The sequence below is a fragment of the Narcine bancroftii genome, chromosome 2, assembly GCF_036971445.1.
Source record: "Narcine bancroftii isolate sNarBan1 chromosome 2, sNarBan1.hap1, whole genome shotgun sequence".
NCBI classification, from domain to species: domain Eukaryota; kingdom Metazoa; phylum Chordata; class Chondrichthyes; order Torpediniformes; family Narcinidae; genus Narcine; species Narcine bancroftii.
This window is the reverse complement of record NC_091470.1, coordinates 27,274,743-27,418,921: the sequence shown is the minus strand read 5'-3', so window position 1 is coordinate 27,418,921 and position 144,179 is coordinate 27,274,743.

Sequence of the window (144,179 nt, the reverse complement as noted above, 5' to 3'; positions counted from 1 at the left end):
GTGGGAAGATCGCAAGAGTGTTAAGACACATGGACGTGTATGCACACACACACACACACACACACACACACACACACACACACACACACACACACACACACACACACACACACACACACACACACACACACACACACAATCAAGGAAAAGAAACAATACGATACCCGCCACCCCTGGACTCAGCGCAAGCACAGCTCTATGCTACTTGAGATGCTAACTAAGTCACTTCCTACCCTTAATAATGCACACTTTACCAACTGATTTCTCCAGTGCCAATCCTTGGTAATCGGCCTGGAGTGAAGCAGGGTGGTCCCTCAGAGATGGAAAAAAGGGAGAGAGGCTAGCGCACTTTTAGTACTGGAGAGCTAGGTAGTCCAGCCTAGGTAATCTACAGGGATTGAATAGCTTGGTGCCAGCAAGGTTTAATTGATTACAAAGACCAAGTACAAAAGTTCTTAAAAGGGCCAATGGTCAGGTGTGAACTGATGGGTGGGACAGAGCCAAGCCTTGATTGGCAGGTGGTGTGTCTTCTGACCAGGTAATGAGCAGTGCTGTCATGTGACAACCACAACTCTCCACAATAAAATCTTTGTGTCTTTTGTAAAGTCTGTGTAATGCTGTATAGTTTGGCCTGTGGAACATTCCCAGCAGACCTGAGTGAACATGTGTAAGAAAAGGGGATGGGATCACAGACGAAAATGGCCAACCTGATACCACCTGAAAAATCGTAATGATATGGAGTTAGAGTAAGAAAATGGTGTTGAATTATGACATTAGCCATGATCTTCTTGCATGTTAGATCAGACATAAGGGGCTGAATGGCTGACTTCAGCTTCTATTGTGTTCTTCTGTTCTAATGACCAGAGTCTCCCTTTAACTGCTCCTCCATTCTAAACAACAGAGAAAATCCAATGGAAGTGACCAGTAAATGGTTTAGCAGGTGCAATACTGGTAAAATTCCCAAACAAAGTCTTCTCCGTTTTAAATTTGACAGGTTTTAATCATGAAATGAATGCGATAAATTATGGAATAAACATAACCGCATTAGTATTGTCCTTCACAGGTTGACTCTATCGCTATCCTCCCGTGTACTGATTCTATTTATTTCAACTGAAATAATGTTGCTCAGTGGAGGGGCAGAGTTGATTAAATTTACAGCACAAATGACTGAAAACCATATTAATGATTTTTTGCAAACTGTGCTTCTTACCAGCATAAGAGTGTCATCCATCGCACTGGCACTTGTGAACACAATGACTTGCCTGAAACCTCATCATGCTTTTCACCCACCAGTGCTTGTAATGACACTCTTATCCTAGTATTAACATACAAAATATCACCCATTACTGTGCATTACTGACTTCAGTCAGGCAAAGGACTCATTACTCTCTGTGGTTGCCAGATATTTTTTATATTCATGAATGTCTTCCATTGTGACCGGCTGAGTATAATATATAATTCTGTTGCTTTAATGACCAATCCAAAAGCAGCATCTAACTCACTGACTTTTTATAGTTTGACCATGTCTTCACTAACACCTAGATTGGTTACCTTGGCTCGGTCTCCACAGGTCCGTGCTGGAGCCTTTTATGTGATGCATTAAGGCGCAGGGTTGGCGCAATGCCTTAACAGCGCCAACGATCAGACCAGAATTTGAACCCACACTGTCTGTAAGGAGTTTGTATGTTAGTCGCATGTCTACGTGGGGTTTCCCCGGGAGTTCCAGTTTCCTCCCACTGTTCGAAATGTACCGGGGGTGAAGGTTAATTGGGTGAAATTGACAGGTACAGACTTGTGCGCCAAAATGGCCGGTTACCGTGCTGTATGTCTAATTTTTTAAAAATAAATTTAAATTTAAAAATATATGTTTGTCACCAGTAATGTTCTGATAATGCAGTGCCTTCATTTGTGAATCCACACGAGTTACTTGAGGATGTTTTTAGTATGTGAGCAAGGTACCATTCTCAACCAGCCATTCGTTCTTCGTTAGCGAGGGTTGGTACAGTGGCATAGTTGGTAGGCTTGTTGCCTCAGGCTGCTGCTTCCAGTAGCCAGTATTCCATCCTGACCTTGTCTATGCAAACTCCCTGTGATGGTATGGGTGTCCATCAACCCTGAATTTGGTTTCCATATCCCAAAGATAGACGGAGGAGGAGATGGGGGTTAATTGTGTGATAAATTGCCACTTTTGTCTGGATGAATAGATGAAACATAGAAACATAGAAGATAAGAGCAGGAGTAGGTCATTCGGCCCTTCGAGCCTGCTTCGCCATTCAATGAGATCATGGCTGATCTTAAAGTTCAGTACCCCGTACCCTTATTCTGAATCGGGGGATGTGGACAGAGGTAATGGTAATGTGGGGGTAATAGAGAAATTAGACTGGAATAAGATTCGTGCAAGTGAGTGGTTCATGGTCAGTGTGGACTGGGTGCCCCAGGGAGCCATTCACAAGGTTGCACTTTCTCTTTATGACTGTGGGTCTTGGGTTACTCCCATGCCATTACGACATACTGGTTGGTTAACTGGCTGCTCGGAATGATCTCTTCATGGAGGCCAGTGGTCGGAAAATTCAGCACGTGAGGAAGGGAATAAGTTGCATGGGTATAGAAGATGGCAAGAGAGACTGATTGCATTGGTTCTATGAGAGCCAGCATGCAACTGATGGGTCAAATTTCCTTTTTTTTTAATTATAGGTAAATGAATGATTATAGAGCTGTGAGGGAGACCCTGGGATTTGTATATAAATAGAATTGTTGATATGATGGAAAATGTATTTATATTTCAACATCAGATACTGAACAATGGAAAATAGTTTGTTCATTTCAATATAAAAATATCATGAATGGTGGTGTGCACTACTCAAAACGAATTGGAGAAACTCAGCAAATCACACAGCATCCATAAGAAGGAAAGAGTAACCAATGCTATGAAGCAGGACGTTTGTGCATTATACACCACCCCAGCACCTGCAGACTTACTCGTTTAACGCTGATTTGGTGGTGGTGATGCTCATTTCGGTAGTGAACCCGAATTCAAATCCATAAAAACCTGTCCATTTCTGATCAGAGGTCTCTGACTTCAGTTTCATTCTTCACGGATCCTGGCTGACCCGTCGAGTGAATCCGGCATTTTCTTCTTTTATTTCAGAATTCCAGCATCTGCATTTTTATTTATTTTAGTCGGTGAAAACTCCCTTATGTTTGCCAGTGCAACTACCTGGTTGCCGACTTGTATGGGAAGTTAAGATGCTCAGCCCCTTAATTTAAATCTTGGATGATTATTGGTGAGGGTTATTAACACAGTGGACATTGGAAGTGGGTTGGAGATGATGTGAAATTATGTAGCTATAAATTATTGTTTTTTTTTGTTGTTGAGGTGTGTGAGGCTGCATCCAGGCCAGTGGTTATTGCTCATTAATAGGAATTGTTGAGGACACTGAGTCGGCCACCCAATGTAGGAGTAGGGTAACAACATAGTACATGCCTTTTGGCCCATGATGTTGTGCCAACCTATCAAAAAACTAACCTTCCCTACCTCATAACCGTCTATTTTTCTTTCATCTGTGCGCCCTGTCTTAGTCTTTTAAATGTCCCTATTGGACCAGCCTCCTCCTCCATCTCTGGCAATGCATTCCAGACCCTCACTATTCTCTGTGCAAAAAAAACTTGCCCCAACATCTCACATAAACTTTCTTCCCTTCACCTTGTACAAATGTCCACTAGTGTTTGCCTCAGGGACGGAAAAGGTGCTGGCTGTCCAACCTATCCATGCCTCTCATCTTCAGACCTCTATTAAGTTACCTCTCTGCTTCAAAGTGTTAAGATCTCCAATCCAGGCAACATCCTGGTAAATCTCTTCTGCACCCTCTCCAGAGTTTCCACATCCTTCCTGTAAATAGGTGATCTGAACTGAACACCATATTCCACCTGTGGTCTAATGAGGAGGAAGTAAAAGCACAGAAATGCTGGAGCAACTCAGCAGGCTTTGCAATGTCCATAAGAGATAAAGAAATACAACTGACATTTCGGACCCTAGCCCTTCATCAACGTAAAGATATATAACCAGTGATTTGGCCCTGAGCGCTTCGCTGAAGCAATCTCTTATGGACGCTGTGAGACCTGCTGTGTTCCTCCATTTTTGCATTTTATTTTAATTGGTGTCTGCAGACTTGCGTGTTTCACTTTAACAAGGATGAAGAGCAAATTGGAGTCGACTTATAGAGTGGGGGTTACTGATTTTTCATCAAGATCCTGGCATTCAGTATTGAAATGAGATTTGTCACTCATGTCTGCTTTAGCCTCCGTTACATTCCAGACGTATGCTGTGACATTTGATCCTTAATTACCCAGAAACAATCAAGGAAGATCAGTTGCATAGCCACTCTGGCAACAGTCTATCCATGAGCATTTTTCAGTATCTGGAGATGGAAATTAAGTGTCTGAGTCTTGAACAAAATTCCACGATACTTGACATACATGACACACACATTCAACACACATCTAAGCTCCACCTTCCTCTATACCTCCAACAACAAAGAAATAAAACGCAGCACCACTACTTTAATTTCTCCCTGTCAAGTTGCACAGCATCCTAACATTTAATGTATTCCTTCATTACCTGAATCTTAGGGTTTTACCCTAGCCCATTACATGAATGCCTTCATACAAGGGATGGAATGGTTCAAAGGTCTAACATCGCTTCCTTGGATCTGCCAAAAATAGAAATGTTGGGCATGCTGCTGGGTTTCTAGAACATCTCCAATCAACCAATCAATATATTTCAATTCAAATAGGAGCCCAACCCAAAGCAGTGGAGGAGCACAAGAGTCCACAGCATCCACGGAAGGCATAGAGAGATGACTTTTCAGCCCGAAACATTATTTGAATTTAAATAATTATCCAGTTAAACAAGCAAGTCTGCAGCAATTGTGATTGTTTTTATTTTACAGGTAGTCCTCAAATTACGACCGTAATTGATTGGTGATTACTTGGATTGGTTACAAGTCAGATTTGTTTGTCTTAATGAGATATTCAACGAATGAACCTTTAATGGGCACAAGAGAAAAAAAAAAGCTGAGGAGATGGGGGTGGGGATAGCTCTCTGAATGGAGAGAGGTGGGGTTGGAGAGCTGGGGGAAAGGAGATAGGCCACCCCCTTGACTCCCTCATTTCTAATGATAACCAGAGAACTCTAATGTTAATCCCACCCAGTCGGAGAGTGACCTGACGGAATATTAGATGTCGTTCCTCCAATTTATGGGTGGCCTTGGCTGTCCGTAGCATCAGGCACTGCCAAAAACCTGACAGCGTGGGAGTGGGGTGCGGAATTGGAATGGTTGGCCACTGTCCTCCATTACTGGGGCCAAAGAGGTCTCGATACTTTGAACTTCCAGGCTAAGTGCAGAAAGGAAACGTGGTGAATTTTTAAAAAAGTTATTCCGCTGAGGGCATTGTTCCAGTTCACTGTTGTAGATACATTAGTCAGGATAATGTAAGAGATCTGCATTGCGTCAGCCTTGCTGCATAATGCTGTGGCCGGCTGGTGTCTCACCATTCTCTTCACCCACTGGTGCTTGTAATGACACTTTATCCCAGTAAGAAATAGTTTCCACATGCATTAACATATAGAATGTATTAACATTTTGTATTCATTTTCTCATCATTCCTCATTCGATGATCAAAAAATCGGAAAAATACAAAAAAAATGCATCTAAACTGATGCAGTTTTTCATCTAGTGAATTCCATTTATAATATCAATTTGGTTATCTGGAATGATTGATGCTAATCTATGAAAAATATATTTCAGTTTATAATTTTCCAATAAGATATTCCAGTCACATGTGAATAAGAATATTATTTAACTGTGCTGTGGGTGCTGACTTGAACCAATTCAGTGGAGCTATGTTTGATTTTTCTTCTACTACTCAAACTTGGTGAGTGAAAATATCCAAAGCACAGGTAAATAATTGAATTCTTGACATTGTTCCATGGGAATTTTATCCATTGTAATCTATGGGCAACCATTTCAAACTAGTTCTGGAGACGGCCAAGAATAGTTTTTTAAAAAAATTCTTGAATCTCTGATGCACTTAGTGGTATGATATGCACATAAAAATTTTTCACCTGAAGGAACTTTGTTGGTTCAGGTAAATGGATTTGGCCAAAGACATTCCTGCTCTTTTAACTCTTTATCATTCCACCAGCGCAATCTTCTCAACATCTTTTCTGTTCCTTCTGTCTCGCATAAACATACTTAATCATCTCCTTCTGCTACTGTGATTTAATCGCCTTCCCTGATAACAGAAACATTGATTCTACTTCCAAATAATGAAAAACATACAGAAATGGACAGGAATAGCTTCTTACCGCAGGCTGCAAGATTGATGAACAGCATCTTGAAACTGTAAATCATCTCAAATATTTATATATATTTATTTGATTATTATGTGAATTGTGTGGGTTTTTTTGGTGTCTGCACCATTGGTCTGGAGAGATGCTGCTACATTTGTTTGCATCTGTACAATCAGACAGTAGACTTGAATAGCATGGCGGTTGGCGCAACACTTTTGTAGTGGCTGCAAACCAGGTTCGAGTCCGGCACTGTCTGTAAGGAGTTTGTACATTCTTCCCGTGTCTGCGTGGGTTTTCTCCGGCTGCTCTGGTTTCTTTCCACCCTTCAAACCGTACCGGGGTTGTAGGTTAATTGGGTGAAATTGGGTGGCATGGGGTTGTGGGGCTGAAGGGCCTGTTATTGTGCTGTATGTCTAGAGCAAAATATTAACTCGATTGCTATTTGCACAGATACTCTGACCCGGTGAGTGCTTCCAGCACACTTGTTTTTATTTTTTCAGCACCAATATCTTTTTTATTTTCATATTTTAATGTCAATTTTCATTATTTTTCACATATAATGACGCAGATATATTATATCCTCCAGTTTCTGCACACCTTATAGACATAGTTCTTTATCTTCTTTATTCATGTCCACCTCAAAGTGAACAAACCCCCACAGACAAAATATCTCCCACCCCTGCAAGAAAATTATTCCTTGTTGATGGTTCTGACTAAATTCAGGGTTTGGTGAGGAGAAATTAGATAGTGTTCAATTTTCCATTCCTGAGTCCCATGGAACAACCAGCCATGCATTTAAATGCATGAATTCAGGACAAATGATGGAAGAAGAGATCGGATGGAGAACCAGCATCTTTTTCTTATGATAGGGGTATCAAAAATAAAATGGCACAAGTTTAAAGTTTGCAGAAGTAGTTATAAAGGTGAGTGGGTTGATATCAGGAACACGCTGCCGTAAGATAGTGGAGTCAGATATGACAACGATATTTAAGTGGCATTGAGACAGACACTTAATTGGGCAAGGCATAGAAGGGGATGGTCCTGATGTAAACAAATGAGATTAGTGTTGATTATCAAAAATGTTGACATGGATGTGATGGGCAAAGATCTCTTGTCGGTGCAGTACAACACTGAGTCCCAGATCCCATACCAGCATTCCCAGTGTAGGACCATATAAGCAATCAGTATCCCCTTCAGGCAGAGCAGTAACCCAGTCATGAATGGTTTATTTCCAAGGAAGAGAAAATATAATAAGCTCGGAGCTTTTTTTTGATCAGAGCAGCTGTTCTCCGAGCTTCCAAACCGGGGAGTGGGGGGGGGGGGGTGCGTGGGAGGTGAAGAGAGAGTATTAAGCACAGCTATAGAAAACTAAAAGACCTGAACCTTGAACAAACCCTGCATGATGGCAATTGAAGAAGAACTTGTGATTCAAAATAGATCAATAAACTTTGCGCTGTAAGGCAAATGGTTCACATTGGAAGCGTGACAGCTGAGAAGTCGGAAAGGAAGGCAGAGCCGAGGTGGTCAGTCAGGAACTGATTATGATACTAGTCATGGATTCACACCTGAGCACAATGAAAATAAATAGAAGGAATGAAGATTAATGCAGCATGCAGAGAAATCACTCCAGCCAGTCAAACGCAGGAAGGAATGTTCCAGTAGTTTGTAACCTTTTTTCTCCCCGTGAGGTGCCATAAGTGTTCCGTGGTTAGTAAGGGATTACTTTAGGTGGTATGTGAGTGGAAAGAAAAAGGTTCAGGATCACTAGTATATTCAGTTCAACAACTGAGGAATGTGCATAGGCAACGATTAAAAGCTGTTTGGGGGGTTCTCAATGGTATATAAAAGTTTGTGATTTGCAATAGTTGGTGAATGTGTGGATAGTATTTGTGAGAAATATACCGCACAAACCAAATATTTATTTGGTTAAGGAATCCTCTGTCTTGTAAATAACAAAGTCGAACTTCCATGAGGGATTGAAGTGGCAGGAAACATCTATTTCTGGAGATCTGAAGGAAATTAGATTCAGCACTGATCACTTGAATTTTCATGGTGTATTGCCCACTAATAATAAATTAGAATCTGATGAAATTAAGTAAATGGTTTTGACAAAGCTCCACTGTCCCATGTAACAGCTATAATCCTAAATATGTATTTATGCTCAAAAATTGAGCATTTCCAATTCAAAATAATGTAAATTTCTGAAGTTCATAGAAGGAGCCACATATAAAAATATGGGAAAAGATAAATCAATACTCGAAAACTCATAAATCTCATGAGCAACAGACACCAATCAAAAGGCAAAGCCCCAAGGAAAAGTATTGACTATCTATAATCTTTATTGACAGAGCTTTTTCATATCTCCTCTAATTTTTAAAGCAAGATATATAATCAAATCTTAATTTTAGAATAGTAGAGATAAATAATTGTTTTAAATCTTTATAAATTTATAAATGTTGAATAGTTCAAAATCTTGAATGTATAATTATGGTTCCGTTAACAAAATGTATAAAATAATAAAATTTACTTACAATAAAAATACAGGCAGTTTGGGTAAAGTTCAAGTTCAATTTTATTGTCATCAATGTATGCAATCCGAATTGCTCTCACTCCACGCTCACGCTCCACGCTCCACGCTCTCACTCCACGCTCTCGCTCACACTTGTATTTATTTAGGACAGGGGTGTCAAACTCAAATTCACGGAGGGCCAAAATTGAAAACTTGGACCAAGTCGAGAGCCGAACTAAATATTTATTGAAAATCTTCAACAACATCTGCATGTTTTCTCTTCTTTCAACATATGTAATGTTAAACTTTTTCTTATTAAAATAAATGTTTAATAATAGTTTTGGATCAACTCTTTCCAGAAGCATTAACAAATGAGAAATAAAATATTCAATAAATAATATTTCTCTATAGAGGATTTGTCAAATGTTGCTAGTGTGCTGTCGAATAGTAAAATCTGGGGGCTATTGAGAATATGGGAGAATAAGATGATTCCTGAAACAATCAAATGGGTGACTGATTGTGGGCATGAACTCTAGCAGGGTTATTTGCCATGCCCTTTTTCCATTGGTACAGATATCCTTTGATTGACACACTTTTCAAGTTTTATGCCTAATGAGCTTGTATCCAGGTGCAGGACCATTTTTAACCAGGAATATATTTATCACTGTGACGTGAAACTATTGGAAGATCGTTTTATCCTGAGATTAAAGTTCATAATCCTTACTCAGGCCTGTGTGTGGGAGGGCGGGGGTTTGCGGGGGATCGGGTTGGACGACGACAGTGCGGGGGCATCAGCTCTCGCTGCAGGGCGGCATCTCGGCGGATCAGCGGCCCCGTCACCGTGAGTCGCGGGTCGGCCTGCGGCAGGGAGGGGGAGTGGGCAACGGTCCTGGCGAGGTCAGGCCCGAGGCCTCCGGTTCCGGGCGCTGGGAAGCGGCCTTGGCTTCCCCTGACACCGGCCAGGCCCCAAAACCAGAGTCCACAGTGAGACCCTGCAACGTAAACAGAGGAGGTGGGGGCGATTAGCGGGCAGACGCCAATGCATTCTGGGATTTGTAGTACTAGCTGTGCGTGCGCTATACTGGCGCGGCGGCCAGCGGGCCACCTCTAATACAATTTTTAAATGATCTCGCGGGCCAAATATGATTATATCATGGGCCTGAGTTTGACATGTGTGATTTAGGATCTCTATATCATCAGCCAGCTCCCCACCATGATTACCAGCCCCCCCACATCTCCACTGGGCACACAAAACTCAAAACGGTCAACCAGTTTACCTATCTCGGCTGCACCATTTCATCAGATGCAAGGATCGACAATGAGATAGACAACCGACTCGCCAAGGCAAATAGCGCCTTTGGAAGACTACACAAAAGAGTCTGGAAAAACAACCAACTGAAAAACCTCACAAAGATAAGCGTATACAGAGCCGTTGTCATACCCACACTCCTGTTCGGCTCCGAATCATGGGTCCTCTACCGGCACCACCTACGGCTCCTAGAACGCTTCCACCAGCGTTGTCTCCGCTCCATCCTCAACATCCATTGGAGCGCTTACATCCCTAACGTCGAAGTACTCGAGATGGCAGAGGTCGACAGCATCGAGTCCACGCTGCTGAAGATCCAGCTGCGCTGGATGGGTCACGTCTCCAGAATGGAGGACCATCGCCTTCCCAAGATCGTGTTATATGGCGAGCTCTCCACTGGCCACCATGACAGAGGTGCACCAAAGAAAAGGTACAAGGACTGCCTAAAGAAATCTCTTGGTGCCTGCCACATTGACCACCGCCAGTGGGCTGATAACGCCTCAAACCGTGCATCTTGGCGCCTCACAGTTTGGCGGGCAGCAACCTCCTTTGAAGAAGACCGCAGAGCCCACCTCACTGACAAAAGGTAAAGGAGGAAAAACCCAACACCCAACCCCAACCAACCAATTTTCCCCTGCAACCGCTGCAATCGTGTCTGCCTGTCCCGCATCGGACTTGTCAGCCACAAACGAGCCTGCAGCTGACGTGGACTTTTTACCCCCTCCATAAATCTTCGTCCGCGAAGCCAAGCCAAAGAAAGAAGATATCTAGATCATTTACAGAGCTCTTAAGATTGTTCAACAGTCTCAATAATTAAATAATGCTCCCTGTAGATATTGTTGATTGAGGGAAGCAAGACTTCAATGATCTTCTTAGCAATTTTGATACTTTGCAGTTACCATACCACACTATGATGCAGTCAGCCAGGACACTATTGTTATCTTGTAGAACGTTGCTCAGATCATGTCCAGTTGACACCAAGATTTGCCATCAAGAAATCTGAGATATGGAATAAAAATTTGCTCTTACGAAATGTATGTGAAACTAAAAGCAACCTCTTTTTATTCAGCTCACAGATCCTGACAGACACACAGATGACATGGCTATGCATTTTCTAGGAATGCAACCCCTTCACGGTAGGCTCTGGACAATTGCAGTAAGATATTTTTACCCTTTTTCTCAAATCCCAATGCTTGCCTTCCAGATTGCTTACTGTAGGTGTGACGGAGTATATAGAGGTGTTTAGGAGATAAATTGGTGGGGGGGAGGCATTTCTTGGTGCAGGTCGCACACAGACAGTTTGAAGAACCGAGTTTTTGGAGGAGCTTTGGCAAGAGTTCTCAGATTCATGGTGGACAGTCATTTGAAAAAGGCAACAAATAAAACAACAGACAGCAGCAGCTCTGTCTGGAAAAGAGTCCGGGAGACAGGCAGAGAGCAGAAAAAAAGACCGGGTTTGCTCTCAGAGAGGAGAGAGTGAGAGAGACAGACAGACATCGGTTCCAGAGGGACAAGCTGGCAAGCTTTGGAAGACGGCCTGGTCAAAGGAGTGTCGCCCTTGGAATAGGAAGAACAGAAAGAAACTCTGTGGATGTCCTGGAACAAGAAAAACTCTCTTCTGAGTGGCAACCATTTACCTGTTCAGCACCAAAGCCTGGTGAACTTCATTAATGTTAACTTCTGAGCACAGTACAAGAATTGCCCGCAACCAGTGAGATTGGACTGTGAACCAAAGAACTTTGCTGAACTTGTGCGCTTAGAGTTAGAAGGGGGTTAAGTGAGTCAGTAGAGATAAGTTAAAGTTTGATTCTATTTTCATGTTCAAAGATAACGAAAAACAATTTTTGTTCAAGTAACCCTTTGTCGTGGTGCTGCTGGGTTTTGGACTCGTAACATAGCTCTCATCCAAGGCTCAAGTTCCTCCGATCACCAATGGCCTTTAATATCTGGCCATTTAAAATATACACCACTTTTTCAGCCTTTCTGTGGGTCTGACATTTTCCATCGGAGGATTCATCCGCCACTCACTCAAACTGAAGTCTCTCTGCTTCCTTCTCACAACCCATACTCTTACCTAATGTTATATCACTGGCAAACATTATCCCCTCATCAAAATTATTGATCAAGATTGTGAATATTTTGAAACCCAGAATAGATTGCTGTGGCACTCCACTAGTCACAGTTTCCCACTCGAAAATTACCTATTTATTGCTACTCTCTATTTTCAGTCTGTTCATGAATCAGTAAGCCTTGCCAATCTATTAAATACAATACCATCTTATCTAATGTTGTTTAATATTCTCTTGTGTTACACTTTTTGTAAGATCTCCTGCAAGTCCAGAAATGCCACATTCATTGGTGCCACATCGCTATTCTACCGCTCATAAACCCAAACCCCCCCCCTCACCCCCAGCAGATTATGTTCTTTCATAAATCGGGACCTCTATTATTTTCTGTTAATACTTTTTTTTGATACCCCTGGTATTTGAAATTCAAGCAACTGATAGCCTCAAGCATCGGGCAAAAAAAAGGGAAAACAAATAAAAATTAAAATACCTAGGAATAAAATAAAAAGTGCTCAAGCAAGGTTTGTTTTCCTTCGAGAAGGCAAAGGATCCTCCAAATGGGGCTTTTTCCTCTAGGCAAAGATAATTTTGTGGATAGGTCAGAGCTGTCTGGGGGCCTCACAGCAAAGGAGTGGTTCAGCAGCCGGCAGGCCGGTGGCCAGGAGTGTGATGGGGGCACGGAGGTGGGTTGAGGCTGTGAGAGAGGGGAATAAAAAGTCCTTTCCTTGTTTGCATCATTTGGATAAGTAGCCTATGATCCAACCCATGCACCCACACTTTTACTGTAATAGATCACAAATGGCTTAGTGGTTAGCGAAATGCCACTACAGTGCCAGCAATTGGGAGACCGGTGCTTGAATCCCATGCTGTCTGGAAGGATTTGGTACTGTTTCAGCATTATTATTATGGTTATGGATATATATATATATATCTTTAAAAGAGATAGATTGTGGGGGCTTAATGTAGATCACTTCACAAAAGGCATCTCATTTAAAATGCAAGAGCTTTGCTGAAGCTAGACATTGAGGCTCTGGTTGATTTTGCAGAGACAATGGAATTGTTTTGGAAAGAACTTCAAAAAGAGGTGCAAATTAGAACAGAGTCTGGGCTAAAGTACTGATAAAATCTTTTAAAGATTGGGCTTGGAGCCTTGGGAGAGGTGTTTGGTTTTTACAAGCATGGAGAGGAAAAAACAAATAGTATTCTTCTCTGAGAGAGGTCAGTTCTATTGTAGCAGTTGAGGCTGAAAAATGGCAAGCTTGGTGAAAGACCCCATTTTGAAGACTTTGTGAGTTCTGAGTTCAGCCTGTTAACAACCCTTGTAGTGCTTACAAGAGGAAATGTCTGGCTAGAGCGTTTCTCCTGAAATAAGAGAAACAAGAGGAACTCTGTGGTGACCTGGAAGAAGAAGTTATCATTTGGAAAACTCATGATAGGGTGAGTTTCTTCGGCGAGACACTGAAGTAACTGATTGGAGGAAATCAGTTTGTGTGTGTCCAACGAGCAACAAATCTCTCTGAAACCAACAAGAACCTTCCTGAGCAGTAACCATTAACACCAGAACCTGGTGAAGATTCATAAATGTTGAATTCTGTGCACAGTATGAGAAATTGCCTGATCGTGGTGAAGTTGGAGAAGTGAATGGCTGGACTGTGAAACAAAGAACTTTCCTGAACATATTACATAAACGTACGCTTAGAATTAGAAAGGAGTTAAGTTAATAGGAACGTTTGATCTTAATTTTTGTTTAAAGAAAATTAAAAGCAACTTTTGCTTAAGCAATCATTGTTGTGGTAAATTTCTATTCCTGCTGGGTTTTGGAGTCCTCTGGGCTCGTAACAGTACTTTCTTCCTGTGTCCGTGGGGGTTTTTCCCGGGGGTTCTGGTTTCCTCCCACCATGCAAAACATACCGGGGGGATTGTAGGTTCATTGGGCAACACGGGCTTGTGGGCCCAAAGTGCACTGTTTCCATGCTGCAGGTTCTAAATTTAAAGAAAAGATTTACGTATTTTCCCAAGCGACCTGGTTTGTTGTTCCTACTTTCCCCTTTCATCAATAGTGAGGTTACATTTACAGACTTCCAAAAATTTGAAAATTGGAAGATGAGAAACAGATTCTGCCATCTTCATGGTCACCTCTTTCAATACTTTGGAAAGCTGGTCAACAGGTCCCAAGGATTTACTGGCTTCAGTCCTGTTAGTTCTCCACTTTAGTTTACTAATTTTAATTTGTTTTGAGTTCTTTATTCACTCTGAGGACTGGTTAATAAAACATCCAAGATCAAGATAGTTAGAACCCTAGAAGAATCTTCGAAGACCCTGCTTGCTTTCTGATAATCTTCTTAGTGGATTATCGTCTGAAGGAAAATTTAATTCGTATCGCTAATACAGTCTCTCAATTTCCATCCAGTAGAGTGGAAAATTTCTGATCGTAATTAAAAAGTTGCTGACAGAACTCGTCAAAGGAAGACTCTTTTGAAGAAATGAGAGATGCTTGAATATTGAGCTGGGAGATATCCTGTTAACTCAAGATCTTTGTGCTTACTCAGTGTTACTCCTGTGCCATGTTTGCTTGCCTGGTGTGGAAAATGTTGACCCATTCTTAAAAAAAACAACCCAGCTGCAGAATCATTATTGACTTTTATCCGATGTAAATCCTCACCAGGATGATGATGCCAGACTTTCGGAGGATTGTGGCAAGCTACAGTCGAATGAAGAGGCAAGACACAGAAATGCTAGAGGAATTCAGCCGGTCTTTCAGCGTCCATAGGAGACAGAGATATATTGCTAATGCTTTGGGACCTGAGCCCTTCAAGGAATAAGCAGAAGGAGAAAAGAGCAGGGAATGTCAGATTACAGATGATGCTGGGCTGGGGGAGGAATCCAGACCCACAAAAGGTGCTAATTTGATATGATAAGATGAGAGGTGAGAATTTATTATGTTTGTGAAAAAGGAGAGAGACAGAGCTGGGGGAAGAAGTGATGGAGGTCAGGTTTAAAAAAACCAGAGAAGTTTGGGTGACTGTGGGATCGAGTCGGTGCTATTGCCGGGGTGACACGTGCAGTGATTTCTTGAAGCTAGCAGCGACATGAAGATTTGTGGCGCGGTGGGGCGGGGGGGTGGAATCCAAAATCCAGCCAGTCACTTGTGATAGTAAGTGAACAACGGAAAGGGTGCGTGGCCAACGGCATCTGACTGCTAATGAGTGACACCCCCCCCTCCCAAAGTGGCAAGACCTCTCACTGAGGAGTGAGGGTTGGCAGGGGCGGCCCAGACCTGTGGCAGGGAGCGAGAGGCACTGGGGGTAGCCTGGGAATTTTAGAAGCATGGCTTCAGAGGTAATTTTTATGGAGATTCTCGAAGGAGGAAAACAAGCTGAAGAGAATGGGAAGTTGAGGTCGTTCATTCCAGATCTCAAGGCCATTGAGTTATACCCACCAATCATGGAGCAAAAGGAATGGGTGTTGCATTCAATATTCACCACAAAATATAATGGATTGGAGAAAATAAGTGAAGTACAAGGATCACAGATGGATCTAAAGAAATTCTAAAACTAGGGTTGTTGATGGGTTGAAAGCATTACAATGAAACAAATTAAATCCAGGTGTTTGAGTTTTATCTGAGAAAAGTACTAATTCCAGTCATTTTTAAGATCGAGTTATTACAATATGTGTAATCCTGCTGAATTACTCTCCCAGTTCGCTTTCACCTGCAGTAGGAAATTTGAAAAGTGTTCCTATTATCTCTGTTGTTGGATTTTAAAAAAAATTAGACATACTAGTCTAATTTAAAGTAGTAACAGGCTCTTCCGGCCCATGAGTCTGTGCTGCCCAAGTAACCTACGACCTCCATGTATTTTTTTTGTAGGATGGGAGGAAACCAGAGCATGTGGAGGAAACCCACATAGATGCTGGGAGAACGCACAAACTCATTACAGCAGCAGATTGAAACCCAGGTTGCAGGCGCCGTAGTGGCGTTTCGCTAACCATGCTGTCCTGTTTGTTGAGTTGGACTCCAGTTACCCTTCAATAGTCATGTTCTCGCCTCAGTGCTGCACTTTATAGGAGTGACTTCTAAACACTGTATTCATTCGTGAAATAATTCTTTCTTTCTGTGGACTGTGGGTATGAATTCAATCAGGAGGTGTATAAAACCCATCTCATCAGCAAATGCAGCCCAAGAGATTTGTCAACAGCATGCTATTATTTGGTTCATGAAAACAGTGGAATCATATTTTATGCTGTAATTTGCAACAAACAAAAGAAATGAGTTGATTAAATTTGAAAATGAGAAGCAAATGAGCAGGATTGAGGTGGGTGTGGCTGGTCACTTCTGAAGGGTTAGCCACCAACATACTATTGCTCAGAGGTAATGAGTTTATTGTCCTATACATAAATACGGGTCAGAGATGTACTGGAAGTCTGATTTGCTGCGCTGAACTAGCACGTTAGACACACCAATTACAATAGCATGCCTGATGCCCCAAGCCAGAAATAGAGATAATAAACACAAAAGGACACATGGATAAATATTTAGGTAGTGCGTGGGGTGGGGGGGGGGGGGATTTATTTCAATAATGAGAACAGATCTTTTGGTGCTCCCAGATTTGTTTATGATGAGGAGCAGGGTAGTGGAGGGAGGTTTAAATGCCTAATAGCTGTTCTTGAATCTAGAGGTGCACATCCCCTCACAATTGAAAGGCAAACCAAGGGCCTCAACACCCTACTGACTATTTGTGATCTGGAAGTGAGGAAATCGAAGATCCAGATACTCAGTGGGGTGTTGAGGACCTGGTTTGCCTTTCCAATTGTGAGGGGCCCTGTGGTGCTCCAGTACAGATGGAGATTGGGGAGGAGATATGCCTACCAATCCTCACTGATTGTGATCTGGAAGTGAGGAAATCGAAGATCCAATCAGTGAGGATTGGTAGGCATATCTCCTCCCCAATCTCCAACTGTACCGGAGCACCACAGGGCTACATTCTTAATCCACCCCCACTGCTGTGTGGCTTGGTATAACACCATCTCCAAATCTGCTGACGATACCACAGTAGTGGGCTGTGTCAAAGGGGCCGATGAGTCAGCATGCAGGAGTTGAGATGTAAAACCTGACTGAATTGTGTACTAACAACCTTCAAAATTTCACCCTTGAAGAAGGGCTCAGGCCTGAAACATCGGTAATATATCTTTACTTCCTTTGGATGCTGTGTGACTGGCTGAATTCCACCAGCATTCACTGTGTGTTTTTGCTTTTCTTGCTTGCTTAATCATCATGGCCCATCCCTTCGCGAGCGAAGAAGAACACGGTGCCTCGTAGTTCTTCTGCCCTCACAGAATTTTTTGTAGTTATTTGCACATTTTGTGATGTGCCACTGCGAATCGCAGAACGCCATGCAGTGTGATTTATTTATTTATTTATAAATTTGCGAGGCCCTCCCACTCAGTATGGTTGACATGGAATGACTGGAGGTTGCGCTTGATTACATCTTTGTAGCGAAGACTTGGGCGGTCAACAGGGTGGGGAGCATCTGATAACCCACAGTAGAGGACATCTTTGGGCAATTGGCCATGCTCCATAATGGACAATGTGGCCAGCCCACCGCAGGCGGCGAGCGCAGATGATTGAGTCGAGGTCTGTACTTCCAATCTTCTCCAGGACTTGGACGTTTGTGACCCTGTCGCGCCATGAGTAGCCGAGGATGGATCTGAGGCAGCTTGCTTAAAGAAAACTCACTTAAATGTTCAAACCCTGCATATGCATCACCTGATCAAACTTGGACAAATGCCTCTGAGGGCTAAGGTGGATACGCTTTTGAAGTCTGGAAATTAGACTTGTCCCTTATTAGTCTAATTAAATTGTGGAAAATGTATGAAATTTAGAATTTTGACTTTGCCGAACATAGATACTGTCATATGTTTAAAAATGTGCATTTCAATCTTAAAACTGGCTAGGAAAATTGTATCTTCTGCATAAATTAAAAAAAAGGCTATATATATTTAATTCCTATTGGAAAATAATTATGCTTATCGAGTTTTATACTTAGATGAGATCTCAAGAAAAGGATTCTTTTCCCAACCATCTTTTTTACCATCAGGCCCAATTCATAAATCTAAATTCAATTACCTGAATGAAAGGCGAAGAGATAATTGACTGAAAGATGTCCTCAATTTTTGAAGACAGCTAAGTTTGATTGAAGATACCATATTGATACAATGATGAGTGGTTAAACTCTACAGGAATAATTTTGGTTTCAGTTTTCTGTGCTTATTCTTATTTATCTTGTTCCTATTCTACACCTGACTACCTGGGGTTTAAACACAAAAATGTTGGAGGTACTCAGCAGGTCACGAATTGTCTATAGCAGGTAAAGATTATATAACCATTGTTTTTGGGCCTCAGGCCTTCTTCATGACAAAGGACTTGGGCTCGAATGGTTGGTTATGTAGCTTTACCTCCTACAGACGCGACTAGACCAGTTGAGTTCCTCCAGCATTTTTGTGTCACAGCGTCGACAGACTTTCGTGTTTCACTCTCTGGGGTTTAATCTGGAATTCTCAATTTAAGGAAGAAGCAAGTTTCTTTTTTGACTGTGTTTTTACTTTGGGTTTGCCAGATTTCAAAGCTTACTTCCCAGTCTTCTCCTTCCCTGCACCAACTCTACTACTTCTAAAAGCTGCCAATCTTATTGTAGCATTACATCACCTCTGTCGGATCTTGTCATCTCATCTCTGCCAATCCACCTAGAGGCTGAGCACCCTTGACCCACTGCTTCACAATGAATGACCACAAGCTCTCTGAAAAGCAGAAACAACTGCATAAAATCCAGATTTCAGACTTATTGTCAGAGTCATTAGCCAGGAGGACAGCGATTTTCCATGGGATGCATGGCGTTGAAATGCAAAAAATGGTTCATGGGGTGTAATATTTGTTGCTTTAACAGCAGCGATATTTGGGAGTGTTGTACCTCAGGACGAACCGGTTCTAAATGCTTCTTGTGCAGGTTATGTGATCTAAGGGCCAAACTGACTGCCTTCCATAAGATGTCATTGAGCTTCTCTACCCATCCGTTCCTGTTTGGGTGGTATGGGGTAGTATGACTTGTAGAAACCACCTTCTGGGAGAGATGATCTTTCAGATCCTTTGACATGAAGGTGGTGCCTCGATCAGAGTGTATGTAATTTGGCATTCTCCACAGGCTAAATAGCAGATACAGGCATCGGACATTGTTGTAGTATGCATATTGGGACATGGAAAGGGAAACATGAGTATTCATCAACTTCTGTAAGTATATAATGGGTTACGTGAAGCTTGGCAAAAGTCCTTTGAAATCAATACAGCTGTCTATAGGTTTTGTTGCTTCGATAAGAGTCCATCCTGGTGGGTGGTAAAACTGAGGTTTTAGTTCAGCACAGACCCTGCATGAAGCACAAGTCTTCTTGACATCTCCTGTAGAAAAGGAGAGATTCTTTGCTATAATAAAATGCAGTAGTTGAGTTATTCCTGGATGACAAAGTCCGTTATGAATCTCAGTGAGTGTGGAGGTAGTAAAGGCTGAAGTGTATGCCCGAATAAATGACTCAGGGACCATATTCTCGCTCCCAGGATGTACTTTATTGTGTAACTAAATGCTGCAAGTTCCAACCTCCATTTTTGAATCTTTGTGTTCTTCATCTTTGTATGGTTTTTACTGTCAAACATAAAGGCCACTGACCTCTGATCAGTAACCAAGCTAAAGTGGTGCTGTGCCAGGAAGTATGTCCATTTGCGCACTGCCTCACTGATGGAAGTCACTTCTTTCTCTACAATGTGGTAGCGCAATTCATTTCCTCGCAGCGTCTTTGACGTGAATGCAACAGGCCATCCTCCTTGGTTAAGGAAAGCAGAAATAGCTACATCAGATGCGTCGCACTGTAGCTCTCAGGGTAAGTTTTCATCCACCGAGTGCAGGGTGGCTTCCTCCAACTCTCTCTTTAGTAAGTCAAAGGCGTTCAGGGCCTTTTCCTCCATTGGAATTTTCTCTGAATTTACCATCAGTTGAATCTTTTTAGAAAACCCATGAATTCATTTTCCATAATAAGGAAACATCCAGAGTACTCATTTTAAGGATCACAATTTTTTTTGCTGGAGGAAGCTCTTGTAGTTGGCAAAGTCTCTCTGGATCTGGCTTAATGATACCATTCCAGAGCACAGAAATGCATTGCTGAGTTCCTCTTGAGAAGCTTACATAATCTGAGAAATAAAATTGCGGGAATTAATTTATAGATGTTTTCCCTAAACTTCGTTTACCTCCTTGGAAGAATTTTTAAAAAAATATATAAATGGTCAGAGGGGTGTCTTCTGGCGATCAGGTACCTTTGCTTGCTTTTCTTTGTTTTTCTCTCTCATTTCTTTTTTATAATTTAAAAAAAAATCTTAAGTCTTTTTTTTTTGCTTGGGGATTTGTTAAGTGGGGGGGATTGGGAGTTTTCCACCATATATAATGTATAATGGACTTGACACCAACATTTGATTATTTAAAAAATGATACCATTCCTCACAGTATCCAAGGATATCAATGGAATTCATAGACTCCACAGTCATTGAGTCATTAAGTGTTCGGTGCCTCTGACTGGTCGTCTTTAGGAATTTATTTTAATTTTGATCATGCCCCTCTTGTGTATGTCCAGCAATAGTGGTATTATCAAAGTCAGGGAAGGCACCTTGCAGTTTTTCTCTATCTAACTTGTCCATAGCTCATTGGAAGGCAGATACCCCATTTGTGACTCCAAATGGAATCCTACAAAATTGATATAAATGTTCATTAGCTTCAAAAGCCATATACATCCTATCTGACTCCTTCAGTGACACTTGGTGGTTGGCACTTTTCAAGTCAAAGGTAGAGAACATGCTATATTTTGCAAGTTCGTTCACCATTTTGTTAATTCTTGGAAAGGGGTGAGCATCCAATTCCATGTATTGGTTGATTGTCTGTGAATAATGTGTTGGTGGGTAGGATCCTTCAGCACTACCACTTGGGCTGAGCATGGTGAGATGCACATCTCAATTATGGCTTCTGAAAGTAATTGATAAATTTCTGCTGCAATAAAGTCCTGATCATCGTTGCTAAAGTGTTATGATTTGGTAGCAACTGGTTTAGAGCTTGGTGATAAGTTTGGGAAGGGATGGCTCTCCTATTTTCCTGCTGTCAGTGCACAGCAATGATCGGTATCATTCACAGTGAGCTCCGACAAGATGTTCCGTATTCAAATTTCACACCGAGATGCTGACGCTGGAAATCCTGGCCAAGTGTGAAGTCAGAACATTGGTATGATCAGCTATTAAGGCTAAGAGTTAGGTCAACAGCAACATATTATTGGAAACTAGTGTTTCAAGTTTTCTGAGCCACGGTAATGTCTTTACTGGATGGGTGAACCTTTAGTTTTAGTTCCCTCATGACTTTCGCGCTAATGTAACTATCAGTGTTGCATGAATCCAGCAGAGCACTTAACCTTTTAACACTCACAGTCACAAAGCTTGAGCGAGTCCTTGTGCCACATAAGTGAGTGTAGCAAGTACCTGAGAATTGACCACTTTGCCACTGAGCTTGATGAGGCCTTGGATTTGTACACCCGGGTATAATGTCCCTTCTTGGCATATTTATTACAAGTAGCCTTGCATGCCGGACAGCCATACAGTATTAAAAATGGCAGCTGGTTTCTCTAGAGCAACTGGAAGGTTTTCAGGCAGCCCTGCTAAAGAATCCTTCTGACATATCTGTGGTACCTGTGATGGTTCAGTGTTCACTACTGCAGCTGTATGGGCCACTGGGGTAGCGTATGCATAATTATTGCTTTGATCTACATCTAATGCAGTAGCTTGGCTATAAGCAGTCTGTATGTCCGGTGTTTTGTTTTCTAAGAAATGCTGGCGTATTGCAGGAGAGGCAATGCCAGCAATGGACGTGCCACTCATTGCCTTGTTTCCATGCTGCTCTGCACTATGATCTCAAAAATTACAGTTTCTCTTTAACTTTTCCAACTCCCTGAAGAAATCATCTAATGATTCTCCTGGCTTTTGCCACCTGATAGCCAGTAAATGTCCAGCAAAAACCTCATTGTGAGTCTTCACATATAAACTGTCCAACTTAGAGACAGCTGAGACAAAATGTTCACATCCTTCTATGTATTCGAAAATGTTGAAACTCACGCAACCTAATAGCGTTCTGTACATGTTCATTATCTTGTCCCCATGGTCGTCGATGTAGTTCATGAAAATCGCTCGCCAGTGTTGCCGCTCCTTGACAGCCGTCAGCGAGCTGGGGTCGATGTCGACGTACTTGGGCCTCCACGTCATCTCCGTGCATGACAATTAAGTTGAGTAAATTGTGAGAATGAAAAACTTGGTAGTTTCTTTCCAAGTTTTACTCAACTTAATTGTACAGCTACAGTTAGAATTTTAAAAAGGCGCAAGGCAGCACCTAGAAGCTGATTGGAGCAAGAGAGGTCAGTGTCAGCCAGGATCAACTATATGTGAAATGCAAGCTCATTAACAATTAAGAATAACTTTGTAATATTACACATGTAAACAAAGAAATGTAAACAACTGTGCAATACAGAGAGGAGAAAAAAAAGTGCAAAGGTAAGAGTCCTTAAATGAGTCCCTGATTGAGTTAGTTGTTGTCTGATGGTGGAGCGGTAGCAGCTACTCCTGAACCTGGTGGTGTGAGTCTTGTGGCACCGATACCTCTTTCCTGATGGTAACAGTGAGAACAGAGCATGTGCAGGGTGATGCAGATCCTTGATGATTGCTGCTGCTCTCTGACGGCAACGCTCTTGGTAGATGTTCTCGATGGTTGGGAGGGTTTTGCCTTTGATGTCCTGTGAACTGAAAGACCTGGGATTCAACTAGGTCAGGTATAATTGGATCCTTGATTTCCTCACCTCCAAACCACAATCTGTGAGGATCTCCATCAGTACCGGAGCTCCACATGGCTGTGTTCTTATTGCACAATCAGTTTGTTTACATTTCTTTGTTTATGTGTGTACATTGTGTACATTTTATTTTGCACTACCGATAAGTGCTAGTTCTGCCTCGCCCACAGGATAAAAAGAATCTCAGGGATGTATGTGATGTCAGGTATGTACTCTGACAATAAATCTGATATCTGGGCCATGTTAACAATCTTTTGCAGGGCTTTCTGCTTAGCGGCATTGGTGTCCCCACACCAGATTGTGATCCAGCCGGTCAGCACACTTTCCCCCGGCACATCTGCAGAAATCTGAAGTACTCAGCAGGTCCGGCAGTTTGTGTCGTCAGGGAAGCAGAGTTCGTGCTGCAGGCTAATGACCATCCATCACCTATGAAAGCTCCCTATTGTGCTCAGATTGACAACACTCCCGCCAGAATTGGAGTCCCTGACTGTCATTCCAGCAGAGGTCAACATGTTGTATGGCCTTGTGTCTTCCATATCATACATGCAGGCATACATTTGTAGTGTTGCGCCCTGTGCTTTACAAGGTGTGCTAAACTAGGCCTTGTGTGTTGTGTCTTGCATGCACTATGCTTTGTCAAGTATGTTATCCTGCGCGCTATGCTTTTGCATATGTGTGCACTGTGCCGTGTCAGATGGGAACTTTGCTTCACCATCTGTGAGAGATATACTGTCTCGTGTGTATACTGTGCCATCTCATCACCATCTGTGAGAGATATACTGTCTCGTGTGTATACTGTGCCATCTCATCACCATCTGTGAGAGATATACTGTCTCGTGTGTATACTGTGCCATCTCATCACCATACGTGAGAGATATACTGTCTCGTGTGTATACTGTGCCATCTCTTCACCATCCGTGAGAGATATACTGTCTCGTGTGTATACTGTGCCATCTCTTCACCATCCGTGAGAGATATACTGTCTTGTGTGTATACTGTGCCATCTCTTCACCATCCGTGAGAGATATACTGTCTCGTGTGTATCCTGTGCCATCTCTTCACCATCCGTGAGAGATATACTGTCTCGTGTGTATACTGTGCCACCTCTTCACCATCCGTGAGAGATATACTGTCTCGTGTGTATACTGTGCCATCTCTTCACCATCTGTGAGAGATATACTGTCTCGTGTGTATCCTGTGCCATCTCTTCACCATCCGTGAGAGATATACTGTCTCGTGTGTATACTGTGCCATCTCTTCACCATCCGTGAGAGATATACTGTCTCGTGTGTATACTGTGCCATCTCTTCACCATCTGTGAGAGATATACTGTCTTGTGTGTATACTGTGCCATCTCTTCACCATCCGTGAGAGATATATTGTCTCGTGTGTATCCTGTGCCATCTCTTCACCATCCGTGAGAGATATACTGTCTCGTGTGTATCCTGTGCCATCTCTTCACCATCCTTGAGAGATATACTGTCTCGTGTGTATTCTGTGCCATCTCTTCACCATCCGTGAGAGATATACTGTCTTGTGTGTATCCTGTGCCATCTCTTCACCATCCGTAAGAGTTATACTGTCTCGTGTGTATACTGTGCCATCTCATCACCATCCGTGAGAGATATACTGTCTTGTGTGTATCCTGTGCCATCTCTTCACCATCCGTGAGAGATATACTGTCTCGTGTGTATCCTGTGCCATCTCTTCACCATCCGTGAGAGATATACTGTCTCGTGTGTATACTGTGCATTCTCTTCACCATCCGTGAGAGATATACTGTCTCGTGTGTATACTGTGCCATCTCTTCACCATCCGTGAGAGATATACTGTCTCGTGTGTATACTGTGCCATCTCTTCACCATCCGTGAGAGATATACTGTCTCGTGCGTATACTGTGCCATCTCTTCACAATCCGTGAGAGATATACAGTCTCGTGTGTATACTGTGCCATCTCTTCACCATCCGTGAGAGATATACTGTCTCGTGTGTATACTGTGCCATCTCTTCACCATCCGTGAGAGATATACTGTCTCGTGTGTATACTGTGCCATCTCTTCACCATCCGTGAGAGATATACTGTCTCGTGGGTGTACTGTGCCATCTCTTCACCATCCGTGAGAGATATACTGTCTCGTGTGTATAATGTGCCATCTCTTTACCATCCGTGAGAGATATACTGTCTTGTGTGTATACTGTGCCATCTCTTTACCATCCGTGAGAGATATACTGTCTTGTGTGTATACTGTGCCATCTCTTCACCATCCGTGAGAGATATACTGTCTCGTGTGTATACTGTGCCATCTCTTTACCATCCGTGAGAGATATACTGTCTCGTGTGTATACTGTGCCATCTCTTCACACTCCGTGAGAGATATACTGTCTCGTGTTTATACTGTGCCATCTCATCACCATACGTGAGAGATATACTGTCTCGTGTGTATACTGTGCCATCTCATCACCATCCGTGAGAGATATACTGTCTCGTGTGTATACTGTGCCATCTCTTCACCATCCGTGAGAGATATACTGTCTCGTGTGTATACTGTGCCATCTCTTCACCATCCGTGAGAGATATACTGTCTCGTGTGTATACTGTGCCATCTCTTCACCATCCGTGAGAGATATACTGTCTCGTGTGTATACTGTGCCATCTCTTCACCATCTGTGAGAGATATACTGTCTCGTGCGTATACTGTGACAACTCTTCACCATCCGTGAGAGATATACTGTCTCGTGTGTATACTGTGCCATCTGTTCACCATCCGTGAGAGATATACTGTCTCGTGTGTATACTGTGCCATCTCTTCACCATCCGTGAGAGATATACTGTCTCGTGTGTATACTGTGCCATCTCTTCACCATCCGTGAGAGATATACTGTCTCGTGTGTATACTGTGCCATCTCTTCACCATCCGTGAGAGATATACTGTCTCGTGTGTATACTGTGCCATCTCTTCACCATCCGTGAGAGATATACTGTCTCGTGTGTATACTGTGCCATCTCTTCACCATCCGTGAGAGATATACTGTCTCGTGTGTATACTGTACCATCTCTTCACCATACGTGAGAGATATACTGTCTCGTGTGTATACTGTGCCATCTCTTTACCATCCGTGAGAGATATACTGTCTTGTGTGTATACTGTGCCATCTCTTTACCATCCGTGAGAGATATACTGTCTTGTGTGTATACTGTGCCATCTCTTCACCATCCGTGAGAGATATACTGTCTCGTGTGTATACTGTGCCATCTCTTTACCATCCATGAGAGATATACTGTCTCGTGTGTATACTGTGCCATCTCTTCACCATCCGTGAGAGATATACTGTCTCGTGTGTATACTGTGCCATCTCTTCACCATCCGTGAGAGATATACTGTCTCGTGTGTATACTGTGCCCTCTCTTCACCATCCGTGAGAGATATACTGTCTCGTGTGTATCCTGTGCCATCTCTTCACCATCCGTGAGAGATATACTGTCTCGTGTGTATACTGTGCCATCTCTTCACCATCCGTGAGAGATATACTGTCTTGTGTGTATACTGTGCCAACTCTTCACCATCCGTGAGAGATATACTGTCTCGTGTGTATCCTGTGCCATCTCTTCACCATCCGTGAGAGATATACTGTCTCGCGTGTATCCTGTGCCATCTCTTCACCATCCGTGAGAGATATACTGTCTCGCATGTATACTGTGCCATCTCTTCACCATCCGTGAGAGATATACTGTCTCGTGTGTATACTGTGCCATCTCTTCACCATCCGTGAGAGATATACAGTCTCGTGTGTATACCGTGCCATCTCTTCACCATCCGTGCGAGATATACTGTCTTGTGTGTATACAGTGCCATCTCTTCACCATCTGTGCGAGATATACTGTCTTGTGTGTATACTGTGCCATCTCTTCACCATCCGTGAGAGATATACTGTCTCGTGTGTATACTGTGCCATCTCTTCACCATCCGTGAGAGATATACTGTCTCGTGTGTATCTTGTGCCATCTCTTCACCATCCGTGAGAGATATACTGTCTCGTGTGTATACTGTGCCATCTCTTCACCATGCGTGAGAGATATACTGTCTCGTGTGTATCCTGTGCCATCTCTTCACCATCCGTGAGAGATATACTGTCTCGTGTGTATACTGTGCCATCTCTTCACCATCCGTGAGAGATGTACTGTCTCGTGTGTATACTGTGCCATCTCTTCACCATCCGTGAGAGATATACTGTCTCGTGTGTATACTGTGCCATCTCTTCACCATCCGTGAGAGATATACTGTCTCGTGTGTATACTGTGCCATCTCTTCACCATCCGTGAGAGATATACTGTCTCGTGCGTATACTGTGCCATCTCTTCACCATCTGTGAGAGATATACTGTCTCGTGTGTATAATGTGACAACTCTTCACCATCCGTGAGAGATAAACTGTCTCGTGTGTATACTGTGCCATCTCTTCACACTCCGTGAGAGATATACTGTCTCGTGTGTATACTGTGCCATCTCTTCACCATCTGTGAGAGATATACTGTCTCGTGTGTTTTCTGTGCCATCTCTTCACACTCCGTGAGAGATATACTGTCTCGTGTGTATACTGTGCCATCTCTTCACCATCCGTGAGAGATATACTGTCTTGTGTGTATACTGTGCCATCTCTTCACCATCCGTGAGAGATATACTGTCTCGTGTGTATCCTGTGCCATCTCTTCACCATCCGTGAGAGATATACTGTCTCGTGTGTATACTGTGCCATCTCTTCACCATCCGTGAGAGATATACTGTCTCGTGTGTATACTGTGCCATCTCTTCACCATCCGTGAGAGATATACTGTCTCGTGTGTATACTGTGCCATCTCTTCACCATCCGTGAGAGATATACTGTCTCGTGTGTATACTGTGCCATCTCTTCACCATCCGTGAGAGATATACTGTCTCGTGTGTATGCTGTGCCATCTCTTCACCATCCGTGAGAGATATACTGTCTCGTGTGTATACTGTGCCATCTCTTCACCATCCGTGAGAGATATACTGTCTCGTGTGTATACTGTGCTATCTCTTCACCATCCGTGAGAGATATACTGTCTTGTGTGTATACTGTGCCATCTCTTCACCATCCGTGAGAGATATACTGTCTCGTGTGTATCCTGTGCCATCTCTTCACCATCCGTGAGAGATATACTGTCTCGTGTGTATACTGTGCCATCTCTTCACCATCTGTGAGAGATATACTGTCTCGTGTGTATAATGTGACAACTCTTCACCATCCGTGAGAGATATACTGTCTCGTGTGTATACTGTGCCATCTCTTCACACTCCGTGAGAGATATACTGTCTCGTGTGTATACTGTGCCTTCTCTTCACCATCCGTGAGAGATATACTGTCTCGTGTGTATCCTGTGCCATCTCTTCACCATCCGTGAGAGATATACTGTCTTGTGTGTATACTGTGCCATCTCTTCACCATCCGTGAGAGATATACTGTCTCGTGTGTATCCTGTTCCATCTCTTCACCATCCGTGAGAGATATACTGTCTCGTGTGTATACTGTGCCATCCCTTCACCATCCGTGAGAGATATACTGTCTCGTGTGTATCCTGTGCAATCTCTTCACCATCCGTGAGAGATATACTGTCTCGTTTGTATACTGTGCCATCCCTTCACCATCCGTGAGAGATATACTGTCTCGTGTGTATACTGTGCCATCTCTTCACCATCCGTGAGAGATATACTGTCTCGTGTGTATACTGTGCCATATCTTCACCATCCGTGAGAGATATACTGTCTCGTGTGTATTCTGTGCCATCTCTTCACCATCCGTGAGAGATATACTGTCTCGTGTGTATTCTGTGCCATCTCTTCACCATCCGTTAGAGATATACTGTCTTGTGTGTATACTGTGCCATCTCTTCACCATCCGTGAGAGATATACTGTCTTGTGTGTATACTGTGCCATCTCTTCACCATCCGTGAGAGATATACTGTCTTGTGTGTATACTGTGCCATCTCTTCACCATCCGTGAGAGATATACTGTCTCGTGTGTATCCTGTGCCATCTCTTCACCATCCGTGAGAGATATACTGTCTTGTGTGTATACTGTGCCATCTCTTTACCATCCGTGAGAGATATACTGTCTCGTGTGTATCCTGTGCCATCTCTTCACCATCCGTGAGAGATATACTGTCTCGTGTGTATACTGTGACAACTCTTCACCATCCGTGAGAGATATACTGTCTCGTGTGTATACTGTGACAACTCTTCAACATCCGTGAGAGATATACTGTCTCGTGTGTATACTGTGCCATCTCTTCACCATCCGTGAGAGATATACTGTCTCGTGTGTATACTGTGCCATCTCTTCACCATCCGTGAGAGATATACTGTCTTGTGTGTATACTGTGCCATCTCTTCACCATCCGTGAGAGATATACTGTCTCGTGTGTATACTGTGCCATCTCTTCACCATCCGTGAGAGATATACTGTCTCGTGTGTATACTGTGCCATCTCTTCACCATCCGTGAGAGATATACTGTCTCGTGTGTATACTGTGCCATCTCTTCACCATCTGTGAGAGATATACTGTCTCGTGCATATACTGTGACAACTCTTCACCATCCGTGAGAGATATACTGTCTCGTGTGTATACTGTGCCATCTCTTCACCATCCGTGAGAGATATACTGTCTCGTGTGTATACTGTGACAACTCTTCACCATCCGTGAGAGATATACTGTCTCGTGTGTATACTGTGACAACTCTTCACCATCCGTGAAAGATATACTGTCTCGTGTGTATACTGTGCCATCTCTTCACCATCCGTGAGAGATATACTGTCTCGTGTGTATACTGTGCCATCTCTTCACCATCCGTGAGAGATACACTGTCTCGTGTGTATACTGTGCCATCTCTTCACCATCCGTGAGAGATATACTGTCTTGTGTGTATACTGTGCCATCTCTTCACCATCCGTGAGAGATATACTGTCTCGTGTGTATATTGTGCCATCTCTTCACCATCCGTGAGAGATATACTGTCTCGTGTGTATCCTATGCCATCTCTTCACCATCCGTGAGAGATATACTGTCTTGTGTGTATACTGTGCCATCTCTTCACCATCCGTGAGAGATATACTGTCTCGTGTGTATACTGTGCCATCTCTTCACCATCCGTGAGAGATATACTGTCTCGTGTGTATACTGTGCCATCTCTTCACCATCCGTGAGAGATATACTATCTCGTGCGTATACTGTGCCATCTCTTCACAATCCGTGAGAGATATACTGTCTCGTGTGTATACTGTGCCATCTCGTCACCATCCGTGAGAGATATACTGTCTCGTGTGTATACTGTGCCATCTCTTCACCATCCGTGAGAGATATACTGTCTCGTGTGTATACTGTGCCATCTCTTCACCATCCGTGAGAGATATACTGTCTCGTGTGTGTACTGTGCCATCTCTTCACCATCCGTGAGAGATATACTGTCTCGTGTGTATAATGTGCCATCTCTTTACCATCCGTGAGAGATATACTGTCTTGTGTGTATACTGTGCCATCTCTTTACCATCCGTGAGAGATATACTGTCTTGTGTGTATACTGTGCCATCTCTTCACCATCCGTGAGAGATATACTGTCTCGTGTGTATACTGTGCCATCTCTTTACCATCCGTGAGAGATATACTGTCTCGTGTGTATACTGTGCCATCTCTTCACACTCCGTGAGAGATATACTGTCTCGTGTGTATACTGTGCCATCTCATCACCATACGTGAGAGATATACTGTCTCGTGTGTATACTGTGCCATCTCATCAGCATCCGTGAGAGATATACTGTCTCGTGTGTCTACTGTGCCATCTCTTCACCATCCGTGAGAGATATACTGTCTCGTGTGTATACTGTGCCATCTCTTCACCATCCGTGAGAGATATACTGTCTCGTGCGTATACTGTGCCATCTCTTCACAATCCGTGAGAGATATACTGTCTCGTGTGTATACTGTGCCATCTCTTCACCATCCGTGAGAGATATACTGTCTCGTGTGTATACTGTGCCATCTCTTCACCATCCGTGAGAGATATACTGTCTCGTGTGTATACTGTGCCATCTCTTCACCATCCGTGAGAGATATACTGTCTCGTGTGTGTACTGTGCCATCTCTTCACCATCCGTGAGAGATATACTGTCTCGTGTGTATAATGTGCCATCTCTTTACCATCCGTGAGAGATATACTGTCTTGTGTGTATACTGTGCCATCTCTTTACCATCCGTGAGAGATATACTGTCTCGTGTGTATACTGTGCCATCTCTTCACCATCCGTGAGAGATATACTGTCTCGTGTGTATACTGTGCCATCTCTTTACCATCCGTGAGAGATATACTGTCTCGTGTGTATACTGTGCCATCTCTTCACACTCCGTGAGAGATATACTGTCTCGTGTGTATACTGTGCCATCTCATCACCATATGTGAGAGATATACTGTCTCGTGTGTATACTGTGCCATCTCATCACCATCCGTGAGAGATATACTGTCTCGTGTGTATACTGTGCCATCTCTTCACCATCCGTGAGAGATATACTGTCTCGTGTGTATACTGTGCCATCTCTTCACCATCCGTGAGAGATATACTGTCTCGTGTGTATACTGTGCCATCTCTTCACCATCCGTGAGAGATATACTGTCTCGTGTGTATACTGTGCCATCTCTTCACCATCTGTGAGAGATATACTGTCTCGTGCGTATACTGTGACAACTCTTCACCATCCGTGAGAGATATACTGTCTCGTGTGTATACTGTGCCATCTGTTCACCATCCGTGAGAGATATACTGTCTCGTGTGTATACTGTGCCATCTCTTCACCATCCGTGAGAGATATACTGTCTCGTGTGTATACTGTGCCATCTCTTCACCATCCGTGAGAGATATACTGTCTCGTGTGTATACTGTGCCATCTCTTCACCATCCGTGAGAGATATACTGTCTCGTGTGTATACTGTGCCATCTTTTCACCATCCGTGAGAGATATACTGTCTCGTGTGTATACTGTGCCATCTCTTCACCATCCGTGAGAGATATACTGTCTCGTGTGTATACTGTACCATCTCTTCACCATACGTGAGAGATATACTGTCTCGTGTGTATACTGTGCCATCTCTTTACCATCCGTGAGAGATATACTGTCGTGTGTGTATACTGTGCCATCTCTTTACCATCCGTGAGAGATATACTGTCTTGTGTGTATACTGTGCCATCTCTTCACCATCCGTAAGAGATATACTGTCTCGTGTGTATACTGTGCCATCTCTTTACCATCCATGAGAGATATACTGTCTCGTGTGTATACTGTGCCATCTCTTCACCATCCGTGAGAGATATACTGTCTCGTGTGTATACTGTGCCATCTCTTCACCATCCGTGAGAGATATACTGTCTCGTGTGTATACTGTGCCCTCTCTTCACCATCCGTGAGAGATATACTGTCTCGTGTGTATCCTGTGCCATCTCTTCACCATCCGTGAGAGATATACTGTCTCGTGTGTATACTGTGCCATCTCTTCACCATCCGTGAGAGATATACTGTCTTGTGTGTATACTGTGCCAACTCTTCACCATCCGTGAGAGATATACTGTCTCGTGTGTATCCTGTGCCATCTCTTCACCATCCGTGAGAGATATACTGTCTCGTGTGTATCTTGTGCCATCTCTTCACCATCCGTGAGAGATATACTGTCTCGTGTGTATACTGTGCCATCTCTTCACCATCCGTGAGAGATATACAGTCTCGTGTGTATACCGTGCCATCTCTTCACCATCCGTGCGAGATATACTGTCTTGTGTGTATACAGTGCCATCTCTTCACCATCTGTGCGAGATATACTGTCTTGTGTGTATACTGTGCCATCTCTTCACCATCCGTGAGAGATATACTGTCTCGTGTGTATACTGTGCCATCTCTTCACCATCCGTGAGAGATATACTGTCTCGTGTGTATCTTGTGCCATCTCTTCACCATCCGTGAGAGATATACTGTCTCGTGTGTATACTGTGCCATCTCTTCACCATGCGTGAGAGATATACTGTCTCGTGTGTATCCTGTGCCATCTCTTCACCATCCGTGAGAGATATACTGTCTCGTGTGTATACTGTGCCATCTCTTCACCATCCGTGAGAGATGTACTGTCTCGTGTGTATACTGTGCCATCTCTTCACCATCCGTGAGAGATATACTGTCTCGTGTGTATACTGTGCCATCTCTTCACCATCCGTGAGAGATATACTGTCTCGTGTGTATACTGTGCCATCTCTTCACCATCCGTGAGAGATATACTGTCTCGTGTGTATACTGTGCCATCTCTTCACCATCTGTGAGAGATATACTGTCTCGTGTGTATAATGTGACAACTCTTCACCATCCGTGAGAGATAAACTGTCTCGTGTGTATACTGTGCCATCTCTTCACACTCCGTGAGAGATATACTGTCTCGTGTGTATACTGTGCCATCTCTTCACCATCTGTGAGAGATATACTGTCTCGTGTGTTTTCTGTGCCATCTCTTCACACTCCGTGAGAGATATACTGTCTCGTGTGTATACTGTGCCATCTCTTCACCATCCGTGAGAGATATACTGTCTTGTGTGTATACTGTGCCATCTCTTCACCATCCGTGAGAGATATACTGTCTTGTGTGTATACTGTGCCATCTCTTCACCATCCGTGAGAGATATACTGTCTCGTGTGTATCCTGTGCCATCTCTTCACCATCCGTGAGAGATATACTGTCTCGTGTGTATACTGTGCCATCTCTTCACCATCCGTGAGAGATATACTGTCTCGTGTGTATACTGTGCCATCTCTTCACCATCCGTGAGAGATATACTGTCTCGTGTGTATACTGTGCCATCTCTTCACCATCCGTGAGAGATATACTGTCTCGTGTGTATGCTGTGCCATCTCTTCACCATCCGTGAGAGATATACTGTCTCGTGTGTATACTGTGCCATCTCTTCACCATCCGTGAGAGATATACTGTCTCGTGTGTATACTGTGCCATCTCTTCACCATCCGTGAGAGATATGCTGTCTTGTGTGTATACTGTGCCATCTCTTCACCATCCGTGAGAGATATACTGTCTCGTGTGTATCCTGTGCCATCTCTTCACCATCCGTGAGAGATATACTGTCTCGTGTGTATACTGTGCCATCTCTTCACCATCTGTGAGAGATATACTGTCTCGTGTGTATAATGTGACAACTCTTCACCATCCGTGAGAGATATACTGTCTCGTGTGTATACTGTGCCATCTCTTCACACTCCGTGAGAGATATACTGTCTCGTGTGTATACTGTGCCTTCTCTTCACCATCCGTGAGAGATATACTGTCTCGTGTGTATCCTGTGCCATCTCTTAACCATCCGTGAGAGATATACTGTCTTGTGTGTGTACTGTGCCATCTCTTCACCATCCGTGAGAGATATACTGTCTCGTGTGTATCCTGTGCCATCTCTTCACCATCCGTGAGAGATATACTGTCTCGTGTGTATACTGTGCCATCCCTTCACCATCCGTGAGAGATATACTGTCTCGTGTGTATCCTGTGCAATCTCTTCACCATCCGTGAGAGATATACTGTCTCGTTTGTATACTGTGCCATCCCTTCACCATCCGTGAGAGATATACTGTCTCGTGTGTATACTGTGCCATCTCTTCACCATCCGTGAGAGATATACTGTCTCGTGTGTATACTGTGCCATATCTTCACCATCCGTGAGAGATATACTGTCTCGTGTGTATTCTGTGCCATCTCTTCACCATCCGTGAGATATATACAGTCTCGTGTGTATTCTGTGCCATCTCTTCACCATCCGTTAGAGATATACTGTCTTGTGTGTATACTGTGCCATCTCTTCACTATCCGTGAGAGATATACTGTCTTGTGTGTATACTGTGCCATCTCTTCACCATCCGTGAGAGATATACAGTCTTGTGTGTATACTGTGCCATCTCTTCACCATCCGTGAGAGATATACTGTCTCGTGTGTATCCTGTGCCATCTCTTCACCATCCGTGAGAGATATACTGTCTTGTGTGTATACTGTGCCATCTCTTCACCATCCGTGAGAGATATACTGTCTCGTGTGTATCCTGTGCCATCTCTTCACCATCCGTGAGAGATATACTGTCTCGTGTGTATACTGTGACAACTCTTCACCATCCGTGAGAGATATACTGTCTCGTGTGTATACTGTGACAACTCTTCAACATCCGTGAGAGATATACTGTCTCGTGTGTATACTGCGCCATCTCTTCACCATCCGTGAGAGATATACTGTCTCGTGTGAATACTGTGCCATCTCTTCACCATCCGTGAGAGATATACTGTCTTGTGTGTATACTGTGCCATCTCTTCACCATCCGTGAGAGATATACTGTCTCGTGTGTATACTGTGCCATCTCTTCACCATCCGTGAGAGATATACTGTCTCGTGTGTATACTGTGCCATCTCTTCACCATCCGTGAGAGATATACTGTCTCGTGTGTATACTGTGCCATCTCTTCACCATCTGTGAGAGATATACTGTCTCGTGCATATACTGTGACAACTCTTCACCATCCGTGAGAGATATACTGTCTCGTGTGTATACTGTGCCATCTCTTCACCATCCGTGAGAGATATACTGTCTCGTGTGTATACTGTGACAACTCTTCACCATCCGTGAGAGATATACTGTCTCGTGTGTATACTGTGACAACTCTTCACCATCCGTGAAAGATATACTGTCTCGTGTGTATACTGTGCCATCTCTTCACCATCCGTGAGAGATATACTGTCTCGTGTGTATACTGTGCCATCTCTTCACCATCCGTGAGAGATACACTGTCTCGTGTGTATACTGTGCCATCTCTTCACCATCCGTGAGAGATATACTGTCTTGTGTGTATACTGTGCCATCTCTTCACCATCCGTGAGAGATATACTGTCTCGTGTGTATATTGTGCCATCTCTTCACCATCCGTGAGAGATATACTGTCTCGTGTGTATCCTATGCCATCTCTTCACCATCCGTGAGAGATATACTGTCTTGTGTGTATACTGTGCCATCTCTTCACCATCCGTGAGAGATATACTGTCTCGTGTGTATACTGTGCCATCTCTTCAACATCCGTAAGAGATATACTGTCTTGTGTGTATACTGTGACATCTCTTCACTATCCGTGAGAGATATACTGTCTCGTGTGTATACTGTGCCATCTCTTCACCATCCGTGAGAGATATACTGTCTTGTGTGTATGCTGTGCCATCTCTTCACCATCCGTGAGAGATATACTGTCTCGTGTGTATACTGTGCCATCTCTTCACCATCCGTAAGAGATATACTGTCTCGTGTGTATCCTGTGCCATCTCTTCACCATCCGTGAGAGATATACTGTCTTGTGTGTATACTGTGCCATCTCTTCACCATCCGTGTGAGATATACTGTCTCGTGTGTATACTGTGCCATCTCTTCACCATCCGTGAGAGATATACTGTCTCGTGTGTATACTGTCCCATCTCTTCACCATCCGTGAGAGATATACTGTCTTGTGTGTATACTGTGCCATCTCTTCACCATCCGTGAGAGATATACTGTCTCGTGTGTATACTGTGCCATCTCTTCACCATACGTGAGAGATATACTGTGTTATGTGTATACTGTGCCATCTCTTCACAATCCATGAGAGATATACTGTCTCGTGTGTATACTGTGCCATCTTTCACCATCTGTGAGAGATATACTGTCTCGTGTGTATACTGTGCCATCTCTTCACCATCCGTGAGAGATATACTGTCTCGTGTGTATACTGTGCCATCTCTTCACCATCCGTGAGAGATATACTGTCTCGTGTGTATACTGTGACAACTCTTCACCATCCGTGAGAGATATACTGTCTTGTGTGTATACTGTGCCATCTCTTCACCATCCGTGAGAGATATACTGTCTCGTGTGTATACTGTGCCATCTCTTCACCATCCGTGAGAGATATACTGTCTCGTATGTATACTGTGCCATCTCTTCACCATCTGTGAGAGATATACTGTCTTTTGTGTATACTGTGCCATCTCTTTACCATCCGTGAGAGATATACTGTCTCGTGCATATACTGTGCCATCTCTTCACCATCCGTGAGAGATATACTGTCTCGTGTGGAAACTGTGACATCTCTTCACCATCCGTGAGAGATATACTGTCTCGTGTGTATACTGTGCCATCTCTTCACCATCCGTGAGAGATATACTGTCTCGTGTGTATACAGTGACAACTCTTCACCATCCGTGAGAGATATACTGTCTTGTGTGTATACTGTGCCAACTCTTCACCATCCGTGAGAGATATACTGTCTCGTGTGTATGCTGTGACAACTCTTCACCATCCGTGAGAGATATACTGTCTCGTGTGTATACTGTGACAACTCTTCAACATCCGTGAGAGATATACTGTCTCGTGTGTATACTGTGCCATCTCTTCACCATCCGTGAGAGATATACTGTCTCGTGTGTATACTGTGCCATCTCTTCACCATCCGTGAGAGATATACTGTCTCGTGTGTATACTGTGCCATCTCTTCACCATCCGTGAGAGATATACTGTTTCGTGTGTATACTGTGCCATCTCTTCACCATCCGTGAGAGATATACTGTCTCGTGTGTATACTGTGCCATCTCTTCACCATCCGTGAGAGAAATACTGTCTTGTGTGTATACTGTGCCATCTCTTCACCATCCGTGTGAGATATACTGTCTTGTGTGTATACTGTGACATCTCTTCACCATCCGTGAGAGATATACTGTCTCGTGTGTATACTGTGCCATCTCTTCACCATCCGTGAGAGATATACTGTCTTGTGTGTATGCTGTGCCATCTCTTCACCATCCGTGAGAGATATACTGTCTTTTGTGTATACTGTGCCATCTCTTCACCATCCCTGAGAGATATACTGTCTCGTGTGTATACTGTGCCATCTCTTCACCATACGTGAGAGATATACTGTGTTATGTGTATACTGTGCCATCTCTTAACAATCCATGAGAGATATACTGTCTCGTGTGTATACTGTGCCATCTTTCACCATCTGTGAGAGATATACTGTCTCGTGTGTATACTGTGCCATCTCTTCACCATCCGTGAGAGATATACTGTCTCGTGTGTATACTGTGCCATCTCTTCACCATCCGTGAGAGATATACTGTCTCGTGTGTATACTGTGACAACTCTTCACCATCCGTGAGAGATATACTGTCTTGTGTGTATACTGTGCCATCTCTTCACCATCCGTGAGAGATATACTGTCTCGTGTGTATACTGTGCCATCTCTTCACCATCCGTGAGAGATATACTGTCTCGTATGTATACTGTGCCATCTCTTCACCATCCGTGAGAGATATACTGTCTTTTGTGTATACTGTGCCATCTCTTTACCATCCGTGAGAGATATACTGTCTCGTGCATATACTGTGCCATCTCTTCACCATCCGTGAGAGATATACTGTCTCGTGTGGAAACTGTGACAACTCTTCACCATCCGTGAGAGATATACTGTCTCGTGTGTATACTGTGCCATCTCTTCACCATCCGTGAGAGATATACTGTCTCGTGTGTATACAGTGACAACTCTTCACCATCCGTGAGAGATATACTGTCTTGTGTGTATACTGTGCCAACTCTTCACCATACGTGAGAGATATACTGTCTCGTGTGTATACTGTGCCATCTCTTCACCATCTGTGAGAGATATACTGTCTCGTGCGTATACTGTGACAACTCTTCACCATCCGTGAGAGATATACAGTCTCGTGTGTATACTGTGCCATCTCTTCACCATCCGTGAGAGATATACTGTCCCGTGTGTATACTGTGACAACTCTTCACCATCCGTGAGAGATATACTGTCTCGTGTGTATACTGTGCCATCTCTTCACCATCTGTGAGAGATATACTGTCTCGTGTGTATACTGTGACAACTCTTCACCATCCGTGAGAGATATACTGTCTCGTGTGTATACTGTGCCATCTCTTCACCATCCGTGAGAGATATACTGTCTCATGTGTATACTGTGCCATCTCTTCACCATCCGTGAGAGATATACTGTCTCGTGTGTATACTGTGCCATCTCTTCATCATCCGTGAGAGATATACTGTCTCGTGTGTATACTGAGCCATCTCTTCACCATCTGTGAGAGATATACTGTCTCGTGTGTATACTGTGCCATCTCTTCACCATCCGTGAGAGATATACTGTCTCGTGTGTACAGTGCGCCATCTCTTCGCCATCCGTGAGAGATATACTGTCTTGTGTGTATACTGTGCCATCTCTTCATCATCTGTGAGAGATATACTGTCTCGTGCGTATAGTGAGACAACTCTTCACCATCCGTGAGAGATATACTGTCTCGTGTGTATACTTTGCCATCTGTTCACCATCCGTGAGAGATATACTGTCTCGTGTGTATACTGTGCCATCTGTTCACCATCCGTGAGAGATATACTGTCTTGTGTGTATACTGTGCCATCTCTTCACCATTCGTGAGAGATATACTGTCTCGTGTGTATTCTGTGCCATCTCTTCACCATCCATGAGAGATATACTGTCTTGTGTGTATACTGTGCCATCTCTTCACCATCCGTGAGAGATATACTGTCTCATGTGTATACTGTGCCATCTCTTCACCATCCGTGAGAGATATACTGTCTCGTGTGTATACTGTGCCATCTCTTCACCATCCGTGAGAGATATACTGTCTCGTGTGTACACTGTGCCATCTCTTCACCATCCGTGAGACATATACTGTCTCGTGTGTACACTGTGCCATCTCTTCACCATCCGTGAGAGATATACTGTCTCGTGTGTATACTGTGCCATCTCTTCACCATCCGTGAGAGATATACTGTCTCGTGTGTATACTGTGCCATCTCTTTACCATCCGTGAGAGATAGACTGTCTTGTGTGTATACTGTGCCATCTCTTTACCATCCATGAGCGATATACTGTCTTGTGTGTATACTGTGCCATCTCTTCACCATCCGTGAGAGATATACTGTCTTGTGTGTATACTGTGCCATCTCTTCACTATCTGCCAGAGATATACTGTCTTCTGTGTATACTGTGCCATCTCTTCACCATCCGTGAGAGATATACTGTCTCGTGTGTATACTGTGCCATCTCTTCACCATCCGTTCGAGATATACTGTCTTGTGTGTATACTGTGCCATCTCTTCACCATCCGTGAGAGATATACTGTCTCGTGTGTATACTGTGCCATCTCTTCACCATCTGTGAGAGATATACTGTCTCGTGTGTATACTGTGCCATCTCTTCACCATCTGTGAGAGATATACTGTCTCGTGTGTATACTGTGCCATCTCTTCACCATCCGTGAGAGATATACTGTCTCGTGTGTATACTGTGCCATCTCTTCACCATCCGTGAGAGATATACTGTCTTGTGTGTTTTCTGTGCCATCTCTTCACCATCTGTGAGAGATATACTGTCTCGTGTGTATACTGTGCCATCTCTTCACCATCCGTGAGAGATATACTGTCTCGTGTGTATACTGTGCCATCTCTTCACCATCTGTGAGAGATATACTGTCTCGTGTGTATACTGTGCCATCTCTTCACCATCCGTGAGAGATATACTGTCTCGTGTGTATACTGTGCCATCTCTTCACCATCCGTGAGAGATATTCTGTCTCGTGTGTATACTGTGCCATCAGAGAGATATACTGTCTCGTGTGTATACTGTGCCATCTCTTCACCATCCGTGAGAGATATTCTGTCTCGTGTGTATACTGTGCCATCTCTTCACCATCCGTGAGAGATATACTGTCTCGTGTGTATACTGTGCCACCTCTTCACCATCCGTGAGAGATATACTGTCTCGTGTGTATAGTGTGCCATCTCTTCACCATCCGTGAGATATATACTGTCTCGTGTGTATACTGTGCCATCTCTTCACCATCCGTGAGAGATATACTGTCTCGTGTGTATAGTGTGCCATCTCTTCACCATCCGTGAGATATATACGGTCTCGTGTGTATACTGTGCCATCTCTTCACCATCCGTGAGAGATATACTGTCTCGTGTGTATACTGTGCCATCTCATCACCATACGTGAGGGATATACTGTCTCGTGTGTATACTGTGCCATCTCTTCACCATCCGTGAGATATATACTGTCTCGTGTGTATACTGTGCCATCTCTTCACCATCCGTGAGAGATATTCTGTCTCGTGTGTATACTGTGCCATCTCTTCACCATCCGTGAGAGATATACTGTCTTGTGTGTATACTGTGCCATCTCTTCACCATCCGTGAGAGATATACTGTCTCGTGTGTATACTGTGCCATCTCTTCACCATACGTGAGAGATATACTGTGTTATGTGTATACTGTGCCATCTCTTCACAATCCGTGAGAGATATACTGTCTCGTGTGTATACTGTGCCATCTTTCACCATCTGTGAGAGATATACTGTCTCGTGTGTATACTGTGCCATCTCTTCACCATCCGTGAGAGATATACTGTCTCGTGTGTATACTGTGCCATCTCTTCACCATCCGTGAGAGATATACTGTCTCGTGTGTATACTGTGACAACTCTTCACCATCCGTGAGAGATATACTGTCTTGTGTGTATACTGTGCCATCTCTTCACCATCCGTGAGAGATATACTGTCTCGTGTGTTTACTGTGCCATCTCTTCACCATCCGTGAGAGATATACTGTCTCGTGTGTATACTGTGCCATCTCTTCACCATCCGTGAGAGATATACTGTCTTGTGTGTATACTGTGCCATCTCTTCACCATCCGTGATAGATATACTGTCTCGTGCGTATACTGTGCCATCTCTTCACCATCCGTGAGAGATATACTGTCTCGTGTGTATACTGCAACAAATCTTCACCATCCGTGAGAGATATACTGTCTCGTGTGTATACTGTGCCATCTCTTCACCATCCGTGAGAGATATACTGTCTCGTGTGTATATAGTGACAACTCTTCACCATCCGTGAGAGATATACAGTCTTGTGTGTATACTGTGCCATCTCTTCACCATCCGTGAGAGATATACTGTCTTGTGTGTATACTGTGCCATCTCTTCACTATCTGTGAGAGATATACTGTCTCGTGTGTATACTGTGCCATCTCTTCACCATCCGTGAGAGATATACTGTCTCGTGTGTATACTGTGCCATCTCTTCACCATCCGTGAGAGATATACTGTCTTGTGTGTATACTGTGCCATCTCTTCACCATCCGTGAGAGATATACTGTCTCGTGTGTATACTGTGCCATCTCTTCACTATCTGTGAGAGATATACTGTCTCGTGTGTATACTGTGCCATCTCTTCACCATCCGTGAGAGATATACTGTCTTGTGTGTATACTGTGCCATCTCTTCACCATCCGTGAGAGATATACTGTCTCGTGTGTATACTGTGCCATCTCTTCACTATCTGTGGGAGATATACTGTCTCGTGTGTATACTGTGCCATCTCTTCACCATCCGTGAGAGATAAACTGTCTTGTGTGTATACTGTGCCATCTCTTCACCATCCGTGAGAGATATACTGTCTTGTGTGTATACTGTGCCATCTCTTCATCATCTGTGAGAGATATACTGTCTCGTGTGTATACTGTGCCATCTCTTCACCATCCGTGAGAGATATACTGTCTTGTGTGTATACTGTGCCATCTCTTCACCATCTGTGAGAGATATACTGTCTCGTGTGTATACTGTGCCATCTCTTCACCATCCGTGAGAGATATACTGTCTCGTGTGTATACTGTGCCATCTCTTCACCATCCGTTAGAGATATACTGTCTCGTGTGTATACTGTGCCATCTCTTCACCATCCGTGAGAGATATACTGTCTCGTGTGTATACTGTGCCATCTCTTCACAATCCGTAAGAGATATACTGTCTCATGTGTATACTGTGCCATCTCTTCACCATCCGTGAGAGATATACTGTCTTGTGTGTATACTGTGCCATCTCTTCACCATCCGTGAGAGATATACTGTCTTGTGTGTATACTGTGCCATCTCTTCACCATCCGTGAGAGATATACTGTCTCGTGCGTATACTGTGCCATCTCTTCACCATCCGTGAGAGATATACTGTCTCGTGTGTATACTGTGACAACTCTTCACCATCCGTGAGAGATATACTGTCTCGTGTGTATACTGTGCCATCTCTTCACCATCCGTGAGAGATATACTGTCTCGTGTGTAGACTGTGACAACTCTTCACCATCCGTGAGAGATATACTGTCTTGTGTGTATACTGTGCCATCTCTTCACCATCCGTGAGAGATATACTGTCTTGTGTGTATACTGTGCCATCTCTTCACTATCTGTGAGAGATATACTGTCTTGTGTGTATACTGTGCCATCTCTTCACTATCTGTGAGGAATATACTGTCTCGTGTGTATACTGTGCCATCTCTTCACCATCCGTGAGAGATATACTGTCTCGTGTGTATACTGTGCCATCTCTTCACCATCCGTGAGAGATATACTGTCTCGTGTGTATACTGTGCCATCTCTTCACCATCCGTGAGAGATATACTGTCTCGTGTGTATACTGTGCCATCTCTTCACCATCCGTGAGAGATATTCTGTCTCGTGTGTATACTGTGCCATCAGAGAGATATACTGTCTCGTGTGTATACTGTGCCATCTCTTCACCATCCGTGAGAGATATTCTGTCTCGTGTGTATACTGTGCCATCTCTTCACCATCCGTGAGAGATATACTGTCTCGTGTGTATACTGTGCCACCTCTTCACCATCCGTGAGAGATATACTGTCTCGTGTGTATAGTGTGCCATCTCTTCACCATCCGTGAGATATATACTGTCTCGTGTGTATACTGTGCCATCTCTTCACCATCCGTGAGAGATATACTGTCTCGTGTGTATAGTGTGCCATCTCTTCACCATCCGTGAGATATATACGGTCTCGTGTGTATACTGTGCCATCTCTTCACCATCCGTGAGAGATATACTGTCTCGTGTGTATACTGTGCCATCTCATCACCATACGTGAGGGATATACTGTCTCGTGTGTATACTGTGCCATCTCTTCACCATCCGTGAGATATATACTGTCTCGTGTGTATACTGTGCCATCTCTTCACCATCCGTGAGAGATATTCTGTCTCGTGTGTATACTGTGCCATCTCTTCACCATCCGTGAGAGATATACTGTCTTGTGTGTATACTGTGCCATCTCTTCACCATCCGTGAGAGATATACTGTCTCGTGTGTATACTGTGCCATCTCTTCACCATACGTGAGAGATATACTGTGTTATGTGTATACTGTGCCATCTCTTCACAATCCGTGAGAGATATACTGTCTCGTGTGTATACTGTGCCATCTTTCACCATCTGTGAGAGATATACTGTCTCGTGTGTATACTGTGCCATCTCTTCACCATCCGTGAGAGATATACTGTCTCGTGTGTATACTGTGCCATCTCTTCACCATCCGTGAGAGATATACTGTCTTGTGTGTATACTGTGACAACTCTTCACCATCCGTGAGAGATATACTGTCTTGTGTGTATACTGTGCCATCTCTTCACCATCCGTGAGAGATATACTGTCTCGTGTGTATACTGTGCCATCTCTTCACCATCCGTGAGAGATATACTGTCTCGTGTGTATACTGTGCCATCTCTTCACCATCCGTGAGAGATATACTGTCTTGTGTGTATACTGTGCCATCTCTTCACCATCCGTGATAGATATACTGTCTCGTGCGTATACTGTGCCATCTCTTCACCATCCGTGAGAGATATACTGTCTCGTGTGTATACTGCAACAAATCTTCACCATCCGTGAGAGATATACTGTCTCGTGTGTATACTGTGCCATCTCTTCACCATCCGTGAGAGATATACTGTCTCGTGTGTATATAGTGACAACTCTTCACCATCCGTGAGAGATATACAGTCTTGTGTGTATACTGTGCCATCTCTTCACCATCCGTTAGAGATATACTGTCTTGTGTGTATACTGTGCCATCTCTTCACTATCTGTGAGAGATATACTGTCTCGTGTGTATACTGTGCCATCTCTTCACCATCCGTGAGAGATATACTGTCTCGTGTGTATACTGTGCCATCTCTTCACCATCCGTGAGAGATATACTGTCTTGTGTGTATACTGTGCCATCTCTTCACCATCCGTGAGAGATATACTGTCTCGTGTGTATACTGTGCCATCTCTTCACTATCTGTGAGAGATATACTGTCTCGTGTGTATACTGTGCCATCTCTTCACCATCCGTGAGAGATATACTGTCTTGTGTGTATACTGTGCCATCTCTTCACCATCCGTGAGAGATATACTGTCTCGTGTGTATACTGTGCCATCTCTTCACTATCTGTGAGAGATATACTGTCTCGTGTGTATACTGTGCCATCTCTTCACCATCCGTGAGAGATATACTGTCTTGTGTGTATACTGTGCCATCTCTTCACCATCCGTGAGAGATATACTGTCTTGTGTGTATACTGTGCCATCTCTTCATCATCTGTGAGAGATATACTGTCTCGTGTGTATACTGTGCCATCTCTTCACCATCCGTGAGAGATATACTGTCTTGTGTGTATACTGTGCCATCTCTTCACCATCTGTGAGAGATATACTGTCTCGTGTGTATACTGTGCCATCTCTTCACCATCCGTGAGAGATATACTGTCTCGTGTGTATACTGTGCCATCTCTTCACCATCCGTGAGAGATATACTGTCTCGTGTGTATACTGTGCCATCTCTTCACCATCCGTGAGAGATATACTGTCTCGTGTGTATACTGTGCCATCTCTTCACAATCCGTAAGAGATATACTGTCTCATGTGTATACTGTGCCATCTCTTCACCATCCGTGAGAGATATACTGTCTTGTATGTATACTGTGCCATCTCTTCACCATCCGTGAGAGATATACTGTCTTGTGTGTATACTGTGCCATCTCTTCACCATCCGTGAGAGATATACTGTCTCGTGCGTATACTGTGCCATCTCTTCACCATCCGTGAGAGATATACTGTCTCGTGTGTATACTGTGACAACTCTTCACCATCCGTGAGAGATATACTGTCTCGTGTGTATACTGTGCCATCTCTTCACCATCCGTGAGAGATATACTGTCTCGTGTGTAGACTGTGACAACTCTTCACCATCCGTGAGAGATATACTGTCTTGTGTGTATACTGTGCCATCTCTTCACCATCCGTGAGAGATATACTGTCTTGTGTGTATACTGTGCCATCTCTTCACTATCTGTGAGAGATATACTGTCTTGTGTGTATACTGTGCCATCTCTTCACTATCTGTGAGGAATATACTGTCTCGTGTGTATACTGTGCCATCTCTTCACCAATCTGTGAGAGATATACTGTCTTGTGTGTATACTGTGCCATCTCTTCACTATCTGTGAGAGATATACTGTCTCGTGTGTATACTGTGCCATCTCTTCAACATCTGTGAGAGATATACTGTCTTGTGTGTATACTGTGCCATCTCTTCACCATCCGTGAGAGATATACTGTCTCGTGTGTATACTGTGCCATCTCTTCACCATCTGTGAGAGATATACTGTCTCGTGTGTATACTGTGCCATCTCTTCACCATCTGTGAGAGATATACTGTCTCGTGTGTATACTGTGCCATCTCTTCACCATCCGTGAGAGATATACTGTCTCGTGTGTATACTGTGCCATCTCTTCACCATCCGTGAGAGATATACTGTCTTGTGTGTATACTGTGCCATCTCTTCACCATCTGTGAGAGATATACTGTCTCGTGTGTATACTGTGCCATCTCTTCACCATCCGTGAGAGATATACTGTCTCGTGTGTATACTGTGCCATCTCTTCACCATCCGTGAGAGATATACTGTCTCGTGTGTATACTGTGCCATCTCTTCACCATCCGTGAGAGATATACTGTCTCGTGTGTATACTGTGCCATCTCTTCACCATCCGTGAGATATATTCTGTCTCGTGTGTATACTGTGCCATCAGAGAGATATACTGTCTCGTGTGTATACTGTGCCATCTCTTCACCATCCGTGAGAGATATTCTGTCTCGTGTGTATACTGTGCCATCTCTTCACCATCCGTGAGAGATATACTGTCTCGTGTGTATACTGTGCCACCTCTTCACCATCCGTGAGAGATATACTGTCTCGTGTGTATAGTGTGCCATCTCTTCACCATCCGTGAGATATATACTGTCTCGTGTGTATGCTGTGCCATCTCTTCACCATCCGTGAGAGATATACTGTCTCGTGTGTATAGTGTGCCATCTCTTCACCATCCGTGAGATATATACGGTCTCGTGTGTATACTGTGCCATCTCTTCACCATCCGTGAGAGATATACTGTCTCGTGTGTATACTGTGCCATCTCATCACCATACGTGAGGGATATACTGTCTCGTGTGTATACTGTGCCATCTCTTCACCATCCGTGAGAGATATACTGTCTTGTGTGTATACTGTGCCATCTCTTCACCAACTGTGAAAGTTATACTGTCTTGTGTGTATACTGTGCCATCTCTTCACTATCTGTGAGAGATATACTGTATTGTGTGTATACTGCGCCATCTCTTCACCATCCGTGAGAGATATACTGTCTTGTGTGTATACTGTGCCATCTCTTCACTATCTGTGAGAGATATACTGTCTTGTGTGTATACTGTGCCATCTCTTCACCATCCGTGAGAGATATACTGTCTTGTGTGTATACTGTGCCATCTCTTCACTATCTGTGAGAGATATACTGTCTTGTGTGTATACTGTGCCATCTCTTCACCATCGTTGAGAGATATACTGTCTTGTGTGTATACTGTGCCATCTCTTCACTATCTGTGAGAGATATACTGTCTCGTGTGTATACTGTGCCATCTCTTCACCATCCGTGAGAGATATACTGTCTCGTGTGTATACTGTGCCATCTCTTCACCATCCGTGAGAGATATACTGTGTCGTGTGTATACTGTGCCATCTCTTCACCATCCGTGAGAGATATACTGTCTAGTGTGTATACTGTGCCATCTCTTCACCATCCGTGAGAGATATACTGTCTCGTGTGTATACTGTGCCATCTCTTCACCATCCGTGAGAGATATACCGTCTCGTGCGTATACTGTGCCATCTCTTCACCATCCGTGAGAGATATACTGTCTCGTGCGTATACTGTGCCATCTCTTCACCATCCGTGAGAGATATACTGTCTTGTGTGTATACTGTGCCATCTCTTCACCATCCGTGAGAGATATACTGTATCGTGTGTATACTGTGCCATCTCTTCACCATCCGTGAGAGATATACTGTCTCGTGTGTATACTGTGCCATCTCTTCACCATCTGTGAGAGATATACTGTCTCGTGTGTATAATGTGACAACTCTTCACCATCCGTGAGAGATATACTGTCTCGTATGTATACTGTGCCATCTCTTCACCATCCGTGAGAGATATACTGTCTCGTGTGTATACTGTGCTATCTCTTCACCATCCGTGAGAGATATACTGTCTCGTGTGTATACTGTGCCATCTCTTCACCATCTGTGAGAGATATACTGTCTCGTGTGTATAATGTGACAACTCTTCACCATCCGTGAGAGATATACTGTCTCGTATGTATACTGTGCCATCTCTTCACATTCCGTGAGAGATATACTGTCTCGTGTGTATACTGTGCCATCTCTTCACCATCCGTGAGAGATATACTGTCTCGTGTGTATACTGTGCCATCTCTTCACCATCCGTGAGAGATATACTGTCTCGTGTGTATACTGTGCCATCTCTTCACCATCCGTGAGAGATATACTGTCTTGTGTGTAAACTGTGCCATCTCTTCACCATCCGTGAGAGATATACTGTCTTTTGTGTATCCTGTGCCAACTCATCACCATCCGTGAGAGATATACTGTGTCGTGTGTATACTGTGCCATCTCTTCACCATCCGTGAGAGATATACTGTCTTGTGTGTATACTGTGCCATCTCTTCACCATCCGTGAGAGATATACTGTCTCGTGTGTATCCTGTGCCATCTCTTCACCATCCGTGAGAGATATACTGTCTTGTGTGTATACTGTGCCATCTCTTCACCATCAGTGAGAGATATACTGTCTCGTGTGTTTCCTGAGCCATCTCTTCACCATCCGTGAGAGATATACTGTCTTGTGTGTATACTGTGCCATCTCTTCACCATCCGTGAGAGATATACTGTCTCGTGTGTATCCTGTGCCATCTCTTCACCATCCGTGAGAGATATACTGTCTCGTGTGTATACTGTGCCATCCCTTCACCATCCGTGAGAGATATACTGTCTCGTGTGTATCCTGTGCCATCTCTTCACCATCCGTGAGAGATATACTGTCTCGTGTGTATACTGTGCCATCCCTTCACCATCCGTGAGAGATATACTGTCTCGTGTGTATACTGTGCCATCTCTTCACCATCCGTGAGAGATATACTGTCTCGTGTGTATACTGTGCTATCTCTTCACCATCCGTGAGAGATATACTGTCGTGTGTGTATACTGTGCCATCTCTTCACCATCCGTGAGAGATATACTGTCTCGTGTGTATTCTGTGCCATCTCTTCACCATCCGTGAGATATATACTGTCTCGTGTGTATTTTGTGCCATCTCTTCACCATCCGTGAGAGATATACTGTCTTGTGTGTATACTGTGCCATCTCTTCACCATCCGTGAGAGATATACTGTCTTGTGTGTATACTGTGCCATCTCTTCACCATCCGTGAGAGATATACTGTCTTGTGTGTATACTGTGCCATCTCTTCACCATCCGTGAGAGATATACTGTCTCGTGTGTATCCTGTGCCATCTCTTCACCATCCGTGAGAGATATACTGTCTAGTGTGTATACTGTGACAACTCTTCACCATCCGTGAGAGATATACTGTCTCGTGTGAATACTGTGACAACTCTTCACCATCTGTGAGAGATATACTGTCTCGTGTGTATACTGTGCCATCTCTTCACCATCTGTGAGAGATATACTGTCTTGTGTGTATACTGTGCCATCTCTTCACCATCCGTGAGAGATATACTGTCTTGTGTGTATACTGTGCCATCTCTTCACCATCCGTGAGAGATATACTGTCTCGTGTGTATACTGTGCCATCTCATCACCATCCGTGAGAGATATACTGTCTCGTGTGTATACTGTGCCATCTCTTCACCATCCGTGAGAGATATACTGTCTTGTGTGTATACTGTGCCATCTCTTCACCATCTGTGAGAGATATACTGTCTCGTGCGTATACTGTGACAACTCTTCACCATCCGTGAGAGATATACTGTCTCGTGTGTATACTGTGCCATCTCTTCACCATCCGTGAGAGATATACTGTCTCTTGTGTATACTGTGACAACTCTTCGCCATCCGTGAGAGATATACTGTCTAGTGTGTATACTGTGACAACTCTTCACCATCCGTGAGAGATATACTGTCTCGTGTGTATACTGTGCCATCTCTTCACCATCCGTGAGAGATATACTGTCTCGTGTGTATACTGTGCCATCTCTTCACCATCCGTGAGAGATACACTGTCTCGTGTGTATACTGTGCCATCCCTTCACCATCCGTGAGAGATATACTGTCTTGCGTGTATACTGTGCCATCTCTTCACAATCCATGAGAGATATACTGTCTCGTGTGTATACTGTGCCATCTCTTCACCATCCGTGAGAGATATACTGTCTCGTGTGTATCCTGTGCCATCTCTTCACCATCCGTGAGAGATATACTGTCTTGTGTGTATACTGTGCCATCTCTTCACCATCCGTGAGAGATATACTGTCTCGTGTGTATACTGTGCCATCTCTTCAACATCCGTGAGAGATATACTGTCTTGTGTGTATACTGTGCCATCTCTTCACCATCCGTGAGAGATATACTGTCTCGTGTGTATACTGTTCCATCTCTTCACCATCCGTGAGAGATATACTGTCTTGTGTGTATGCTGTGCCATCTCTTCACCATCTGTGAGAGATATACTGTCTCGTGTGTATACTGTGCCATCTCTTCACCATCCGTGAGAGATATACTGTCTCGTATGTATCCTGTGCCATCTCTTCACCATCCGTGAGAGATATACTGTCTTGTGTGTATACTGTGCCATCTCTTCACCATCCGTGAGAGATATACTGTCTCGTGTGTATACTGTGACAACTCTTCACCATCCGTGAGAGATATACTGTCTTGTGTGTATACTGTGCCATCTCTTCACCATCCGTGAGAGATATACTGTCTCGTGTGTATACTGTGCCATCTCTTCACCATCGTGAGAGATATACTGTCTTGTGCGTATACTGTGACAACTCTTCACCATCCGTGAGAGATATACTGTCTTGTGCGTATACTGTGCCATCTCTTCACCATCCGTGAGATATATACTGTCTCGTGTGTATACAGTGACAACTCTTCACCATCCGTGAGAGATATACAGTCTTGTGTGTATACTGTGCCAACTCTTCACCATACGTGAGAGATATACTGTCTCGTGTGTATACTGTGCCATCTCTTCACCATCTGTGAGAGATATACTGTCTCGTGCGTATACTGTGACAACTCTTCACCATCCGTGAGAGATATACTGTCTTGTGTGTATACTGTGCCATCTCTTCACCATCCGTGAGAGATATACTGTCTCGTGTGTATACTGTGCCATCTCTTCAACATCCGTGAGAGATATACTGTCTTGTGTGTATACTGTGCCATCTCTTCACCATCCGTGAGAGATATACTGTCTCGTGTGTATACTGTGCCATCTCTTCACCATCCGTGAGAGATATACTGTCTTGTGTGTATGCTGTGCCATCTCTTCACCATCCGTGAGAGATATACTGTCTCGTGTGTATACTGTGCCATCTCTTCACCATCCGTGAGAGATATACTGTCTCGTATGTATTCTGTGCCATCTCTTCACCATCCGTGAGAGATATACTTTCTTGTGTGTATACTGTGCCATCTCTTCACCATCCGTGAGAGATATACTGTCTCGTGTGTATACTGTGACAACTCTTCACCATCCGTGAGAGATATACTGTCTCGTGTGTATACTGTGCCATCTCTTCACCATCCGTGAGATATATACTGTCTCGTGTGTATACAGTGACAACTCTTCACCATCCGTGAGAGATATACAGTCTTGTGTGTATACTGTGCCAACTCTTCACCATACGTGAGAGATATACTGTCTCGTGTGTATACTGTGCCATCTCTTCACCATCTGTGAGAGATATACTGTCTCGTGCGTATACTGTGACAACTCTTCACCATCCGTGAGAGATATACTGTCTCGTGTGTATACTGTGCCATCTCTTCACCATCCGTGAGAGATATACTGTCTCGTGTGTATACTGTGACAACTCTTCACCATCCGTGAGAGATATACTGTCTCGTGTGTATACTGTGCCATCTCTTCACCATCTGTGAGAGATATACTGTCTCGTGTGTATACTGTGACAACTCTTCACCATCCATGAGAGATATACTGTCTCGTGTGTATACTGTGCCATCTCTTCACCATCCGTGAGAGATATACTGTCTCGTGTGTATACTGTGCCATCTCTTCACCATCCGTGAGAGATATACTGTCTCGTGTGTATACTGTGCCATCTGTTCACCATCCGTGAGAGATATACTGTCTTGTGTGTATACTGCGCCATCTCTTCACCATTCGTGAGAGATAGACTGTCTCGTGTGTATTCTGTGCCATCTCTTCACCATCCGTGAGAGATATACTGTCTTGTGTGTATACTGTGCCATCTCTTCACCATCCGTGAGAGATATAGTGTCTTGTGTGTATACTGTGCCATCTCTTCACCATCCGTGAGAGATATACTGTCTCGTGTGTATACTGTGCCATCTCTTCACCATCCGTGAGAGATATACTGTCTCGTGTGTATACTGTGCCATCTCTTCACCATCCGTGAGAGATATACTGTCTCGTGTGTACACTGTGCCATCTCTTCACCATCCGTGAGAGATATACTGTCTCGTGTGTATACTGTGCCATCTCTTCACCATCCGTGAGAGATATACTGTCTCGTGTGTATACTGTGCCATCTCTTCACCATCCGTGAGAGATATACTGTCTCGTGTGTACACTGTGCCATCTCTTCACCATCCGTGAGAGATATACTGTCTTTTGTGTATCCTGTGCCAACTCTTCACCATCCGTGAGAGATATACTGTGTCGTGTGTATACTGTGCCATCTCTTCACCATCCGTGAGAGATATACTGTCTTGTGTGTATACTGTGCCATCTCTTCACCATCCGTGAGAGATATACTGTCTCGTGTGTATCCTGTGCCATCTCTTCACCATCCGTGAGAGATATACTGTCTTGTGTGTATACTGTGCCATCTCTTCACCATCAGTGAGAGATATACTGTCTCGTGTGTTTCCTGAGCCATCTCTTCACCATCCGTGAGAGATATACTGTCTTGTGTGTATACTGTGCCATCTCTTCACCATCCGTGAGAGATATACTGTCTCGTGTGTATCCTGTGCCATCTCTTCACCATCCGTGAGAGATATACTGTCTCGTGTGTATACTGTGCCATCCCTTCACCATCCGTGAGAGATATACTGTCTCGTGTGTATACTGTGCCATCCCTTCACCATCCGTGAGAGATATACTGTCTCGTGTGTATACTGTGCCATCTCTTCACCATCCGTGAGAGATACACTGTCTAGTGTGTATACTGTGCCATCTCTTCACCATCCGTGAGAGATATACTGTCTCGTGTGTATACTGTGCCATCTCTTCACCATCCGTGAGAGATATACTGTCTCGTGCGTATACTGTGCCATCTCTTCACCATCCGTGAGAGATATACTGTCTCGTGCGTATACTGTGCCATCTCTTCACCATCCGTGAGAGATATACTGTCTTGTGTGTATACTGTGCCATCTCTTCACCATCTGTGAGAGATATACTGTCTCGTGTGTATACTGTGCCATCTCTTCACCATCCGTGAGAGATATACTGTCTCGTGTGTATACTGTGCCATCTCTTCACCATCCGTGAGAGATATACTGTCTCGTGTGTATACTGTGCCATCTCTTCACCATCCGTGAGAGATATACTGTCTCGTGTGTATACTGTGCCATCTCTTCACCATCCGTGAGATATATTCTGTCTCGTGTGTATACTGTGCCATCAGAGAGATATACTGTCTCGTGTGTATACTGTGCCATCTCTTCACCATCCGTGAGAGATATTCTGTCTCGTGTGTATACTGTGCCATCTCTTCACCATCCGTGAGAGATATACTGTCTCGTGTGTATACTGTGCCACCTCTTCACCATCCGTGAGAGATATACTGTCTCGTGTGTATAGTGTGCCATCTCTTCACCATCCGTGAGATATATACTGTCTCGTGTGTATGCTGTGCCATCTCTTCACCATCCGTGAGAGATATACTGTCTCGTGTGTATAGTGTGCCATCTCTTCACCATCCGTGAGATATATACGGTCTCGTGTGTATACTGTGCCATCTCTTCACCATCCGTGAGAGATATACTGTCTCGTGTGTATACTGTGCCATCTCATCACCATACGTGAGGGATATACTGTCTCGTGTGTATACTGTGCCATCTCTTCACCATCCGTGAGAGATATACTGTCTTGTGTGTATACTGTGCCATCTCTTCACCAACTGTGAAAGTTATACTGTCTTGTGTGTATACTGTGCCATCTCTTCACTATCTGTGAGAGATATACTGTATTGTGTGTATACTGCGCCATCTCTTCACCATCCGTGAGAGATATACTGTCTTGTGTGTATACTGTGCCATCTCTTCACTATCTGTGAGAGATATACTGTCTTGTGTGTATACTGTGCCATCTCTTCACCATCCGTGAGAGATATACTGTCTTGTGTGTATACTGTGCCATCTCTTCACTATCTGTGAGAGATATACTGTCTTGTGTGTATACTGTGCCATCTCTTCACCATCGTTGAGAGATATACTGTCTTGTGTGTATACTGTGCCATCTCTTCACTATCTGTGAGAGATATACTGTCTCGTGTGTATACTGTGCCATCTCTTCACCATCCGTGAGAGATATACTGTCTCGTGTGTATACTGTGCCATCTCTTCACCATCCGTGAGAGATATACTGTCTTGTGTGTATACTGTGCCATCTCTTCACCATCCGTGAGAGATATACTGTATCGTGTGTATACTGTGCCATCTCTTCACCATCCGTGAGAGATATACTGTCTCGTGTGTATACTGTGCTATCTCTTCACCATCTGTGAGAGATATACTGTCTCGTGTGTATAATGTGACAACTCTTCACCATCCGTGAGAGATATACTGTCTCGTATGTATACTGTGCCATCTCTTCACCATCCGTGAGAGATATACTGTCTCGTGTGTATACTGTGCTATCTCTTCACCATCCGTGAGAGATATACTGTCTCGTGTGTATACTGTGCCATCTCTTCACCATCTGTGAGAGATATACTGTCTCGTGTGTATAATGTGACAACTCTTCACCATCCGTGAGAGATATACTGTCTCGTATGTATACTGTGCCATCTCTTCACATTCCGTGAGAGATATACTGTCTCGTGTGTATACGGTGCCATCTCTTCACCATCCGTGAGAGATATACTGTCTCGTGTGTATACTGTGCCATCTCTTCACCATCCGTGAGAGATATACTGTCTCGTGTGTATACTGTGCCATCTCTTCACCATCCGTGAGAGATATACTGTCTCGTGTGTAAACTGTGCCATCTCTTCACCATCCGTGAGAGATATACTGTCTTTTGTGTATCCTGTGCCAACTCATCACCATCCGTGAGAGATATACTGTGTCGTGTGTATACTGTGCCATCTCTTCACCATCCGTGAGAGATATACTGTCTTGTGTGTATACTGTGCCATCTCTTCACCATCCGTGAGAGATATACTGTCTCGTGTGTATCCTGTGCCATCTCTTCACCATCCGTGAGAGATATACTGTCTTGTGTGTATACTGTGCCATCTCTTCACCATCAGTGAGAGATATACTGTCTCGTGTGTTTCCTGAGCCATCTCTTCACCATCCGTGAGAGATATACTGTCTTGTGTGTATACTGTGCCATCTCTTCACCATCCGTGAGAGATATACTGTCTCGTGTGTATCCTGTGCCATCTCTTCACCATCCGTGAGAGATATACTGTCTCGTGTGTATACTGTGTCATCCCTTCACCATCCGTGAGAGATATACTGTCTCGTGTGTATCCTGTGCCATCTCTTCACCATCCGTGAGAGATATACTGTCTCGTGTGTATACTGTGCCATCCCTTCACCATCCGTGAGAGATATACTGTCTCGTGTGTATACTGTGCCATCTCTTCACCATCCGTGAGAGATATACTGTCTCGTGTGTATACTGTGCTATCTCTTCACCATCCGTGAGAGATATACTGTCGTGTGTGTATACTGTGCCATCTCTTCACCATCCGTGAGAGATATACTGTCTCGTGTGTATTCTGTGCCATCTCTTCACCATCCGTGAGATATATACTGTCTCGTGTGTATTTTGTGCCATCTCTTCACCATCCGTGAGAGATATACTGTCTTGTGTGTATACTGTGCCATCTCTTCACCATCCGTGAGAGATATACTGTCTTGTGTGTATACTGTGCCATCTCTTCACCATCCGTGAGAGATATACTGTCTTGTGTGTATACTGTGCCATCTCTTCACCATCCGTGAGAGATATACTGTCTCGTGTGTATCCTGTGCCATCTCTTCACCATCCGTGAGAGATATACTGTCTAGTGTGTATACTGTGACAACTCTTCACCATCCGTGAGAGATATACTGTCTCGTGTGAATACTGTGACAACTCTTCACCATCTGTGAGAGATATACTGTCTCGTGTGTATACTGTGCCATCTCTTCACCATCTGTGAGAGATATACTGTCTTGTGTGTATACTGTGCCATCTCTTCACCATCCGTGAGAGATATACTGTCTTGTGTGTATACTGTGCCATCTCTTCACCATCCGTGAGAGATATACTGTCTCGTGTGTATACTGTGCCATCTCATCACCATCCGTGAGAGATATACTGTCTCGTGTGTATACTGTGCCATCTCTTCACCATCCGTGAGAGATATACTGTCTTGTGTGTATACTGTGCCATCTCTTCACCATCTGTGAGAGATATACTGTCTCGTGCGTATACTGTGACAACTCTTCACTATCCGTGAGAGATATACTGTCTCGTGTGTATACTGTGCCATCTCTTCACCATCCGTGAGAGATATACTGTCTCTTGTGTATACTGTGACAACTCTTCACCATCCGTGAGAGATATACTGTCTAGTGTGTATACTGTGACAACTCTTCACCATCCGTGAGAGATATACTGTCTCGTGTGTATACTGTGCCATCTCTTCACCATCCGTGAGAGATATACTGTCTCGTGTGTATACTGTGCCATCTCTTCACCATCCGTGAGAGATACACTGTCTCGTGTGTATACTGTGCCATCCCTTCACCATCCGTGAGAGATATACTGTCTTGCGTGTATACTGTGCCATCTCTTCACAATCCATGAGAGATATACTGTCTCGTGTGTATACTGTGCCATCTCTTCACCATCCGTGAGAGATATACTGTCTCGTGTGTATCCTGTGCCATCTCTTCACCATCCGTGAGAGATATACTGTCTTGTGTGTATACTGTGCCATCTCTTCACCATCCGTGAGAGATATACTGTCTCGTGTGTATACTGTGCCATCTCTTCAACATCCGTGAGAGATATACTGTCTTGTGTGTATACTGTGCCATCTCTTCACCATCCGTGAGAGATATACTGTCTCGTGTGTATACTGTGCCATCTCTTCACCATCCGTGAGAGATATACTGTCTTGTGTGTATGCTGTGCCATCTCTTCACCATCTGTGAGAGATATACTGTCTCGTGTGTATACTGTGCCATCTCTTCACCATCCGTGAGAGATATACTGTCTCGTATGTATCCTGTGCCATCTCTTCACCATCCGTGAGAGATATACTGTCTTGTGTGTATACTGTGCCATCTCTTCACCATCCGTGAGAGATATACTGTCTCGTGTGTATACTGTGACAACTCTTCACCATCCGTGAGAGATATACTGTCTTGTGTGTATACTGTGCCATCTCTTCACCATCCGTGAGAGATATACTGTCTCGTGTGTATACTGTGCCATCTCTTCACCATCGTGAGAGATATACTGTCTTGTGCGTATACTGTGACAACTCTTCACCATCCGTGAGAGATATACTGTCTTGTGCGTATACTGTGCCATCTCTTCACCATCCGTGAGATATATACTGTCTCGTGTGTATACAGTGACAACTCTTCACCATCCGTGAGAGATATACAGTCTTGTGTGTATACTGTGCCAACTCTTCACCATACGTGAGAGATATACTGTCTCGTGTGTATACTGTGCCATCTCTTCACCATCTGTGAGAGATATACTGTCTCGTGCGTATACTGTGACAACTCTTCACCATCCGTGAGAGATATACTGTCTTGTGTGTATACTGTGCCATCTCTTCACCATCCGTGAGAGATATACTGTCTCGTGTGTATACTGTGCCATCTCTTCAACATCCGTGAGAGATATACTGTCTTGTGTGTATACTGTGCCATCTCTTCACCATCCGTGAGAGATATACTGTCTCGTGTGTATACTGTGCCATCTCTTCACCATCCGTGAGAGATATACTGTCTTGTGTGTATGCTGTGCCATCTCTTCACCATCCGTGAGAGATATACTGTCTCGTGTGTATACTGTGCCATCTCTTCACCATCCGTGAGAGATATACTGTCTCGTATGTATTCTGTGCCATCTCTTCACCATCCGTGAGAGATATACTTTCTTGTGTGTATACTGTGCCATCTCTTCACCATCCGTGAGAGATATACTGTCTCGTGTGTATACTGTGACAACTCTTCACCATCCGTGAGAGATATACTGTCTCGTGTGTATACTGTGCCATCTCTTCACCATCCGTGAGATATATACTGTCTCGTGTGTATACAGTGACAACTCTTCACCATCCGTGAGAGATATACAGTCTTGTGTGTATACTGTGTCAACTCTTCACCATACGTGAGAGATATACTGTCTCGTGTGTATACTGTGCCATCTCTTCACCATCTGTGAGAGATATACTGTCTCGTGCGTATACTGTGACAACTCTTCACCATCCGTGAGAGATATACTGTCTCGTGTGTATACTGTGCCATCTCTTCACCATCCGTGAGAGATATACTGTCTCGTGTGTATACTGTGACAACTCTTCACCATCCGTGAGAGATATACTGTCTCGTGTGTATACTGTGCCATCTCTTCACCATCTGTGAGAGATATACTGTCTCGTGTGTATACTGTGACAACTCTTCACCATCCATGAGAGATATACTGTCTCGTGTGTATACTGTGCCATCTCTTCACCATCCGTGAGAGATATACTGTCTCGTGTGTATACTGTGCCATCTCTTCACCATCCGTGAGAGATATACTGTCTCGTGTGTATACTGTGCCATCTGTTCACCATCCGTGAGAGATATACTGTCTTGTGTGTATACTGCGCCATCTCTTCACCATTCGTGAGAGATAGACTGTCTCGTGTGTATTCTGTGCCATCTCTTCACCATCCGTGAGAGATATACTGTCTTGTGTGTATACTGTGCCATCTCTTCACCATCCGTGAGAGATATAGTGTCTTGTGTGTATACTGTGCCATCTCTTCACCATCCGTGAGAGATATACTGTCTCGTGTGTATACTGTGCCATCTCTTCACCATCCGTGAGAGATATACTGTCTCGTGTGTATACTGTGCCATCTCTTCACCATCCGTGAGAGATATACTGTCTCGTGTGTACACTGTGCCATCTCTTCACCATCCGTGAGAGATATACTGTCTCGTGTGTATACTGTGCCATCTCTTCACCATCCGTGAGAGATATACTGTCTCGTGTGTATACTGTGCCATCTCTTCACCATCCGTGAGAGATATACTGTCTCGTGTGTACACTGTGCCATCTCTTCACCATCCGTGAGAGATATACTGTCTTTTGTGTATCCTGTGCCAACTCTTCACCATCCGTGAGAGATATACTGTGTCGTGTGTATACTGTGCCATCTCTTCACCATCCGTGAGAGATATACTGTCTTGTGTGTATACTGTGCCATCTCTTCACCATCCGTGAGAGATATACTGTCTCGTGTGTATCCTGTGCCATCTCTTCACCATCCGTGAGAGATATACTGTCTTGTGTGTATACTGTGCCATCTCTTCACCATCAGTGAGAGATATACTGTCTCGTGTGTTTCCTGAGCCATCTCTTCACCATCCGTGAGAGATATACTGTCTTGTGTGTATACTGTGCCATCTCTTCACCATCCGTGAGAGATATACTGTCTCGTGTGTATCCTGTGCCATCTCTTCACCATCCGTGAGAGATATACTGTCTCGTGTGTATACTGTGCCATCCCTTCACCATCCGTGAGAGATATACTGTCTCGTGTGTATACTGTGCCATCCCTTCACCATCCGTGAGAGATATACTGTCTCGTGTGTATACTGTGCCATCTCTTCACCATCCGTGAGAGATACACTGTCTAGTGTGTATACTGTGCCATCTCTTCACCATCCGTGAGAGATATACTGTCTCGTGTGTATACTGTGCCATCTCTTCACCATCCGTGAGAGATATACTGTCTCGTGCGTATACTGTGCCATCTCTTCACCATCCGTGAGAGATATACTGTCTCGTGCGTATACTGTGCCATCTCTTCACCATCCGTGAGAGATATACTGTCTTGTGTGTATACTGTGCCATCTCTTCACCATCCGTGAGAGATATACTGTATCGTGTGTATACTGTGCCATCTCTTCACCATCCGTGAGAGATATACTGTCTCGTGTGTATACTGTGCCATCTCTTCACCATATGTGAGAGATATACTGTCTCGTGTGTATAATGTGACAACTCTTCACCATCCGTGAGAGATATACTGTCTCGTATGTATACTGTGCCATCTCTTCACCATCCGTGAGAGATATACTGTCTCGTGTGTATACTGTGCTATCTCTTCACCATCCGTGAGAGATATACTGTCTCGTGTGTATACTGTGCCATCTCTTCACCATCTGTGAGAGATATACTGTCTCGTGTGTATAATGTGACAACTCTTCACCATCCGTGAGAGATATACTGTCTCGTATGTATACTGTGCCATCTCTTCACATTCCGTGAGAGATATACTGTCTCGTGTGTATACTGTGCCATCTCTTCACCATCCGTGAGAGATATACTGTCTCATGTGTATACTGTGCCATCTCTTCACCATCCGTGAGAGATATACTGTCTCGTGTGTATACTGTGCCATCTCTTCACCATCCGTGAGAGATATACGGTCTCGTGTGTAAACTGTGCCATCTCTTCACCATCCGAGAGAGATATACTGTCTTTTGTGTATCCTGTGCCAACTCTTCACCATCCGTGAGAGATATACTGTGTCGTGTGTATACTGTGCCATCTCTTCACCATCCGTGAGAGATATACTGTCTTGTGTGTATACTGTGCCATCTCTTCACCATCCGTGAGAGATATACTGTCTCGTGTGTATCCTGTGCCATCTCTTCACCATCCGTGAGAGATATACTGTCTTGTGTGTATACTGTGCCATCTCTTCACCATCAGTGAGAGATATACTGTCTCGTGTGTTTCCTGAGCCATCTCTTCACCATCCGTGAGAGATATACTGTCTTGTGTGTATACTGTGCCATCTCTTCACCATCCGTGAGAGATATACTGTCTCGTGTGTATCCTGTGCCATCTCTTCACCATCCGTGAGAGATATACTGTCTCGTGTGTATACTGTGCCATCCCTTCACCATCCGTGAGAGATATACTGTCTCGTGTGTATCCTGTGCCATCTCTTCACCATCCGTGAGAGATATACTGTCTCGTGTGTATACTGTGCCATCCCTTCACCATCCGTGAGAGATATACTGTCTCGTGTGTATACTGTGCCATCTCTTCACCATCCGTGAGAGATATACTGTCTCGTGTGTATACTGTGCTATCTCTTCACCATCCGTGAGAGATATACTGTCTTGTGTGTATACTGTGCCATCTCTTCACCATCCGTGAGAGATATACTGTCTCGTGTGTATTCTGTGCCATCTCTTCACCATCCGTGAGATATATACTGTCTCGTGTGTATTCTGTGCCATCTCTTCACCATCCGTGAGAGATATACTGTCTTGTGTGTATACTGTGCCATCTCTTCACCATCCGTGAGAGATATACTGTCTTGTGTGTATACTGTGCCATCTCTTCACCATCCGTGAGAGATATACTGTCTTGTGTGTATACTGTGCCATCTCTTCACCATCCGTGAGAGATATACTGTCTCGTGTGTATCCTGTGCCATCTCTTCTCCATCCGTGAGAGATATACTGTCTCGTGTGTATACTGTGACAACTCTTCACCATCCGTGAGAGATATACTGTCTCGTGTGAATACTGTGACAACTCTTCACCATCTGTGAGAGATATACTGTCTCGTGTGTATACTGTGCCATCTCTTCACCATCTGTGAGAGATATACTGTCTTGTGTGTATACTGTGCCATCTCTTCACCATCCGTGAGAGATATACTGTCTTGTGTGTATACTGTGCCATCTCTTCACCATCCGTGAGAGATATACTGTCTCGTGTGTATACTGTGCCATCTCATCACCATCCGTGAGAGATATACTGTCTCGTGTGTATACTGTGCCATCTCTTCACCATCCGTGAGAGATATACTGTCTTGTGTGTATACTGTGCCATCTCTTCACCATCTGTGAGAGATATACTGTCTCGTGCGTATACTGTGACAACTCTTCACCATCCGTGAGAGATATACTGTCTCGTGTGTATACTGAGCCATCTCTTCACCATCCGTGAGAGATATACTGTCTCTTGTGTATACTGTGACAACTCTTCGCCATCCGTGAGAGATATACTGTCTAGTGTGTATACTGTGACAACTCTTCACCATCCGTGAGAGATATACTGTCTCGTGTGTATACTGTGCCATCTCTTCACCATCCGTGAGAGATATACTGTCTCGTGTGTATACTGTGCCATCTCTTCACCATCCGTGAGAGATACACTGTCTCGTGTGTATACTTTGCCATCCCTTCACCATCCGTGAGAGATATACTGTCTTGCGTGTATACTGTGCCATCTCTTCACCATCCATGAGAGATATACTGTCTCGTGTGTATACTGTGCCATCTCTTCACCATCCGTGAGAGATATACTGTCTCGTGTGTATCCTGTGCCATCTCTTCACCATCCGTGAGAGATATACTGTCTTGTGTGTATACTGTGCCATCTCTTCACCATCCGTGAGAGATATACTGTCTCGTGTGTATACTGTGCCATCTCTTCAACATCCGTGAGAGATATACTGTCTTGTGTGTATACTGTGCCATCTCTTCACCATCCGTGAGAGATATACTGTCTCGTGTGTATACTGTGCCATCTCTTCACCATCCGTGAGAGATATACTGTCTTGTGTGTATGCTGTGCCATCTCTTCACCATCCATGAGAGATATACTGTCTCGTGTGTATACTGTGCCATCTCTTCACCATCCGTGAGAGATATACTGTCTCGTATGTATCCTGTGCCATCTCTTCACCATCCGTGAGAGATATACTGTCTTGTGTGTATACTGTGCCATCTCTTCACCATCCGTGAGAGATATACTGTCTCGTGTGTATACTGTGACAACTCTTCACCATCCGTGAGAGATATACTGTCTTGTGTGTATACTGTGCCATCTCTTCACCATCCGTGAGAGATATACTGTCTCGTGTGTATACTGTGCCATCTCTTCACCATCGTGAGAGATATACTGTCTTGTGCGTATACTGTGACAACTCTTCACCATCCGTGAGAGATATACTGTCTTGTGCGTATACTGTGCCATCTCTTCACCATCCGTGAGATATATACTGTCTCGTGTGTATACAGTGACAACTCTTCACCATCCGTGAGAGATATACAGTCTTGTGTGTATACTGTGCCAACTCTTCACCATACGTGAGAGATATACTGTCTCGTGTGTATACTGTGCCATCTCTTCACCATCTGTGAGCGATATACTGTCTCGTGCGTATACTGTGACAACTCTTCACCATCCGTGAGAGATATACTGTCTTGTGTGTATACTGTGCCATCTCTTCACCATCCGTGAGAGATATACTGTCTCGTGTGTATACTGTGCCATCTCTTCAACATCCGTGAGAGATATACTGTCTTGTGTGTATACTGTGCCATCTCTTCACCATCCGTGAGAGATATACTGTCTCGTGTGTATACTGTGCCATCTCTTCACCATCCGTGAGAGATATACTGTCTTGTGTGTATGCTGTGCCATCTCTTCACCATCCGTGAGAGATATGCTGTCTCGTGTGTATACTGTGCCATCTCTTCACCATCCGTGAGAGATATACTGTCTCGTATGTATTCTGTGCCATCTCTTCCCCATCCGTGAGAGATATACTGTCTTGTGTGTATACTGTGCCATCTCTTCACCATCCGTGAGAGATATACTGTCTCGTGTGTATACTGTGACATCTCTTCACCATCCGTGAGAGATATACTGTCTCGTGTGTATACTGTGCCATCTCTTCACCATCCGTGAGATATATACTGTCTCGTGTGTATACAGTGACAACTCTTCACCATCCGTGAGAGATATACAGTCTTGTGTGTATACTGTGCCAACTCTTCACCATACGTGAGAGATATACTGTCTCGTGTGTATACTGTGCCATCTCTTCACCATCTGTGAGAGATATACTGTCTCGTGCGTATACTGTGACAACTCTTCACCATCCGTGAGAGATATACTGTCTCGTGTGTATACTGTGCCATCTCTTCACCATCCGTGAGAGATATACTGTCTCGTGTGTATACTGTGACAACTCTTCACCATCCGTGAGAGATATACTGTCTCGTGTGTATACTGTGCCATCTCTTCACCATCTGTGAGAGATATACTGTCTCGTGTGTATACTGTGACAACTCTTCACCATCCATGAGAGATATACTGTCTCGTGTGTATACTGTGCCATCTCTTCACCATCCGTGAGAGATATACTGTCTCGTGTGTATACTGTGCCATCTCTTCACCATCCGTGAGAAATATACTGTCTCGTGTGTATACTGTGCCATCTGTTCACCATCCGTGAGAGATATACTGTCTTGTGTGTATACTGTGCCATCTCTTCACCATTCGTGAGAGATAGACTGTCTCGTGTGTATTCTGTGCCATCTCTTCACCATCCGTGAGAGATATACTGTCTTGTGTGTATACTGTGCCATCTCTTCACCATCCGTGAGAGATATAGTGTCTTGTGTGTATACTGTGCCATCTCTTCACCATCCGTGAGAGATATACTGTCTCGTGTGTATACTGTGCCATCTCTTCACCATCCGTGAGAGATATACTGTCTCGTGTGTATACTGTGCCATCTCTTCACCATCCGTGAGAGATATACTGTCTCGTGTGTACACTGTGCCATCTCTTCACCATCCGTGAGAGATATACTGTCTTTTGTGTATCCTGTGCCAACTCTTCACCATCCGTGAGAGATATACTGTGTCGTGTGTATACTGTGCCATCTCTTCACCATCCGTGAGAGATATACTGTCTTGTGTGTATACTGTGCCATCTCTTCACCATCCGTGAGAGATATACTGTCTCGTGTGTATCCTGTGCCATCTCTTCACCATCCGTGAGAGATATACTGTCTTGTGTGTATACTGTGCCATCTCTTCACCATCAGTGAGAGATATACTGTCTCGTGTGTTTCCTGAGCCATCTCTTCACCATCCGTGAGAGATATACTGTCTTGTGTGTATACTGTGCCATCTCTTCACCATCCGTGAGAGATATACTGTCTCGTGTGTATCCTGTGCCATCTCTTCACCATCCGTGAGAGATATACTGTCTCGTGTGTATACTGTGCCATCCCTTCACCATCCGTGAGAGATATATTGTCTCGTGTGTATCCTGTGCCATCTCTTCACCATCCGTGAGAGATATACTGTCTCGTGTGTATACTGTGCCATCCCTTCACCATCCGTGAGAGATATACTGTCTCGTGTGTATCCTGTGCCATCTCTTCACCATCCGTGAGAGATATACTGTCTTGTGTGTATACTGTGCCATCTCTTCACCATCGGTGAGAGATATACTGTCTCGTGTGTATACTGTGCCATCTCTTCAACATCCGTGAGAGATATACTGTCTTGTGTGTATACTGTGCCATCTCTTCACCATCCGTGAGAGATATACTGTCTCGTGTGTATACTGTGCCATCTCTTCACCATCCGTGAGAGATATACTGTCTTGTGTGTATGCTGTGCCATCTCTTCACCATCCATGAGAGATATACTGTCTCGTGTGTATACTGTGCCATCTCTTCACCATCCGTGAGAGATATACTGTCTCGTATGTATCCTGTGCCATCTCTTCACCATCCGTGAGAGATATACTGTCTTGTGTGTATACTGTGCCATCTCTTCACCATCCGTGAGAGATATACTGTCTCGTGTGTATACTGTGACAACTCTTCACCATCCGTGAGAGATATACTGTCTTGTGTGTATACTGTGCCATCTCTTCAACATCCGTGAGAGATATACTGTCTCGTGTGTATACTGTGCCATCTCTTCACCATCGTGAGAGATATACTGTCTTGTGCGTATACTGTGACAACTCTTCACCATCCGTGAGAGATATACTGTCTTGTGCGTATACTGTGCCATCTCTTCACCATCCGTGAGATATATACTGTCTCGTGTGTATACAGTGACAACTCTTCACCATCCGTGAGAGATATACAGTCTTGTGTGTATACTGTGCCAACTCTTCACCATACGTGAGAGATATACTGTCTCGTGTGTATACTGTGCCATCTCTTCACCATCTGTGAGCGATATACTGTCTCGTGCGTATACTGTGACAACTCTTCACCATCCGTGAGAGATATACTGTCTTGTGTGTATACTGTGCCATCTCTTCACCATCCGTGAGAGATATACTGTCTCGTGTGTATACTGTGCCATCTCTTCAACATCCGTGAGAGATATACTGTCTTGTGTGTATACTGTGCCATCTCTTCACCATCCGTGAGAGATATACTGTCTCGTGTGTATACTGTGCCATCTCTTCACCATCCGTGTGAGATATACTGTCTTGTGTGTATGCTGTGCCATCTCTTCACCATCCGTGAGAGATATGCTGTCTCGTGTGTATACTGTGCCATCTCTTCACCATCCGTGAGAGATATACTGTCTCGTATGTATTCTGTGCCATCTCTTCCCCATCCGTGAGAGATATACTGTCTTGTGTGTATACTGTGCCATCTCTTCACCATCCGTGAGAGATATACTGTCTCGTGTGTATACTGTGACAACTCTTCACCATCCGTGAGAGATATACTGTCTCGTGTGTATACTGTGCCATCTCTTCACCATCCGTGAGATATATACTGTCTCGTGTGTATACAGTGACAACTCTTCACCATCCGTGAGAGATATACAGTCTTGTGTGTATACTGTGCCAACTCTTCACCATACGTGAGAGATATACTGTCTCGTGTGTATACTGTGCCATCTCTTCACCATCTGTGAGAGATATACTGTCTCGTGCGTATACTGTGACAACTCTTCACCATCCGTGAGAGATATACTGTCTCGTGTGTATACTGTGCCATCTATTCACCATCCGTGAGAGATATACTGTCTCGTGTGTATACTGTGACAACTCTTCACCATCCGTGAGAGATATACTGTCTCGTGTGTATACTGTGCCATCTCTTCACCATCTGTGAGAGATATACTGTCTCGTGTGTATACTGTGACAACTCTTCACCATCCATGAGAGATATACTGTCTCGTGTGTATACTGTGCCATCTCTTCACCATCCGTGAGAGATATACTGTCTCGTGTGTATACTGTGCCATCTCTTCACCATCCGTGAGAGATATACTGTCTCGTGTGTATACTGTGCCATCTGTTCACCATCCGTGAGAGATATACTGTCTTGTGTGTATACTGTGCCATCTCTTCACCATTCGTGAGAGATAGACTGTCTCGTGTGTATTCTGTGCCATCTCTTCACCATCCGTGAGAGATATACTGTCTTGTGTGTATACTGTGCCATCTCTTCACCATCCGTGAGAGATATAGTGTCTTGTGTGTATACTGTGCCATCTCTTCACCATCCGTGAGAGATATACTGTCTCGTGTGTATACTGTGCCATCTCTTCACCATCCGTGAGAGATATACTGTCTCGTGTGTATACTGTGCCATCTCTTCACCATCCGTGAGAGATATACTGTCTCGTGTGTACACTGTGCCATCTCTTCACCATCCGTGAGAGATATACTGTCTTTTGTGTATCCTGTGCCAACTCTTCACCATCCGTGAGAGATATACTGTGTCGTGTGTATACTGTGCCATCTCTTCACCATCCGTGAGAGATATACTGTCTTGTGTGTATACTGTGCCATCTCTTCACCATCCGTGAGAGATATACTGTCTCGTGTGTATCCTGTGCCATCTCTTCACAATCCGTGAGAGATATACTGTATTGTGTGTATACTGTGCCATCTCTTCACCATCAGTGAGAGATATACTGTCTCGTGTGTTTCCTGAGCCATCTCTTCACCATCCGTGAGAGATATACTGTCTTGTGTGTATACTGTGCCATCTCTTCACCATCCGTGAGAGATATACTGTCTCGTGTGTATCCTGTGCCATCTCTTCACCATCCGTGAGAGATATACTGTCTCGTGTGTATACTGTGCCATCCCTTCACCATCCGTGAGAGATATACTGTCTCGTGTGTATCCTGTGCCATCTCTTCACCATCCGTGAGAGATATACTGTCTCGTGTGTATACTGTGCCATCCCTTCACCATCCGTGAGAGATATACTGTCTCGTGTGTATACTGTGCCATCTCTTCACCATCCGTGAGAGATATACTGTCTCGTGTGTATACTGTGCTATCTCTTCACCATCCGTGAGAGATATACTGTCTTGTGTGTATACTGTGCCATCTCTTCACCATCCGTGAGAGATATACTGATTCGTGTGTATTCTGTGCCATCTCTTCACCATCCGTGAGATATATACTGTCTCGTGTGTATTCTGTGCCATCTCTTCACCATCCGTGAGAGATATACTGTCTTGTGTGTATACTGTGCCATCTCTTCACCATCCGTGAGAGATATACTGTCTTGTGTGTATACTGTGCCATCTCTTCACCATCCGTGAGAGATATACTGTCTTGTGTGTATACTGTGCCATCTCTTCACCATCCGTGAGAGATATACTGTCTCGTGTGTATCCTGTGCCATCTCTTCACCATCCGTGAGAGATATACTGTCTCGTGTGTATACTGTGACAACTCTTCACCATCCGTGAGAGATATACTGTCTCGTGTGAATACTGTGACAACTCTTCACCATCTGTGAGAGATATACTGTCTCGTGTGTATACTGTGCCATCTCTTCACCATCTGTGAGAGATATACTGTCTTGTGTGTATACTGTGCCATCTCTTCACCATCCGTGAGAGATATACTGTCTTGTGTGTATACTGTGCCATCTCTTCACCATCCGTGAGAGATATACTGTCTCGTGTGTATACTGTGCCATCTCATCACCATCCGTGAGAGATATACTGTCTCGTGTGTATACTGTGCCATCTCTTCACCATCCGTGAGAGATATACTGTCTTGTGTGTATACTGTGCCATCTCTTCACCATCTGTGAGAGATATACTGTCTCGTGCGTATACTGTGACAACTCTTCACCATCCGTGAGAGATATACTGTCTCGTGTGTATACTGTGCCATCTCTTCACCATCCGTGAGAGATATACTGTCTCTTGTGTATACTGTGACAACTCTTCGCCATCCGTGAGAGATATACTGTCTAGTGTGTATACTGTGACAACTCTTCACCATCCGTGAGAGATATACTGTCTCGTGTGTATACTGTGCCATCTCTTCACCATCCGTGAGAGATATACTGTCTCGTGTGTATACTGTGCCATTTCTTCACCATCCGTGAGAGATACACTGTCTCGTGTGTATACTGTGCCATCCCTTCACCATCCGTGAGAGATATACTGTCTTGTGTGTATACTGTGCCATCTCTTCACCATCCATGAGAGATATACTGTCTCGTGTGTATACTGTGCCATCTCTTCACCATCCGTGAGAGATATACTGTCTCGTGTGTATCCTGTGCCATCTCTTCACCATCCGTGAGAGATATACTGTATTGTGTGTATACTGTGCCATCTCTTCACCATCCGTGAGAGATATACTGTCTCGTGTGTATACTGTGCCATCTCTTCAACATCCGTGAGAGATATACTGTCTTGTGTGTATACTGTGCCATCTCTTCACCATCCGTGAGAGATATAGTGTCTCGTGTGTATACTGTGCCATCTCTTCACCATCCGTGAGAGATATACTGTCTTGTGTGTATGCTGTGCCATCTCTTCACCATCCGTGAGAGATATACTGTCTCGTGTGTATACTGTGCCATCTCTTCACCATCCGTGAGAGATATACTGTCTCGTATGTATCCTGTGCCATCTCTTCACCATCCGTGAGAGATATACTGTCTTGTGTGTATACTGTGCCATCTCTTCACCATCCGTGAGAGATATACTGTCTCGTGTGTATACTGTGACAACTCTTCACCATCCGTGAGAGATATACTGTCTTGTGTGTATACTGTGCCATCTCTTCACCATCCGTGAGAGATATACTGTCTCGTGTGTATACTGTGCCATCTCTTCACCATCGTGAGAGATATACTGTCTTGTGCGTATACTGTGACAACTCTTCACCATCCGTGAGAGATATACTGTCTTGTGCGTATACTGTGCCATCTCTTCACCATCCGTGAGATATATACTGTCTCGTGTGTATACAGTGACAACTCTTCACCATCCGTGAGAGATATACAGTCTTGTGTGTATACTGTGCCAACTCTTCACCATACGTGAGAGATATACTGTCTCGTGTGTATACTGTGCCATCTCTTCACCATCTGTGAGAGATATACTGTCTTGTGCGTATACTGTGACAACTCTTCACCATCCGTGAGAGATATACTGTCTTGTGTGTATACTGTGCCATCTCTTCACCATCCGTGAGAGATATACTGTCTCGTGTGTATACTGTGCCATCTCTTCAACATCCGTGAGAGATATACTGTCTTGTGTGTATACTGTGCCATCTCTTCACCATCCGTGAGAGATATACTGTCTCGTGTGTATACTGTGCCATCTCTTCACCATCCGTGAGAGATATACTGTCTTGTGTGTATGCTGTGCCATCTCTTCACCATCCGTGAGAGATATACTGTCTCGTGTGTATACTGTGCCATCTCTTCACCATCCGTGAGAGATATACTGTCTCGTATGTATTCTGTGCCATCTCTTCACCATCCGTGAGAGATATACTGTCTTGTGTGTATACTGTGCCATCTCTTCACCATCCGTGAGAGATATACTGTCTCGTGTGTATGCTGTGACAACTCTTCACCATCCGTGTGAGATATACTGTCTTGTGTGTATACTGTGCCATCTCTTCACCATCCGTGAGAGACATACTGTCTCGTGTGTATACTGTGCCATCTCTTCACCATCGTGAGAGATATACTGTCTCGTGTGTATACTGTGCCATCTCTTCACCATCCGTGAGAGATATACTGTCTTGTGTGTATACTGTGCCATCTCTTCACCATCCGTGAGAGATATACTGTCTTGTGCGTATACTGTGCCATCTCTTCACCATCCGTGAGAGATATACTGTCTCGTGTGTATACTGTCACAACTCTTCACCATCCGTGAGAGATATACTGTCTCGTGTGTATACTGTGCCATCTCTTCACTATCCGTGAGATATATACTGTCTCGTGTGTATACAGTGACAACTCTTCACCATCCGTGAGAGATATACAGTCTTGTGTGTATACTGTGCCAACTCTTCACCATACGTGAGAGATATACTGTCTCGTGTGTATACTGTGCCATCTCTTCACCATCTGTGAGAGATATACTGTCTCGTGCGTATACTGTGCCATCTCTTCACCATCCGTGAGAGATATACTGTCTCGTGTGTATACTGTGACAACTCTTCACCATCCGTGAGAGATATACTGTCTCGTGTGTATACTGTGACAACTCTTCACCATCCGTGAGAGATATACTGTCTCGTGTGTATACTGTGCCATCTCTTCACCATCTGTGAGAGATATACTGTCTCGTGTGTATAATGTGACAACTCTTCACCATCCATGAGAGATATACTGTCTCGTGTGTATACTGTGCCATCTCTTCACCATCCGTGAGAGATATACTGTCTCGTGTGTATACTGTGCCATCTCTTCACCATCCGTGAGAGATATACTGTCTCGTGTGTATACTGTGCCATCTGTTCACCATCCGTGAGAGATATACTGTCTTGTGTGTATACTGTGCCATCTCTTCACCATTCGTGAGAGATAGACTGTCTCGTGTGTATTCTGTGCCATCTCTTCACCATCCGAGAGAGATATACTGTCTTGTGTGTATACTGTGCCATCTCTTCACCATCCGTGAGAGATATAGTGTCTTGTGTGTATACTGTGCCATCTCTTCACCATCCGTGAGAGATATACTGTCTCGTGTGTATACTGTGCCATCTCTTCACCATCCGTGAGAGATATACTGTCTCGTGTGTATACTGTGCCATCTCTTCACCATCCGTGAGAGATATACTGTCTCGTGTGTACACTGTGCCATCTCTTCACCATCCGTGAGAGATATACTGTCTTGTGTGTATACTGTGCAATCTCTTCACCATCCGTGAGAGATATACTGTCTCGTGTGTATCCTGTGCCATCTCTTCACCATCCGTGAGAGATATACTGTCTTGTGTGTATACTGTGCCATCTCTTCACAATCAGTGAGAGATATACTGTCTCGTGTGTTTCCTGAGCCATCTCTTCACCATCCGTGAGAGATATACTGTCTTGTGTGTATACTGTGCCATCTCTTCACCATCCGTGAGAGATATACTGTCTCGTGTGTATCCTGTGCCATCTCTTCACCATCCGTGAGAGATATACTGTCTCGCGTGTATACTGTGCCATCCCTTCACCATCCGTGAGAGATATACTGTCTCGTGTGTATCCTGTGCCATCTCTTCACCATCCGTGAGAGATATATTGTCTCGTGTGTATATTGTGCCATCCCTTCACCATCCGTGAGAGATATACTGTCTCGTGTGTATACTGTGCCATCTCTTCACCATCCGTGAGAGATATACTGTCTCGTGTGTATACTGTGCTATCTCTTCACCATCCGTGAGAGATATACTGTCTTGTGTGTATACTGTGCCATCTCTTCACCATCCGTGAGAGATATACTGTCTCGTGTGTATTCTGTGCCATCTCTTCACCATCCGTGAGATATATACTGCCTCGTGTGTATTCTGTGCCATCTCTTCACCATCCGTGAGAGATATACTGTGTTGTGTGTATACTGTGCCATTTCTTCACCATCCGTGAGAGATATACTGTCTTGTGTGTATACTGTGCCATCTCTTCACCATCCGTGAGAGATATACTGTCTTGTGTGTATACTGTGCCATCTCTTCACCATCCGTGAGAGATATACTGTCTCGTGTGTATCCTGTGCCATCTCTTCACCATCCGTGAGAGATATACTGTCTCGTGTGTATACTGTGACAACTCTTCACCATCCGTGAGAGATATACTGTCTCGTGTGAATACTGTGACAACTCTTCACCATCTGTGAGAGATATACTGTCTCGTGTGTATACTGTGCCATCTCTTCACCATCTGTGAGAGATATACTGTCTTGTGTGTATACTGTGCCATCTCTTCACCATCCGTGAGAGATATACTGTCTTGTGTGTATACTGTGCCATCTCTTCACCATCCGTGAGAGATATACTGTCTCGTGTGTATACTGTGCCATCTCATCACCATCCGTGAGAGATATACTGTCTCGTGTGTATACTGTGCCATCTCTTCACCATCCGTGAGAGATATACTGTCTTGTGTGTATACTGTGCCATCTCTTCACCATCTGTGAGAGATATACTGTCTCGTGCGTATACTGTGACAACTCTTCACCATCCGTGAGAGATATACTGTCTCGTGTGTATACTGAGCCATCTCTTCACCATCCGTGAGAGATATACTGTCTCTTGTGTATACTGTGACAACTCTTCGCCATCCGTGAGAGATATACTGTCTAGTGTGTATACTGTGACAACTCTTCACCATCCGTGAGAGATATACTGTCTCGTGTGTATACTGTGCCATCTCTTCACCATCCGTGAGAGATATACTGTCTCGTGTGTATACTGTGCCATCTCTTCACCATCCGTGAGAGATACACTGTCTCGTGTGTATACTGTGCCATCCCTTCACCATCCGTGAGAGATATACTGTCTTGCGTGTATACTGTGCCATCTCTTCACCATCCATGAGAGATATACTGTCACGTGTGTATACTGTGCCATCTCTTCACCATCCGTGAGAGATATACTGTCTCGTGTGTATCCTGTGCCATCTCTTCACCATCCGTGAGAGATATACTGTCTTGTGTGTATACTGTGCCATCTCTTCACCATCCGTGAGAGATATACTGTCTCGTGTGTATACTGTGCCATCTCTTCAACATCCGTGAGAGATATACTGTCTTGTGTGTATACTGTGCCATCTCTTCACCATCCGTGAGAGATATACTGTCTCGTGTGTATACTGTGCCATCTCTTCACCATCCGTGAGAGATATACTGTCTTGTGTGTATGCTGTGCCATCTCTTCACCATCCATGAGAGATATACTGTCTCGTGTGTATACTGTGCCATCTCTTCACCATCCGTGAGAGATATACTGTCTCGTATGTATCCTGTGCCATCTCTTCACCATCCGTGAGAGATATACTGTCTTGTGTGTATACTGTGCCATCTCTTCACCATCCGTGAGAGATATACTGTCTCGTGTGTATACTGTGACAACTCTTCACCATCCGTGAGAGATATACTGTCTTGTGTGTATACTGTGCCATCTCTTCACCATCCGTGAGAGATATACTGTCTCGTGTGTATACTGTGCCATCTCTTCACCATCGTGAGAGATATACTGTCTTGTGCGTATACTGTGACAACTCTTCACCATCCGTGAGAGATATACTGTCTTGTGCGTATACTGTGCCATCTCTTCACCATCCGTGAGATATATACTGTCTCGTGTGTATACAGTGACAACTCTTCACCATCCGTGAGAGATATACAGTCTTGTGTGTATACTGTGCCAACTCTTCACCATACGTGAGAGATATACTGTCTCGTGTGTATACTGTGCCATCTCTTCACCATCTGTGAGAGATATACTGTCTCGTGCGTATACTGTGACAACTCTTCACCATCCGTGAGAGATATACTGTCTTGTGTGTATACTGTGCCATCTCTTCACCATCCGTGAGAGATATACTGTCTCGTGTGTATACTGTGCCATCTCTTCAACATCCGTGAGAGATATACTGTCTTGTGTGTATACTGTGCCATCTCTTCACCATCCGTGAGAGATATACTGTCTCGTGTGTATACTGTGCCATCTCTTCACCATCCGTGAGAGATATACTGTCTTGTGTGTATGCTGTGCCATCTCTTCACCATCCGTGAGAGATATGCTGTCTCGTGTGTATACTGTGCCATCTCTTCACCATCCGTGAGAGATATACTGTCTCGTATGTATTCTGTGCCATCTCTTCCCCATCCGTGAGAGATATACTGTCTTGTGTGTATACTGTGCCATCTCTTCACCATCCGTGAGAGATATACTGTCTCGTGTGTATACTGTGACAACTCTTCACCATCCGTGAGAGATATACTGTCTCGTGTGTATACTGTGCCATCTCTTCACCATCCGTGAGATATATACTTTCTCGTGTGTATACAGTGACAACTCTTCACCATCCGTGAGAGATATACTGTCTCGTGTGTATACTGTGACAACTCTTCACCATCCATGAGAGATATACTGTCTCGTGTGTATACTGTGCCATCTCTTCACCATCCGTGAGAGATATACTGTCTCGTGTGTATACTGTGCCATCTCTTCACCATCCGTGAGAGATATACTGTCTCGTGTGTATACTGTGCCATCTGTTCACCATCCGTGAGAGATATACTGTCTTGTGTGTATACTGTGCCATCTCTTCACCATTCGTGAGAGATAGACTGTCTCGTGTGTATTCTGTGCCATCTCTTCACCATCCTAGAGAGATATACTGTCTTGTGTGTATACTGTGCCATCTCTTCACCATCCGTGAGAGATATAGTGTCTTGTGTGTATACTGTGCCATCTCTTCACCATCCGTGAGAGATATACTGTCTCGTGTGTATACTGTGCCATCTCTTCACCATCCGTGAGAGATATACTGTCTCGTGTGTATACTGTGCCATCTCTTCACCATCCGTGAGAGATATACTGTCTCGTGTGTACACTGTGCCATCTCTTCACCATCCGTGAGAGATATACTGTCTCGTGTATATACTGTGCCATCTCTTCACCATCCGTGAGAGATATACTGTCTCGTGTGTATACTGTGCCATCTCTTTACCATCCGTGAGAGATATACTGTCTTGTGTGTATACTGTGCCATCTCTTTACCATCCGTGAGAGATATACTGTCTTGTGTGTATACTGTGCCATCTCTTCACCATCCGTGAGAGATATACTGTCTCGTGTGTATACTGTGCCATCTCTTCACCATCCGTGAGAGATATACTGTCTCGTATGTATTCTGTGCCATCTCTTCACCATCCGTGAGAGATATACTGTCTTGTGTGTATACTGTGCCATCTCTTCACCATCCGTGAGAGATATACTGTCTCGTGTGTATGCTGTGACAACTCTTCACCATCCGTGTGAGATATACTGTCTTGTGTGTATACTGTGCCATCTCTTCACCATCCGTGAGAGACATACTGTCTCGTGTGTATACTGTGCCATCTCTTCACCATCGTGAGAGATATACTGTCTCGTGTGTATACTGTGCCATCTCTTCACCATCCGTGAGAGATATACTGTCTTGTGTGTATACTGTGCCATCTCTTCACCATCCGTGAGAGATATACTGTCTTGTGCGTATACTGTGCCATCTCTTCACCATCCGTGAGAGATATACTGTCTCGTGTGTATACTGTCACAACTCTTCACCATCCGTGAGAGATATACTGTCTCGTGTGTATACTGTGCCATCTCTTCACCATCCGTGAGATATATACTGTCTCGTGTGTATACAGTGACAACTCTTCACCATCCGTGAGAGATATACAGTCTTGTGTGTATACTGTGCCAACTCTTCACCATACGTGAGAGATATACTGTCTCGTGTGTATACTGTGCCATCTCTTCACCATCTGTGAGAGATATACTGTCTCGTGCGTATACTGTGACAACTCTTCACCATCCGTGAGAGATATACTGTCTCGTGTGTATACTGTGCCATCTCTTCACCATCCGTGAGAGATATACTGTCTCGTGTGTATACTGTGACAACTCTTCACCATCCGTGAGAGATATACTGTCTCGTGTGTATACTGTGCCATCTCTTCACCATCTGTGAGAGATATACTGTCTCGTGTGTATACTGTGACAACTCTTCACCATCCATGAGAGATATACTGTCTCGTGTGTATACTGTGCCATCTCTTCACCATCCGTGAGAGATATACTGTCTCGTGTGTATACTGTGCCATCTCTTCACCATCCGTGAGAGATATACTGTCTCGTGTGTATACTGTGCCATCTGTTCACCATCCGTGAGAGATATACTGTCTTGTGTGTATACTGTGCCATCTCTTCACCATTCGTGAGAGATAGACTGTCTCGTGTGTATTCTGTGCCATCTCTTCACCATCCGAGAGAGATATACTGTCTTGTGTGTATACTGTGCCATCTCTTCACCATCCGTGAGAGATATAGTGTCTTGTGTGTATACTGTGCCATCTCTTCACCATCCGTGAGAGATATACTGTCTCGTGTGTATACTGTGCCATCTCTTCACCATCCGTGAGAGATATACTGTCTCGTGTGTATACTGTGCCATCTCTTCACCATCCGTGAGAGATATACTGTCTCGTGTGTACACTGTGCCATCTCTTCACCATCCGTGAGAGATATACTGTCTTGTGTGTATACTGTGCCATCTCTTCACCATCCGTGAGAGATATACTGTCTCGTGTGTATCCTGTGCCATCTCTTCACCATCCGTGAGAGATATACTGTCTTGTGTGTATACTGTGCCATCTCTTCACAATCAGTGAGAGATATACTGTCTCGTGTGTTTCCTGAGCCATCTCTTCACCATCCGTGAGAGATATACTGTCTTGTGTGTATACTGTGCCATCTCTTCACCATCCGTGAGAGATATACTGTCTCGTGTGTATCCTGTGCCATCTCTTCACCATCCGTGAGAGATATACTGTCTCGCGTGTATACTGTGCCATCCCTTCACCATCCGTGAGAGATATACTGTCTCGTGTGTATCCTGTGCCATCTCTTCACCATCCGTGAGAGATATATTGTCTCGTGTGTATATTGTGCCATCCCTTCACCATCCGTGAGAGATATACTGTCTCGTGTGTATACTGTGCCATCTCTTCACCATCCGTGAGAGATATACTGTCTCGTGTGTATACTGTGCTATCTCTTCACCATCCGTGAGAGATATACTGTCTTGTGTGTATACTGTGCCATCTCTTCACCATCCGTGAGAGATATACTGTCTCGTGTGTATTCTGTGCCATCTCTTCACCATCCGTGAGATATATACTGTCTCGTGTGTATTCTGTGCCATCTCTTCACCATCCGTGAGAGATATACTGTCTTGTGTGTATACTGTGCCATTTCTTCACCATCCGTGAGAGATATACTGTCTTGTGTGTATACTGTGCCATCTCTTCACCATCCGTGAGAGATATACTGTCTTGTGTGTATACTGTGCCATCTCTTCACCATCCGTGAGAGATATACTGTCTCGTGTGTATCCTGTGCCATCTCTTCACCATCCGTGAGAGATATACTGTCTCGTGTGTATACTGTGACAACTCTTCACCATCCGTGAGAGATATACTGTCTCGTGTGAATACTGTGACAACTCTTCACCATCTGTGAGAGATATACTGTCTCGTGTGTATACTGTGCCATCTCTTCACCATCTGTGAGAGATATACTGTCTTGTGTGTATACTGTGCCATCTCTTCACCATCCGTGAGAGATATACTGTCTTGTGTGTATACTGTGCCATCTCTTCACCATCCGTGAGAGATATACTGTCTCGTGTGTATACTGTGCCATCTCATCACCATCCGTGAGAGATATACTGTCTCGTGTGTATACTGTGCCATCTCTTCACCATCCGTGAGAGATATACTGTCTTGTGTGTATACTGTGCCATCTCTTCACCATCTGTGAGAGATATACTGTCTCGTGCGTATACTGTGACAACTCTTCACCATCCGTGAGAGATATACTGTCTCGTGTGTATACTGAGCCATCTCTTCACCATCCGTGAGAGATATACTGTCTCTTGTGTATACTGTGACAACTCTTCGCCATCCGTGAGAGATATACTGTCTAGTGTGTATACTGTGACAACTCTTCACCATCCGTGAGAGATATCCTGTCTCGTGTGTATACTGTGCCATCTCTTCACCATCCGTGAGAGATATACTGTCTCGTGTGTATACTGTGCCATCTCTTCACCATCCGTGAGAGATACACTGTCTCGTGTGTATACTGTGCCATCCCTTCACCATCCGTGAGAGATATACTGTCTTGCGTGTATACTGTGCCATCTCTTCACCATCCATGAGAGATATACTGTCTCGTGTGTATACTGTGCCATCTCTTCACCATCCGTGAGAGATATACTGTCTCGTGTGTATCCTGTGCCATCTCTTCACCATCCGTGAGAGATATACTGTCTTGTGTGTATACTGTGCCATCTCTTCACCATCCGTGAGAGATATACTGTCTCGTGTGTATACTGTGCCATCTCTTCAACATCCGTGAGAGATATACTGTCTTGTGTGTATACTGTGCCATCTCTTCACCATCCGTGAGAGATATACTGTCTCGTGTGTATACTGTGCCATCTCTTCACCATCCGTGAGAGATATACTGTCTTGTGTGTATGCTGTGCCATCTCTTCACCATCCATGAGAGATATACTGTCTCGTGTGTATACTGTGCCATCTCTTCACCATCCGTGAGAGATATACTGTCTCGTATGTATCCTGTGCCATCTCTTCACCATCCGTGAGAGATATACTGTCTTGTGTGTATACTGTGCCATCTCTTCACCATCCGTGAGAGATATACTGTCTCGTGTGTATACTGTGACAACTCTTCACCATCCGTGAGAGATATACTGTCTTGTGTGTATACTGTGCCATCTCTTCACCATCCGTGAGAGATATACTGTCTCGTGTGTATACTGTGCCATCTCTTCACCATCGTGAGAGATATACTGTCTTGTGCGTATACTGTGACAACTCTTCACCATCCGTGAGAGATATACTGTCTTGTGCGTATACTGTGCCATCTCTTCACCATCCGTGAGATATATACTGTCTCGTGTGTATACAGTGACAACTCTTCACCATCCGTGAGAGATATACAGTCTTGTGTGTATACTGTGCCAACTCTTCACCATACGTGAGAGATATACTGTCTCGTGTGTATACTGTGCCATCTCTTCACCATCTGTGAGAGATATACTGTCTCGAGCGTATACTGTGACAACTCTTCACCATCCGTGAGAGATATACTGTCTTGTGTGTATACTGTGCCATCTCTTCACCATCCGTGAGAGATATACTGTCTCGTGTGTATACTGTGCCATCTCTTCAACATCCGTGAGAGATATACTGTCTTGTGTGTATACTGTGCCATCTCTTCACCATCCGTGAGAGATATACTGTCTCGTGTGTATACTGTGCCATCTCTTCACCATCCGTGAGAGATATACTGTCTTGTGTGTATGCTGTGCCATCTCTTCACCATCCGTGAGAGATATGCTGTCTCGTGTGTATACTGTGCCATCTCTTCACCATCCGTGAGAGATATACTGTCTCGTATGTATTCTGTGCCATCTCTTCCCCATCCGTGAGAGATATACTGTCTTGTGTGTATACTGTGCCATCTCTTCACCATCCGTGAGAGATATACTGTCTCGTGTGTATACTGTGACAACTCTTCACCATCCGTGAGAGATATACTGTCTCGTGTGTATACTGTGCCATCTCTTCACCATCCGTGAGATATATACTTTCTCGTGTGTATACAGTGACAACTCTTCACCATCCGTGAGAGATATACAGTCTTGTGTGTATACTGTGCCAACTCTTCACCATACGTGAGAGATATACTGTCTCGTGTGTATACTGTGCCATCTCTTCACCATCTGTGAGAGATATACTGTCTCGTGCGTATACTGTGACAACTCTTCACCATCCGTGAGAGATATACTGTCTCGTGTGTATACTGTGCCATCTCTTCACCATCCGTGAGAGATATACTGTCTCGTGTGTATACTGTGACAACTCTTCACCATCCGTGAGAGATATACTGTCTCGTGTGTATACTGTGCCATCTCTTCACCATCTGTGAGAGATATACTGTCTCGTGTGTATACTGTGACAACTCTTCACCATCCATGAGAGATATACTGTCTCGTGTGTATACTGTGCCATCTCTTCACCATCCGTGAGAGATATACTGTCTCGTGTGTATACTGTGCCATCTCTTCACCATCCGTGAGAGATATACTGTCTCGTGTGTATACTGTGCCATCTGTTCACCATCCGTGAGAGATATACTGTCTTGTGTGTATACTGTGCCATCTCTTCACCATTCGTGAGAGATAGACTGTCTCGTGTGTATTCTGTGCCATCTCTTCACCATCCGTGAGAGATATACAGTCTTGTGTGTATACTGTGCCATCTCTTCACCATCCGTGAGAGATATAGTGTCTTGTGTGTATACTGTGCCATCACTTCACCATCCGTGAGAGATATACTGTCTCGTGTGTATACTGTGCCATCTCTTCACCATCCGTGAGAGATATACTGTCTCGTGTGTATACTGTGCCATCTCTTCACCATCCGTGAGAGATATACTGTCTCGTGTGTACACTGTGCCATCTCTTCACCATCCGTGAGAGATATACTGTCTTTTGTGTATCCTGTGCCAACTCTTCACCATCCGTAAGAGATATACTGTGTCGTGTGTATACTGTGCCATCTCTTCACCATCCGTGAGAGATATACTGTCTTGTGTGTATACTGTGCCATCTCTTCACCATCCGTGAGAGATATACTGTCTCGTGTGTATCCTGTGCCATCTCTTCACCATCCGTGAGAGATATACTGTCTTGTGTGTATACTGTGCCATCTCTTCACCATCAGTGAGAGATATACTGTCTCGTGTGTTTCCTGAGCCATCCCTTCACCATCCGTGAGAGATATACTGTCTCGTGTGTATCCTGTGCCATCTCTTCACCATCCGTGAGAGATATACTGTCTCGTGTGTATACTGTGCCATCCCTTCACCATCCGTGAGAGATATACTGTCTCGTGTGTATACTGTGCCATCTCTTCACCATCCGTGAGAGATATACTGTCTCGTGTGTATACTGTGCTATCTCTTCACCATCCGTGAGAGATATACTGTCTTGTGTGTATACTGTGCCATCTCCTCACCATCCGTGAGAGATATACTGTCTCGTGTGTATTCTGTGCCATCTCTTCACCATCCGTGAGATATATACTGTCTCGTGTGTATTCTGTGCCATCTCTTCACCATCCGTGAGAGATATACTGTCTTGTGTGTATACTGTGCCATCTCTTCACCATCCGTGAGAGATATACTGTCTTGTGTGTATACTGTGCCATCTCTTCACCATCCGTGAGAGATATACTGTCTTGTGTGAAAACTGTGCCATCTCTTCACCATCCGTGAGAGATATACTGTCTCGTGTGTATCCTGTGCCATCTCTTCACCATCCGTGAGAGATATACTGTCTCGTGTGTATACTGTGACAACTCTTCACCATCCGTGAGAGATATACTGTCTCGTGTGAATACTGTGACAACTCTTCACCATCTGTGAGAGATATACTGTCTCGTGTGTATACTGTGCCATCTCTTCACCATCTGTGAGAGATATACTGTCTTGTGTGTATACTGTGCCATCTCTTCACCATCCGTGAGAGATATACTGTCTTGTGTGTATACTGTGCCATCTCTTCACCATCCGTGAGAGATATACTGTCTCGTGTGTATACTGTGCCATCTCATCACCATCCGTGAGAGATATACTGTCTCGTGTGTATACTGTGCCATCTCTTCACCATCCGTGAGAGATATACTGTCTTGTGTGTATACTGTGCCATCTCTTCACCATCTGTGAGAGATATACTGTCTCGTGCGTATACTGTGACAACTCTTCACCATCCGTGAGAGATATACTGTCTCGTGTGTATACTGTGCCATCTCTTCACCATCCGTGAGAGATATACTGTCTCTTGTGTATACTGTGACAACTCTTCGCCATCCGTGAGAGATATACTGTCTAGTGTGTATACTGTGACAACTCTTCACCATCCGTGAGAGATATACTGTCTCGTGTGTATACTGTGCCATCTCTTCACCATCCGTGAGAGATATACTGTCTCGTGTGTATACTGTGCCATCTCTTCACCATCCGTGAGAGATACACTGTCTCGTGTGTATACTGTGCCATCCCTTCACCATCCGTGAGAGATATACTGTCTTGTGTGTATACTGTGCCATCTCTTCACCATCCATGAGAGATATACTGTCTCGTGTGTATACTGTGCCATCTCTTCACCATCCGTGAGAGATATACTGTCTCGTGTGTATCCTGTGCCATCTCTTCACCATCCGTGAGAGATATACTGTATTGTGTGTATACTGTGCCATCTCTTCACCATCCGTGAGAGATATACTGTCTCGTGTGTATACTGTGCCATCTCTTCAACATCCGTGAGAGATATACTGTCTTGTGTGTATACTGTGCCATCTCTTCACCATCCGTGAGAGATATACTGTCTCGTGTGTATACTGTGCCATCTCTTCACCATCCGTGAGAGATATACTGTCTTGTGTGTATGCTGTGCCATCTCTTCACCATCCGTGAGAGATATACTGTCTCGTGTGTATACTGTGCCATCTCTTCACCATCCGTGAGAGATATACTGTCTCGTATGTATCCTGTGCCATCTCTTCACCATCCGTGAGAGATATACTGTCTTGTGTGTATACTGTGCCATCTCTTCACCATCCGTGAGAGATATACTGTCTCGTGTGTATACTGTGACAACTCTTCACCATCCGTGAGAGATATACTGTCTTGTGTGTATACTGTGCCATCTCTTCACCATCCGTGAGAGATATACTGTCTCGTGTGTATACTGTGCCATCTCTTCACCATCGTGAGAGATATACTGTCTTGTGCGTATACTGTGACAACTCTTCACCATCCGTGAGAGATATACTGTCTTGTGCGTATACTGTGCCATCTCTTCACCATCCGTGAGATATATACTGTCTCGTGTGTATACAGTGACAAATCTTCACCATCCGTGAGAGATATACAGTCTTGTGTGTATACTGTGCCAACTCTTCACCATACGTGAGAGATATACTGTCTCGTGTGTATACTGTGCCATCTCTTCACCATCTGTGAGAGATATACTGTCTTGTGCGTATACTGTGACAACTCTTCACCATCCGTGAGAGATATACTGTCTTGTGTGTATACTGTGCCATCTCTTCACCATCCGTGAGAGATATACTGTCTCGTGTGTATACTGTGCCATCTCTTCAACATCCGTGAGAGATATACTGTCTTGTGTGTATAATGTGCCATCTCTTCACCATCCGTGAGAGATATACTGTCTCGTGTGTATACTGTGCCATCTCTTCACCATCCGTGAGAGATATACTGTCTTGTGTGTATGCTGTGCCATCTCTTCACCATCCGTGAGAGATATACTGTCTCGTGTGTATACTGTGCCATCTCTTCACCATCCGTGAGAGATATACTGTCTGGTATGTATTCTGTGCCATCTCTTCACCATCCGTGAGAGATATACTGTCTTGTGTGTATACTGTGCCATCTCTTCACCATCCGTGAGAGATATACTGTCTCGTGTGTATGCTGTGACAACTCTTCACCATCCGTGAGAGATATACTGTCTTGTGTGTATACTGTGCCATCTCTTCACCATCCGTGAGAGACATACTGTCTCGTGTGTATACTGTGCCATCTCTTCACCATCGTGAGAGATATACTGTCTCGTGTGTATACTGTGCCATCTCTTCACCATCCGTGAGAGATATACTGTCTTGTGTGTATACTGTGCCATCTCTTCACCATCCGTGAGAGATATACTGTCTTGTGCGTATACTGTGCCATCTCTTCACCATCCGTGAGAGATATACTGTCTCGTGTGTATACTGTCACAACTCTTCACCATCCGTGAGAGATATACTGTCTCGTGTGTATACTGTGCCATCTCTTCACCATCCGTGAGATATATACTGTCTCGTGTGTATACAGTGACAACTCTTCACCATCCGTGAGAGATATACAGTCTTGTGTGTATACTGTGCCAACTCTTCACCATACGTGAGAGATATACTGTCTCGTGTGTATACTGTGCCATCTCTTCACCATCTGTGAGAGATATACTGTCTCGTGCGTATACTGTGACAACTCTTCACCATCCGTGAGAGATATACTGTCTCGTGTGTATACTGTGCCATCTCTTCACCATCCGTGAGAGATATACTGTCTCGTGTGTATACTGTGACAACTCTTCACCATCCGTGAGAGATATACTGTCTCGTGTGTATACTGTGCCATCTCTTCACCATCTGTGAGAGATATACTGTCTCGTGTGTATACTGTGACAACTCTTCACCATCCATGAGAGATATACTGTCTCGTGTGTATACTGTGCCATCTCTTCACCATCCGTGAGAGATATACTGTCTCGTGTGTATACTGTGCCATCTCTTCACCATCCGTGAGAGATATACTGTCTCGTGTGTATACTGTGCCATCTGTTCACCATCCGTGAGAGATATACTGTCTTGTGTGTATACTGTGCCATCTCTTCACCATTCGTGAGAGATAGACTGTCTCGTGTGTATTCTGTGCCATCTCTTCACCATCCGAGAGAGATATACTGTCTTGTGTGTATACTGTGCCATCTCTTCACCATCCGTGAGAGATATAGTGTCTTGTGTGTATACTGTGCCATCTCTTCACCATCCGTGAGAGATATACTGTCTCGTGTGTATACTGTGCCATCTCTTCACCATCCGTGAGAGATATACTGTCTCGTGTGTATACTGTGCCATCTCTTCACCATCCGTGAGAGATATACTGTCTCGTGTGTACACTGTGCCATCTCTTCACCATCCGTGAGAGATATACTGTCTCGTGTATATACTGTGCCATCTCTTCACCATCCGTGAGAGATATACTGTCTCGTGTGTATACTGTGCCATCTCTTTACCATCCGTGAGAGATATACTGTCTTGTGTGTATACTGTGCCATCTCTTTACCATCCGTGAGAGATATACTGTCTTGTGTGTATACTGTGCCATCTCTTCACCATCCGTGAGAGATATACTGTCTTGTGTGTATACTGTGCCATTCTTCACTATCTGTGAGAGATATACTGTCTTGTGTGTATACTGTGCCATCTCTTCACCATCCGTGAGAGATATACTGTCTTGTGTGTATACTGTGCCATCTCTTCACTATCTGTGAGAGATATACTGTCCTGTGTGTATACTGTGCCATCTCTTCACCATCCGTGAGAGATATACTGTCTTGTGTGTATACTGTGCCATCTCTTCACTATCTGTGAGAGATATACTGTCTCGTGTGTATACTGTGCCATCTCTTCACCATCCGTGAGAGATATACTGTCTCGTGTGTATACTGTGCCATCTCTTCACCATCCGTGAGAGATATACTGTCTCGTGTGTATACTGTGCCATCTCTTCACCATCCGTGAGAGATATACTGTCTCGTGTGTATACTGTGCCATCTCTTCACCATTCGTTAGAGATATACTGTCTCGTGTGTATACTGTGCCATCTCTTTACCATCCGTGAGAGATATACTGTCTTGTGTGTATACTGTGCCATCTCTTTACCATCCGTGAGAGATATACTGTCTTGTGTGTATACTGTGCCATCTCTTCACCAACCGTGAAAGATATACTGTCTTGTGTGTATACTGTGCCATCTCTTCACTATCTGTGAGAGATATACTGTCTTGTGTGTATACTGTGCCATCTCTTCACCATCCGTGAGAGATATACTGTCTTGTGTGTATACTGTGCCATCTCTTCACTAGCTGTGAGAGATATACTGTCTTGTGTGTATACTGTGCCATCTCTTCACCATCCGTGAGAGAGATACTGTCTTGTGTGTATACTGTGCCATCTCTTCACTATCTGTGAGAGATATACTGTCTTGTGTGTATACTGTGCCATCTCTTCACCATCCGTGAGAGATATACTGTCTTGTGTGAATACTGTGCCATCTCTTCACTATCTGTGAGAGATATACTGTCTCGTGTGTATACTGTGCCATCTCTTCACCATCCGTGAGAGATATACTTTCTTGTGTGTATACTGTGCCATCTCTTCACTATCTGTGAGAGATATACTGTCTCGTGTGTATACTGTGCCATCTCTTCACCATCCGTGAGAGATATACTGTCTTGTGTGTATACTGTGCCATCTCTTCACTATCTGTTAGAGATATACTGTCTTGTGTGTATACTGTGCCATCTCTTCACTATCTGTGAGAGATATACTGTCTTGTGTGTATACTGTGCCATCTCTTCACCATCCGTGAGAGATATACTGTCTTGTGTGTATACTGTGCCATCTCTTCACTATCTGTGAGAGATATACTGTCTCGTGTGTATACTGTGCCATCTCTTCACCATCCGTGAGAGATATACTGTCTCGTGTGTATACTGTGCCATCTCTTCACCATCCGTGAGAGATATACTGTCTTGTGTGTATACTGTGCCATCTCTTCACCATCCGTGAGAGATATACTGTCTCGTGTGTATACTGTGCCATCTCTTCACTATCTGTGAGAGATATACTGTCTCGTGTGTATACTGTGCCATCTCTTCACCATCCGTGAGAGATATACTGTCTTGTGTGTATACTGTGCCATCTCTTCACCATCCGTGAGAGATATACTGTCTCGTGTGTATACTGTGCCATCTCTTCACTATCTGTGAGAGATATACTGTCTCGTGTGTATACTGTGCCATCTCTTCACCATCCGTGAGAGATATACTGTCTTGTGTGTATACTGTGCCATCTCTTCACCATCCGTGAGAGATATACTGTCTTGTGTGTATACTGTGCCATCTCTTCATCATCTGTGAGAGATATACTGTCTCGTGTGTATACTGTGCCATCTCTTCACCATCCGTGAGAGATATACTGTCTTGTGTGTATACTGTGCCATCTCTTCACCATCTGTGAGAGATATACTGTCTCGTGTGTATACTGTGCCATCTCTTCACCATCCGTGAGAGATATACTGTCTCGTGTGTATACTGTGCCATCTCTTCACCATCCGTTAGAGATATACTGTCTCGTGTGTATACTGTGCCATCTCTTCACCATCCGAGAGAGATATACTGTCTCGTGTGTATACTGTGCCATCTCTTCACAATCCGTAAGAGATATACTGTCTCATGTGTATACTGTGCCATCTCTTCACCATCCGTGAGAGATATACTGTCTTGTGTGTATACTGTGCCATCTCTTCACCATCCGTGAGAGATATACTGTCTTGTGTGTATACTGTGCCATCTCTTCACCATCCGTGAGAGATATACTGTCTTGTGTGTATACTGTGCCATCTCTTCACCATCAGTGAGAGATATACTGTCTCGTGTGTTTCCTGAGCCATCTCTTCACCATCCGTGAGAGATATACTGTCTTGTGTGTATACTGTGCCATCTCTTCACCATCCGTGAGAGATATACTGTCTCGTGTGTATCCTGTGCCATCTCTTCACCATCCGTGAGAGATATACTGTCTCGTGTGTATACTGTGCCATCCCTTCACCATCCGTGAGAGATATACTGTCTCGTGTGTATCCTGTGCCATCTCTTCACCATCCGTGAGAGATATACTGTCTCGTGTGTATACTGTGCCATCCCTTCACCATCCGTGAGAGATATACTGTCTCGTGTGTATACTGTGCCATCTCTTCACCATCCGTGAGAGATATACTGTCTCGTGTGTATACTGTGCTATCTCTTCACCATCCGTGAGAGATATACTGTCTTGTGTGTATACTGTGCCATCTCTTCACCATCCGTGAGAGATATACTGTCTCGTGTGTATTCTGTGCCATCTCTTCACCATCCGTGAGATATATACTGTCTCGTGTGTATTCTCTGCCATCTCTTCACCATCCATGAGAGATATACTGTCTTGTGTGTATACTGTGCCATCTCTTCACCATCCGTGAGAGATATACTGTCTTGTGTGTATACTGTGCCATCTCTTCACCAACCGTGAGAGATATACTGTCTTGTGTGTATACTGTGCCATCTCTTCACCATCCGTGAGAGATATACTGTCTCGTGTGTATCCTGTGCCATCTCTTCACCATCCGTGAGAGATATACTGTCTCGTGTGTATACTGTGACAACTCTTCACCATCCGTGAGAGATATACTGTCTCGTGTGAATACTGTGACAACTCTTCACCATCTGTGAGAGATATACTGTCTCGTGTGTATACTGTGCCATCTCTTCACCATCTGTGAGAGATATACTGTCTTGTGTGTATACTGTGCCATCTCTTCACCATCCGTGAGAGATATACTGTCTTGTGTGTATACTGTGCCATCTCTTCACCATCCGTGAGAGATATACTGTCTCGTGTGTATACTGTGCCATCTCATCACCATCCGTGAGAGATATACTGTCTCGTGTGTATACTGTGCCATCTCTTCACCATCCGTGAGAGATATACTGTCTTGTGTGTATACTGTGCCATCTCTTCACCATCTGTGAGAGATATACTGTCTCGTGCGTATACTGTGACAACTCTTCACCATCCGTGAGAGATATACTGTCTCGTGTGTATACTGTGCCATCTCTTCACCATCCGTGAGAGATATACTGTCTCTTGTGTATACTGTGACAACTCTTCGCCATCCGTGAGAGATATACTGTCTAGTGTGTATACTGTGACAACTCTTCACCATCCGTGAGAGATATACTGTCTCGTGTGTATACTGTGCCATCTCTTCACCATCCGTGAGAGATATTCTGTCTCGTGTGTATCCTGTGCCATCTCTTCACCATCCGTGAGAGATATACTGTCTTGTGTGTATACTGTGCCATCTCTTCACCATCAGTGAGAGATATACTGTCTCGTGTGTTTCCTGAGCCATCTCTTCACCATCCGTGAGAGATATACTGTCTTGTGTGTATACTGTGCCATCTCTTCACCATCCGTGAGAGATATACTGTCTCGTGTGTATCCTGTGCCATCTCTTCACCATCCGTGAGAGATATACTGTCTCGTGTGTATACTGTGCCATCCCTTCACCATCCGTGAGAGATATACTGTCTCGTGTGTATCCTGTGCCATCTCTTCACCATCCGTGAGAGATATACTGTCTCGTGTGTATACTGTGCCATCCCTTCACCATCCGTGAGAGATATACTGTCTCGTGTGTATACTGTGCCATCTCTTCACCATCCGTGAGAGATATACTGTCTCGTGTGTATACTGTGCTATCTCTTCACCATCCGTGAGAGATATACTGTCTTGTGTGTATACTGTGCCATCTCTTCACCATCCGTGAGAGATATACTGTCTCGTGTGTATTCTGTGCCATCTCTTCACCATCCGTGAGATATATACTGTCTCGTGTGTATTCTGTGCCATCTCTTCACCATCCGTGAGAGATATACTGTCTTGTGTGTATACTGTGCCATCTCTTCACCATCCGTGAGAGATATACTGTCTTGTGTGTATACTGTGCCATCTCTTCACCATCCGTGAGAGATATATTGTCTTGTGTGTATACTGTGCCATCTCTTCACCATCCGTGAGAGATATACTGTCTGGTGTGTATCCTGTGCCATCTCTTCACCATCCGTGAGAGATATACTGTCTCGTGTGTATACTGTGACAACTCTTCACCATCCGTGAGAGATATACTGTCTCGTGTGAATACTGTGACAACTCTTCACCATTTGTGAGAGATATACTGTCTCGTGTGTATACTGTGCCATCTCTTCACCATCTGTGAGAGATATACTGTCTTGTGTGTATACTGTGCCATCTCTTCACCATCCGTGAGAGATATACTGTCTTGTGTGTATACTGTGCCATCTCTTCACCATCCGTGAGAGATATACTGTCTCGTGTGTATACTGTGCCATCTCATCACCATCCGTGAGAGATATACTGTCTCGTGTGCATACTGTGCCATCTCTTCACCATCCGTGAGAGATATACTGTCTTGTGTGTATACTGTGCCATCTCTTCACCATCTGTGAGAGATATACTGTCTCGTGCGTATACTGTGACAACTCTTCACCATCCGTGAGAGATATACTGTCTCGTGTGTATACTGTGCCATCTCTTCACCATCCGTGAGAGATATACTGTCTCTTGTGTATACTGTGACAACTCTTCGCCATCCGTGAGAGATATACTGTCTAGTGTGTATACTGTGACAACTCTTCACCATCCGTGAGAGATATACTGTCTCGTGTGTATACTGTGCCATCTCTTCACCATCCGTGAGAGATATACTGTCTCGCGTGTATACTGTGCCATCTCTTCACCATCCGTGAGAGATACACTGTCTCGTGTGTATACTGTGCCATCCCTTCACCATCCTTGAGAGATATACTGTCTTGTGTGTATACTGTGCCATATCTTCACCATCCATGAGAGATATACTGTCTCGTGTGTATACTGTGCCATCTCTTCACCATCTGTGAGAGATATACTGTCTCGTGTGTATCCTGTGCCATCACTTCACCATCCGTGAGAGATATACTGTATTGTGTGTATACTGTGCCATCTCTTCACCATCCGTGAGAGATATACTGTCTCGTGTGTATACTGTGCCATCTCTTCAACATCCGTGAGAGATATACTGTCTTGTGTGTATACTGTGCCATCTCTTCACCATCCGTGAGAGATATACTGTCTCGTGTGTATACTGTGCCATCTCTTCACCATCCGTGAGAGATATACTGTCTTGTGTGTATGCTGTGCCATCTCTTCACCATCCGTGAGAGATATACTGTCTCGTGTGTATACTGTGCCATCTCTTCACCATCCGTGAGAGATATACTGTCTCGTATGTATCCTGTGCCATCTCTTCACCATCCGTGAGAGATATACTGTCTTGTGTGTATACTGTGCCATCTCTTCACCATCCGTGAGAGATATACTGTCTCGTGTGTGTACTGTGAAAACTCTTCACCATCCGTGAGAGATATACTGTCTTGTGTGTATACTGTGCCATCTCTTCACCATCCGTGAGAGATATACTGTCTCGTGTGTATACTGTGCCATCTCTTCACCATCGTGAGAGATATACTGTCTTGTGCGTATACTGTGACAACTCTTCACCATCCGTGAGAGATATACTGTCTTGTGCGTATACTGTGCCATCTCTTCACCATCCGTGAGATATATACTGTCTCGTGTGTATACAGTGACAACTCTTCACCATCCGTGAGAGATATACAGTCTTGTGTGTATACTGTGCCAACTCTTCTCCATACGTGAGAGATATACTGTCTCGTGTGTATACTGTGCCATCTCTTCACCATCTGTGAGAGATATACTGTCTCGTGCGTATACTGTGACAACTCTTCACCATCCGTGAGAGATATACTGTCTTGTGTGTATACTGTGCCATCTCTTCACCATCCGTGAGAGATATACTGTCTCGTGTGTATACTGTGCCATCTCTTCAACATCCGTGAGAGATATACTGTCTTGTGTGTATACTGTGCCATCTCTTCACCATCCGTGAGAGATATACTGTCTCGTGTGTATACTGTGCCATCTCTTCACCATCCGTGAGAGATATACTGTCTTGTGTGTATGCTGTGCCATCTCTTCACCATCCGTGAGAGATATACTGTCTCGTGTGTATACTGTGCCATCTCTTCACCATCCGTGAGAGATATACTGTCTCGTATGTATTCTGTGCCATCTCTTCACCATCCGTGAGAGATATACTGTCTTGTGTGTATACTGTGCCATCTCTTCACCATCCGTGAGAGATATACTGTCTCGTGTGTATACTGTGACAACTCTTCACCATCCGTGAGAGATATACTGTCTTGTGTGTATACTGTGCCATCTCTTCACTATCCGTGAGAGACATACTGTCTCGTGTGTATACTGTGCCATCTCTTCACCATCGTGAGAGATATACTGTCTCGTGTGTATACTGTGCCATCTCTTCACCATCCGTGAGAGATATACTGTCTTGTGTGTATACTGTGCCATCTCTTCACCATCCGTGAGAGATATACTGTCTTGTGCGTATACTGTGCCATCTCTTCACCATCCGTGAGAGATATACTGTCTCGTGTGTATACTGTGACAACTCTTCACCATCCGTGAGAGATATACTGTCTCGTGTGTATACTGTGCCATCTCTTCACCATCCGTGAGATATATACTGTCTCGTGTGTATACAGTGACAACTCTTCACCATCCGTGAGAGATATACAGTCTTGTGTGTATACTGTGCCAACTCTTCACCATACGTGAGAGATATACTGTCTCGTGTGTATACTGTGCCATCTCTTCACCATCTGTGAGAGATATACTGTCTCGTGCGTATACTGTGACAACTCTTCACCATCCGTGAGAGATATACTGTCTCGTGTGTATACTGTGCCATCTCTTCACCATCCGTGAGAGATATACTGTCTCGTGTGTATACTGTGACAACTCTTCACCATCCGTGAGAGATATACTGTCTCGTGTGTATACTGTGCCATCTCTTCACCATCCGTGAGAGATATACTGTCTTGTGTGTATACTGTGCCATCTCTTCACCAACCGTGAAAGATATACTGTCTTGTGTGTATACTGTGCCATCTCTTCACTATCTGTGAGAGATATACTGTCTTGTGTGTATACTGTGCCATCTCTTCACCATCCGTGAGAGATATACTGTCTTGTGTGTATACTGTGCCATCTCTTCACTATCTGTGAGAGATATACTGTCTTGTGTGTATACTGTGCCATCTCTTCACCATCCGTGAGAGAGATACTGTCTTGTGTGTATACTGTGCCATCTCTTCACTATCTGTGAGAGATATACTGTCTTGTGTGTATACTGTGCCATCTCTTCACCATCCGTGAGAGATATACTGTCTTGTGTGTATACTGTGCCATCTCTTCACTATCTGTGAGAGATATACTGTCTCGTGTGTATACTGTGCCATCTCTTCACCATCCGTGAGAGATATACTGTCTTGTGTGTATACTGTGCCATCTCTTCACTATCTGTGAGAGATATACTGTCTCGTGTGTATACTGTGCCATCTCTTCACCATCCGTGAGAGATATACTGTCTTGTGTGTATACTGTGCCATCTCTTCACTATCTGTTAGAGATATACTGTCTTGTGTGTATACTGTGCCATCTCTTCACTATCTGTGAGAGATATACTGTCTTGTGTGTATACTGTGCCATCTCTTCACCATCCGTGAGAGATATACTGTCTTGTGTGTATACTGTGCCATCTCTTCACCATCTGTGAGAGATATACTGTCTCGTGCGTATACTGTGACAACTCTTCACCATCCGTGAGAGATATACTGTCTCGTGTGTATACTGTGCCATCTCTTCACCATCCGTGAGAGATATACTGTCTCGTGTGTATACTGTGACAACTCTTCACCATCCGTGAGAGATATACTGTCTCGTGTGTATACTGTGCCATCTCTTCACCATCCGTGAGAGATATACTGTCTTGTGTGTATACTGTGCCATCTCTTCACCAACCGTGAAAGATATACTGTCTTGTGTGTATACTGTGCCATCTCTTCACTATCTGTGAGAGATATACTGTCTTGTGTGTATACTGTGCCATCCCTTCACCATCCGTGAGAGATATACTGTCTTGTGTGTATACTGTGCCATCTCTTCACTATCTGTGAGAGATATACTGTCTTGTGTGTATACTGTGCCATCTCTTCACCATCCGTGAGAGAGATACTGTCTTGTGTGTATACTGTGCCATCTCTTCACTATCTGTGAGAGATATACTGTCTTGTGTGTATACTGTGCCATCTCTTCACCATCCGTGAGAGATATACTGTCTTGTGTGTATACTGTGCCATCTCTTCACTATCTGTGAGAGATATACTGTCTCGTGTGTATACTGTGCCATCTCTTCACCATCCGTGAGAGATATACTGTCTTGTGTGTATACTGTGCCATCTCTTCACTATCTGTGAGAGATATACTGTCTCGTGTGTATACTGTGCCATCTCTTCACCATCCGTGAGAGATATACTGTCTTGTGTGTATACTGTGCCATCTCTTCACTATCTGTTAGAGATATACTGTCTTGTGTGTATACTGTGCCATCTCTTCACTATCTGTGAGAGATATACTGTCTTGTGTGTATACTGTGCCATCTCTTCACCATCCGTGAGAGATATACTGTCTTGTGTGTATACTGTGCCATCTCTTCACTATCTGTGAGAGATATACTGTCTCGTGTGTATACTGTGCCATCTCTTCACCATCCGTGAGAGATATACTGTCTCGTGTGTATACTGTGCCATCTCTTCACCATCCGTGAGAGATATACTGTCTTGTGTGTATACTGTGCCATCTCTTCACCATCCGTGAGAGATATACTGTCTCGTGTGTATACTGTGCCATCTCTTCACTATCTGTGAGAGATATACTGTCTCGTGTGTATACTGTGCCATCTCTTCACCATCCGTGAGAGATATACTGTCTTGTGTGTATACTGTGCCATCTCTTCACCATCCGTGAGAGATATACTGTCTCGTGTGTATACTGTGCCATCTCTTCACCATCCGTGAGAGATATACTGTCTTGTGTGTATACTGTGCCATCTCTTCACCATCCGTGAGAGATATACTGTCTTGTGTGTATACTGTGCCATCTCTTCACCATCCGTGAGAGATATACTGTGTCGTGCGTATACTGTGCCATCTCTTCACCATCCGTGAGAGATATACTGTCTCGTGTGTATACTGTGACAACTCTTCACCATCCGTGAGAGATATACTGTCTCGTGTGTATACTGTGCCATCTCTTCACCATCCGTGAGAGATATTCTGTCTCGTGTGTAGACTGTGACAACTCTTCACCATCCGTGAGAGATATACTGTCTTGTGTGTATACTGTGCCATCTCTTCACCATCCGTGTGAGATATACTGTCTTGTGTGTATACTGTGCCATCTCTTCACTATCTGTGAGAGATATACTGTCTTGTGTGTATACTGTGCAATCTCTTCACTATCTGTGAGGAATATACTGTCTCGTGTGTATACTGTGCCATCTCTTCACCATCCGTGAGAGATATACTGTCTTGTGTGTATACTGTGCCATCTCTTCACTATCTGTGAGAGATATACTGTCTCGTGTGTATACTGTGCCATCTCTTCAACATCTGTGAGAGATATACTGTCTTGTGTGTATACTGTGCCATCTCTTCACCATCCGTGAGAGATATACTGTCTCGTGTGTATACTGTGCCATCTCTTCACCATCTGTGAGAGATATACTGTCTCGTGTGTATACTGTGCCATCTCTTCACCATCTGTGAGAGATATACTGTCTCGTGTGTATACTGTGCCATCTCTTCACCATCCGTGAGAGATATACTGTCTCGTGTGTATACTGTGCCATCTCTTCACCATCCGTGAGAGATATACTGTCTTGTGTGTATACTGTGCCATCTCTTCACCATCTGTGAGAGATATACTGTCTCGTGTGTATACTGTGCCATCTCTTCACCATCCGTGAGAGATATACTGTCTCGTGTGTATACTGTGCCATCTCTTCACCATCCGTGAGAGATATACTGTCTCGTGTGTATACTGTGCCATCTCTTCACCATCCGTGAGAGATATACTGTCTCGTGTGTATACTGTGCCATCTCTTCACCATCCGTGAGAGATATTCTGTCTCGTGTGTATACTGTGCCATCAGAGAGATATACTGTCTCGTGCGTATACTGTGCCATCTCTTCACCATCCGTGAGAGATATTCTGTCTCGTGTGTATACTGTGCCATCTCTTCACCATCCGTGAGAGATATACTGTCTCGTGTGTATACTGTGCCACCTCTTCACCATCCGTGAGAGATATACTGTCTCGTGTGTATAGTGTGCCATCTCTTCACCATCCGTGAGATATATACTGTCTCGTGTGTATACTGTGCCATCTCTTCACCATCCGTGAGAGATATACTGTCTCGTGTGTATAGTGTGCCATCTCTTCACCATCCGTGAGATATATACGGTCTCGTGTGTATACTGTGCCATCTCTTCACCATCCGTGAGAGATATACTGTCTCGTGTGTATACTGTGCCATCTCATCACCATACGTGAGGGATATACTGTCTCGTGTGTATACTGTGCCATCTCTTCACCATCCGTGAGATATATACTGTCTCGTGTGTATACTGTGCCATCTCTTCACCATCCGTGAGAGATATTCTGTCTCGTGTGTATACTGTGCCATCTCTTCACCATCCGTGAGAGATATACTGTCTTGTGTGTATACTGTGCCATCTCTTCACCATCCGTGAGAGATATATGTCTCGTGTGTATACTGTGCCATCTCTTCACCATATGTGAGAGATATACTGTGTTATGTGTATACTGTGCCATCTCTTCACCATCTGTGAGAGATATACTGTCTCGTGTGTATACTGTGCCATCTCTTCACCATCTGTGAGAGATATACTGTCTCGTGTGTATACTGTGCCATCTCTTCACCATCCGTGGGAGATATACTGTCTCGTGTGTATACTGTGCCATCTCTTCACCATCCGTGAGAGATATACTGTCTCGTGTGTATACTGTGGTATCTCTTCAACATCCGTGAGAGATATACTGTCTTGTGTGTATACTGTGCCATCTCTTCACCATCCGTGATAGATATACTGTCTCGTGCGTATACTGTGCCATCTCTTCACCATCCGTGAGAGATATACTGTCTCGTGTGTATACTGCAACAAATCTTCACCATCCGTGAGAGATATACTGTCTCGTGTGTATACTGTGCCATCTCTTCACCATCCGTGAGAGATATACTGTCTCGTGTGTATATAGTGACACCTCTTCACCATCCGTGAGAGATATACAGTCTTGTGTGTATACTGTGCCATCTCTTCACCATCCGTGAGAGATATACTGTCTTGTGTGTATACTGTGCCATCTCTTCACTATCTGTGAGAGATATACTGTCTCGTGTGTATACTGTGCCATCTCTTCACCATCCGTGAGAGATATACTGTCTCGTGTGTATACTGTGCAATCTCTTCACCATCCGTGAGAGATATACTGTCTTCTGTGTATACTGTGCCATCTCTTCACCATCCGTGAGAGATATACTGTCTCGTGTGTATACTGTGCCATCTCTTCACTATCTGTGAGAGATATACTGTCTCGTGTGTATACTGTGCCATCTCTTCACCATCCGTGAGAGATATACTGTCTTGTGTGTATACTGTGCCATCTCTTCACCATCCGTGAGAGATATACTGTCTCGTGTGTATACTATGCCATCTCTTCACTATCTGTGAGAGATATACTGTCTCGTGTGTATACTGTGCCATCTCTTCACCATCCGTGAGAGATATACTGTCTTGTGTGTATACTGTGCCATCTCTTCACCATCCGTGAGAGATATACTGTCTTGTGTGTATACTGTGCCATCTCTTCATCATCTGTGAGAGATATACTGTCTCGTGTGTATACTGTGCCATCTCTTCACCATCCGTGAGAGATATACTGTCTTGTGTGTATACTGTGCCATCTCTTCACCATCTGTGAGAGATATACTGTCTCGTGTGTATACTGTGCCATCTCTTCACCATCCTTGAGAGATATACTGTCTCGTGTGTATACTGTGCCATCTCTTCACCATCCGTTAGAGATATACTGTCTCGTGTGTATACTGTGCCATCTCTTCACCATCCGTGAGAGATATACTGTCTCGTGTGTATACTGTGCCATCTCTTCACAATCCGTAAGAGATATACTGTCTCATGTGTATACTGTGCCATCTCTTCACCATCCGTGAGAGATATACTGTCTTGTGTGTATACTGTGCCATCTCTTCACCATCCGTGAGAGATATACTGTCTTGTGTGTATACTGTGCCATCTCTTCACCATCCGTGAGAGATATACTGTCTCGTGCGTATACTGTGCCATCTCTTCACCATCCGTGAGAGATATACTGTCTCGTGTGTATACTGTGACAACTCTTCACCATCCGTGAGAGATATACTGTCTCGTGTGTATACTGTGCCATCTCTTCACCATCCGTGAGAGATATACTGTCTCGTGTGTAGACTGTGACAACTCTTCACCATCCGTGAGAGATATACTGTCTTGTGTGTATACTGTGCCATCTCTTCACCATCCGTGAGAGATATACTGTCTTGTGTGTATACTGTGCCATCTCTTCACTATCTGTGAGAGATATACTGTCTTGTGTGTATACTGTGCCATCTCTTCACTATCTGTGAGGAATATACTGTCTCGTGTGTATACTGTGCCATCTCTTCACCAATCTGTGAGAGATATACTGTCTTGTGTGTATACTGTGCCATCTCTTCACTATCTGTGAGAGATATACTGTCTCGTGTGTATACTGTGCCATCTCTTCAACATCTGTGAGAGATATACTGTCTTGTGTGTATACTGTGCCATCTCTTCACCATCCGTGAGAGATATACTGTCTCGTGTGTATACTGTGCCATCTCTTCACCATCTGTGAGAGATATACTGTCTCGTGTGTATACTGTGCCATCTCTTCACCATCTGTGAGAGATATACTGTCTCGTGTGTATACTGTGCCATCTCTTCACCATCCGTGAGAGATATACTGTCTCGTGTGTATACTTTGCCATCTCTTCACCATCCGTGAGAGATATACTGTCTTGTGTGTATACTGTGCCATCTCTTCACCATCTGTGAGAGATATACTGTCTCGTGTGTATACTGTGCCATCTCTTCACCATCCGTGAGAGATATACTGTCTCGTGTGTATACTGTGCCATCTCTTCACCATCCGTGAGAGATATACTGTCTCGTGTGTATACTGTGCCATCTCTTCACCATCCGTGAGATATATTCTGTCTCGTGTGTATACTGTGCCATCAGAGAGATATACTGTCTCGTGTGTATACTGTGCCATCTCTTCACCATCCGTGAGAGATATACTGTCTTGTGTGTATACTGTGCCATCTCTTCACCATCTGTGAGAGATATACTGTCTCGTGTGTATACTGTGCCATCTCTTCACCATCCGTGAGAGATATACTGTCTCGTGTGTATACTGTGCCATCTCTTCAACATCTGTGAGAGATATACTGTCTTGTGTGTATACTGTGCCATCTCTTCACCATCCGTGAGAGATATACTGTCTCGTGTGTATACTGTGCCATCTCTTCACCATCTGTGAGAGATATACTGTCTCGTGTGTATACTGTGCCATCTCTTCACCATCTGTGAGAGATATACTGTCTCGTGTGTATACTGTGCCATCTCTTCACCATCCGTGAGAGATATACTGTCTCGTGTGTATACTGTGCCATCTCTTCACCATCCGTGAGAGATATACTGTCTTGTGTGTATACTGTGCCATCTCTTCACCATCTGTGAGAGATATAATGTCTCGTGTGTATACTGTGCCATCTCTTCACCATCCGTGAGAGATATACTGTCTCGTGTGTATACTGTGCCATCTCTTCACCATCCGTGAGAGATATACTGTCTCGTGTGTATACTGTGCCATCTCTTCACCATCCGTGAGAGATATACTGTCTCGTGTGTATACTGTGCCATCTCTTCACCATCCGTGAGAGATATTCTGTCTCGTGTGTATACTGTGCCATCAGAGAGATATACTGTCTCGTGTGTATACTGTGCCATCTCTTCACCATCCGTGAGAGATATTCTGTCTCGTGTGTATACTGTGCCATCTCTTCACCATCCGTGAGAGATATACTGTCTCGTGTGTATACTGTGCCACCTCTTCACCATCCGTGAGAGATATACTGTCTCGTGTGTATAGTGTGCCATCTCTTCACCATCCGTGAGATATATACTGTCTCGTGTGTATACTGTGCCATCTCTTCACCATCCGTGAGAGATATACTGTCTCGTGTGTATAGTGTGCCATCTCTTCACCATCCGTGAGATATATACGGTCTCGTGTGTATACTGTGCCATCTCTTCACCATCCGTGAGAGATATACTGTCTCGTGTGTATACTGTGCCATCTCATCACCATACGTGAGGGATATACTGTCTCGTGTGTATACTGTGCCATCTCTTCACCATCCGTGAGATATATACTGTCTCGTGTGTATACTGTGCCATCTCTTCACCATCCGTGAGAGATATTCTGTCTCGTGTGTATACTGTGCTATCTCTTCACCATCCGTGAGAGATATACTGTCTTGTGTGTATACTGTGCCATCTCTTCACCATCCGTGAGAGATATATGTCTCGTGTGTATACTGTGCCATCTCTTCACCATATGTGAGAGATATACTGTGTTATGTGTATACTGTGCCATCTCTTCACAATCCGTGAGAGATATACTGTCTCCTGTGTATACTGTGCCATCTTTCACCATCTGTGAGAGATATACTGTCTCGTGTGTATACTGTGCCATCTCTTCACCATCCGTGAGAGATATACTGTCTCGTGTGTATACTGTGCCATCTCTTCACCATCCGTGAGAGATATACTGTCTCGTGTGTATACTGTGACAACTCTTCACCATCCGTGAGAGATATACTGTCTTGTGTGTATACTGTGCCATCTCTTCACCATCCGTGGGAGATATACTGTCTCGTGTGTATACTGTGCCATCTCTTCACCATCCGTGAGAGATATACTGTCTCGTGTGTATACTGTGCCATCTCTTCAACATCCGTGAGAGATATACTGTCTTGTGTGTATACTGTGCCATCTCTTCACCATCCGTGATAGATATACTGTCTCGTGCGTATACTGTGCCATCTCTTCACCATCCGTGAGAGATATACTGTCTCGTGTGTATACTGCAACAAATCTTCACCATCCGTGAGAGATATACTGTCTCGTGTGTATACTGTGCCATCTCTTCACCATCCGTGAGAGATATACTGTCTCGTGTGTATATAGTGACACCTCTTCACCATCCGTGAGAGATATACAGTCTTGTGTGTATACTGTGCCATCTCTTCACCATCCGTGAGAGATATACTGTCTTGTGTGTATACTGTGCCATCTCTTCACTATCTGTGAGAGATATACTGTCTCGTGTGTATACTGTGCCATCTCTTCACCATCCGTGAGAGATATACTGTCTCGTGTGTATACTGTGCAATCTCTTCACCATCCGTGAGAGATATACTGTCTTCTGTGTATACTGTGCCATCTCTTCACCATCCGTGAGAGATATACTGTCTCGTGTGTATACTGTGCCATCTCTTCACTATCTGTGAGAGATATACTGTCTCGTGTGTATACTGTGCCATCTCTTCACCATCCGTGAGAGATATACTGTCTTGTGTGTATACTGTGCCATCTCTTCACCATCCGTGAGAGATATACTGTCTCGTGTGTATACTGTGCCATCTCTTCACTATCTGTGAGAGATATACTGTCTCGTGTGTATACTGTGCCATCTCTTCACCATCCGTGAGAGATATACTGTCTTGTGTGTATACTGTGCCATCTCTTCACCATCCGTGAGAGATATACTGTCTTGTGTGTATACTGTGCCATCTCTTCATCATCTGTGAGAGATATACTGTCTCGTGTGTATACTGTGCCATCTCTTCACCATCCGTGAGAGATATACTGTCTTGTGTGTATACTGTGCCATCTCTTCACCATCTGTGAGAGATATACTGTCTCGTGTGTATACTGTGCCATCTCTTCACCATCCTTGAGAGATATACTGTCTCGTGTGTATACTGTGCCATCTCTTCACCATCCGTTAGAGATATACTGTCTCGTGTGTATACTGTGCCATCTCTTCACCATCCGTGAGAGATATACTGTCTCGTGTGTATACTGTGCCATCTCTTCACAATCCGTAAGAGATATACTGTCTCATGTGTATACTGTGCCATCTCTTCACCATCCGTGAGAGATATACTGTCTTGTGTGTATACTGTGCCATCTCTTCACCATCCGTGAGAGATATACTGTCTTGTGTGTATACTGTGCCATCTCTTCACCATCCGTGAGAGATATACTGTCTCGTGCGTATACTGTGCCATCTCTTCACCATCCGTGAGAGATATACTGTCTCGTGTGTATACTGTGACAACTCTTCACCATCCGTGAGAGATATACTGTCTCGTGTGTATACTGTGCCATCTCTTCACCATCCGTGAGAGATATACTGTCTCGTGTGTAGACTGTGACAACTCTTCACCATCCGTGAGAGATATACTGTCTTGTGTGTATACTGTGCCATCTCTTCACCATCCGTGAGAGATATACTGTCTTGTGTGTATACTGTGCCATCTCTTCACTATCTGTGAGAGATATACTGTCTTGTGTGTATACTGTGCCATCTCTTCACTATCTGTGAGGAATATACTGTCTCGTGTGTATACTGTGCCATCTCTTCACCAATCTGTGAGAGATATACTGTCTTGTGTGTATACTGTGCCATCTCTTCACTATCTGTGGGAGATATACTGTCTCGTGTGTATACTGTGCCATCTCTTCAACATCTGTGAGAGATATACTGTCTTGTGTGTATACTGTGCCATCTCTTCACCATCCGTGAGAGATATACTGTCTCGTGTGTATACTGTGCCATCTCTTCACCATCTGTGAGAGATATACTGTCTCGTGTGTATACTGTGCCATCTCTTCACCATCTGTGAGAGATATACTGTCTCGTGTGTATACTGTGCCATCTCTTCACCATCCGTGAGAGATATACTGTCTCGTGTGTATACTGTGCCATCTCTTCACCATCCGTGGGAGATATACTGTCTTGTGTGTATACTGTGCCATCTCTTCACCATCTGTGAGAGATATACTGTCTCGTGTGTATACTGTGCCATCTCTTCACCATCCGTGAGAGATATACTGTCTCGTGTGTATACTGTGCCATCTCTTCACCATCCGTGAGAGATATACTGTCTCGTGTGTATACTGTGCCATCTCTTCACCATCCGTGAGATATATTCTGTCTCGTGTGTATACTGTGCCATCAGAGAGATATACTGTCTCGTGTGTATACTGTGCCACCTCTTCACCATCCGTGAGAGATATACTGTCTTGTGTGTATACTGTGCCATCTCTTCACCATCCGTGAGAGATATACTGTCTCGTGTGTATACTGTGCCATCTCTTCACTATCTGTGAGAGATATACTGTCTCGTGTGTATACTGTGCCATCTCTTCACCATCCGTGAGAGATATACTGTCTTGTGTGTATACTGTGCCATCTCTTCACCATCCGTGAGAGATATACTGTCTTGTGTGTATACTGTGCCATCTCTTCATCATCTGTGAGAGATATACTGTCTCGTGTGTATACTGTGCCATCTCTTCACCATCCGTGAGAGATATACTGTCTTGTGTGTATACTGTGCCATCTCTTCACCATCTGTGAGAGATATACTGTCTCGTGTGTATACTGTGCCATCTCTTCACCATCCTTGAGAGATATACTGTCTCGTGTGTATACTGTGCCATCTCTTCACCATCCGTTAGAGATATACTGTCTCGTGTGTATACTGTGCCATCTCTTCACCATCCGTGAGAGATATACTGTCTCGTGTGTATACTGTGCCATCTCTTCACAATCCGTAAGAGATATACTGTCTCATGTGTATACTGTGCCATCTCTTCACCATCCGTGAGAGATATACTGTCTTGTGTGTATACTGTGCCATCTCTTCACCATCCGTGAGAGATATACTGTCTTGTGTGTATACTGTGCCATCTCTTCACCATCCGTGAGAGATATACTGTCTCGTGCGTATACTGTGCCATCTCTTCACCATCCGTGAGAGATATACTGTCTCGTGTGTATACTGTGACAACTCTTCACCATCCGTGAGAGATATACTGTCTCGTGTGTATACTGTGCCATCTCTTCACCATCCGTGAGAGATATACTGTCTCGTGTGTAGACTGTGACAACTCTTCACCATCCGTGAGAGATATACTGTCTTGTGTGTATACTGTGCCATCTCTTCACCATCCGTGAGAGATATACTGTCTTGTGTGTATACTGTGCCATCTCTTCACTATCTGTGAGAGATATACTGTCTTGTGTGTATACTGTGCCATCTCTTCACTATCTGTGAGGAATATACTGTCTCGTGTGTATACTGTGCCATCTCTTCACCAATCTGTGAGAGATATACTGTCTTGTGTGTATACTGTGCCATCTCTTCACTATCTGTGAGAGATATACTGTCTCGTGTGTATACTGTGCCATCTCTTCAACATCTGTGAGAGATATACTGTCTTGTGTGTATACTGTGCCATCTCTTCACCATCCGTGAGAGATATACTGTCTCGTGTGTATACTGTGCCATCTCTTCACCATCTGTGAGAGATATACTGTCTCGTGTGTATACTGTGCCATCTCTTCACCATCTGTGAGAGATATACTGTCTCGTGTGTATACTGTGCCATCTCTTCACCATCCGTGAGAGATATACTGTCTCGTGTGTATACTTTGCCATCTCTTCACCATCCGTGAGAGATATACTGTCTTGTGTGTATACTGTGCCATCTCTTCACCATCTGTGAGAGATATACTGTCTCGTGTGTATACTGTGCCATCTCTTCACCATCCGTGAGAGATATACTGTCTCGTGTGTATACTGTGCCATCTCTTCACCATCCGTGAGAGATATACTGTCTCGTGTGTATACTGTGCCATCTCTTCACCATCCGTGAGATATATTCTGTCTCGTGTGTATACTGTGCCATCAGAGAGATATACTGTCTCGTGTGTATACTGTGCCATCTCTTCACCATCCGTGAGAGATATACTGTCTTGTGTGTATACTGTGCCATCTCTTCACCATCTGTGAGAGATATACTGTCTCGTGTGTATACTGTGCCATCTCTTCACCATCCGTGAGAGATATACTGTCTCGTGTGTATACTGTGCCATCTCTTCAACATCTGTGAGAGATATACTGTCTTGTGTGTATACTGTGCCATCTCTTCACCATCCGTGAGAGATATACTGTCTCGTGTGTATACTGTGCCATCTCTTCACCATCTGTGAGAGATATACTGTCTCGTGTGTATACTGTGCCATCTCTTCACCATCTGTGAGAGATATACTGTCTCGTGTGTATACTGTGCCATCTCTTCACCATCCGTGAGAGATATACTGTCTCGTGTGTATACTGTGCCATCTCTTCACCATCCGTGAGAGATATACTGTCTTGTGTGTATACTGTGCCATCTCTTCACCATCTGTGAGAGATATAATGTCTCGTGTGTATACTGTGCCATCTCTTCACCATCCGTGAGAGATATACTGTCTCGTGTGTATACTGTGCCATCTCTTCACCATCCGTGAGAGATATACTGTCTCGTGTGTATACTGTGCCATCTCTTCACCATCCGTGAGAGATATACTGTCTCGTGTGTATACTGTGCCATCTCTTCACCATCCGTGAGAGATATTCTGTCTCGTGTGTATACTGTGCCATCAGAGAGATATACTGTCTCGTGTGTATACTGTGCCATCTCTTCACCATCCGTGAGAGATATTCTGTCTCGTGTGTATACTGTGCCATCTCTTCACCATCCGTGAGAGATATACTGTCTCGTGTGTATACTGTGCCACCTCTTCACCATCCGTGAGAGATATACTGTCTCGTGTGTATAGTGTGCCATCTCTTCACCATCCGTGAGATATATACTGTCTCGTGTGTATACTGTGCCATCTCTTCACCATCCGTGAGAGATATACTGTCTCGTGTGTATAGTGTGCCATCTCTTCACCATCCGTGAGATATATACGGTCTCGTGTGTATACTGTGCCATCTCTTCACCATCCGTGAGAGATATACTGTCTCGTGTGTATACTGTGCCATCTCATCACCATACGTGAGGGATATACTGTCTCGTGTGTATACTGTGCCATCTCTTCACCATCCGTGAGATATATACTGTCTCGTGTGTATACTGTGCCATCTCTTCACCATCCGTGAGAGATATTCTGTCTCGTGTGTATACTGTGCTATCTCTTCACCATCCGTGAGAGATATACTGTCTTGTGTGTATACTGTGCCATCTCTTCACCATCCGTGAGAGATATATGTCTCGTGTGTATACTGTGCCATCTCTTCACCATATGTGAGAGATATACTGTGTTATGTGTATACTGTGCCATCTCTTCACAATCCGTGAGAGATATACTGTCTCCTGTGTATACTGTGCCATCTTTCACCATCTGTGAGAGATATACTGTCTCGTGTGTATACTGTGCCATCTCTTCACCATCCGTGAGAGATATACTGTCTCGTGTGTATACTGTGCCATCTCTTCACCATCCGTGAGAGATATACTGTCTCGTGTGTATACTGTGACAACTCTTCACCATCCGTGAGAGATATACTGTCTTGTGTGTATACTGTGCCATCTCTTCACCATCCGTGGGAGATATACTGTCTCGTGTGTATACTGTGCCATCTCTTCACCATCCGTGAGAGATATACTGTCTCGTGTGTATACTGTGCCATCTCTTCAACATCCGTGAGAGATATACTGTCTTGTGTGTATACTGTGCCATCTCTTCACCATCCGTGATAGATATACTGTCTCGTGCGTATACTGTGCCATCTCTTCACCATCCGTGAGAGATATACTGTCTCGTGTGTATACTGCAACAAATCTTCACCATCCGTGAGAGATATACTGTCTCGTGTGTATACTGTGCCATCTCTTCACCATCCGTGAGAGATATACTGTCTCGTGTGTATATAGTGACACCTCTTCACCATCCGTGAGAGATATACAGTCTTGTGTGTATACTGTGCCATCTCTTCACCATCCGTGAGAGATATACTGTCTTGTGTGTATACTGTGCCATCTCTTCACTATCTGTGAGAGATATACTGTCTCGTGTGTATACTGTGCCATCTCTTCACCATCCGTGAGAGATATACTGTCTCGTGTGTATACTGTGCAATCTCTTCACCATCCGTGAGAGATATACTGTCTTCTGTGTATACTGTGCCATCTCTTCACCATCCGTGAGAGATATACTGTCTCGTGTGTATACTGTGCCATCTCTTCACTATCTGTGAGAGATATACTGTCTCGTGTGTATACTGTGCCATCTCTTCACCATCCGTGAGAGATATACTGTCTTGTGTGTATACTGTGCCATCTCTTCACCATCCGTGAGAGATATACTGTCTCGTGTGTATACTGTGCCATCTCTTCACTATCTGTGAGAGATATACTGTCTCGTGTGTATACTGTGCCATCTCTTCACCATCCGTGAGAGATATACTGTCTTGTGTGTATACTGTGCCATCTCTTCACCATCCGTGAGAGATATACTGTCTTGTGTGTATACTGTGCCATCTCTTCATCATCTGTGAGAGATATACTGTCTCGTGTGTATACTGTGCCATCTCTTCACCATCCGTGAGAGATATACTGTCTTGTGTGTATACTGTGCCATCTCTTCACCATCTGTGAGAGATATACTGTCTCGTGTGTATACTGTGCCATCTCTTCACCATCCTTGAGAGATATACTGTCTCGTGTGTATACTGTGCCATCTCTTCACCATCCGTTAGAGATATACTGTCTCGTGTGTATACTGTGCCATCTCTTCACCATCCGTGAGAGATATACTGTCTCGTGTGTATACTGTGCCATCTCTTCACAATCCGTAAGAGATATACTGTCTCATGTGTATACTGTGCCATCTCTTCACCATCCGTGAGAGATATACTGTCTTGTGTGTATACTGTGCCATCTCTTCACCATCCGTGAGAGATATACTGTCTTGTGTGTATACTGTGCCATCTCTTCACCATCCGTGAGAGATATACTGTCTCGTGCGTATACTGTGCCATCTCTTCACCATCCGTGAGAGATATACTGTCTCGTGTGTATACTGTGACAACTCTTCACCATCCGTGAGAGATATACTGTCTCGTGTGTATACTGTGCCATCTCTTCACCATCCGTGAGAGATATACTGTCTCGTGTGTAGACTGTGACAACTCTTCACCATCCGTGAGAGATATACTGTCTTGTGTGTATACTGTGCCATCTCTTCACCATCCGTGAGAGATATACTGTCTTGTGTGTATACTGTGCCATCTCTTCACTATCTGTGAGAGATATACTGTCTTGTGTGTATACTGTGCCATCTCTTCACTATCTGTGAGGAATATACTGTCTCGTGTGTATACTGTGCCATCTCTTCACCAATCTGTGAGAGATATACTGTCTTGTGTGTATACTGTGCCATCTCTTCACTATCTGTGGGAGATATACTGTCTCGTGTGTATACTGTGCCATCTCTTCAACATCTGTGAGAGATATACTGTCTTGTGTGTATACTGTGCCATCTCTTCACCATCCGTGAGAGATATACTGTCTCGTGTGTATACTGTGCCATCTCTTCACCATCTGTGAGAGATATACTGTCTCGTGTGTATACTGTGCCATCTCTTCACCATCTGTGAGAGATATACTGTCTCGTGTGTATACTGTGCCATCTCTTCACCATCCGTGAGAGATATACTGTCTCGTGTGTATACTGTGCCATCTCTTCACCATCCGTGGGAGATATACTGTCTTGTGTGTATACTGTGCCATCTCTTCACCATCTGTGAGAGATATACTGTCTCGTGTGTATACTGTGCCATCTCTTCACCATCCGTGAGAGATATACTGTCTCGTGTGTATACTGTGCCATCTCTTCACCATCCGTGAGAGATATACTGTCTCGTGTGTATACTGTGCCATCTCTTCACCATCCGTGAGATATATTCTGTCTCGTGTGTATACTGTGCCATCAGAGAGATATACTGTCTCGTGTGTATACTGTGCCATCTCTTCACCATCCGTGAGAGATATTCTGTCTTGTGTTTATACTGTGCCATCTCTTCACCATCCGTGAGAGATATACTGTCTCGTGTGTATACTGTGCCACCTCTTCACCATCCGTGAGAGATATACTGTCTCGTGTGTATAGTGTGCCATCTCTTCACCATCCGTGAGATATATACTGTCTCGTGTGTATACTGTGCCATCTCTTCACCATCCGTGAGAGATATACTGTCTCGTGTGTATAGTGTGCCATCTCTTCACCATCCGTGAGATATATACGGTCTCGTGTGTATACTGTGCCATCTCTTCACCATCCGTGAGAGATATACTGTCTCGTGTGTATACTGTGCCATCTCATCACCATACGTGAGGGATATACTGTCTCGTGTGTATACTGTGCCATCTCTTCACCATCCGTGAGATATATACTGTCTCGTGTGTATACTGTGCCATCTCTTCACCATCCGTGAGAGATATACTGTCTCGTGTGTATACTGTGCCATCTCTTCACCATCCGTGAGAGATATACTGTCTTGTGTGTATACTGTGCCATCTCTTCACCATCCGTGAGAGATATACTGTCTCGTGTGTATACTGTGCCATCTCTTCACCATACGTGAGAGATATACTGTGTTATGTGTATACTGTGCCATCTCTTCACAATCCGTGAGAGATAAACTGTCTCGTGTGTATACTGTGCCATCTTTCACCATCTGTGAGAGATATACTGTCTCGTGTGTATACTGTGCCATCTCTTCACCATCCGTGAGAGATATACTGTCTCGTGTGTATACTGTGCCATCTCTTCACCATCCGTGAGATATATACTGTCTCGTGTGTATACTGTGACAACTCTTCACCATCCGTGAGAGATATACTGTCTTGTGTGTATACTGTGCCATCTCTTCACCATCCGTGAGAGATATACTGTCTCGTGTGTATACTGTGCCATCTCTTCACCATCCGTGAGAGATATACTGTCTCGTGTGTATACTGTGCCATCTCTTCTCCATCCGTGAGAGATATACTGTCTTGTGTGTATACTGTGCCATCTCTTCACCATCCGTGATAGATATACTGTCTCGTGCGTATACTGTGCCATCTCTTCACCATCCGTGAGAGATATACTGTCTCGTGTGTATACTGCAACAAATCTTCACCATCCGTGAGAGATATACTGTCTCGTGTGTATACTGTGCCATCTCTTCACCATCCGTGAGAGATATACTGTCTCGTGTGTATATAGTGACAACTCTTCACCATCCGTGAGAGATATACAGTCTTGTGTGTATACTGTGCAAACTCTTCACCATACGTGAGAGATATACTGTCACGTGTGTATACTCTGCCATCTCTTCACCATCTGTGAGAGATATACTGTCTCGTGCATATACTGTGACAACTCTTCACCATCCGTGAGAGATATACTGTCTCGTGTGTATACTGTGCCATCTCTTCACCATCCGTGAGAGATATACTGTCTCGTGTGTATACTGTGACAACTCTTCACCATCCGTGAGAGATATACTGTCTCGTGTTTATACTGTGCCATCTCTTCACCATCTGTGAGAGATATACTGTCTCGTGTGTATACTGTGACAACTCTTCACCATCCATGAGAGATATACTGTCTCGTGTGTATACTGTGCCATCTCTTCACCATCCGTGAGAGATATACTGTCTCGTGTGTATACTGTGCCATCTCTTCACCATCCGTGAGAGATATACTGTCTCGTGTGTATACTGTGCCATCTCTTCACCATCCGTGGGAGATATACTGTCTCGTGTGTATACTGTGCCATCTCTTCACCATCCGTGAGAGATATACTGTCTCGTGTGTATACTGTGCCATCTCTTCACCATCCGTGAGAGATATACTGTCTCGTGTGTACAGTGTGCCATCTCTTCACCATCCGTGAAAGATATACTGTCTTGTGTGTATACTGTGCCATCTCTTCATCATCTGTGAGAGATATACTGTCTCGTGCGTATAGTGAGACAACTCTTCACCATCCGTGAGAGATATACTGTCTCGTGTGTATACTGTGAAAACTCTTCACCATCCGTGAGAGATATACTGTCTCGTGTGTATACTGTGCCATCTCTTCACCATCCGTGAGAGATATACTGTCTCGTGTGTAGACTGTTACAACTCTTCACCATCTGTGAGAGATATACTGTCTTTTGTGTATACTGTGCCATCTCTTCACCATCCGTGAGAGATATACTGTCTTGTGTGTATACTGTGCCATCTCTTCACTATCTGTGAGAGATATACTGTCTTGTGTGTATACTGTGCCATCTCTTCACTATCTGTGAGGAATATACTGTCTCGTGTGTATACTGTGCCATCTCTTCACCATCCGTGAGAGATATACTGTCTTGTGTGTATACTGTGCCATCTCTTCACTATCTGTGAGAGATGTACTGTCTCGTGTGTATACTGTGCCATCTCTTCAACATCTGTGAGAGATATACTCTCTCGTGTGTATACTGTGCCATCTGTTCACCATCCGTGAGAGATATACTGTCTCGTGTGTATACTGTGCCATCTCTTCACCATCTGTGAGAGATATACTGTCTCGTGTGTATACTGTGCCATCTCTTCACCATCTGTGAGAGATATACTGTCTCGTGTGTATACTGTGCCATCTCTTCACCATCCGTGAGAGATATACTGTCTCGTGTGTATACTGTGCCGTCTCTTCACCATCCGTGAGAGATATACTGTCTTGTGTGTATACTGTGCCATCTCTTCACCATCTGTGAGAGATATACTGTCTCGTGTGTATACTGTGCCATCTCTTCACCATCCGTGAGAGATATACTGTCTCGTGTGTATACTGTGCCATCTCTTCACCATCCGTGAGAGATATACTGTCTCGTGTGTATACTTTGCCATCTCTTCACCATCCGTGAGAGATATACTGTCTCGTGTGTATACTGTGCCATCTCTTCACCATCCGTGAGAGATATTCTGTCTCGTGTGTATACTGTGCCATCAGAAAGATATACTGTCTCGTGTGTATACTGTGCCATCTCTTCACCATCCGTGAGAGATATTCTGTCTCGTGTGTATACTGTGCCATCTCTTCACCATCCGTGAGAGATATACTGTCTCGTGCGTATACTGTGCCATCTCTTCACCATCCGTGAGAGATATACTGTCTCGTGTGTATACTGTGACAACTCTTCACCATCCGTGAGAGATATACTGTCTCGTGTGTATACTGTGCCATCTCTTCACCATCCGTGAGAGATATACTGTCTCGTGTGTAGACTGTGACAACTCTTCACCATCCGTGAGAGATATACTGTCTTGTGTGTATACTGTGCCATCTCTTCACCATCCGTGAGAGATATACTGTCTTGTGTGTATACTGTGCCATCTCTTCACTATCTGTGAGAGATATACTGCCTTGTGTGTATACTGTGCCATCTCTTCACTATCTGTGAGGAATATACTGTCTCGTGTGTATACTGTGCCATCTCTTCACCATCCGTGAGAGATATACTGTCTTGTGTGTATACTGTGCCATCTCTTCACTATCTGTGAGAGATATACTGTCTCGTGTGTATACTGTGCCATCTCTTCAACATCTGTGAGAGATATACTGTCTTGTGTGTATACTGTGCCATCTCTTCACCATCCGTGAGAGATATACTGTCTCGTGTGTATACTGTGCCATCTCTTCACCATCTGTGAGAGATATACTGTCTCGTGTGTATACTGTGCCACCTCTTCACCATCTGTGAGAGATATACTGTCTCGTGTGTATACTGTGCCATCTCTTCACCATCCGTGAGAGATATACTGTCTCGTGTGTATACTGTGCCATCTCTTCACCATCCGTGAGAGATATACTGTCTTGTGTGTATACTGTGCCATCTCTTCACCATCTGTGAGAGATATACTGTCTCGTGTGTATACTGTGCCATCTCTTCACCATCCGTGAGAAATATACTGTCTCGTGTGTATACTGTGCCATCTCTTCACCATCCGTGAGAGATATACTGTCTCGTGTGTATACTGTGCCATCTCTTCACCATCCGTGAGAGATATACTGTCTCGTGTGTATACTGTGCCATCTCTTCACCATCCGTGAGATATATTCTGTCTCGTGTGTATACTGTGCCATCAGAGAGATATACTGTCTCGTGTGTATACTGTGCCATCTCTTCACCATCCGTGAGAGATATTCTGTCTCGTGTGTATACTGTGCCATCTCTTCACCATCCGTGAGAGATATACTGTCTCGTGTGTATACTGTGCCACCTCTTCACCATCCGTGAGAGATATACTGTCTCGTGTGTATAGTGTGCCATCTCTTCACCATCCGTGAGATATATACTGTCTCGTGTGTATACTGTGCCATCTCTTCACCATCCGTGAGAGATATACTGTCTCGTGTGTATAGTGTGCCATCTCTTCACCATCCGTGAGATATATACGGTCTCGTGTGTATACTGTGCCATCTCTTCACCATCCGTGAGAGATATACTGTCTCGTGTGTATACTGTGCCATCTCATCACCATACGTGAGGGATATACTGTCTCGTGTGTATACTGTGCCATCTCTTCACCATCCGTGAGATATATACTGTCTCGTGTGTATACTGTGCCATCTCTTCACCATCCGTGAGAGATATTCTGTCTCGTGTGTATACTGTGCCATCTCTTCACCATACGTGAGAGATATACTGTGTTATGTGTATACTGTGCCATCTCTTCACAATCCGTGAGAGATATACTGTCTCGTGTGTATACTGTGCCATCTTTCACCATCTGTGAGAGATATACTGTCTCGTGTGTATACTGTGCCATCTCTTCACCATCCGTGAGAGATATACTGTCTCGTGTGTATACTGTGCCATCTCTTCACCATCCGTGAGAGATATACTGTCTCGTGTGTATACTGTGACAACTCTTCACCATCCGTGAGAGATATACTGTCTTGTGTGTATACTGTGCCATCTCTTCACCATCCGTGAGAGATATACTGTCTCGTGTGTATACTGTGCCATCTCTTCACCATCCGTGAGAGATATACTGTCTCGTGTGTATACTGTGCCATCTCTTCACCATCCGTGAGAGATATACTGTCTTGTGTGTATACTGTGCCATCTCTTCACCATCCGTGATAGATATACTGTCTCGTGCGTATACTGTGCCATCTCTTCACCATCCGTGAGAGATATACTGTCTCGTGTGTATACTGCAACAAATCTTCACCATCCGTGAGAGATATACTGTCTCGTGTGTATACTGTGCCATCTCTTCACCATCCGTGAGAGATATACTGTCTCGTGTGTATATAGTGACAACTCTTCACCATCCGTGAGAGATATACAGTCTTGTGTGTATACTGTGCCAACTCTTCACCATACGTGAGAGATATACTGTCACGTGTGTATACTGTGCCATCTCTTCACCATCTGTGAGAGATATACTGTCTCGTGCGTATACTGTGACAACTCTTCACCATCCGTGAGAGATATACTGTCTCGTGTGTATACTGTGCCATCTCTTCACCATCCGTGAGAGATATACTGTCTCGTGTGTATACTGTGACAACTCTTCACCATCCGTGAGAGATATACTGTCTCGTGTGTATACTGTGCCATCTCTTCACCATCTGTGAGAGATATACTGTCTCGTGTGTATACTGTGACAACTCTTCACCATCCATGAGAGATATACTGTCTCGTGTGTATACAGTGCCATCTCTTCACCATCCGTGAGAGATATACTGTCTCGTGTGTATACTGTGCCATCTCTTCACCATCCGTGAGAGATATACTGTCTCGTGTGTATACTGTGCCATCTCTTCACCATCCGTGAGAGATATACTGTCTCGTGTGTATACTGTGCCATCTCTTCACCATCCGTGAGAGATATACTGTCTCGTGTGTATACTGTGCCATCTCTTCACCATCCGTGAGAGATATACTGTCTCGTGTGTACAGCGTGCCATCTCTTCACCATCCGTGAGAGATATACTGTCTTGTGTGTATACTGTGCCATCTCTTCATCATCTGTGAGAGATATACTGTCTCGTGCGTATAGTGAGACAACTCTTCACCATCCGTGAGAGATATACTGTCTCGTGTGTATACTGTGACAACTCTTCACCATCCGTGAGAGATATACTGTCTCGTGTGTATACTGTGCCATCTCTTCACCATCCGTGAGAGATATACTGTCTCGTGTGTAGACTGTGACAACTCTTCACCATCCGTGAGAGATATACTGTCTTTTGTGTATACTGTGCCATCTCTTCACCATCCGTGAGAGATATACTGTCTTGTGTGTATACTGTGCCATCTCTTCACTATCTGTGAGAGATATACTGTCTTGTGTGTATACTGTGCCATCTCTTCACTATCTGTGAGGAATATACTGTCTCGTGTGTATACTGTGCCATCTCTTCACCATCCGTGAGAGATATACTGTCTTGTGTGTATACTGTGCCATCTCTTCACTATCTGTGAGAGATGTACTGTCTCGTGTGTATACTGTGCCATCTCTTCAACATCTGTGAGAGATATACTGTCTTGTGTGTATACTGTGCCATCTCTTCACCATCCGTGAGAGATATACTGTCTCGTGTGTATACTGTGCCATCTCTTCACCATCCGTGAGAGATATACTGTCTCGTGTGTATACTGTGCCATCTCTTCACCATCTTTGAGAGATATACTGTCTCGTGTGTATACTGTGCCATCTCTTCACCATCCGTGAGAGATATACTGTCTCGTGTGTATACTGTGCCGTCTCTTCACCATCCATGAGAGATATACTGTCTTGTGTGTATACTGTGCCATCTCTTCACCATCTGTGAGAGATATACTGTCTCCTGTGTATACTGTGCCATCTCTTCACCATCCGTGAGAGATATACTGTCTCGTGTGTATACTGTGCCATCTCTTCACCATCCGTGAGAGATATACTGTCTCGTGTGTATACTGTGCCATCTCTTCACCATCCGTGAGAGATATACTGTCTCGTGTGTATACTGTGCCATCTCTTCACCATCCGTGAGAGATATTCTGTCTCGTGTGTATACTGTGCCATCAGAAAGATATACTGTCTCGTGTGTATACTGTGCCACCTCTTCACCATCCGTGAGAGATATTCTGTCTCGTGTGTATACTGTGCCATCTCTTCACCATCCGTGAGAGATATACTGTCTCATGTGTATACTGTGCCACCTCTTCACCATCCGTGAGAGATATACTGTCTCGTGTGTATAGTGTGCCATCTCTTCACCCTCCGTGAGATATATACTGTCTCGTGTGTATACTGTGCCATCTCTTCACCATCCGTGAGAGATATACTGTCTCGTGTGTATAGTGTGCCATCTCTTCACCATCCGTGAGATATATACGGTCTCGTGTTTATACTGTGCCATCTCTTCACCATCCGTGAGAGATATACTGTCTCGTGTGTATACTGTGCCATCTCATCACCATACGTGAGAGATATACTGTCTCGTGTGTATACTGTGCCATCTCTTCACCATCCGTGAGATATATACTGTCTCGTGTGTATACTGTGACATCTCTTCACCATCCCTGAGAGATATTCTGTCTCGTGTGTATACTGTGCCATCTCTTCACCATCCGTGAGAGATATACTGTCTTGTGTGTATACTGTGCCATCTCTTCACCATCCGTGAGAGATATACTGTCTCGTGTGTATACTGTGCCATCTCTTCACCATACGTGAGAGATATACTGTGTTATGTGTATACTGTGCCATCTCTTCACAATCCGTGAGAGTTATACTGTCTCGTGTGTATACTGTGCCATCTTTCACCATCTGTGAGAGATAAACTGTCTCGTGTGTATACTGTGCCATCTCTTCACCATCCGTGAGAGATATACTGTCTCGTGTGTATACTGTGCCATCTCTTCACCATCCGTGAGAGATATAATGTCTCGTGTGTATACTGTGACAACTCTTCACCATCCGTGAGAGATATACTGTCTTGTGTGTATACTGTGCCATCTCTTCACCATCCGTGAGAGATATACTGTCTCGTGTGTATACTGTGCCATCTCTTCACCATCCATGAGAGATATACTGTCTCGTGTGTATACTGTGCCATCTCTTCACCATCTGTGAGAGATATACTGTCTTGTGTGTATACTGTGCCATCTCTTCACCATCCGTGAGAGATATACTGTCTCGTGCGTATACTGTGCCATCTCTTCACCATCCGTGAGAGATATACTGTCTCGTGTGTATACTGTGACAACTCTTCACCATCCGTGAGAGATATACTGTCTCGTGTGTATACTGTGCCATCTCTTCACCATCCGTGAGAGATATACTGTCTCGTGTGTATACAGTGACAACTCTTCACCATCCGTGAGAGATATACTGTCTTGTGTGTATACTGTGCCAACTCTTCACCATACGTGAGAGATATACTGTCTCGTGTGTATACTGTGCCATCTCTTCACCATTCGTGAGAGATATACTGTCTCGTGTGTATTCTGTGCCATCTCTTCACCATCCGTGAGAGATATACTGTCTTGTGTGTATACTGTGCCATCTCTTCACCATCCGTGAGAAATATACTGTCTTGTGTGTATACTGTGCCATCTCTTCACCATCCGTGAGAGATATACTGTCTCGCGTGTATACTGTGCCATCTCTTCACCATCCGTGAGAGATATACTGTCTCGTGTGTATACTGTGCCATCTCTTCACCATCCGTGAGAGATATACTGTCTCGTGTGTACACTGTGCCATCTCTTCACCATCCGTGGGAGATAAACTGTCTCGTGTGTATACTGTGCCATCTCTTTACCATCCGTGAGAGATATACTGTCTTGTGTGTATACTGTGCCATCTCTTTACCATCCGTGAGAGATATACTGTCTTGTGTGTATACTGTGCCATCTCTTCACCATCCGTGAGAGATATACTGTCTTGTGTGTATACTGTGCCATCTCTTCACTATCTGTGAGAGATATACTGTCTTGTGTGTATACTGTGCCATCTCTTCACCATCCGTGAGAGATATACTGTCTTGTGTGTATACTGTGCCATCTCTTCACTATCTGTGAGAGATATACTGTCTTGTGTGTATACTGTGCCATCTCTTCACCATCCGTGAGAGATATACTGTCTTGTGTGTATACTGTGCCATCTCTTCACTATCTGTGAGAGATATACTGTCTCGTGTGTATACTGTGCCATCTCTTCACCATCCGTGAGAGATATACTGTCTCGTGTGTATACTGTGCCATCTCTTCACCATCCGTGAGAGATATACTGTCTCGTGTGTATACTGTGCCATCTCTTCACCATCCGTGAGAGATGTACTGTCTCGTGTGTATACTGTGCCATCTCTTCACCATCCGTTAGAGATATACTGTCTCGTGTGTATACTGTGCCATCTCTTTACCATCCGTGAGAGATATACTGTCTTGTGTGTATACTGTGCCATCTCTTTACCATCCGTGAGAGATATACTGTCTTGTGTGCATACTGTGCCATCTCTTCACCATCCGTGAGAGATATACTGTCTCGTGTGTATATTGTGCCATCTCTTCACTATCTGTGAAAGATATACTGTCTTGTGTGTATACTGTGCCATCTCTTCACCATCCGTGAGAGATATACTGTCTTGTGTGTATACTGTGCCATCTCTTCACTAACTGTGAGAGATATACTGTCTTGTGTGTATACTGTGCCATCTCTTCACCATCCGTGAGAGATATACTGTCTTGTGTGTATACTGTGCCATCTCTTCACCATCTGTGAGAGATATACTGTCTCCTGTGTATACTGTGCCATCTCTTCACCATCCGTGAGAGATATACTGTCTCGTGTGTATACTGTGCCATCTCTTCACCATCCGTGAGAGATATACTGTCTCGTGTGTATACTGTGCCATCTCTTCACCATCCGTGAGAGATATACTGTCTCGTGTGTATACTGTGCCATCTCTTCACCATCCGTGAGAGATATTCTGTCTCGTGTGTATACTGTGCCATCAGAAAGATATACTGTCTCGTTTGTATACTGTGCCATCTCTTCACCATCCGTGAGAGATATACTGTCTCGTGTGTATACTGTGCCATCTCTTCACCATCCGTGAGAGATATTCTGTCTCGTGTGTATACTGTGCCATCAGAAAGATATACTGTCTCGTGTGTATACTGTGCCACCTCTTCACCATCCGTGAGAGATATTCTGTCTCGTGTGTATACTGTGCCATCTCTTCACCATCCGTGAGAGATATACTGTCTCATGTGTATACTGTGCCACCTCTTCACCATCCGTGAGAGATATACTGTCTCGTGTGTATAGTGTGCCATCTCTTCACCATCCGTGAGATATATACTGTCTCGTGTGTATACTGTGCCATCTCTTCACCATCCGTGAGAGATATACTGTCTCGTGTGTATAGTGTGCCATCTCTTCACCATCCGTGAGATATATACGGTCTCGTGTTTATACTTTGCCATCTCTTCACCATCCGTGAGAGATATACTGTCTCGTGTGTATACTGTGCCATCTCATCACCATACGTGAGAGATATACTGTCTCATGTGTATACTGTGCCATCTCTTCACCATCCGTGAGATATATACTGTCTCGTGTGTATACTGTGACATCTCTTCACCATCCGTGAGAGATATTCTGTCTCGTGTGTATACTGTGCCATCTCTTCACCATCCGTGAGAGATATACTGTCTTGTGTGTATACTGTGCCATCTCTTCACCATCCGTGAGAGATATACTGTCTCGTGTGTATACTGTGCCATCTCTTCACCATACGTGAGAGATATACTGTGTTATGTGTATACTGTGCCATCTCTTCACAATCCGTGAGAGTTATACTGTCTCGTGTGTATACTGTGCCATCTTTCACCATCTGTGAGAGATAAACTGTCTCGTGTGTATACTGTGCCATCTCTTCACCATCCGTGAGAGATATACTGTCTCGTGTGTATACTGTGCCATCTCTTCACCATCCGTGAGAGATATACTGTCTCGTGTGTATACTGCGACAACTCTTCACCATCCGTGAGAGATATACTGTCTTGTGTGTATACTGTGCCATCTCTTCACCATCCGTGAGAGATATACTGTCTCGTGTGTATACTGTGCCATCTCTTCACCATCCATGAGAGATATACTGTCTCGTGTGTATACTGTGCCATCTCTTCACCATCTGTGAGAGATATACTGTCTTGTGTGTATACTGTGCCATCTCTTCACCATCCGTGAGAGATATACTGTCTCGTGCGTATACTGTGCCATCTCTTCACCATCCGTGAGAGATATACTGTCTCGTGTGTATACTGTGACAACTCTTCACCATACGTGAGAGATATACTGTCACGTGTGTATACTCTGCCATCTCTTCACAATCTGTGAGAGATATACTGTCTCGTGCATATACTGTGACAACTCTTCACCATCCGTGAGAGATATACTGTCTCGTGTGTATACTGTGCCATCTCTTCACCATCCGTGAGAGATATACTGTCTCGTGTGTATACTGTGACAACTCTTCACCATCCGTGAGAGATATACTGTCTCGTGATTATACTGTGCCATCTCTTCACCATCTGTGAGAGATATACTGTCTCGTGTGTATACTGTGACAACTCTTCACCATCCATGAGAGATATACTGTCTCGTGTGTATACTGTGCCATCTCTTCACCATCCGTGAGAGATATACTGTCTCGTGTGTATACTGTGCCATCTCTTCACCATCCGTGAGAGATATACTGTCTCGTGTGTATACTGTGCCATCTCTTCACCATCCGTGGGAGATATACTGTCTCGTGTGTATACTGTGCCATCTCTTCACCATCCGTGAGAGATATACTGTCTCGTGTGTATACTGTGCCATCTCTTCACCATCCGTGAGAGATATACTGTCTCGTGTGTACAGTGTGCCATCTCTTCACCATCCGTGAGAGATATACTGTCTTGTGTGTATACTGTGCCATCTCTTCATCATCTGTGAGAGATATACTGTCTCGTGCGTATAGTGAGACAACTCTTCACCATCCGTGAGAGATATACTGTCTCGTGTGTATACTGTGAAAACTCTTCACCATCCGTGAGAGATATACTGTCTCGTGTGTATACTGTGCCATCTCTTCACCATCCGTGAGAGATATACTGTCTCGTGTGTAGACTGTGACAACTCTTCACCATCCGTGAGAGATATACTGTCTTTTGTGTATACTGTGCCATCTCTTCACCATCCGTGAGAGATATACTGTCTTGTGTGTATACTGTGCCATCTCTTCACTATCTGTGAGAGATATACTGTCTTGTGTGTATACTGTGCCATCTCTTCACTATCTGTGAGGAATATACTGTCTCGTGTGTATACTGTGCCATCTCTTCACCATCCGTGAGAGATATACTGTCTTGTGTGTATACTGTGCCATCTCTTCACTATCTGTGAGAGATGTACTGTCTCGTGTGTATACTGTGCCATCTCTTCAACATCTGTGAGAGATATACTGTCTTGTGTGTATACTGTGCCATCTGTTCACCATCCGTGAGAGATATACTGTCTCGTGTGTATACTGTGCCATCTCTTCACCATCTGTGAGAGATATACTGTCTCGTGTGTATACTGTGCCATCTCTTCACCATCTGTGAGAGATATACTGTCTCGTGTGTATACTGTGCCATCTCTTCACCATCCGTGAGAGATATACTGTCTCGTGTGTATACTGTGCCGTCTCTTCACCATCCGTGAGAGATATACTGTCTTGTGTGTATACTGTGCCATCTCTTCACCATCTGTGAGAGATATACTGTCTCGTGTGTATACTGTGCCATCTCTTCACCATCCGTGAGAGATATACTGTCTCGTGTGTATACTGTGCCATCTCTTCACCATCCGTGAGAGATATACTGTCTCGTGTGTATACTGTGCCATCTCTTCACCATCCGTGAGAGATATACTGTCTCGTGTGTATACTGTGCCATCTCTTCACCATCCGTGAGAGATATTCTGTCTCGTGTGTATACTGTGCCATCAGAAAGATATACTGTCTCGTGTGTATACTGTGCCATCTCTTCACCATCCGTGAGAGATATTCTGTCTCGTGTGTATACTGTGCCATCTCTTCACCATCCGTGAGAGATATACTGTCTCGTGCGTATACTGTGCCATCTCTTCACCATCCGTGAGAGATATACTGTCTCGTGTGTATACTGTGACAACTCTTCACCATCCGTGAGAGATATACTGTCTCGTGTGTATACTGTGCCATCTCTTCACCATCCGTGAGAGATATACTGTCTCGTGTGTAGACTGTGACAACTCTTCACCATCCGTGAGAGATATACTGTCTTGTGTGTATACTGTGCCATCTCTTCACCATCCGTGAGAGATATACTGTCTTGTGTGTATACTGTGCCATCTCTTCACTATCTGTGAGAGATATACTGCCTTGTGTGTATACTGTGCCATCTCTTCACTATCTGTGAGGAATATACTGTCTCGTGTGTATACTGTGCCATCTCTTCACCATCCGTGAGAGATATACTGTCTTGTGTGTATACTGTGCCATCTCTTCACTATCTGTGAGAGATATACTGTCTCGTGTGTATACTGTGCCATCTCTTCAACATCTGTGAGAGATATACTGTCTTGTGTGTATACTGTGCCATCTCTTCACCATCCGTGAGAGATATACTGTCTCGTGTGTATACTGTGCCATCTTTTCACCATCTGTGAGAGATATACTGTCTCGTGTGTATACTGTGCCACCTCTTCACCATCTGTGAGAGATATACTGTCTCGTGTGTATACTGTGCCATCTCTTCACCATCCGTGAGAGATATACTGTCTCGTGTGTATACTGTGCCATCTCTTCACCATCCGTGAGAGATATACTGTCTTGTGTGTATACTGTGCCATCTCTTCACCATCTGTGAGAGATATACTGTCTCGTGTGTATACTGTGCCATCTCTTCACCATCCGTGAGAAATATACTGTCTCGTGTGTATACTGTGCCATCTCTTCACCATCCGTGAGAGATATACTGTCTCGTGTGTATACTGTGCCATCTCTTCACCATCCGTGAGAGATATACTGTCTCGTGTGTATACTGTGCCATCTCTTCACCATCCGTGAGATATATTCTGTCTCGTGTGTATACTGTGCCATCAGAGAGATATACTGTCTCGTGTGTATACTGTGCCATCTCTTCACCATCCGTGAGAGATATTCTGTCTCGTGTGTATACTGTGCCATCTCTTCACCATCCGTGAGAGATATACTGTCTCGTGTGTATACTGTGCCACCTCTTCACCATCCGTGAGAGATATACTGTCTCGTGTGTATAGTGTGCCATCTCTTCACCATCCGTGAGATATATACTGTCTCGTGTGTATACTGTGCCATCTCTTCACCATCCGTGAGAGATATACTGTCTCGTGTGTATAGTGTGCCATCTCTTCACCATCCGTGAGATATATACGGTCTCGTGTGTATACTGTGCCATCTCTTCACCATCCGTGAGAGATATACTGTCTCGTGTGTATACTGTGCCATCTCATCACCATACGTGAGGGATATACTGTCTAGTGTGTATACTGTGCCATCTCTTCACCATCCGTGAGATATATACTGTCTCGTGTGTATACTGTGCCATCTCTTCACCATCCGTGAGAGATATTCTGTCTCGTGTGTATACTGTGCCATCTCTTCACCATCCGTGAGAGATATACTGTCTTGTGTGTATACTGTGCCATCTCTTCACCATCCGTGAGAGACATACTGTCTCGTGTGTATACTGTGCCATCTCTTCACCATACGTGAGAGATATACTGTGTTATGTGTATACTGTGCCATCTCTTCACAATCCGTGAGAGATATACTGTCTCGTGTGTATACTGTGCCATCTTTCACCATCCGTGAGAGATATACTGTCTCGTGTGTATACTGTGCCATCTCTTCACCATCCGTGAGAGATATACTGTCTCGTGTGTATACTGTGACAACTCTTCACCATCCGTGAGAGATATACTGTCTTGTGTGTATACTGTGCCATCTCTTCACCATCCGTGAGAGATATACTGTCTCGTGTGTATACTGTGCCATCTCTTCACCATCCGTGAGAGATATACTGTCTCGTGTGTATACTGTGCCATCTCTTCACCATCCGTGAGAGATATACTGTCTTGTGTGTATACTGTGCCATCTCTTCACCATCCGTGATAGATATACTGTCTCGTGCGTATACTGTGCCATCTCTTCACCATCCGTGAGAGATATACTGTCTCGTGTGTATACTGCAACAAATCTTCACCATCCGTGAGAGATATACTGTCTCGTGTGTATACTGTGCCATCTCTTCACCATCCGTGAGAGATATACTGTCTCGTGTGTATATAGTGACAACTCTTCACCATCCGTGAGAGATATACAGTCTTGTGTGTATACTGTGCCAACTCTTCACCATACGTGAGAGATATACTGTCACGTGTGTATACTGTGCCATCTCTTCACCATCTGTGAGAGATATACTGTCTCGTGCGTATACTGTGACAACTCTTCACCATCCGTGAGAGATATACTGTCTCGTGTGTATACTGTGCCATCTCTTCACCATCCGTGAGAGATATACTGTCTCGTGTGTATACTGTGACAACTCTTCACCATCCGTGAGAGATATACTGTCTCGTGTGTATACTGTGCCATCTCTTCACCATCTGTGAGAGATATACTGTCTCGTGTGTATACTGTGACAACTCTTCACCATCCATGAGAGATATACTGTCTCGTGTGTATACTGTGCCATCTCTTCACCATCCGTGAGAGATATACTGTCTCGTGTGTATACTGTGCCATCTCTTCACCATCCGTGAGAGATATACTGTCTCGTGTGAATACTGTGCCATCTCTTCACCATCCGTGAGAGATATACTGTCTCGTGTGTATACTGTGCCATCTCTTCACCATCCGTGAGAGATATACTGTCTCGTGTGTATACTGTGCCATCTCTTCACCATCCGTGAGAGATATACTGTCTCGTGTGTACAGTGTGCCATCTCTTCACCATCCGTGAGAGATATACTGTCTTGTGTGTATACTGTGCCATCTCTTCATCATCTGTGAGAGATATACTGTCTCGTGCGTATAGTGAGACAACTCTTCACCATCCGTGAGAGATATACTGTCTCGTGTGTATACTGTGACAACTCTTCACCATCCGTGAGAGATATACTGTCTCGTGTGTATACTGTGCCATCTCTTCACCATCCGTGAGAGATATACTGTCTCGTGTGTAGACTGTGACAACTCTTCACCATCCGTGAGAGATATACTGTCTTTTGTGTATACTGTGCCATCTCTTCACCATCCGTGAGAGATATACTGTCTTGTGTGTATACTGTGCCATCTCTTCACTATCTGTGAGAGATATACTGTCTTGTGTGTATACTGTGCCATCTCTTCACTATCTGTGAGGAATATACTGTCTCGTGTGTATACTGTGCCATCTCTTCACCATCCGTGAGAGATATACTGTCTTGTGTGTATACTGTGCCATCTCTTCACTATCTGTGAGAGATGTACTGTCTCGTGTGTATACTGTGCCATCTCTTCAACATCTGTGAGAGATATACTGTCTTGTGTGTATACTGTGCCATCTCTTCACCATCCGTGAGAGATATACTGTCTCGTGTGTATACTGTGCCATCTCTTCACCATCCGTGAGAGATATACTGTCTCGTGTGTATACTGTGCCATCTCTTCACCATCTTTGAGAGATATACTGTCTCGTGTGTATACTGTGCCATCTCTTCACCATCCGTGAGAGATATACTGTCTCGTGTGTATACTGTGCCGTCTCTTCACCATCCATGAGAGATATACTGTCTTGTGTGTATACTGTGCCATCTCTTCACCATCTGTGAGAGATATACTGTCTCCTGTGTATACTGTGCCATCTCTTCACCATCCGTGAGAGATATACTGTCTCGTGTGTATACTGTGCCATCTCTTCACCATCCGTGAGAGATATACTGTCTCGTGTGTATACTGTGCCATCTCTTCACCATCCGTGAGAGATATACTGTCTCGTGTGTATACTGTGCCATCTCTTCACCATCCGTGAGAGATATTCTGTCTCGTGTGTATACTGTGCCATCAGAAAGATATACTGTGTCGTGTGTATACTGTGCCACCTCTTCACCATCCGTGAGAGATATTCTGTCTCGTGTGTATACTGTGCCATCTCTTCACCATCCGTGAGAGATATACTGTCTCATGTGTATACTGTGCCACCTCTTCACCATCCGTGAGAGATATACTGTCTCGTGTGTATAGTGTGCCATCTCTTCACCCTCCGTGAGATATATACTGTCTCGTGTGTATACTGTGCCATCTCTTCACCATCCGTGAGAGATATACTGTCTCGTGTGTATAGTGTGCCATCTCTTCACCATCCGTGAGATATATACGGTCTCGTGTTTATACTGTGCCATCTCTTCACCATCCCTGAGAGATATTCTGTCTCGTGTGTATACTGTGCCATCTCTTCACCATCCGTGAGAGATATACTGTCTTGTGTGTATACTGTGCCATCTCTTCACCATCCGTGAGAGATATACTGTCTCGTGTGTATACTGTGCCATCTCTTCACCATACGTGAGAGATATACTGTGTTATGTGTATACTGTGCCATCTCTTCACAATCCGTGAGAGTTATACTGTCTCGTGTGTATACTGTGCCATCTTTCACCATCTGTGAGAGATAAACTGTCTCGTGTGTATACTGTGCCATCTCTTCACCATCCGTGAGAGATATACTGTCTCGTGTGTATACTGTGCCATCTCTTCACCATCCGTGAGAGATATAATGTCTCGTGTGTATACTGTGACATCTCTTCACCATCCGTGAGAGATATACTGTCTTGTGTGTATACCGTGCCATCTCTTCACCATCCGTGAGAGATATACTGTCTCGTGTGTATACTGTGCCATCTCTTCACCATCCATGAGAGATATACTGTCTCGTGTGTATACTGTGCCATCTCTTCACCATCTGTGAGAGATATACTGTCTTGTGTGTATACTGTGCCATCTCTTCACCATCCGTGAGAGATATACTGTCTCGTGCGTATACTGTGCCATCTCTTCACCATCCGTGAGAGATATACTGTCTCGTGTGTATACTGTGACAACTCTTCACCATCCGTGAGAGATATACTGTCTCGTGTGTATACTGTGCCATCTCTTCACCATCCGTGAGAGATATACTGTCTCGTGTGTATACAGTGACAACTCTTCACCATCCGTGAGAGATATACTGTCTTGTGTGTAATCTGTGCCAACTCTTCACCATACGTGAGAGATATACTGTCTCGTGTGTATACTGTGCCATCTCTTCACCATTCGTGAGAGATATACTGTCTCGTGTGTATTCTGTGCCATCTCTTCACCATCCGTGAGAGATATACTGTCTTGTGTGTATACTGTGCCATCTCTTCACCATCCGTGAGAAATATACTGTCTTGTGTGTATACTGTGCCATCTCTTCACCATCCGTGAGAGATATACTGTCTCGCGTGTATACTGTGCCATCTCTTCACCATCCGTGAGAGATATACTGTCTCGTGTGTATACTGTGCCATCTCTTCACCATCCGTGAGAGATATACTGTCTCGTGTGTACACTGTGCCATCTCTTCACCATCCGTGAGAGATAAACTGTCTCGTGTGTATACTGTGCCATCTCTTTACCATCCGTGAGAGATATACTGTCTTGTGTGTATACTGTGCCATCTCTTTACCATCCGTGAGAGATATACTGTCTTGTGTGTATACTGTGCCATCTCTTCACCATCCGTGAGAGATATATTGTCTTGTGTGTATACTGTGCCATCTCTTCACTATCTGTGAGAGATATACTGTCTTGTGTGTATACTGTGCCATCTCTTCACCATCCGTGAGAGATGTACTGTCTTGTGTGTATACTGTGCCATCTCTTCACTATCTGTGAGAGATATACTGTCTTGTGTGTATACTGTGCCATCTCTTCACCATCCGTGAGAGATATACTGTCTTGTGTGTATACTGTGCCATCTCTTCACTATCTGTGAGAGATATACTGTCTCGTGTGTATACTGTGCCATCTCTTCACCATCCGTGAGAGATATACTGTCTCGTGTGTATACTGTGCCATCTCTTCACCATCCGTGAGAGATATACTGTCTCGTGTGTATACTGTGCCATCTCTTCACCATCCGTGAGAGATGTACTGTCTCGTGTGTATACTGTGCCATCTCTTCACCATCCGTTAGAGATATACTGTCTCGTGTGTATACTGTGCCATCTCTTTACCATCCGTGAGCGATATACTGTCTTGTGTGTATACTGTGCCATCTCTTTACCATCCGTGAGAGATATACTGTCTTGTGTGCATACTGTGCCATCTCTTCACCATCCGTGAGAGATATACTGTCTCGTGTGTATATTGTGCCATCTCTTCACTATCTGTGAAAGATATACTGTCTTGTGTGTATACTGTGCCATCTCTTCACCATCCGTGAGAGATATACTGTCTTGTGTGTATACTGTGCCATCTCTTCACCATCCGTGAGAGATATACTGTCTTGTGTGTATACTGTGCCATCTCTTCACCATCTGTGAGAGATATACTGTCTCCTGTGTATACTGTGCCATCTCTTCACCATCCGTGAGAGATATACTGTCTCGTGTGTATACTGTGCCATCTCTTCACCATCCGTGAGAGATATACTGTCTCGTGTGTATACTGTGCCATCTCTTCACCATCCGTGAGAGATATTCTGTCTCGTGTGTATACTGTGCCATCAGAAAGATATACTGTCTCGTTTGTATACTGTGCCATCTCTTCACCATCCGTGAGAGATATACTGTCTCGTGTGTATACTGTGCCATCTCTTCACCATCCGTGAGAGATATTCTGTCTCGTGTGTATACTGTGCCATCAGAAAGATATACTGTCTCGTGTGTATACTGTGCCACCTCTTCACCATCCGTGAGAGATATTCTGTCTCGTGTGTATACTGTGCCATCTCTTCACCATCCGTGAGAGATATACTGTCTCATGTGTATACTGTGCCACCTCTTCACCATCCGTGAGAGATATACTGTCTCGTGTGTATAGTGTGCCATCTCTTCACCATCCGTGAGATATATACTGTCTCGTGTGTATACTGTGCCATCTCTTCACCATCCGTGAGAGATATACTGTCTCGTGTGTATAGTGTGCCATCTCTTCACCATCCGTGAGATATATACGGTCTCGTGTTTATACTTTGCCATCTCTTCACCATCCGTGAGAGATATACTGTCTCGTGTGTATACTGTGCCATCTCATCACCATACGTGAGAGATATACTGTCTCATGTGTATACTGTGCCATCTCTTCACCATCCGTGAGATATATACTGTCTCGTGTGTATACTGTGACATCTCTTCACCATCCGTGAGAGATATTCTGTCTCGTGTGTATACTGTGCCATCTCTTCACCATCCGTGAGAGATATACTGTCTTGTGTGTATACTGTGCCATCTCTTCACCATCCGTGAGAGATATACTGTCTCGTGTGTATACTGTGCCATCTCTTCACCATACGTGAGAGATATACTGTGTTATGTGTATACTGTGCCATCTCTTCACAATCCGTGAGAGTTATACTGTCTCGTGTGTATACTGTGCCATCTTTCACCATCTGTGAGAGATAAACTGTCTCGTGTGTATACTGTGCCATCTCTTCACCATCCGTGAGAGATATACTGTCTCGTGTGTATACTGTGCCATCTCTTCACCATCCGTGAGAGATATACTGTCTCGTGTGTATACTGTGACAACTCTTCACCATCCGTGAGAGATATACTGTCTTGTGTGTATACTGTGCCATCTCTTCACCATCCGTGAGAGATATACTGTCTCGTGTGTATACTGTGCCATCTCTTCACCATCCATGAGAGATATACTGTCTCGTGTGTATACTGTGCCATCTCTTCACCATCCGTGAGAGATATACTGTCTCGTGCGTATACTGTGCCATCTCTTCACCATCCGTGAGAGATATACTGTCTCGTGTGTATACTGTGACAACTCTTCACCATCCGTGAGAGATATACTGTCTCGTGTGTATACTGTGCCATCTCTTCACCATCCGTGAGAGATATACTGTCTCGTGTGTATACAGTGACAACTCTTCACCATCCGTGAGAGATATACTGTCTTGTGTGTATACTGTGCCAACTCTTCACCATACGTGAGAGATATACTGTCTCGTGTGTATACTGTGCCATCTCTTCACCATTCGTGAGAGATATACTGTCTCGTGTGTATTCTGTGCCATCTCTTCACCATCCGTGAGAGATATACTGTCTTGTGTGTATACTGTGCCATCTCTTCACCATCCGTGAGAAATATACTGTCTTGTGTGTATACTGTGCCATCTCTTCACCATCCGTGAGAGATATACTGTCTCGCGTGTATACTGTGCCATCTCTTCACCATCCGTGAGAGATATACTGTCTCGTGTGTATACTGTGCCATCTCTTCACCATCCGTGAGAGATATACTGTCTCGTGTGTACACTGTGCCATCTCTTCACCATCCGTGAGAGATAAACTGTCTCGTGTGTATACTGTGCCATCTCTTTACCATCCGTGAGAGATATACTGTCTTGTGTGTATACTGTGCCATCTCTTTACCATCCGTTAGAGATATACTGTCTTGTGTGTATACTGTGCCATCTCTTCACCATCCGTGAGAGATATACTGTCTTGTGTGTATACTGTGCCATCTCTTCACTATCTGTGAGAGATATACTGTCTTGTGTGTATACTGTGCCATCTCTTCACCATCCGTGAGAGATATACTGTCTTGTGTGTATACTGTGCCATCTCTTCACTATCTGTGAGAGATATACTGTCTTGTGTGTATACTGTGCCATCTCTTCACCATCCGTGAGAGATATACTGTCTTGTGTGTATACTGTGCCATCTCTTCACTATCTGTGAGAGATATACTGTCTCGTGTGTATACTGTGCCATCTCTTCACCATCCGTGAGAGATATACTGTCTCGTGTGTATACTGTGCCATCTCTTCACCATCCGTGAGAGATATACTGTCTCGTGTGTATACTGTGCCATCTCTTCACCATCCGTTAGAGATATACTGTCTCGTGTGTATACTGTGCCATCTCTTTACCATCCGTGAGAGATTTACTGTCTTGTGTGTATACTGTGCCATCTCTTTACCATCCGTGAGAGATATACTGTCTTGTGTGCATACTGTGCCATCTCTTCACCATCCGTGAGAGATATACTGTCTCGTGTGTATATTGTGCCATCTCTTCACTATCTGTGAAAGATATACAGTCTTGTGTGTATACTGTGCCATCTCTTCACCATCCGTGAGAGATATACTGTCTTGTGTGTATACTGTGCCATCTCTTCACTATCTGTGAGAGATATACTGTCTTGTGTGTATACTGTGCCATCTCTTCACCATCCGTGAGAGATATACTGTCTTGTGTGTATACTGTGCCATCTCTTCACTATCTGTGAGAGATATACTGTCTTGTGTGTATACTGTGCCATCTCTTCACCATCCGTGAGAGATATACTGTCTTGTGTGTATACTGTGCCATCTCTTCACTATCTGTGAGAGATATACTGTCTCGTGTGTATACTGTGCCATCTCTTCACCATCCGTGAGAGATATACTGTCTTGTGTGTATACTGTGCCATCTCTTCACTATCTGTGAGAGATATACTGTCTCGTGTGTATACTGTGCCATCTCTTCACCATCCGTGAGAGATATACTGTCTTGTGTTTATACTGTGCCATCTCTTCACTATCTGTGAGAGATATACTGTCTTGTGTGTATACTGTGCCATCTCTTCACTATCTGTGAGAGATATACTGTCTTGTGTGTATGCTGTGCCATCTCTTCACCATCCTTGAGAGATATACTGTCTTGTGTGTATACTGTGCCATCTCTTCACTATCTGTGAGAGATATACTGTCTCTTGTGTATACTGTGCCATCTCTTCACCATCCGTGAGAGATATACTGTCTCGTGTGTATACTGTGCCATCTCTTCACCATCCGTGAGAGATATACTGTCTTGTGTGTATACTGTGCCATCTCTTCACCATCCGTGAGAGATATACTGTCTCGTGTGTATACTGTGCCATCTCTTCACTATCTGTGAGAGATATACTGTCTCGTGTGTATACTGTGCCATCTCTTCACCATCCGTGAGAGATATACTGTCTTGTGTGCATACTGTGCCATCTCTTCACCATCCGTGAGAGATATACTGTCTCGTGTGTATACTGTGCCATCTCTTCACTATCTGTGAGAGATATACTGTCTCGTGTGTATACTGTGCCATCTCTTCACCATCCGTGAGAGATATACTGTCTTGTGTGTATACTGTGCCATCTCTTCACCATCCGTGAGAGATATACTGTCTCGTGTGTATACTGTGCCATCTCTTCACCATCCGTGAGAGATATACTGTCTCGTGCGTATACTGTGCCATCTCTTCACCATCCGTGAGAGATATACTGTCTCGTGTGTATACTGTGACAACTCTTCACCATCCGTGAGAGATATACTGTCTCGTGTGTATACTGTGCCATCTCTTCACCATCCGTGAGAGATATACTGTCTCGTGTGTATACAGTGACAACTCTTCACCATCCGTGAGAGATATACTGTCTTGTGTGTATACTGTGCCAACTCTTCACCATACGTGAGAGATATACTGTCTCGTGTGTATACTGTGCCATCTCTTCACCATTCGTGAGAGATATACTGTCTCGTGTGTATTCTGTGCCATCTCTTCACCATCCGTGAGAGATATACTGTCTTGTGTGTATACTGTGCCATCTCTTCACCATCCGTGAGAAATATACTGTCTTGTGTGTATACTGTGCCATCTCTTCACCATCCGTGAGAGATATACTGTCTCGCGTGTATACTGTGCCATCTCTTCACCATCCGTGAGAGATATACTGTCTCGTGTGTATACTGTGCCATCTCTTCACCATCCGTGAGAGATATACTGTCTCGTGTGTACACTGTGCCATCTCTTCACCATCCGTGAGAGATAAACTGTCTCGTGTGTATACTGTGCCATCTCTTTACCATCCGTGAGAGATATACTGTCTTGTGTGTATACTGTGCCATCTCTTTACCATCCGTGAGAGATATACTGTCTTGTGTGTATACTGTGCCATCTCTTCACCATCCGTGAGAGATATACTGTCTTGTGTGTATACTGTGCCATCTCTTCACTATCTGTGAGAGATATACTGTCTTGTGTGTATACTGTGCCATCTCTTCACCATCCGTGAGAGATATACTGTCTTGTGTGTATACTGTGCCATCTCTTCACTATCTGTGAGAGATATACTGTCTTGTGTGTATACTGTGCCATCTCTTCACCATCCGTGAGAGATATACTGTCTTGTGTGTATACTGTGCCATCTCTTCACTATCTGTGAGAGATATACTGTCTCGTGTGTATACTGTGCCATCTCTTCACCATCCGTGAGAGATATACTGTCTCGTGTGTATACTGTGCCATCTCTTCACCATCCGTGAGAGATATACTGTCTCGTGTGTATACTGTGCCATCTCTTCACCATCCGTGAGAGATGTACTGTCTCGTGTGTATACTGTGCCATCTCTTCACCATCCGTTAGAGATATACTGTCTCGTGTGTATACTGTGCCATCTCTTTACCATCCGTAAGAGATTTACTGTCTTGTGTGTATACTGTGCCATCTCTTTACCATCCGTGAGAGATATACTGTCTTGTGTGCATACTGTGCCATCTCTTCACCATCCGTGAGAGATATACTGTCTCGTGTGTATATTGTGCCATCTCTTCACTATCTGTGAAAGATATACTGTCTTGTGTGTATACTGTGCCATCTCTTCACCATCCGTGAGAGATATACTGTCTTGTGTGTATACTGTGCCATCTCTTCACTATCTGTGAGAGATATACTGTCTTGTGTGTATACTGTGCCATCTCTTCACCATCCGTGAGAGATATACTGTCTTGTGTGTATACTGTGCCATCTCTTCACTATCTGTGAGAGATATACTGTCTTGTGTGTATACTGTGCCATCTCTTCACCATCCGTGAGAGATATACTGTCTTGTGTGTATACTGTGCCATCTCTTCACTATCTGTGAGAGATATACTGTCTCGTGTGTATACTGTGCCATCTCTTCACCATCCGTGAGAGATATACTGTCTTGTGTGTATACTGTGCCATCTCTTCACTATCTGTGAGAGATATACTGTCTCGTGTGTATACTGTGCCATCTCTTCACCATCCGTGAGAGATATACTGTCTTGTGTTTATACTGTGCCATCTCTTCACTATCTGTGAGAGATATACTGTCTTGTGTGTATACTGTGCCATCTCTTCACTATCTGTGAGAGATATACTGTCTTGTGTGTATGCTGTGCCATCTCTTCACCATCCTTGAGAGATATACTGTCTTGTGTGTATACTGTGCCATCTCTTCACTATCTGTGAGAGATATACTGTCTCTTGTGTATACTGTGCCATCTCTTCACCATCCGTGAGAGATATACTGTCTCGTGTGTATACTGTGCCATCTCTTCACCATCCGTGAGAGATATACTGTCTTGTGTGTATACTGTGCCATCTCTTCACCATCCGTGAGAGATATACTGTCTCGTGTGTATACTGTGCCATCTCTTCACTATCTGTGAGAGATATACTGTCTCGTGTGTATACTGTGCCATCTCTTCACCATCCGTGAGAGATATACTGTCTTGTGTGCATACTGTGCCATCTCTTCACCATCCGTGAGAGATATACTGTCTCGTGTGTATACTGTGCCATCTCTTCACTATCTGTGAGAGATATACTGTCTCGTGTGTATACCGTGCCATCTCTTCACCATCCGTGAGAGATATACTGTCTTGTGTGTATACTGTGCCATCTCTTCATCATCTGTGAGAGATATACTGTCTCGTGTGTATACTGTGCCATCTCTTCACCATCCGTGAGAGATATACTGTCTCGTGTGTATACTGTGCCATCTCTTCACCATCCGTGAGAGATATACTGTCTCGTGTGTATACTGTGCCATCTCTTCACCATCCGTGAGAGATATACTGTCTCGTGTGTATACTGTGCCATCTCTTCACCATCTGTGAGAGATATACTGTCTCGTGTGTATACTGTGCCATCTCTTCACCATCCGTGAGAGATATACTGTCTCGTGTGTATACTGTGCAATCTCTTCACAATCCGTGAGAGATATACTGTCTCGTGTGTATACTGTGCCATCTCTTCACCATCCGTGAGAGATATACTGTCTTGTGTGTATACTGTGCCATCTCTTCACCATCCGTGAGAGATATACTGTCTTGTGCGTATACTGTGCCATCTCTTCACCATCCGTGAGAGATATACTGTCTCGTGCGTATACTGTGCCATCTCTTCACCATCCATGAGAGATATACTGTCTCGTGTGTATACTGTGACAACTCTTCACCATCCGTGAGAGATATACTGTCTCGTGTGTATACTGTGCCATCTCTTCACCATCCGTGAGAGATATACTCTCTCGTGTGTATGCTGTGACAACTCTTCACCATCCGTGAGAGATATACTGTCTTGTGTGTATACTGTGCCATCTCTTCACTATCTGTGAGAGATATACTGTCTTGTGTGTATACTGTGCCATCTCTTCACTATCTGTGAGGTATATACTGTCTCGTATGTATACTGTGCCATCTCTTCACCATCCGTGAGAGATATACTGTCTTGTGTGTATACTGTGCCATCTCTTCACTATCTGTGAGAGATATACTGTCTCGTGTGTATACTGTGCCATCTCTTCAACATCTGTGAGAGATATACTGTCTTGTGTGTATACTGTGCCATCTCTTCACCATCCGTGCGAGATATACTGTCTCGTGTGTATACTGTGCCATCTCTTCACCATCTGTGAGAGATATACTGTCTCGTGTGTATACTGTGCCATCTCTTCACCATCCGTGAGAGATATACTGTCTCGTGTGTATACTCTGCAATCTCTTCACCATCCGTGAGAGATATACTGTCTTGTGTGTATACTGTGCCATCTCTTCACCATCTGTGAGAGATATACTGTCTCGTGTGTATATTGTGCCATCTCTTAACTATCTGTGAGAGATATACTGTCTTGTGTGTATACTGTGCCATCTCTTCACCATCCGTGAGAGATATACTGTCTTGTGTGTATACTGTGCCATCTCTTCACTATCTGTGAGAGATATACTGTCTTGTGTGTATACTGTGCCATCTCTTCACCATCCGTGAGAGATATACTGTCTTGTGTGTATACTGTGCCATCTCTTCACCATCCGTTAGAGATATACTGTCTCGTGTGTATACTGTGCCATCTCTTTACCATCCGTGAGAGATTTACTGTCTTGTGTGTATACTGTGCCATCTCTTTACCATCCGTGAGAGATATACTGTCTTGTGTGCATACTGTGCCATCTCTTCACCATCCGTGAGAGATATTCTGTCTCGTGTGTATACTGTGCCATCTCTTCACCATCCGTGAGAGATATACTGTCTTGTGTGTATACTGTGCCATCTCTTCACCATCCGTGAGAGACATACTGTCTCGTGTGTATACTGTGCCATCTCTTCACCATACGTGAGAGATATACTGTGTTATGTGTATACTGTGCCATCTCTTCACAATCCGTGAGAGATATACTGTCTCGTGTGTATACTGTGCCATCTTTCACCATCCGTGAGAGATATACTGTCTCGTGTGTATACTGTGCCATCTCTTCACCATCCGTGAGAGATATACTGTCTCGTGTGTATACTGTGACAACTCTTCACCATCCGTGAGAGATATACTGTCTTGTGTGTATACTGTGCCATCTCTTCACCATCCGTGAGAGATATACTGTCTCGTGTGTATACTGTGCCATCTCTTCACCATCCGTGAGAGATATACTGTCTCGTGTGTATACTGTGCCATCTCTTCACCATCCGTGAGAGATATACTGTCTTGTGTGTATACTGTGCCATCTCTTCACCATCCGTGATAGATATACTGTCTCGTGCGTATACTGTGCCATCTCTTCACCATCCGTGAGAGATATACTGTCTCGTGTGTATACTGCAACAAATCTTCACCATCCGTGAGAGATATACTGTCTCGTGTGTATACTGTGCCATCTCTTCACCATCCGTGAGAGATATACTGTCTCGTGTGTATATAGTGACAACTCTTCACCATCCGTGAGAGATATACAGTCTTGTGTGTATACTGTGCCAACTCTTCACCATACGTGAGAGATATACTGTCACGTGTGTATACTGTGCCATCTCTTCACCATCTGTGAGAGATATACTGTCTCGTGCGTATACTGTGACAACTCTTCACCATCCGTGAGAGATATACTGTCTCGTGTGTATACTGTGCCATCTCTTCACCATCCGTGAGAGATATACTGTCTCGTGTGTATACTGTGACAACTCTTCACCATCCGTGAGAGATATACTGTCTCGTGTGTATACTGTGCCATCTCTTCACCATCTGTGAGAGATATACTGTCTCGTGTGTATACTGTGACAACTCTTCACCATCCATGAGAGATATACTGTCTCGTGTGTATACTGTGCCATCTCTTCACCATCCGTGAGAGATATACTGTCTCGTGTGTATACTGTGCCATCTCTTCACCATCCGTGAGAGATATACTGTCTCGTGTGAATACTGTGCCATCTCTTCACCATCCGTGAGAGATATACTGTCTCGTGTGTATACTGTGCCATCTCTTCACCATCCGTGAGAGATATACTGTCTCGTGTGTATACTGTGCCATCTCTTCACCATCCGTGAGAGATATACTGTCTCGTGTGTACAGTGTGCCATCTCTTCACCATCCGTGAGAGATATACTGTCTTGTGTGTATACTGTGCCATCTCTTCATCATCTGTGAGAGATATACTGTCTCGTGCGTATAGTGAGACAACTCTTCACCATCCGTGAGAGATATACTGTCTCGTGTGTATACTGTGACAACTCTTCACCATCCGTGAGAGATATACTGTCTCGTGTGTATACTGTGCCATCTCTTCACCATCCGTGAGAGATATACTGTCTCGTGTGTAGACTGTGACAACTCTTCACCATCCGTGAGAGATATACTGTCTTTTGTGTATACTGTGCCATCTCTTCACCATCCGTGAGAGATATACTGTCTTGTGTGTATACTGTGCCATCTCTTCACTATCTGTGAGAGATATACTGTCTTGTGTGTATACTGTGCCATCTCTTCACTATCTGTGAGGAATATACTGTCTCGTGTGTATACTGTGCCATCTCTTCACCATCCGTGAGAGATATACTGTCTTGTGTGTATACTGTGCCATCTCTTCACTATCTGTGAGAGATGTACTGTCTCGTGTGTATACTGTGCCATCTCTTCAACATCTGTGAGAGATATACTGTCTTGTGTGTATACTGTGCCATCTCTTCACCATCCGTGAGAGATATACTGTCTCGTGTGTATACTGTGCCATCTCTTCACCATCCGTGAGAGATATACTGTCTCGTGTGTATACTGTGCCATCTCTTCACCATCTTTGAGAGATATACTGTCTCGTGTGTATACTGTGCCATCTCTTCACCATCCGTGAGAGATATACTGTCTCGTGTGTATACTGTGCCGTCTCTTCACCATCCATGAGAGATATACTGTCTTGTGTGTATACTGTGCCATCTCTTCACCATCTGTGAGAGATATACTGTCTCCTGTGTATACTGTGCCATCTCTTCACCATCCGTGAGAGATATACTGTCTCGTGTGTATACTGTGCCATCTCTTCACCATCCGTGAGAGATATACTGTCTCGTGTGTATACTGTGCCATCTCTTCACCATCCGTGAGAGATATACTGTCTCGTGTGTATACTGTGCCATCTCTTCACCATCCGTGAGAGATATTCTGTCTCGTGTGTATACTGTGCCATCAGAAAGATATACTGTGTCGTGTGTATACTGTGCCACCTCTTCACCATCCGTGAGAGATATTCTGTCTCGTGTGTATACTGTGCCATCTCTTCACCATCCGTGAGAGATATACTGTCTCATGTGTATACTGTGCCACCTCTTCACCATCCGTGAGAGATATACTGTCTCGTGTGTATAGTGTGCCATCTCTTCACCCTCCGTGAGATATATACTGTCTCGTGTGTATACTGTGCCATCTCTTCACCATCCGTGAGAGATATACTGTCTCGTGTGTATAGTGTGCCATCTCTTCACCATCCGTGAGATATATACGGTCTCGTGTTTATACTGTGCCATCTCTTCACCATCCGTGAGAGATATACTGTCTCGTGTGTATACTGTGCCATCTCATCACCATACGTGAGAGATATACTGTCTCGTGTGTATACTGTGCCATCTCTTCACCATCCGTGAGATATATACTGTCTCGTGTGTATACTGTGACATCTCTTCACCATCCCTGAGAGATATTCTGTCTCGTGTGTATACTGTGCCATCTCTTCACCATCCGTGAGAGATATACTGTCTTGTGTGTATACTGTGCCATCTCTTCACCATCCGTGAGAGATATACTGTCTCGTGTGTATACTGTGCCATCTCTTCACCATACGTGAGAGATATACTGTGTTATGTGTATACTGTGCCATCTCTTCACAATCCGTGAGAGTTATACTGTCTCGTGTGTATACTGTGCCATCTTTCACCATCTGTGAGAGATAAACTGTCTCGTGTGTATACTGTGCCATCTCTTCACCATCCGTGAGAGATATACTGTCTCGTGTGTATACTGTGCCATCTCTTCACCATCCGTGAGAGATATAATGTCTCGTGTGTATACTGTGACATCTCTTCACCATCCGTGAGAGATATACTGTCTTGTGTGTATACTGTGCCATCTCTTCACCATCCGTGAGAGATATACTGTCTCGTGTGTATACTGTGCCATCTCTTCACCATCCATGAGAGATATACTGTCTCGTGTGTATACTGTGCCATCTCTTCACCATCTGTGAGAGATATACTGTCTTGTGTGTATACTGTGCCATCTCTTCACCATCCGTGAGAGATATACTGTCTCGTGCGTATACTGTGCCATCTCTTCACCATCCGTGAGAGATATACTGTCTCGTGTGTATACTGTGACAACTCTTCACCATCCGTGAGAGATATACTGTCTCGTGTGTATACTGTGCCATCTCTTCACCATCCGTGAGAGATATACTGTCTCGTGTGTATACAGTGACAACTCTTCACCATCCGTGAGAGATATACTGTCTTGTGTGTATACTGTGCCAACTCTTCACCATACGTGAGAGATATACTGTCTCGTGTGTATACTGTGCCATCTCTTCACCATTCGTGAGAGATATACTGTCTCGTGTGTATTCTGTGCCATCTCTTCACCATCCATGAGAGATATACTGTCTTGTGTGTATACTGTGCCATCTCTTCACCATCCGTGAGAAATATACTGTCTTGTGTGTATACTGTGCCATCTCTTCACCATCCGTGAGAGATATACTGTCTCGCGTGTATACTGTGCCATCTCTTCACCATCCGTGAGAGATATACTGTCTCGTGTGTATACTGTGCCATCTCTTCACCATCCGTGAGAGATATACTGTCTCGTGTGTACACTGTGCCATCTCTTCACCATCCGTGAGAGATAAACTGTCTCGTGTGTATACTGTGCCATCTCTTTACCATCCGTGAGAGATATACTGTCTTGTGTGTATACTGTGCCATCTCTTTACCATCCGTGAGAGATATACTGTCTTGTGTGTATACTGTGCCATCTCTTCACCATCCGTGAGAGATATATTGTCTTGTGTGTATACTGTGCCATCTCTTCACTATCTGTGAGAGATATACTGTCTTGTGTGTATACTGTGCCATCTCTTCACCATCCGTGAGAGATGTACTGTCTTGTGTGTATACTGTGCCATCTCTTCACTATCTGTGAGAGATATACTGTCTTGTGTGTATACTGTGCCATCTCTTCACCATCCGTGAGAGATATACTGTCTTGTGTGTATACTGTGCCATCTCTTCACTATCTGTGAGAGATATACTGTCTCGTGTGTATACTGTGCCATCTCTTCACCATCCGTGAGAGATATACTGTCTCGTGTGTATACTGTGCCATCTCTTCACCATCCGTGAGAGATATACTGTCTCGTGTGTATACTGTGCCATCTCTTCACCATCCGTGAGAGATGTACTGTCTCGTGTGTATACTGTGCCATCTCTTCACCATCCGTTAGAGATATACTGTCTCGTGTGTATACTGTGCCATCTCTTTACCATCCGTGAGAGATATACTGTCTTGTGTGTATACTGTGCCATCTCTTTACCATCCGTGAGAGATATACTGTCTTGTGTGCATACTGTGCCATCTCTTCACCATCCGTGAGAGATATACTGTCTCGTGTGTATATTGTGCCATCTCTTCACTATCTGTGAAAGATATACTGTCTTGTGTGTATACTGTGCCATCTCTTCACCATCCGTGAGAGATATACTGTCTTGTGTGTATACTGTGCCATCTCTTCACCATCCGTGAGAGATATACTGTCTTGTGTGTATACTGTGCCATCTCTTCACAATCTGTGAGAGATATACTGTCTCCTGTGTATACTGTGCCATCTCTTCACCATCCGTGAGAGATATACTGTCTCGTGTGTATACTGTGCCATCTCTTCACCATCCGTGAGAGATATACTGTCTCGTGTGTATACTGTGCCATCTCTTCACCATCCGTGAGAGATATTCTGTCTCGTGTGTATACTGTGCCATCAGAAAGATATACTGTCTCGTTTGTATACTGTGCCATCTCTTCACCATCCGTGAGAGATATACTGTCTCGTGTGTATACTGTGCCATCTCTTCACCATCCGTGAGAGATATTCTGTCTCGTGTGTATACTGTGCCATCAGAAAGATATACTGTCTCGTGTGTATACTGTGCCACCTCTTCACCATCCGTGAGAGATATTCTGTCTCGTGTGTATACTGTGCCATCTCTTCACCATCCGTGAGAGATATACTGTCTCATGTGTATACTGTGCCACCTCTTCACCATCCGTGAGAGATATACTGTCTCGTGTGTATAGTGTGCCATCTCTTCACCATCCGTGAGATATATACTGTCTCGTGTGTATACTGTGCCATCTCTTCACCATCCGTGAGAGATATACTGTCTCGTGTGTATAGTGTGCCATCTCTTCACCATCCGTGAGAT